This window comes from Anolis sagrei, chromosome 6 (assembly GCF_037176765.1).
Source record: "Anolis sagrei isolate rAnoSag1 chromosome 6, rAnoSag1.mat, whole genome shotgun sequence".
NCBI classification, from domain to species: domain Eukaryota; kingdom Metazoa; phylum Chordata; class Lepidosauria; order Squamata; family Dactyloidae; genus Anolis; species Anolis sagrei.
This window is the reverse complement of record NC_090026.1, coordinates 106,064,662-106,185,846: the sequence shown is the minus strand read 5'-3', so window position 1 is coordinate 106,185,846 and position 121,185 is coordinate 106,064,662. Positions and strand designations below refer to the sequence as shown.

Below are 121,185 nucleotides of genomic sequence, written 5' to 3'. Positions count from 1 at the left end.
GAGCCAAAGTGAAACAACAGACTTTGTCAAATGGAGGTGGTAAACTGGCACAGAAGGAGGATTGTTACATTTGGTGATTGTCTCTATTGCACAATGCTGTGCACTATCTGTTGTCAGTTCACAGTCACATCACAAACCCATGTCCTTCTATTGACAGGAAAAACCTGTCAATAAACCTGTCAATAGCTCCCGATGGTGCCTGGGTGTTGCAACCTACATGTATGATGATCCCCAGACACTTCTGTGCCAGCGCACCAGCACAGGAGCAATATGAGGGTGCGATAACCCTGCCCCCACCTCACCCCACTTTCCACCATTCAATCAGCCTAAATGAAAAGGTTAAATATTTTTTAATTTTTAACAAAAATAATTTTGAAAGCTTATGGAACTGTGGGAGATCAGAGTTCCCTCCTTTTGAAGTGGTGGTGAAGTGTCACAATTGCAGCAGTATGGTGAACATCCCCGTAAATTGCCAGGATTGGTAATGCCATGAGAAGGCAGCTTTGTTCGAGGAACAAATATCTAATATCTGGACAGCCATAAATTCCCCAGTTCTGTTCTAGGGAAATTAAAATATATTGGAAAGGAGAAACATTCATCCATTTGAAGACTCACAAAGAAAAAGAAGTCACTTACTGGAAGCAAAGTGGCTTTTGCTTTGTTTTGTTTTGTTTTCTTTTTAAAAAATGTTTCATATAACTTTACTGAGCATAAATTGAATAATAGCTTCGGTGTTTTCAAAGTAGTTTAAAAGTGTATGTGTTTGAGGAGAGGGGGAATGCACCCTGTTTGTAAGATGAGTATTTTGCAACCGGATAAAGCTATTCGCAACTGTATGGGTGGAGAACATAGTGACTGATAAACAAAATATCACTGTTGTGCAGTCCACTCTAAAGTTTGTTATCCTCCACTAAAAGGGGAAGTTTTACATTCCTCTTTAGTTAGCATTACAAATTAGTAATTAGTAAATGAAAAGGGAAGAGATGCATATTTTCCTAGAAGTAAGACTTTTACATTTGGAATCTCCAATTAAAATTATATATAGGCATTATGTCATTAGCAGTTCTTACTCTGGCACTTCAGGTTGTTTTGAAGCAGATGCCACTTCTTCAGGCATGTTAGAAACTATGGGTGTATCTTTACTGGATAATTAATGCAGCTTCATATCTGCTATGGCTCAATGCTATGAAATCGTGGAAGTCGTGGTTTGGTGAGACACCAGCACTCTTTAGCGGTAGAGATTAAATATCTTTAAAAACTACATCTCCCATGATTCCATAGCATTCAGCAGTTAGTACATTACTGCAACATGCTTTATGTGGAGTTACCTTTGAAGATTGCTCAGAAGCCGAATCTAGTCCAATGGTCAGCATCCGGATTGCTCACTGGAGCGGGGTACAGAGAGCATACCAACCCCTGTTACGTCAACTCCACTGGCTGCCAGTCTGCTACCAAGCATAATTCAAGGTGCTGACTTTAGCCTATAAAGCCCTAAACAGTTCTGGCCCAGCTTACTTATCTGAATATATCTCCCTCTATGATCCACCTCGGAGGTTAAGATCGTCAGGGGAGACCCTGCTCTCGATCCCACCACCTTCTCAGGTGCATCTGACGGGAATGAGGGACAGGGCCTTCACAGTAGTGCCCCCCCCCCCATCTGTGAAACACACTCCCTAATGAAATCAGGGCAGCTCCCTTTCTCCTATACTTCAGAAAGAAATTGAAATCATGGCTGTGGGACTGTAGTCAGCAGTAACAAATATAAAGGAATCATGTGATTGACAATAATGGGATTGGCAATTTTTAATTATGAGTCTGGACTTGGACTTGTCTCTTTTAAATTGTTTTTTAACTTGGGATGATATTTTAATTAATGTTTAACTGTGTTTTTATTATTGTTGCTGGCATCTAGTGGTTGCCGGTTGTAATAAGCCCTGAGTCCCCCTCTGGGGGTGAGAAGGACAGGATATAAATGTCTGAAATAAATAAATTAGTAGTGTCAAATTGCATTAGTTCTGCGGTGTAGAAGCACTGTGTTTGTTCAAGGCTAGAAAATAGGGAGATATTAACTTAATCTTATTTTTGCTGTTTATTGTCAGTGGTGAAGTAACAGTATCACTACTGAACATCGTGATTAAAATAAAATGAATGTGTGTATGCGTGATGAAAGGACATAGGCAGAGGCCAAAGGAAAACAAAAACTGGACTAAAGTGAGAATCCAGAAGTGTAAGATAAAGGCAAGTGTCAAAATGAAAGACCAACTTAACATATGACAAAGTGATACAATCTTATTAATAACCTAAACGCAATTCTTTCTGCTGTTTCATCATGAAGACCTGCAGTTATAATCTTGTACTCAATCAGTACATCTGAAGAAATAAAATGGGGAAAAAGCTTATGCTAAAGTGAATCGGTGACTCCTAACCATGCAGTTAGATTACTTCCAGCAGGCCCTTTCAATTTTGTGTTGAAACAGATGCAACACACCAACCGTAAGGACTTGAATAGATACTTTCTATTTCAAAAAAATTACACTGGAAACCTTACCCATGGGTCAATGCTGGTTTCCAAAAGAGTCAAATTAGTAGTGATCATTCTGGATGGTTTTCCAGGGATTTTCAGGGATCCTGTGCTGCTGGGGGGATAGGGCCCAATAGAGCAGATAATCAAAAAGCAACCAATTGGTTAGGAATTGTAAGGAACCAAGCAAATTCCTTACTGCTTGAAGTGGGCTCTAGGGTCTTTTCAGAAACCTGCCCCCCCCCCCCTTGGGGAGATAGGGTTTTATTATTATTTATTATTATTCCTTCTTTCTGCCCCAAGGTGGACTGGCTTCTGTGTGCTTCAAGTCAGGAGGAATTTGTTGGGCTGGGTTACCTTTCAATTTGTTGGGTTACCTTTCAACAACCCACTCCCTTGGCACTCCCACGATCCCATTTTGGGGTCCAGGGAGTGGATCATCAAAAAGCAACCCATCAAACTCTGACTGGTTTGAGCCATTCAGAAGACAGCTCAGGGCAGAAGAATAAACTCCCTTGACTCCATGCTTAGTGGCAGTAATAGTATTTAAGATAGTTATGACTGCCAGAAGTTCTTTGGCATCATTTTCCTTTGCTTTATCCTTTACATCCTTTGTTACCAATGACCTATCCATGGGTCACAGCAAATTCTGTAATTTCGGATCCCAAACTTGCTCTCAATTTATTCATTAGATTAATTGATAGTTGAGTATATATAGCATCTCCCAAAGACATACCAGACCCTACATTTATTGTTCACATTTTCATGATACTTTAGATACAAGGGGATCACCACAATTTGTATTTTGGGTTTCCTTTTGTGGTCAAAATTATCTGCATTTTAAAAAGTTTACTGTTGTGAAAGTTTCACTAGCTTTGTCTAACTCTATAGATCGAGTTGTTTCCCCTGCCTTTTATACTGCAGGGCAGTGCTTCTCAAAATGCAGGTCCATGAACTAGGGTTGCACATCCTCCAAAATTTCATAGGTGACAGGTACAGGTATGAATGGGTAGTATCAGAGTGGTGTCCCCTTCTTCTGCTTTTAATGAAGTATTTATAAAATACCTCCCAACATAGCAACTGATGTTCTGTTACAGAAGCAGGAGGAACTGTGGGGGTTTACCCTGCCAGATCTTTCTGAGAAGGGTGATACATCTTCTCCTCGTCTTATCATCCCTCTCTAAAGTGGAGTGCAAGTTATTCTCTTGCACTTTGAACTCACTATATTCCAAAAAATAAACCAAGCATGAAGTGGGAAATTGAGGAGAGAGAACCTATGACATTTAAAAGCTATTGAGATAGAAGATTGTTCCTGTCATACTGAGATGGTTGGAGAATATGGTGCTGATGTGTAGTTCTGGATCTTTTTGTGAACTTCGAACACCAATAGACATGGGGGGGGGGCATGCATTACTTGAAAATGAAGAGAGAAGACTGTTAAAAAGTCATTAATAGGAAGGGAACAAAGACCAATATTCTGCATTGGGATTGGGTAGCATAAACATCTGCATAAAATTACTGTATGTGTTGATTGTACTACATGACTACTATCTTGAGTAGCATAACTGATTGTGTAACACAATAGATAAGAGTATTGCTGTCTGTTATAAAAGGGGCAGAGCAGATGTGCAATAATGCACATCTGTGTATAGCAGTGTTTCTCAACCTTCCTAATGCCGTGACCCCTTAATACAGTTCCTCATATTGTCGTTAACCCAACCATAAAATTTTCATTGCCACTTCATAACTGTAATTTTGCTACTGTAATGAATCATAATGTAAATATCTGATATGCAGAATGTATTTTCATTCACTGTACCAAATTTGGCACAAATACCGGTTACATCCAAATTTGAATACTGATGGGGTTGGGGGAATTTATTTTGTCATCTGGGAGTTGTAGTTGCTGGGATTTATAGTTAACCAACAATCAAAGAGCATTCTGAACTCCACCAATGATGGAATTGAACCAAACTTGGCACACAGAACTCCCACGACCAACAGAAAATACTGGAAGTGATTGGTGGGCATTGAACTTGAGTTTTGGAGTTGTAGTTCTCCTACAATCAAAGAGCATTCTGAGCCCCACCCACAATAGAATTGGGCCAAACTTCCCACACAGAATCCCCATGACTTGAAGGGACTTTCTCCAGCCTTGCGTGCTCTCCCTTATCCCGCACATGCACCGAGTATGCCTGCTCTCCCTTCCCTGCTTGGAGTCTCAGAAACAGCCCTCCTCTTGGCTGAGAGGCAAGCTGAGAGGCTGGCCAATCACAGTGGAGGAGGGCTTTTGGTGGGAGAATTCTGTTTCCAAAAAGGAAGAGAGGGACAGGAGGAGAGATCTTCAGCCTTCTCTGCCAAAGGGGTTCCTAAGACCATCAGAAATATGTTTTCTGGTGGTCTTTGGCAACCCCTCTGAAACCCCCTCACAACCCCCTCAGGGGTCCTGACCCCCAGGTTGAGAAACACTGATGTATAGTGTGACACCATGTATCCAACTCCACTTTTACAATCTTGAATTAAATGCAGACATTACCCATTAAACAAAAAAGTTTGTTTGATTTCTTAGAAGGGAATATACACTTGGGTATAACACTGACAAAATTCCAATTTACAACAGCTGAATAAAAGCTCTGAGAAAGAAAGTTACAGAGAATCAATGCTTTCTGAGAAATGAAAACAAAGAGCTAGCGAGACCATTAAGACCATAAAGAAGAATTTCAAACATGGGGCTGGGGGAGAGAAAAGATGAAGTAACAAAAAATGTTCAAGGACTGCAAGTTAGTTATTTATACATATTTACAGAAGGCTTATTCATTTCTAGTTTCATTTCCCTCTTTTTGGACTGTGTGGGCGAGTTGTTCCTACTTGCTGAAGAGTAGGAAGTTGAAATATTTTAATATAGTCATTTTAACAAAAAGTACAATTTGCTACTCGAGCCTCTTGTAGGGCTGCCAGAGTGAAAGGGTTCCTCAATTTTTAAGTCATCAATTTCTTGAATCTATTAAAATGTAGTCATATGTTGTGTATATTTATCCAGGGTTTTTTTTGGTACACACTGTTATTTGCAATATGCCTTTGAATGAATTAATAATACAAAATAATGCAAAACAATCAATGGTGGACAAATGAACTATTGCAGCTCAGAAAGAGAGTGTAAGTCTGTGGTGCATCCTGGAAGAAGAGTAGCGCCATCTGGTGGAGAATTGGATTATTGGGTCCACATCTTCCAAACAAATTCCCAATAGCAAACTTTGATTTTGTCTTTTTATGTAAGCAGAGCCATTTTTATACCTGTTTATATATAGCAAGACTTCAGCATCCATGGTTCTGTTATCCAGAGAGTGCTCCTGACACTAAACAGAAATAGGTACACAAATATAAATAGCACTGCATCAAAGACATCCTCAAGTGATATCTAGTATTTACCAACAGTTTAAAGGCATCTTTGATCTCCTTCAAGAAATATTGGAGCTTGTTTATCTTTTTTTCAGAACAACTATAGGGACAAAAGTTAATTGTAGGATTTCTGAACTAGAAGAGTGTTACCAAAAGCAGAAGTGTGAGTATTATCTAAAGCTGTGGTTTGCAAGCTGTGGGTCCCCAGGTGTTTTGGCCTACAACTCCCAGAAATCCCAGTCAGTTTACCAGCTGTTAGGATTTCTGGGCGTTGAAGGCCAAAACATCTTGGGATCCATAGGTTGAGAACCACTAATCTAAAGGAAATAAACCTAGATGTGTGTGTGTGTTTGTGCCACAAAAGACTCCTAAATGGCTTGATGGATCTGCACCAAACTTAGTACACTTACTCTTCATTGTTCATCTTAAAATGCTGTTGGGATTTCAACTAATGGTAGAACTCCACCCCCCCCCCCCAAAAAAACCCCCAAATAAATATGTATGTATATATGCAATGCTCAGTGCAACCACAAGAGAGTAGTATACAGCTAGAAAGGGTACCTCAGAGGCAGAGATGGCTAATGGAAGAGGGCTAGTTTTTCAGCAGGGAGACACTCTAAGGATACTGTCACATGGGCAATTTTGCCCTGTTTTACTACTTTGTTTCATGGCAAGGACTAGGCCTGCCATGCACCATCACACGACACATGGCAGGCCCCACCCACATGCCTCCCAAATGTGTGTGTGTGGGAGGGGAAGCCCGAAAAGGCACTTTCTCCACCAATGGAGCTACCCACACTCCCCCTTTCCCTGTATGATGGGGGAAAGAGTGGAGGAGTAATGTCCCCACCATGTGATGGGGTAAGGAGGAAGGGTGCGTGGGGTGCCAATGGTACAATCAGAAAGGGCCATCTGAAGAGCTGATAAGAGCCCTTCTTAGATGGCCCAGAGCATTGCCAGTGAGACTTTCTAAGGAAGGTCTTCTCAGAGCAAAGGTGGAAACAAGCTGGAGAAGGGAGTACTAAAGGACTGAAACTTTTATAAAACATTAGTTTATGTGCCTGAAGTTGTCCTGCTTTCTTAACATCTTCTGACTCCTGCAGAATTCTGGGAAATGTGGTTTGGGAAGGGTGAGGACCTCTCTAGCTGAGAATGGCAAAGGCCCCGCCCTGAACTACATTTCCCAGAATTCTGCAGGAGGCACAAGACATCAAGCAAGCAAGGGTGCCCAGTTTAAAACTCTAGTCTGATGAAACCCGAAATTGCCTTCTCCTGTGTTATGGTGAATGGACATCTTGGGAGCAGATGAGTGGCACCAGAACTCTGGCAGGGAAAATTAAAGATCTTGGAAATCTACAACTCCCATGATTCCACAGCATTGAGCCATGGCAGATAAACTCTTGTCCATCTGCTTTAATACTACAGTGTATATGCACCTAAAAGAAAATCCAGTAAATTTAATGAGTGTGTGTGTGTTTCATAAATCAACAGACAACTTGAAAGTACACAAAGTACACACTAACCCTTTTCAAAATCCAGATTACATAGCAGTTGATAGTTCTGAGTTAACTGCGGTGTAAATGGTTCAGGGACCGGGTTGGAGGAAATAGCAAAGTTGTGTGCCATACTTCCACAACTAACAAGATATTAACAGAAAATAGCATATAGGTAATAAATATTAAATGGACAATATTGCAGTTGTTTTTGATGCAAATAGTAAATATCTTGTAAAAATGGAGTACTAGAATCGCTTTGTATTCTGTATTTTTCTTAGGATCTGAGATAACCCTAGTGTAGAGAAAAACATGCAGAAATTTGAAGAATCCTCAGAAGGAAACTGGAGACCAACCTTCTGTATTTGTTGTACAGTCCAAATTTCCACATACACAGTTGTGTGTTTATTGGGCAATGCAACTGTTGTACTGAATGGCAAGACTGCAAAACTGATTGAGTAACCAAATACACAGAAAGTAAAAACTGTGATGCACTAGATAAAATCAGTGGAAAAACCAGGAAACTAATTGCAAGGTCCTCTATGAATGAATGATTTATTGATAAAAAGCCTAACAGGCTCTCAGATGCCTTAAGTCTATACAGAATTGTACAAAGATAACATACAATAAAGAAATGCATAATTTTATAATTTATGGAACCATTACATTTTTACACAGCCAGTGGCCTACACATGCATATTTTGTTTCTGGAGCTGAAGCTTTCACACAATTCACTGGAAAAAAAGAAGCAATATTTAAAAGTTTTTAAAATTTTACCAGTTGATCAGGAGGAAAAACAGTTTGTTTTATAGCATTCAAGGGAATATAACTAGAGCACTTCTTCCCCAAGGACAAACTGTAGTCTCTATACCACATGTGCCCACTAACACATGTTCTGATTGCTTTTGAATACAATTTACATAAATAATTATGAATAAGAATAAGTTTAAGTTACAGCCAGCACGTTATAGTAGTTTGCGTGTTGGACCACAACTCTGTAGACCAAAGTATTAATCCCTGCTTTGCCGTAGAAACCCAAGGGCAACCTTGAGCAAGACACTCTTTCCGCCTAAAAGAAAAGCCAGGGAAAATCACCTCTAAACAAATTCCAATAAGAACACCTCGTGGCAAGCTTAGCTTTGGGTAGTCACAAGTTGGAAACAACTTGAAGGTACATAATAACAATTTTACACATGCTTTATTCATGTAGCACATACAAGAGCAGCCTTTTTGGAACAAGAAAAAGGTCCCAAAATGTTTGTGTAAGGTGTCATTCCCATGCTTTAAAACATACAGAAGTTACCAAAGTAGGATAGTGGATTGATGAATATGTATACACTTTTAAATTTGATGAAAAAAGCCAATTATGCAATTGGTTTCATCATGCAATCACACAAACAGAACCAGATTTTAATTCTCCTTAATTTTTTGAATGTTTATTCTTCTTAATTTATTGTCCCCCTTCTGATTATTCACTCATACAGTTGTTGTTTTAAGGCTTTCGTCCTTGGATACTACCTGAGAGAAATATATGGAAATTTTGGAACCAATACTAGTGTTTTCTGTTTCGTCCTTGGCAACAAGAAAAGTGTCAGAATGAAATGGAAGAATATATTGAGGGGTGCATGTGTGTGTGGGAGAAGGATAAATAAAAAACCCCAAAGAGGAAATAATCCTTTGTACCATTTAAGGAAACAGAAAACATACAGCTCTGATACTTTGATAATATCAAAAAATAAAGTGTGCAAGCTGAAGCAGACTTCTACTCACATTGTACTATCAAACATTTTCTATGAACATTCCACATCCTGAGTGGTCCTTCAACCCTTCTAAAGACTCCATGTCCTTCAACAAACACAAATCCATGCTCTTCCTGTTTGGATGGGAGTCCCATCTAGGCCCGAATCAAGTGTTGAGATGCAAACATGTACAGCAATGGATCAAATTTACCAACGTTGTTGCTCCAGAGGCTTGCCCATTCTGCTGCAGAGAGTTACTGCTTAAGCGGACTATTTTCCAAATGTTTACAATGGTGCAAGTATCCTTTTACTTAGATATAAATCCTATTGTATTAACTAGGACTGCCCCTGAAACTTGTCAATCTCTCCTCATTGTTATCCACAAGCGATTCTGGGTCTTTCTGATTGATAACCACATTGTCCTTATTATACAAGGAGTTGTCAAACCCATTCAGGGTTTGTGGTTGCCTCCTTCTTCTCCTGTAGAACACATAAGCTGTGACTCCTGCAGCAGCAAGAGTAAGAAGAACCAGGATGATGGCCACTGTGTTTGTGGTATGTTTTGTCATGTGCTCTGTGGATGAAAAAAAAAATATCCAAAGGTTTAAATATCTTGTACTATAGGAAATGTTGAATTCCCTTTATATTACACAACTCTTTCCAACCCAAAGGTCAAATACAACACTGGCAAGGAAAGCCCCATCTACACGGCCATACAAAATCCAGATTATCTGTTTTGAACTGGATTATATGGCAGTGTAAACTCAGGCCTCTTCCACACAGCTGCATAAAATCCACATTTAACTGGATTATATGGCAGGTGTGGATATAGGCTACTTCCACACAGCTGTATAAAATCCCACATTATTTGCTTTGAACTGGGTTATATGGCACTGTGGACTCAGATAACCCAGTTCAGATATTTTGGATTTCCCCCCAGAAATGAACTACATAACAACAGCTCCTGCATGCCAAACATTATAAACCTCTCCCAGGGGTGCTTTGAATGCAATTTCCTGCTTCGTGGCAGGGGATTGGGCTGGATGGCCCACGAGGTCCCTTCCAACTCAACAATTCTATGATTCTATGACCCTGGATGGTTCCAGACAGGCAGTTGTCCCAGGAACATTCGCGTTTTAAAAATGCAGATGTTCCTGGGGGATGTGCACTTTCTGGGGTGGGTGTCCATGACTAGACCATGAGAATATCTGGAAACCCTAACCCTCTCCCCTAATGCACCCCAAATACCCTTTGAAATGTAAACTTACCCAGCCTCCAGTACACTCCTGCTGCAGCTCCCCTGGCATGTAGAAATGACTCACCAGGAGAGGGGGGAGGGAGGAAAATCGCTCCTCCCCCCGCCCCACTCTCTTGGCATGTCATTTCTATGTGCTGGGAGAGCTGCTGCAAGAGTGTACTGGAGGCCGGGTAAGCATTCTTTACTTTTCAAAGGGGTTTGAGGGCTCTGGGGGAGGGTGGGTGGGTATTCCCACAGTTTTCTGGACGATTTTAGTCCGGAAAACTGTGGAAATGGTGTCTGGACTGCAGGTCAGAAACCGGAAATAGTGGGTTTATCCCGTGCCTTCCAGAAGGTGCAGAATAAATCCTCTATCTAATTAATTTGCTACAAACCAGGGTTTTCCTGGTTTGTAGCAAATTAATTCAGGATTGTCCAGGAAGTCATGTGGACAGCCCTTTCTTTGCAGGAGTTACTGCAATAAAGGGGCTGTCTGGATGCGCCCTCTGTAAAAAAGCTCCTGAATAACTTTGCTGCGATTTACTTCCACACTTTTTTCCTATATTTCAGTCAAGAGTTCACTTTTGAAAACCTTTGGTCTGGTAGTACTGCTCATACAAATGAATGAAACAGTCATGAAACAGTCTTACCTTCATCACCAACTGTAGGGGTCACATGTGGCTCTTCAAGAACTGCAAAATAAAAAAAAGACTTATAAAGTATAATGAAATTTGTCTTGCAGCAAATGGCACAGCCATGAATAAATTCTAAAATATATATTCTCAAAAGAGAATAATACTAGAATGCATTTTTTAAAATCCAAGATTCTGTTCCCTAAACCTTTGCAATCTATAAGCGAACAGAATCTTGGATTTTTTAAAAACATCATTCTAGTTTTATTCTCTTTTGAAAATATATATTCTATGCAAATTAACCATGTGTAAAATTTATGAAGAACAAATGATCAGTTATCAGGGGGTTTTTTTGCTAAAGAAAACAAGATTTTCTGTGCAGGAAATAATATTTCTGCATTGATATACTATTTTCAATGCAAAAAATAATGTTTTCTGCACACAAAAGCCACTTGTGAATTTTGCACAGTTGGTTATGGGCTAAATGAAGGTTTGGCTTGAAATCTTTCTGGCCAAGCACTGTCAGATTTTATTAGCTGACAACTGAGATATTTTGGATGATTACAAAAATATTTTAAATTCCACATCTTTGTGGGTTCCATTACCCTTCAATAATTTCTCTGTTACTCGGCTACATAATACAAGGTGGAGAACGCACACAAAATCAAAGTTTGGATACACATTTTTGGAAATATGAGTACAATAATGGGTCAGTTTATGCAACCTTTGCTTATTGTAGAGATTACTGTTTACTTAGTGTAGAGAGGACCTGCAGGTCTATCTGCTGCATATATATTGAGTGGTGTACTCATCTGTTCAGTACATTTGTATTGCTGGTTCTAAAGATCTTTTCATTCTACTCTGAAATTAATAAAATACCTATTTAGAAAACCTCTCACCCAGGCAGTAGCGGTACATCAATACCTGTTCAGAACTCTTATGGCAAAGATATGGTGATGAAACAGCATGCATTTCATAATGATTAAACTAGGGTCCAGGTGTTAGAGAAATACCTCATAAGATTTAAGGGGTTAAGATAAGGTACTTCTACTGTTACAAGAATCCTAATCTGCTGCCTGAGCCACTAGAGTAGAAAAGGGTTGATGGTGAAGGTGATTTACACCAGCACAAAGTTTGACTATTGTAATGACAGCCTTAAATAATTCCCAGCATCCTTAGGGATGCAGGCTTCTTTTGGTTTAATGCTGATTTAAGTGGCCCTTGACCATCTTTGCCATTTAGGGCCATTCTCTAGGAGCTGTTCCATATGATGCTTTCATTCATTGGCTTCATCTACATTGTGATATAATAGTCTGAAATTGTATTATATGGGCCATGTAGATTCATATAACGCAGATTAACTGCATTGAACTGCATTATAAGAGTCTACACATACCATATATTGCAGTGTAGATGGGGCCGCTGTCACTCTGCCCACTTCTAATTGCTAGCTTAAAGAACCTTCCTCTGGAATGCCCTAGTTCCTTATTTTGGTTCAAGTTTTATTAAAGTCACTGCTACATTCACAACAGATCACAGCAATAAAGACTTACTCTTGGGTGTTTTACAAATAAATCCTTTTCTTGGATAGTTACAGTTTTCACCAAGCCATTCGCCATTATGTCCATTTATGAAAATGCACTGATCTTGAAATACAATATTGTAATCATAAGTTCTGTTATAAGCTGCAGGTGGTCCATTTTTCCAGTTCACAAAATCCACTTTGGTGTTATCTTCCCATATCCATTCTCCTAATTTTAAAAAGAAATGATCAAAACCAGAAAAAAATCACATTGTGGTTGTAAATAGATTTTAAAATACATTTTAAGAATACACATGGGCCTATTGTCTGTAAAGTTTTTTCACCAAGGGGAGAAAAGTGTGTGTGTTGTAATCACATATGTTGTTGGGAGAGATAGGGACACATAAATAGATGATAAATGCAACAGATGATCAATGCAAAGGGAAAGGTGAATTACATAATGAAGGGAAATAACCTGATATTTTTATATGGTAATGTTCTTCATCCATATCAAAATCACTCTTTCCTTCTGTGAGTCTTTGAATTAATAAGGGAGGTGGGGGTAGACCTTTACGTCTGCTGTGATTGGTGCTAAGAAGTGGATAGGTGGAAAGTGAAACCAAAACTACAACAGACTGCACAATAAGATTGCTTTATATACTATCATCAGCAGTACCTATGTGGCAATACTCAGGTTCTCATCACATGGGGTCCAGAAGCCAGGGGACAGTGGGGGAAACTGTGGGGTAGCATGGGTCCTTCTGTGTTGTCCCTGGGTCCATCTCTGCAGGCTGCCAGCAAGCTGCTGGCACAGAGCCCTGCAAGAAGTAGCCCTGCATCATTTGATGAGCTCTGGTGGACTCCATCCTGGCAGCATGCCAGCAGTGCGCAGAGACAGGGAAACCACCCATCTGATGAGGTTGTAAGAGGCAAGACAGAAATTCTGGAAAATTGATGAGCCTTCTTCTGCACACTTGGTGAGAAGGCTCATAAAACCAAACTGAAGCAAATTGCCTACAAGTTCAATTTCCACTTCCTGTATTACTTTCTAAGGTCTTTCACAATAACATCATTATTCTGACATAATGCAGTACAGATAAATATTGAAGGTGAAATTACCATCCACATTTCTGAACAAGCCTATCCAAAAGTTTGCTTGACTGAGATGCTTGGTATGGTCCAGCAAAAAATCCAGTTCAGCTGAATCTTCTATTGAAGTCAAAGTGCCACCTGAGAAATATTAGAAAGGCATTATTTATTAATCTTTATAAAATACAACAGTTCTAATCTACCATCCAAACCACTGGAACATGCTGACTCCCATCTTCTAAAACAATCCTAGTGATATTTTATGATGTTCTTCAGCATTTTCCACTATGATTTACAACATTTACATGAAAACCCTGGGAAAGATTATAAAAAATATTGGTGGTAGATTTCATCAATATGGTGATCAGTCCCAGTTATATTACTCTATTTTTTCTCAAGTTAAGAAGATGATGGAAACATTGACACAAAGATACCGAGACATTAGATGTGGTTGAACAAGTTGAAGGCCAATTCAGACAATCCAGAAATCTCACTATCAGGAAAGCCAGGATGGGACTGGGATCACTAATTATTCAGTGGATTTGCAGCATGGGGATGCTCTCCTGATGAAGAATCACAGTTTTTGTTTTTTTGTTTTTGTTTTGCTCTCTACATTGCTCTTCAAATGGCTGCAGTTACCTTGGTCCAATTTCAGTTGGCTTATTGGCCATGCCCCTTCCCTGGGAAGATGAATTTGTTCACAGAGATCCACAGGGATCTAAAATATGTCAATAAACTGCTCTTCAACATTGATTGGAAGCTAGTACAAAGCTGGTGGCCATACTGTTCTCATGTAATTTAGAGGCTGTAAGACACCCATCCTGAATCAACTAAACTGGCTTACAAATAATTTAAGAGATCAATCCAAGGGTGTACTTTTGAGTCACAAAGTCTTACACATCTTTGGATCAATATATGTAAAAGTTTGCTTCTCTTGTGAGCCCGTCGAAAGCTGAGGTCTTCAGTAAAGGAAATATTGCATACCACACCACCTTGAGAGATTAGGTTGATAGGCTTTCTATGAAGCAGCACTTCATTATGAGACTCCCTTTCAAGAGAAGCCAGATTAGCTCCATTCTAATTGAGCTTCTGACATGTGATCAAAACTGTGTTACTCCATCTGTTCTTAAGTTTTTTAAAAAAACATTTTTATTGCACATCATTATGAAGTCCCTGGCAGACAGAAAATCGAATAAATAAAAATATAATATGAAAAGAGAGAATAATATTCAAAAGGCCAATGTGCTCCCAATGCTGTGTTCACTGTGCAGCCTTTAAAGTAGGGGATTTCAAACCAAGTAATTCTTACAGCGGATATGTGATAACACTCTTCTGAATGAAATAGAGAATATACATCCTATTGAAGGGGAAGAAGAAATAGCAGAACAAGAAATGGTGGAGATGTAGGATGGGGAAAAAAGTGGCTACAGGAACATATATTTTTAAAATATTTTCTTTAAACAAAAAAACAGTGTAGCACTGGTTTGCAAATTAGCTAAGAATTCCCAAGGAAGAAAACAGTACTGTTATTAAAATGACCCACCTAAATGAGAACATCTCACAGATGCATCAGGCCAGGATTCGAAGATGGAGTAGAAGGCATAGCAATGAACCCGAAAAGGAATCCAAGGTCTGTGGTGGTCTTTTGATCCAGGGCATCTTCCTGGGGCCTCAGGAGGATCTGTTGGGAATATACCTGCAATGAAACAAATATTTTTAAAATAATACTTTCCTTCCTGTAATAGTATAGATAAGGTCAAATTCAGTAGTGAGTCTAAGTCTCTACCCAGAACTAAATATGTATAATTTTTAATAGCACACTTACCTAGTTCCATTAGCTCTTGGTTGAATTTAGTGCTGTAAGTGTGCATTTATTTTTGTAGCATAGAGTCTCTGTTGATCTGACTAGATACTATTCTTGAGTCTCATTTTGCTAGACACTATGTTTGAGACTCAAGCTCATTCAGCTCAGTTAGAACTGAAAAATAGGAAGTCAAGTGCTGAAATCAAGTCAGTACTTTGAGCTTATGGAGATTTACACTTAGATCATTGGTTCCCAACCTTTTTTTGACCAGGGATCACTTGACAAGGGACCACTTGACCAGGGACCACTTTGACCAAGGACCACTTTGACCAGGAACCACTGTTCAACATTAGTATTGAAAGGGTTACAAATAATTTTTGGTCAACTTTAGATTCAATTTGGTTATTTGGGATACTCATTCGGAAAATTCAATTGGATAGAAAATCTGCTCACCCACAGAAAGCCATATTTAATCAGCTTCAGCATGATAAGAGGGTTTTGCGAGACCAGTTGCTCTAGTTGCAATGGTGTAGTAACAGTGAGACCGCATACCATATTTTAGTTCTTGCAGACCACTGGTGGTCCATGGACCACAGGTTGGGAACCACTGACTTAGATGAACTCATGTCTTCCTTTCTTCCTTTGTAACATGAATGACACAAAATTCCAGAGCAATTTATGTAACATCATAAAAATAACAACAATGATATTACTAAATAAGAGATTGTAAAACTATTTAACCAGAAAAATGAAGTCAAGCAAATACAATGTAAAATACTAGTGAGGGGGCGGGGGGAGATGACTACAACTACTGAATTTAGCAGTGGCAACTTTCTCATTCAACTGGGCATTTTATATAGCCAGAGCATTGTTATGATGTTGAGTTTATTGTTCTGTGTTTGAGAAACTCAGTGTTTTTGTAAAATGGAGTCTGCAGTGCTAAACTGGTTCGTGGGATTTTGTAGAGGTACATTATGTATCTTTTGGTGGTGGCGAGTGAGGGAGAGAGATTTATTCCTTGTTCATGGCAGATTGATGGATGCACATAGTGTAAAATAAAAATGGATAAAAATGGTGAACTCATGAGGTAAAGGGGTTGCTGTGATATGCCCTTCAAGTTATGAGGGAATCAACTCTGGGGGTTGGTCTGAGGCCCCTTTTATATTGCCAAATAAATATAGTTTATCTTGATTGAATGTAGACTCATATAATCCAGATCAAAGCAGATAATGTGGATTATCTGCCTTGATATTCTGGATTATATGGCTGTGTGGAAGGGTCCTAAGACTAAAGCTGGGTTTACAATACCATATAATGCAGTTCAATGCAGTTAAACAGAATTTTATGGGTCTACCCTGACCATATAATGCAGTTCAAAGCTGCATTATATGGCAGTATACATCCAGTCTAAGTGTAAATTCATGCTGCTTAATGAAGATCCCTGTGGATAATTAATAAAATATGACTCCATCTTGCCTTACGTCTACATCCTGATTCTTTCAAATGGATGGGTAAAAACTATGTTGCTTTTCTTACCATGATACTGCTCACAAACAGAGAAGTATTTTTCAGCACAAGTTCCTGTTTTCCAGTGACCATCAAGGTCTAAATAGACACAGGCAATGTTTTCTTTTGGCTCTTCAGCAGCCCAGTTGGTATACGCCAGTCTTCGGTTACTGACCCACTTGTATTTCTCATTGGTCTACAAGTAAAATGCACACAGAAGTTGACCTTTGCTTAGATTGGTTTAGCAAATGGAGAAACAAAGCATCAGTACTAGTTTTCCTCAAGAGTATCTACCAATATTTCTTTTTCCTTTAATTCTTTCCCCCCACATTTCTTTTATCTCTTTCAACTGTTAAGATCCAAGGTAGGGTAGACAAGAGGGATAGTATGCATGGTACTCACCATGTATGCCAGGAAAGTGTGAGGTGATTGTGAAGGCTAGAACTGTGAATGATGAAAGTGACTGAGGGATGAGAGGAAGGGGGAATGAGAAGATATATTGCATTGTCCTTTCTACATTTTATTTAATCTATAGGTGTCATGTTACAAGTGATTTTCATATGTGGGAATATTTTAGGTTATTATGTTTGTATTTGTTGTTGTACTGAGGCATTGAATCTTTGCCTTTTTGTTTGTTTGTTGGAATCTGGCCTGAGTCCCCTTGGGGAGATAGGGCAAAATATAAATAAAGTTATTATTATTATTATTATTATTATATTCTAAATCACTGGTGTATTTTTTGATAAGTTCAGAAGTGGGCGTGTCTCCACATATATTTTGTCTATGTTGATAATTTCTGAAAATAATTATGAACTCTTAAGTATGTACCATCTTTAAAACATGGATTGGCAACCTTTGGCATGTGGATCATATTTAGAAGAAGGGGTCATATGTGAGGCTCCCTATTTGTATCCCGGCTCCCTTCTCAATATCCCCTCCCTAAAACTCATTGTGGATGGGAAACTCGCCCCTGTATCCTTGTTTATAAGCAAAACTGGACTATCCCTAATGCAAAATGAGTTCCTCTTATAACTACTTTACAGGCTGGCAGGAGGCCAATTTTACTGGAAATGGGTTACACAGATGGGTTATTCACGTGCTTTATTTTAATGTAATTGCATTGCTTTCCCCAAGACTCTGATACCAATGTACCATGTTAAAACCCTCCCCAATCAAACTCCCCAGACACTCTTCAAAAGAATCACTGGGAGTGTTCTGGAACAGCTGTTCCAGGAGCTCCAATTGTATTTGCTTTGAACTAAATGTTTGTTTGCAATCCCAGGCTTGGGATTTTGCAGCAGGGTGGCTTCCTGTTATAGTCTGCAGACATAGGGCAAGCCCCCTGTCCATCTTCATTTAGCTTTGGTTCCGCCCCTTAGTCTGGGCTTTGGGAAAATAGAGGAACCATTTTGGTCAGTCACGCACAAGGAAGCCAGTCTATAGGACGCAGATCAGCTTGTCCTGTAGGAAAGGCTTCATTCCTCAAAGCCATCCGGAGATCATCCAGAGGTGATCCGGGGTCCATCCAGTGACCATCCAGGGGTCATCCAGTGACCATCCAGTTCCAGGGAAACAGAAAGAAAAGGTCCCAAAGGCTCTGGCTGAGAGCTCACAGCCTCTCAGCCTCACAGCACCAGAGGGGAAAACAGCCCTGAAGTTCCCACAGGACAGCACTACAGAACCACAGAATTCCAGCTTCGTCTGGTAGGTTACTCAGTTTCCAGACACATTTGGGGATCGGCAGTTATACCCAGACCAGCAAGGCCTAGGCGGTGGATGGCCTGGGAGAGATTATAAAGGGTTCTTCTTCATGTAGTATAGTTAAACTAAGTCAGTGCCAGTCTCTTAAAGACTAGTATAAGAAAGCCTTGAAGTGTTGTTTGAAGATTTGTTCCTTAATAAAGACTTTTTTGTACCTTTAAAGAACTCTAAAGCCCATTACTTCTGGAAGTCTCTAACAATCTCTCTTCGGGCACCCCGGCTTCCCACTGGGTTTAAAGTGTGCGTTCTATAGAATAAAGACATTTTGTTCAGACCCAGTGGCAACAGAACAGGGATAGTTTCCCTCTAATCCATGTCACCAGTCTCACTCGTGAGCCCTGGAATAGCAACAAGATCAAAGCCTTTCTTGAGCAATCAGAGACAATTTCCCCTCCAAAGCCCTCTGATGTTGTTTCTGGGCACCAGGAGGGAAGTGTCCAAGCCTCCATCCAAAGGTTTGTGCTGGTAAGTACAAGGCAAAAGGGAGGGCAGAGAGGGGAGGCTGGAAGTGGCCTCCCACCCACCCCCAGACTGCCTGAGCTTCAGGAAGTGGGATGGCTGTGGACAGAGACAGATGGGATCTCAGATGGCGATTGCAGGTGTCTGTCCACATAGGCCTCATACCTCCAAAGATCTGGGCTTTCAGAGAAAGGCCAGGGAGACTTCCAAACAGGGCTTAAACTCACACCGCAGTGGGTTTAAGTCTCCATGCCACCTTAAAAAATGGACTTTCCCGGTGGCTTAACATTTCTATGCAATAGGAGGACTGCCGGAACAGCTTAATGGTGGCCCAATAAGTTTTTTAATTTTACGGGCTTTTGGGGGTGGGGTGCCAGGGGAGAAGGTGGGTACCATCTCGCACCTTTTGGTTCCAAGAGTCCAAAAATGTGGGATGGCTGTGGGAACTGACCCCCAGGTAGTCTCAGGAGTACTCAATAGTCAGTTCCCACAGACCCAATATCCCATTAGACCCAGGACTTTCAGGAAGACACGGATCTAACCAATTATTTAATTAATTCAGAATAACCATGGTTATTCCGAATTAATTCGCTTTTACATTTCAACACCTCTGATAAATGCGGGCCCATCAGGCTCCAGCAAAAGCCTGACAGGCTCTGCATTTTGGTGCTTGTCTGGGTGACCCCCAGGTGTTTGGGGTTATTTTAAAAACTTGGATTAAACCTGTCAAATCAAATTTATTTGAGGTTGAAGTGGCTTAGCCTGGTGCATTATTTAGCTATCCCAGTCCCCCCTGCTTTAGATGCACTTTCAAACTTTTATTAAGGTTCCTAAAAATAGTATAATTGCCAAAAGAGATATAAGTACAACCATATATTGCTCACCGATTGTGTGCAAAGCTGTAAATAAAGCTGAATAATAAAGGCCCTTTTCTGGCAATTTCTAACTAATTTTATCAAAGAACATTTTTTGTTGTGGAAAACCTTTTGTTCTTACCAGATTGCTGTTTAGACCAATCCAGGCAGGCTCATTGTATTTAAGTATAAGTAGCCATATGAATGACTGGACATAAGGATCAACTATGCTGGCAAGTTCTGCGTTTTCAGATTTACACCTTTTTCTTGCTTCTTCCCATGACATTTTGGGACTAACAAGAGAATAGCTGCTATTTCCATAACGAGTATATCCAGAGGCTGAAATTGTTGTCCCAGGGTAAGATAATATAGCATCTGTAGCAAAAGAATAAATAGAAAAGGCAGGAATATATAACTCTTGTATTGAAACTTTAGACTGTACACAGTCTTAGCAATAAAAATCAATATCACTTGACAGTGAAATTCTGAATACTATGTAACATTGCCAATTACTGGAAGTCTAAAATAGAAATAATTAATAACTTCAATTGGGACATATAGAAAAGAAATAGTAAAGTTCTAAGTAAAGAAAAACTTGGACCATGCTATGTAGATTAATTAATTTATAGCCCTAAAAGGGATCAACATAATATCTAGCAACATAATATCTATCAAATGTTTAATTGAAAATATCATTCTTTCAAGAGAATGTTCCTCCATTGGCTTCCTAAATGTTACAGTTCCTACCTAACAAAAAAACTTATTTTGCATGCAAAATGGCTTCAATTAATACTTGGATGTCCAGGAGTAATGGTGCTAACCCATAGAAGTTAGGTTCTTTCAAATAAACACTTGTTTAAAAAGTGTAAAGTTTTCCATTGAGCTTAAATGTATTCAAAAACTTACCAGTCTTTCTTTGACAGATATAGCTTTTCTTAGTGCTACACCTTTGATTTTTCCAAATTCCTGCCTCCGTCATATAAACACACGCACCCTAGGGAATGAACAAGAGCCATGTTTACCATATGTTTCATGGAAGGCCTCATATCATGCATCATGACTGTTATGGCAGCCATCAGGCAACATCGCCTCTGGCTTCACCCCCAACCAGGGTAAAATAATCACCACATGCTTTCCCTGGCAACAAGGGAGGGCCTTCCAATGAGGGTGACACTTCCCATGTGATGGGGAAAGTGTCACAAGAGGGAGCTATGAGTGGAGTGACAGACTCACTCCGCTGCTCCCTCTTTCCTTGCCATAAGCCAGATGAAGCAGGTATGATAAGGTGGTATACAAGGGGTATTTTTAAAGTAAGGTCCGTTTTGTTGTAGACACTAGTAGTTCGCATGCATACCACAATGAGCACGTGCGTCGTGTACCAGCATGCCTCGGGAACAACTGTGCTCAGTTTCCGCTCTGTAGCTAACCTGTACGGTTCTGTTCTGTGCTTTAAAAATGTTTAAGACTATCAACTCACCCTCCGCATGTGAGGTTCGCTCAGTGATACGGTTTTTGTCAGCAAGGAACCTGCCTGCTGCAGAAATTCATTGACAGATTTGTGAAGTGTACGGTGATACTGTTATGAGTGAAAGCAAAGTGCGTAAGTGGGTACGACAATTCAAAGATGGCCGTGACAACGTCCATGATGAGGACCGCTCCGGTCACCCTTCTTTGATTACAGACAATTTGGTGGCTTCAGTTGAAGCGAGGATTCGTGAGAACAGGCGCTTCACAATAACAGGTCTCTCAAACGAATTTCCTGACGTGTCGAGATCAGTGCTTTACAACATTGTTTCTGAACACCTAAAGTTTAGGAAACTGTGCTCCCGTTGGGTCTCGAAACTCCTAACAGAGGACCACAAAAACCAAAGATTTGAGTGAACTCTTGGTTATTGGAGCAGGAAGCAAGTTTTTATGAAGAGGGTATTTTAATTGGTTCATAGGTATGATAAGTGTTTGAACAAACTTGTCAACTATATCAAAAAATAGAATGAAGTATGTACTTTCTGAAAATAAATTTACTTTTTTGTAATAAACTTTCATTGTGTACTTATGTTCAAACGGACCTTACTTAAAAAATATCCCTTGTATTAATCTCTACCATGGTAAGAAAAGTGGAAGTGCAGTGGTCCTTTGTAATTCCATATCCCTCACTGGGTCTCCAATCCCAAAGTCTACTAGATTTGAGTGTCTGTATCTGAAATTAGGATTGCCTTGGTGTACCACCATGCCACTGTTCAAAAATCTTATTTCCTGAGCTATTGAGTTGATCTCAGTGGTGGTTTTTGAGTGTCCCTTGTTTGTTTTGCTGGGAAACGTCAACATTCATACGAAGATCACTCAATCAGGAACAGTTCAGGACTTCACGCTGTCCATAATGATCATGGATCTGTCCCAAATAATATTTGGCACCACCCACAATGCAGAACACACTTTTGACCTGGCTTTCTATAGTAGGAGGGATGACAGTGATCTGGATACGGAAGAACTTTTCATCGTTCCATTGTTGTAAACAGATCTGCCAGGATTTAGACTTGCTGGGACTCACATCCTCTGCAAAGATCATCACTACCTATGATGACCATAACTAATGAAGAGTGCAATATAATAATATATAGATAGGGCATTTTCCCTATCCCTGCATTTGTTTTTATTCCACTGGCAAAGATCAACAGGACATAATTTTCCTAAAGTCTATATTTACACTAAAGATCTACTTTAAAGTCTGTGCTTAATGCATAGGCCTACTTCCAACTGAAGTTGACTACAGGTCAGTTTTTATAGTGGATCCATGCTCTAGTGTGATGAGGTCCTAAGTAACAATCCAGTGGCCCTTTGTGATTGGGGAAGAATGGTGGCATGTGGATGAGGGGAAGTAAGGGAGGATGGAAAGAGCCACGAAGAGAGTCATTTTGCCATGGAGACATTGTGAGGTAGACCCTCTCAGAGCTGGAGAACAGAGAAAGGGGAGGGGAAGGAAAGGGAAGGAAAGAAGTCCAGTGATGGACTGGATGAGGGCTAACAAATCCAGACAAGACAGAGGTCCTCCTGGTCAATTGTGAGACCCATCGGCGTATAGAGTGGCAATCTGTGCCCGATGGGGTTACACTAGCCATGAGAATGCAGGTCTGCAGTCCGGGGGTCCTTCTGAACTCAATGCTGATGCTTGATTCTCAAGTGTCAGCGGTAGCAGGGAGGGCCTTTGCAGTTAAAACTTGTGTGCCAGCTGCGACTGTACCTCGAGAGGGCTGATTTGGCCACGGTGGTCCACACCTTAGTTACATCCAGATTGGATTACTGCAACACACTCTAACTGGAGCTAATTATAGGAAGTGGATGACACCGCTATTAAAACAGCTCCACTGGCTACTGATAAGTTTCCGGTCCCAATTCAAAGTGCGGTAATCACTTATAAAGCCTGTAATGGTTTGGGCAGGATGTAAATGAAGTTAATAAATCAACAAATAAATCCTGCCTCCAAGGGTGCAAAAATGACTTACAAAATAGTTTGGAAATCTTTTGGCCCAATTTGTATAGTAGACACCACTTCCATCTGTCCATAAAAATTCTCGCCATGAAGCAATGGCATTCAGTCCAATCCAGGGGCCACTTGGAATGCCTCTTATGTGCACTGTGAGGAAAGCTGAGTGAAAAAGAAGAAACATTTTATTATAACATTGTGGCAATTACATGTTTCTCATCTTAAAGGGGGGGCAGGTTGAGCATCCAGATTTCCAAACTCCCAAATACTCCTAAACTGTCCTCATCGGTGGCTGAGATAGTAACACCTTTGCTTTCTGATGGTTTAATGTACACAAATGTTTTTCATAGACAAAATTGTGAAAAATAGTATGTATAAAATTACCTTCAGGCCATGGATATAAGAGATATATGAAACATAAATTTATGTTTAGACTCAGATCCCATTTGAAAGATATCTATATAAACAAGTATTCCAAAATAAAGAGTCTAAAATACAGAGCAGTTCTGGTCTCAAGCATTTCAGAAAAGGGATATTCATTCTGTAATGCAGGAAATCTTCAACTCAACTGATCCTCCATAACTGCAGCTCCCACCATTCTTACCTTACAAGAATGGAACAATAACAATATTTTTAAAAAATCACTTGAGCTATTTTGCTGAGGAGCCACTTATGCCCGTGCACTGCTTGATCCCAGGAGAAGAAGAGGCATGTATTGATTAAGATAAAGGTAAAGGTTTCCTCTTGACATTAAGTCTGATTGTGTCTGACTCTGGGGGATTGTGCTCATCTCCATTTCTAAGCCAAAGAGCCGGCGTTGTCCGTAGACGCCTCCAAAGTCATGTGGTTGGCATGACTGCATGGAGCACAGTTACTTTCCCACCAGAGCAGTACCTATTGATCTACTCACATTTGCATGTTTTCAAATTGCTAGGTTGGCAGAAGCTGGGCCTAACAGCGGGAGCTCACCCTGTTCCCTGGATTTGAACCACTGACCTTTCAGTTAGCAGGTTCTGCAGCTCAGCAGTTTAATCCACTGTGCCACCAGGGGCCCATTGCTTAAGATAATTCTCCAAAGGCAGTGAAAACAGAATCAATTGGGGTAAAGTGTACATCTGGCAGAGAAAAAAAGATGGGATCTTCTACTTAAGACTACATGTCTCAAGTGCTTATCCCACTAGTCAGTTGTTTCAGGCTGTTCGATTTGCGAAGATGGCTGAAGGCTGGCATTTTCAGCACATTTGCACTTTAATAGTGCAAGTTCCACTGTTTTCTTCTTTTGCACTATTGGTTCTTCAGCGCTATTCTCAACACCTTGTTTGCTCTACTTCCTATGTCATGATTGGACTCTTTTTTAAAAATTAAATACTGCTATTATTGCATATCATTTCAGTTCTACTACATTACTGCCTTTAGTATATATTTATAGTAGCGCAACACTGCCCCAATTGCCAGCTCCCTCTGTGTGTGCCACATAACCCAAGCAGCGAAGGAAGAAGCCTCATTATGACTTCTCCTATGCTATGAAGTTAACTTGAATAGGCAGTCCTAGATTTTTAAAATGTTCAAGCCCAAATGAACAATCTATTTTAATAATCCAGACACACCTTGAACAGCTTTGCTTGGTATGGTGGCCAGATTTCCTTCTCGGGATTTGCAGTCAGCACGTGCAGCAGTCCAGTTTTTCCTCTCTTCTTCATGAAAACCAAATATTTGGAAGCACTGGAAAAGAAAAACAACCTTCAAAATTATGGCAAATTATGTCAAGAGTCAAATCAATATTGGCACCATCCATCACGAAAGAATAATAGCATAACAGACGAATATTTATTAAATAAATATTAACAGCGTATTAATTTATATTAAAAGTCACTGCACATGGTGGAATATTTGAAAAGAGTGAGTTACTAGACTATTTTGTGTGACTATATTACCTTGTTATTAAACAAAAGCCAGCCTTCCGCACAGCCTCCAAGAGGTTCAGGTGATGTGGGAGCAACAGGCAAAACAACAGAACGGTTGTGTCTCTCACAGATGAAGCCATTCTTAGAACCACAGTTTATATCATTCCATAAACCTAAATAAAGACATATTTTATTAGCTGGTAAGTTTAAACCTCTCTTCTTTCACACAAAATAGAGCCAAAGTATTTCAAGTTTATGTCCTAGATGAAATAATAATAATAATAATAATAATAATAATAATAATAGCAGCAGCATCAACAAAACTATACAGGCATATAATCATGCTTATTTTCCACAATGTTGTTGGTCTTGTGCACCTTCAAGGCACACAAGGCAATCCTATTAAAGGATTTACTAGGGCTGTGAGTTTGTCACTTGCCATGGCCAAGCAAGGAATTGAACCCTGATCAGCAGAATTGTGGTCCACTACTCAAACCACTATGTGTGTCAATAATTGCAGGTTAAAATGAAGTAGAATTGGGTCAGATCAGTAGTTGTAAGGAAAATGCCAATGGCACCTGTTAAACATTGCCACAAGATGCATGCTAGAAGAGAGATGTCCTATAAAAATAATAAATGATTAGATCTATATGTGGCAAACTACTTTTAGTCTTTAATGTGTAAGATTATGTAGTCCTTTGTAAGCTCTCTCTTGCTTACACTGTTGTACAGGCAGGCTGGAACCATGTTGATACAATATACCAATACAGCTGGACTAGCATCACTTATAACTGTAGAGGAAAAAAGGATGCCAAGCTATCTTGGAAAGCTATCTTGCTCAGAGTAGAAAACCAAACCAGTCCATAATCCAGGAAATAATGCCTTGCTGCTCAGTGGAGGGAAGGATATTAGATGCAAAGATGAAGTTCTTAACTGAAGTTACTTAGCCACAGTATATTTCTACTAATCTAGCCGCTCCAGCCGCTGGTCTTTGTATTATCTCTTTGTTGTGATCATTGGCTTCTCCATTTTTCACCCAGTTGAAGTAGACCTTCTATCTATTTGTAATGTCCTTCTGTTTGTTTGTTCTTGTTACATGCTTAGTCATTATTCCAGTAACATATAACAACACTTGATTGGTCATATAATAATTCCAGTTACTTAATGTCCATTTTTATTTGTCTCTCCAACCTCTAGCAATCACTGTGTGAGCTGCTCTTATTGTTACTCTAAATAACTCCTGGCAATAGATTTTTATACTCGAATGTTTATTCATCCCTTGCTCCATTTCCACAAGCACACATATCAAAGGGATTACAATGGTGTACTTACCTGTGCTTGAATACAAAACCACACAATTTTCATCATCATTTGTGAAGTTGGGCTCATCAGGGGCCCAGGCTGTATATGTTACTAGAGATCCATCCAACCAGCTAAAGAAAATTACACAACAATATTAGATAGAACAACTTTAGTCTATTGTATCTACAGTATGTATTTGATGTTTCTTTGTACTTGCTCGTTTATCCAAGAAAGGTTTAGTTTTTGGATTTGAAGATTTAGCTCTTAAATTCACATGTGCCACTCATAAATTAAATAAACTGAGAATAATGAAATGTCCTACTTGATGTATGTAGGGTATTATTTAGGTAGGATTAGTATTTTTCCTATATGATATTATTTAACAGCTCCTTTGTGGCTTATCCAAAGTTATGACCACTTGTTAATTTCATTGTTATTGTGTTACATGTTATAGCGCATTAAGAAATTAAGCAAGACCACCTTGGACCTGCTCTGGTGACTACCCAGTTGTCCGCTCATTTATACAATTCTTCCCATGCAATCTGTTGTGGAGGGACTAGCCTTTTCTCTCATTTGCTAGATTACAGTATGTTATTTTAGTCAAATAATTTCTAGACATTATTTTTTTCTTGAAAACTCACCACAGACTTTCCAATTGTGGAAAGAAAATTGGAAGAGAAAGGAAAAAAATTGGGAACACACCATGTTCCTGTTCCAACTATATTACCCTCCACTTTATTTCTAGGTGCATTTTCCTGGAAATAAAATTGGAGGGGCCTTAAGAGCATAATTCAGAAGACTTTCAATGAGGATAGTGCAGGAAAGGGCAAACTAAGGCCCAGGGGCCGGATGCGGCCTCCTGGGTGCTTACCTCAGGCCCTCCCTATTTTCCCTGTCCTCTTGCCATAAGGACACATTAGCTCGCTGCGTCCTTATGCCAAAAAGACAAGGAAGGAAGGCACACAGCAGCTGAGAGTCCTCTGGAACACTCTGAGCCACTGCATGTCTCACCTCCTCCCAGAATAACAATGGTGTGAGCAACCTCAATCTTATGCCAGGAGGGTAGCTCGAGGAAGGCACGTGGCAGCTTAGAGCCCTCCAGAACACTCCTAGCCACCAACTGTCTTGCCCACGTTCTGGCATAATGCCAAGAAGACAGCCCAAGGTTGTGTAGTCCTTTGCAACCAACGAAACAACAATGTATGGTGTTACGAGTTAATGAAGAATCTACTTTAATATAGAAGTCGTTATTTGGAAGCTGGATTTTTTTTACTACCACTGGTATTGGACTCAAGACCTTTTGCAGCTTCAGGACTTATTAGGACTGGTTGTTTCTATATGCTTTTCTTTATGTCTGTTACTTATTTTGTGAATAGTATAGCCTTAGTTGAATTATAATATGAGAATTGTACTTTTACTACTGTGAATTTTGAAGTATTTTCGACATAGTAATACATGAAGTAACCTAGTCTGAGGCAGGGTTCAGCATGCAAACGTCCCCCATCTTTCCCAGGCCAGCCCTCCTGGCCTGGCCCGAAATATGACCCTAAAGCAAAAAAGTTTGCCCATCCCTAGGATAGAACTACTAGTGAATCCTGTTCTATTTCCTAACAGCTTTGTGTTACAGTTTTATATAAAGATCTTTTCATTTAAAAAAATTAAAGAGAAATTGAGTTAAATCTAAGTATTGTTCACTTACACAAATTTTCCATCTAGACCCACAATTAAGCCAATATAAGAATTATGTTCCTTTCCATGGAAGGCATTCTAAAATGTACAAAAGAAGAGAAAATAAATATAGCAGGAAACTTATCATCATCATCATCATCATCATGTTTTAATATTATATAGCGATCACTATAATATGTATTTCTTACATATTTCCACAGAAACCTTCTTTCATCATCATTCTCAATGACTGTGAGACGACCACCATGCTTCTTGCAGAATTCTTGGGCCTTTTCTGCAGGCAAAGTGATATTACTGAAATAATACTCATTGCTTTCATAAGCAATCCAGCCATCTTCAATGGTTTTGTAAAGGTAGTCTGCAAAAGAAAATAAGAAATTACATGAATATATTGCTATTGTAAGTTTTCAGTACAGGTTGCATACATTATAAAATTTGTATATGAAATAATCCAACATACCAAAAGTATCAGTTGGTTCCTTTTTAAATGGTGCACCTGAAAAATCAAATAATTATTAGTTATAAAATAACCAAGTTCAATCTATATCATTTTACAAACATTAATTAATTAAATAGCAGTAAAGCTTCCAATGTTTAATATTTTTATAATACACTGTACATACAAATGGTATGATGAGAGTCCTAGTGGTTTTGGTGTTAGACAAAGACTCTGGATAGATACCAGGATTCAAATTCCTGTTCAGATATGGAAACTCACTGGGTGATTTTCTAGAACCATAGAGTTCGAAGAGACCACAAGGGCCATCCTGTTCAGCAACACACACTCAAAACACTCCTGACAGATGACCATCCAGTCTTAAAAATTTTCAGAAGAGGAGTCTCCACCATGTTGCAAGGCAACATATTACACCACCAAACAGCTTTGACCATCAGGAAATTCTTGGGCAAGTCTTGGAGGTAGGCAATAACAAACCCTCTCTGAACCATTCTTACCAGGAAACCTCAGGAAAGGTTCACCTGAAAGTCACCATCGGTCATAAGTTGAAGATACATAACATAAATTGAAGATACAATGCTTTCAGTGTACTAAAGTAGGAAATGTACTACAGTTTATTATGTGACATGATATAAAATTTAAGAATTTGATCTCTGACCTATTTTGTAATGCAGATTATATGGAGTTGATGTTGAACAATTTTTCAACTCTTCTCTGAAAAGATCATGGGATATTAAAATCCTTGCAAAGGAAGCTCTTAATTTTTGTTTAAAAAACAACAGAGCACGTATTTGTCTTACCCCTTTTTATTTGGCAAATCCACTTCTTCAAAGAGTCACACGGGACAGTTGTCCAATATCCATAAGTACGTATTATTTTGCAACCTGGTTTGTTATTTCGGGAAAGTGATGACCAGTCAGTTCCCTTTTGATAGTCTACCTATAGATTAAGAAGTTAAATTCTGTTTCATATTTTCTAAAACCACCAGCAGTAACACTTGGGAAAGAGATATACTTACAGTAATATATGTCTCATCCACGTGTACATCATAATCTGGGGCTGATCTGGAGCAGAAATGCTCCATACCAGCCCTGGAATTCACAGATCTGTTCACACACTCTGCTCTTGACCCACCATAGTGCTGCAAGTGGGATTTAGACAGGCCAGTCAATCAAAAAATGATTTGGTTCCATTTGGTGATCGCTAGAGGTGTGCAATTCGGCCAAAATATATGCTGTTTTGGGGTCCATTTGGGGTCAATTTTCCCCCATTCTGTTTACCAGAAAGTTACTCAAATTGGGAGGGTTGTTGCCGTTTTCATTCGGCAAAGATTTGGCCCATTGGCTACAATTGGAAACTTTAAAGTCTCAATCCTCAGCCATTTAAAGGCCTATCTGCATGAAACCTACCTGAGTTTTATACCCTATTTACAACTGCAGGCCTGCCACATTTCAAAACAATACACCAATTTCCTGATTTTTTATGATTATTTTAAGTTTTTTCCATAACATTTTTTTCAAAAATAAAACAAACTGCAAGAGAGGGTTCTGAGAATTGTAGTCACTGTTTGTGTCCATTCTCAGCCAATCAGAGCATAGACACAATCAGGCTATTTATTGGCTGAGAAACAGAAACTTTAACTCCCATCATGCTCCGAAAGGAACTCAGAGACTTTACAATGCCCGTCCCATGCAAGTGCTGCTGGGAAAATGAGTTCCCAGCAGGGCTCTCTCTGGAGGAGGAGCCTAGGGGAACTTTCCAAAAAGAAATTGATGGATGCTGCTGCTGCCAGGGGAGGGAGAAAAATACGCTGCAATAATCTCATCTTTTCCAGGAGCCCTGCAGCAGACCCCTGCCTCAGGTATATTGCAGATTTAACTCATCCTCTCCAGTAGCCGATAAAATCTGGCTCTCTTTATCCGTTTTGCCAAGTTTTTAGGTTCCCTCTTCCTAGTTCTGTTTTCAGAGATTATATGAAATGGACCACCAAATATTACAAATAATTTTTGGTCAAACTGATTTGGACCCAAGCCTAATGGTCACCATTAACTGAGGTCCTGACAGGTGTATTTGCTGACACCAGCAAAGCTGCCCATGTGATCAGGGAGAAAGTATTAAAATGATTTCAGGACATAATCCTGAAAAGATCTATATGTGACTTTCAGTACACTTCTACTCTCAGCACCCCATCTGTGTAAATAAATACTGTATTTTTGGTCCTACTTTAAGCCACACATGTACTCATAGTTAATATTCCATGGTTTCTTCACATCATACACCATTAAGTCAGGCACCAAGGTGGCAAAGCAAAAAACAAAGGGGGAAATGCATAGCTCTTTAATGTTAGCTTCTTTCCAACAAGCACCTCTTTTTTGTATATCCATGGATTACTAGATCTTTCCAGTTCACTTTTTTAGCAGCTCTGGTATTTCTCATCCCATATTTCTATTGACATTTTAATACCAATATGGGAAGTCTTTGTTTGGCATCTAATATTTATTTATTTATTTCGTATCAAAAGCATTGCATAAATTAGTATAAAACTGATAAAAATAGAAGGTGTGCAGGCGGCTAAATATCTTTTGACCAAAAACAGGCAACAACGTCTAAGATAATGAACACTCACTGAGAAATGTTTCTAAAATCAAGCACCCGCTGATAGTAATGTTCTCCTATAAGAGGCACAATGGAAACTTTGGAGGGTGGTCTAGAGTATGATCTCAGTTTGTGAGAACAAAAGCAAGATCTAACAGGACAGCATCCCAATGCATCCCAAAGGGCCAATACAGAGAATCCCTCTTTCATGAATGTGAAAAAGGCATTGTAAAATGATAGTGTTCTTGGCCCTCTTAAAACTAGATGTAATAGTTCCGTGCAAGTTAACAGTCTTTGAATCTTTGTTTTCTGTATTTTAATATATGCATTTTAATGGTAGAGGTGGGTAACAATTATTATTATTATTATTATTATTATTATTATTATTATGTTCTTGTTGTTGTTCATGTTAAAATTGAAGCTCTGTAAATAATTTTACAGATTGAAATAAGTATTTGATGCTAATGATTAATTGTGTGGGCTCTTCCTTTTCCGTTTTCCAATCCAACATTAACACTGTTGGATTAATAATAACTATAGCACCAATATACCAGTAGTAACTAGGCCTGGGTAACAATGGAAAAATTTGTTTCTAAAATCGATTCGTTTTTTGGGGGGTTTTGCGTTTCGTTATTTAAAATAATTACAAAATTTTCCTTTTAATAAGTTCGATATTTACAAAATTTCGTAAATGTGAAAAAAATACAAAACATTAACGAATCGATTTCTGAAACAATAACGAATCGATTCGTTAATGGCGGACGCGACCGCGAAATACGCTAAAAAACCTCCAAAAACTTCTGAAGCTTCCCTCTCCCTCTGTTGTTGACTGTTGGTGTGATATTATAATTTTTTTTCACTAATTAAACAAAAAACAACCATAAAACTTGCCCCAGACATGCGGAAATAATAACGAAACGACCTCAAAACAATAACGAAACGAATACAATAACGAAATACGAAGCATTTACAAAACTATTTAAAAATTCGTTTTTTTAAAAAATTGCTCCAGAATGGTTCGTTATCGTTTTGTAATTAAAAAAATTAACGAATTATTAACGAATTACGAATTAACGAAATGAAACCGCCCAGCCCTAGTAGTAACACTTTACTTACAGGAGATTCATCAGTCCAAGCCAATCCTTTCTCAGGATCTAAAGTATTTAAACCAATCCAGCAATCATCTCTGTGCCTCCTAAAAATATAAACAAAAAAAGACTGAAACATCCCCCAAAACGTATGTATCCTTTAAGAGCTAATAATAGATATGGTGATTACTTGAAAGCTAAGTAAATACATTAATATTGATGAACAAATGGTATAATAATGATTTTTTATCAGAGTTAAAAATTCCATTGTAAGTTGATCAAATTGATATCTCTGTACATTAACTCATTGCTTGCTTTGTCGAAGCACAGGTTGCAAACCTCACTTAAATTTTCTCTTATCTGCTTTTGGAAACTTCAGTCCTGCTAAGAGTGTATACATGCAACCCCTCCTAATTATAAAATGTTATGTGGGGCCATTATATAGTCCTAAATGGAATATAATCTAGATTTGCATACGTGGTAACATAGGAGGCACCATACACATTATCTCTGGCACATCCAGTTGTATGCTAGAAAAACACTGTCTGTCAACCTTTGCAGCCCGAAAGACAGTTCCATCTGTCAGGTAGGAAATTTAGGTACCGCTTAAGCGGAGAGGCAAATTTAACTAATTTATGAAGCCATAAAAATCTCCAGCAAACATGCAAAGAATGAGGAAGTACTTCATTAGTGTCACAAATGTTGGTGAAGGAAAAGCTCCCCTGGTGGACAAAATACACTCAAGAAAAGCTGGAATGTTAAATTGCCTCTGTGTCTGTCTATATATGTTGTGTGTCTTTGGCACTGAATGTTTCCATGTATACATATACTGTAATCTGCCCTGAGTCCCCTGCGGGGTGAGAAGGGTGGAATAGAAGTACTGTAAATAAATAAATAAATAAATAAATAAAAATGTGTAATGTATTTTGTAATGATACGCGCATATCCAAGTAAGGTGGCCTTTTGCAGTTGACAGATCGTGATTATTATTATTATTATTATTATTATTATTATATCCACCTTTTGATATGGATCAAGGTGAGAACAGCAAAACGTTAAAATACAACATGAACTATTATTTAAAAACACTTCTTCTTCTTTGAAAGTTTGAGTTTCCCTAAAAAATTTCATCATCATCATGCAGCCAATTCTATTATCTCAACAATCAGATAGTGTACTTTTATCTTCAGCTGTAACCCTAACTACCTTTTCTTGAGAAAAGCAGCACTGAATGCATTAGGACATATTATGGAACCAATATGCACACTGTTGTGCTGCTTGTATATAAGGCTAACTCATGAATTCTGAGAAATCTTGGGACAGAACTCCTTTTAATGTTCAGACAATGAAAAGAAATAAGCGTTTTGTGAAACTCACGTTACTATCAGTTGTTCTGCATCATTATGAATAGAAGCCAAATCTCCTCCAATTTCTCTACAAAAATCTCTTGCTTCAAACCATGTTTTCTTACGGTGTTTTTCATCAAAGTTCTAAATGTATATAGCAAACAGAAAATTATAAGGACATTTTATCACTTCAAGTAAACAATATCCTTTAAGCCAGGGACAAATCTAATGCCTCTTTAATTGATCCACTCTGAATACGGACATTTCTAAACTGCCCAATCTTCATCTCAATAAAATCTTGCAGCTGGTAAAACACTTCTAAATTCCAGGTTTCCATCTTTGCTTCACTGTATGTAGAAGGAATAACTTTGCATCAAAAAAATCTGTACACTTACTTTGAAGCACACATTCCTAATTGGGCTTGGGGTCCATCCATCTAGACATGGCGGTGGGACAGTTACTGGTGGGACAGGAGGGGGTGTCACACCTTCTGCCCATTGTTTGCAGATGAAAGCTGCCTTCTCCTTGCAGTCCACAACATCCCATAATCCAGCTGCCGTTCCTGTTCTCATGGCCACGCAACCAGGACGTTGCCCTTTTGGGGATACAAGACAGGAACCAGTTACATTGAAGTTGTCTTCATATAAATACCACTTGCCTCTACCCCAAAATAATAGAAAGACTTTCCACAATCATATTTCATCTCTGAAGCCCTTTGGAGTACATACCAGGCATTTCTGAATTCCAATGGCTGAACAAATTTTTGTCTCCATTGGTCCAATTGAATGTCCCTGGTTGCTCTACATCTGAGAGGCCTATCCAAAAATATCTTTCAGAATGCAGTCCAATTAGACTAGTCAAATAGGCCTGTTCATACCTGGAGAGAGGAACAAGAAACGTTTGTGTTAAAACAACACTAATTTTATTGACCTCTTTGATTGTTGGACCAAACTGGATATTTAGCATGGTCCAGTTCTCATATGTTCAGAATGCATACCCTGGTATATTCATGAAGCACAACAGTAAAAGGCGAGTTCCTATGCCTCCAGATCACTAAGCAATCTCTTTATTGATGGACTAATAGAGATTAGCTTGATATAGAATTTTACATGTCAGATATTGCTATTCTTTTATCAATATCAAAATGTATTTACTTTGACCCTTTTCTCTTATAGTAAAGCTTTCTTTTATTTACCTGTCCTCCACTGAAGTCAGAAATCCCTTCGTTGCTTCACAGAACGTCTTTGCTTCTGAAAAAGTTTTAGTGGTCTGTCCTATGAAGTAGCAATATGAGCCATGCCTTTTCCAGCCCTACCCATGGAAAAGAACCATTAGTCACTACATTACTACTACATTAACATAGTCCTAGTTTCATTTCAAATATTGCATAATCATACCAATGTCTGCAGGAACTGACCAAAAATGGACATCATGATGGACCACAGGGACTGCACAGAGTTTTGTCTTTTGTCCTCCAAAGCACATTAGCGACGTAAAAGTCATGGCTTGGACATCTCTTTACAATTAACACTGATGTAATGCTCCTTTATACCTATGTATGTACAATGCTTTTTTGAATGGTGAAAAGTACCAATTGGAAGACAAATTGGTACAAGGAATGGTACAAGGAATATGAGACTGGCTATGATTCCACTAAGAGACGAAGCGGATTTTTGTGTAGTCTGTAATTGTTGTATAGTTATATGTTGTTGATACTGGCCTTTTGTAATTGTCTTTTATGTGTACTGTACACCGCCATGAGTCGCCCGTATGGGCTGAGAATGGCGGTTAATAAGTGCATCAAATAAATAAATAAATAAATAAAACACATCTGCATCACTGAAAATGTTCCTTCTCAATGGTTCTAGTCTCTGGAATGTCAATTCACAAAAGCCCCAGCTTGGCCAACTGTTGGGAATTTTGAGAGGTACAGCCCAAAATATCAAAGGTTGGGAAGAATGGCTCCAAACCACTGCCTCTTAATCTGTGAGTCCTGAGTCCCATAAGAGAAAATGAGGGTGGTAAAACATTTGGGAACAGTAAAAGGTTATGTTTGAGATATTTAAAAGACTCTGTTAGCAACAACGTGCAGTGTTTACTGGGGAGTGGACTTTGTAGCAGAAATGTTTCAACTTTACTTCATAAAAAGGAAAATCAGCCTGTTTAGCAAGCCTTGCAAATGCTGGTTTATTATAAATACATGCTTGATTTTATAACTATTTTACATACCCATTTACCTGGGGTCACATAAAAAAAATCTCAGGTAGAAAGGAGTCGTGAGTGGCAAAAAATTAAGAAGCCCTCTTCTGGACAATAGTATTATCTTTTTTTATCCAGAAGGGAAAATATGAAAGAAGTGAGGAAATTGAGGGATAAAAGCTGAACATGTGGACCACGAACAGGGACATATCACTGAGAATAGAAAGAGAAGGCTGAGTGCACCCAGAAAGGAGAACTTTCACTACTCTGCACACTACAGAACTTCTGAATTACTGGATAAACTTCAATATGATCAGAAACTCTTAAAAATCATTTTCTTAAACATCTATACAATTTGCTGTAGACTTACTTTGGGGCAAGTTGGATCAACAGGTTCAGGTTCATCCACTAAAGTTAGCAACGGTTTACTTTTACAGATGTAGCCCAATTCTTCATCACAGAAATTATCTTTCCAGTATCCATTCTGAACATGAAAAAAACACGCATAAAATACCATAAGAAAGGGATATATTTTCTTGACACTCTTGGGAGTCAATATTTGAAAATGTTTATGCCAGTAAAAACTCAGTTTTTACATGAGTTGGAGAACTGCACAAAATGCTATGTCTATTATATATGTCCCTCCCTGAAATCCACAGCACAAATCAATCAGAAAAAAAGAGACTGATATCTTGGCAAGTGAGAGAAAAAAATCAAAAACACTATCAGTCATACCATCAGAGATCAGAAATCTTACTTGGCAACCCATCTGACTTCTCAGATTTTGTTGGACATTTCCTATCCACTTAGTTACTAAAAGCTTCTTTTCAGCTGTGGTTCCTCAAACTGGTTAATAAAGCTGTCTCTTGAAACATGACAGGGCTTATTATCCAAACAGGACTGGGATAAAACTGTTGACTTTCCCCATATGGCAAGAATATCAATAGCATGGTTAGAATCCTAAACAGAATTAGGTGTGTATAATGACCTCTTCAGATGCAGGGTGCCCCTATTTCTACACATTTTAAAAACAGTTAAAAGACGAGTCCCATGGAGCCCATTATATGACACAAGACTACTTCTAGCAGTTCCTCGTGGGACTCTGTCTCTAAACTGTTTTTAAAGTTTGCAAAGACAGGTGTTGGAGTTGGGAAGCTATCATCTTCAGAGCTCCCAATTTGCACATAAATTGCTAGAAGTGCTTATTTTAACATGGGATGGGAACGATCAGATTCCCTTCTGTTAGGTCATTGTAGTGACATCAAAGTGTGGGTGTTCCTGTGGGTGATCTCGAAATGTGCCTTGATACTTCTTTTCTCACCATTAATCCTCTTGCATGAAATGTTTACAATAATTATTTTAATATAATTTATTGTTCAGGATTTGTGCAATTCTGATATATTACCAGTTTACTGTAGCTATAGTAAGAAATTCGTATGGGCGGGAACTGCACTCACTCATGTGATTACTCAGAATATGGAGGATTACTGTTGAAATGGACAAAAGTACATTGCATGTGATGGAGTGAATATATTATCTATGTTCCTTATAACAGGACAGAACACTACAGTAAATAAGGTGATTCCCCCTGCCCCTCATGGGATGAGGTCCTTAGTCTATAATACTCTGGGATCTTGGATGTCCCTTAGTGATGGAGTCTCTATAAATTGAAGTAAGTCTGATGCCAAATAACAACAACAAAGTCTTTCTACTCGTATGGTTGTAAATAGATACATCTTATCTTGTACAAACTGGGCTACCAACAGAAGAAATTGTTACGTGGAATAATCAATTGTTAGCTAGCTATCTAAACCTAGTGTTCTTAAACTATAATCCATGGACTCCTTGTCTATGCATGCCATTTAGTTAGTCTTTAAAAAGTAAGGATTTTCTATTACTTTGTTATATTAATATATATTTTTTTCTGTGGAAGAGGTCCACAACTTTTCTCAGATTCTGAAAGGAGTTCATGATCCCAAAATAGGTTAAGAAACTGAACTTACTTCTGGACAATCTATCCTATAACACAAATGCAAGGGAAATACACCTCTGCCCAATAGATAGAGATGCCTTTTTTTTTTACCTCTCCACTCATGATAACACAGTCCTCTTGCACATTAGTTACATGTGTGGGTTCTCCTCGCTGCCACTTGGTAAATCTTACTGGAGTACCATCACTCCATTCAAAATACATTTCAGTCTTCTGGTCATTCAGTCCTATCCACAGAAGGTCTGTTGGGTCTAAGAACATAAATGCATGCTTTATATTGGTCTACAAGAGTCTGTTTCTTGAACAGAATTGTCTGATTAACAGTTTTATGAGTGTACAATTGCAAAAGTAGGAGACCATGAAAAACCATAATCCAGCTAACATTTTCATTGCAGGTTTTTAAATTTATTCTTTTAAAAATTGTACATAACCATAATTACCATGCTTTCTCCCCACTTTTTCATTCCCTTGCCCCACACCTACCACTTCCCTATTGACAACATAATCCCTTTGTTTCCTGTTACATGAGCCTTCTATCGATTCTATCAATTTATTTTTCCACCCCCAAGCTATTACTGCATGTGCTTCTCTAAACATAATCGTCATTAATTCTTGGCTTTGGTCCTTAACTCTTCTACCTCCCTATTAAAAATTGCATATTTATATCAAATTTTATTTTAGTATGTAATTCTACCTGGTTAAGAATTTGATTCCAGAATTTCACACTCCCACCATAGATGTGAGTACCATGCCCCCCGACTCCCACTATGCCAACATTTGGGATTTAATCCCTGAATCATATGTGCCAGCTGAATTAGTGTTCTATACCATTTCGTTATTATTTTCAATCCTAATTCCTTGTATTTTCTATTTTTATTTTATTCAAACTATTGATTATCTTATCTATTTTTTCTTTTCCTAGGCCCCTTCCTTTTCTCACTTGTTTTCCATTATTCTTCACATAGATTCCTTATCTTTTATCAATCTTCCATATATTTTATTAAGTCCCTTTTTGCCGCCAAATCTCTCTTACTACTTTCTTCCTTTTTAATGTGTTCCCAAATTCCTCTTAGTGTTAACCAATTTATCCCACCCCTAATGTTTCCAATTGTTTCTATTCCATTAATTCCTTATTTTCATTATATTAATCTTTGATTTTATTATATCCCATCTGTTTCAATTTTTTATGATGCTCTTTTACATTATTTGTAAGGATTCAATAGTCTCATTGACTCTTATTTGCTTCATTCTCTGTTCTGATCCACTTCTCTTGCTAACATTTTCATTGCAACTGGATTTTTAAAGTATTGTTACAATTTAGCAGCATTTAATTACCAATTTTTTGCCCTATAGATACTTATAGGAGAACATATGTGCCCTCCAATGCTCTTCCTGCCAATTAGGGAAGATAGGAAATACCCTGGAAATTTAGTATGTTTAGTATGTAATTAACAATTGTGGTTTCAAAAGTAAGCATTCAGGAGTCACACTTCTTTCAAATCCACTCAATAGTTTGTGGAACAGACTATTGATATAAATAATTATGACCATTAACAAGTTCATGTTCTTAGGTCAGGAGAGCAGCCCAAATATGTAAGGGCTTCAGTAAAATGTACTTGCTTCCAATTGTTTTTTTTAATTATATAAACACACAGAACTAGACATGAATGTAGCCAGAATGTTCTGGATATACATACTGTATCCAAGCTGAGAAATCGCAAAGCTGTATTCTTCAACATTGTGCATACTTATTAAATCTCCACCTGCCTTTCGACAGTACAGTAATGCATTCTTCCATGTCTTAAGATTTCTGTTAAGATGGTAACAATGGCCGGCATAGGCAACCCAGCCATCTAGACACTTAATTGGCTTTAAATCATCTAAAAAGAGAGCAATAATGAAATTTGCATTAAGAAAAGTGAATAACATGTTCTGTATGCAGTTCTCGAATACATTCTTCCATATATTGGAAATACATAATTGAAGTTTGAAGTAACACATTCTTTTTACATCCTGTTAAAAACTTTTGCAGTAATGGAATTTTCTATAGAATGTTTGACTGTTGGGATGATTGCTATATAATTTTTCCTTCTTTCTGAAGCTACTGTAGGATTTTGATACAAAATTGTGTACCTTTATTTCTTCGAAAATAAATTTGGAAGCAAATCTAAAATCCTATAAAATATGCATCAAGGAGAAACTATAACTGCATATATAGACTGTGCCTATGAATATTGCCCATATGAGTAGATTGCTTTGTAAGGTGGTAGTTTTAGGCAGACATGGGTCTAAAGAATTGCCAAATAATTTGTTCTATGTTAGCATAACATGACCTTGTCTATACACTTAATAAACAGAGCTAGCAACTATTTAGCTTCAGCTCCTGATTTTTTATTTAAGACTTCTACTTGTATCTTACAATTATTTTTCGGTTATATTTATATCTGACATAGCTTTCATAGTTAAACCTGCAAGGATCATACTTTAAATTGGAATCTCCCCTCTTATTAATCAGCCCACAAATCAATAAGACATCCACAACATATGCTTTCAAACTTCAAATTGCTCTGGGAACCTGACAGCGATAAGTACTGACAGACATTTCAAATAATACTGCAGTTCTTCTAGCAAATTCTTCCATTCCACACCACTCAGCCAATAGTTCCCCAAGTAGAGCAAATAAATAGTTACAGGTTGTAGGTATTAGTTACCACTATGATCAAAACCTAGCACAATCATGTGATCATTTTAATACATTGGAACCTTAATTATATCAGTGTAATATTTATACAGTTAAACATCAATTTCCATTTAATTGCCTACCTGCAGGCATAACTGGAACATCTAGTGAAGAGTTATCTTTTTTGCAAATGTATCCAAATTTCTCATCACATTTATTATTCACCCATCTACCATTATTTGACTTCATTGATCCACAAATCTTTTCAGATTCTGGAGATGGGCTGCCTTTTTTTCAAAAAAGGAAGGTGAAACAAAAGCTCTTATGTTAAATTTGTCACACTTGAAACAAGAAAATTAGTTCAAATCAATCCTATTTTATTATCTGTTAATGGTATTTAAATATGTAACATAAAGTCTATCAACCACAACATGGGGAAGCATGATAAATTCAATATGATGTTTCTAATGAATCAATTGCTTCTCTCACTTCAAGAATCCAAGACGTCATTTATATTGTCAATCAAAATGGTTTTGGTTTGTTCCTAATGTAAGAAAATACATTATATATCTGGGAGAATGTGTTTATTGATGTACTACATTATATGCAGTGTTATGATTATAAGAAAACAACCAATAGTTGTATTAAATTCTTTCTCCGAAGCCTATTTTTAAGTTGAACTTTCTTTGATCACAAAAATTGGGTTTTCATATGTTCTGACTTCCATTAAATTCCTTCTAACGATTAAATGGTGAAGGTTTTTTAATATTCAAACACTGCATTTACTTACCTGGAGCCCAGTTTAAATATCTGAAAGGTTTGTTGCCTGCCCATTCCCATCCACTTTCAAAATCAAGGTTGTGAAGGCCTATCCAGAAGTCGGTGTCAAGAGAACTTGTCAATCCTAACAAAGGAAAAGAAAATGACTTGTATTTAACATAGCTAGGGCTTTTGCAGTTGTGAAGCTTATAATGGTTTTACCTAAGATTCTGTAATGGACAGAGAAGGTCACAAGCTATAAGTGTCATGTCACAAGTCAGCGTCATACTAAGGAAACCATATTTTTATATTTTAGCAGTGTAGAGAAAGCCCACAAAGTTACAGGCTGATAGTCTGCCTTGTCCCCCACCCCCAAGACATTTGTTCCATGGAGAGCATCATCAGGCCATGAGCTTGATGGTCAAGAGGGATGTCATAAACCTTCATTGCCAATTTGTGTGGTTTATCGTTGGTGTTCATAATCCAACACAGCATTGGATAGACTTTTCCATCTTTGTCCTTTATATCTACTTGGGCACATAAAGAGGCATGAAAACAGACTGTTCTATATTATCTGGTCAACAAACCTGAGGGCCAATGATATGCTGGATTAGGCTGCATTTATTGAGGTCATCATCACATAGAAACATTGGGTAATTGTGAGAGAGAATTGCCCGATGGAGACAATGAATTTATTAGAATTGTCAATGTTTGAGATGATTTAAAGATAAGGGATTATTTTTAAAACATACAACACCTTGAGGCACAAGAGAGAATTTTTTGGCCGTTTGGGACTAACAGAGAGGTTGGGCGTTATTGATCCCATAAAGTTTGGTCATAGAGTGGACTTTGTGGGTCTTCTATCAAGGATTAATTCATCAAATCAAAGTTTCCCACCAGGATTGAGAAGCAAGACTCATTTACAATTAAAGTCTTCTTGTTTTCGTATGTACTATTCGATTTAAATAATTTTATTTGTATTTCATAGCTTTAATTTGGTAATACTGATTTTACTCATTGCATGCCCTGAGATCACATCATACAAGGCAGGATATACTATTAAACAGTTTATTAAATATTTCAATCAAGTCCAAGTTTGGGAGAAAGAAAGGATATAAAGCAGTGGTTCCCAACCTGTGGTCTATGGACTACCAGTGGTCCCCAAGAACTGAAATATGGGTTGTTGTAGGTTTTTTCGGGCTATATGGCCATGTTCTAGAGGCGTTTTGGACTACCAGTGGTCCCCAAGAACTAAAATATGGTTTGCGGCCTCACTGTTACTACACCGTTGCAACAAGAGCGACTGGTCTCGCAAAACCCTCTTATAGTGCTGAAGCAACAGGGATATCGGGAGGCTGACTACTCATGAAAGTCACAACAACAAGCCTCCTGACTGCTGCTTCTCCTCCTCTGCCCTCCCACTGAGTGGAGCCATTCCATGTGGTGCCTGGAAGCAGGGGTGTCTTGATGGTCTTCATTTTTAGGCCTGTTTCTGGCGTTATTTGGGATGTTGATTCAGAAAATTGCACTGGATAGACCACATCAGCTCAAGATTATTAAATATGATTTTCTGTGGGTGAGCAGATGGCAACTACTGGATGGTATATGTTCTGTATCAGAAACTAGAGCCAATGTGGTCTATACAATGCAATTTTCTGAATCAGCACTCCAAATAACCAAACCGAATCTAAAGTTGACCAAAAACCGATTTGTAACCCTTTTGATACTAATGTTGGAGAGTAGTTCCTGGTCAAAGTGGTCCCTGGTCAAGTGGTCCCTGGTTTTTTTTTTAAAAAAGGCTTATCATACATTTGATAACAATCAACAACCTACCAAAAAATCTATCAATTCTAGTTGCAATGTATAACTCATATTTAGAGAGTTTAAAACTTTATCGTGGAAATTATAATCTTCATATTTGCTTCTTCAAATTACTGTCACCAGCTGAGACAAAATTTATTAATGAGAAAAATATCTTGAGAAATTACTAATTATTAACTTATGTTTAATAATATTGCACCTGTCAAGTATGTTTGTTCATGAAGTTCTTTGATGCTCAGCAGTTCTGCATTCTGCTGCTGACAACTTTTTCTGGCTTGGTGCCATGTGAGAGCTGAATGAGAGTTGATTTGGTAGAGATCTCCTGTCCAATGGTTTTTGGTCCAGAAAAAATCATCTTGGTCAACTATGAAATAATCGTAAACATTGTAAACACTGGGATGAAATCATTAGCTGTGAAACTAAATCCAGAAGTGAAACTTAAAACCAAAAAACCCCCACATCTTAGTATGCTTTTTCTGAAGAAATTCAAAGCCCAGACATATGTGTTTATTTCCATGAATGGGTTCTGCTCACATTCCAATGAAAGGCCAATGAGGTAGAAAAATTTCCTTCACCACATCTGTCCTCCGTGCCCTCATTTTCAGAAGAAAATCCTGAGATATATGGAATCTGTGACCTTTTCTCAGAGCCTGGAAAAGTCACTTTTTTGCAGTACAAAATCCAGAATATTTAATCCAGTATAGCCAATAGCCATAGAATAATAGTTGGAGGAGGGTCACTAGGGTCATCCAGTCCAACCCCATTCTGCCATATAGGAATATATATAATCAAAACACTTCTGACTAATCACCAGCTGATTTTTCTTTAAAAATAAGACTCTACTAAGTTCTGGGGCATCATATTCCCCTGTCAAATAGCTCGTAGCACCAGGAGGGTTTTTTTTTTCAAATGTTCAGGTGGAATCTCTTTTGAACCTTGAAAAAGCCATTTTTTGCTGCATAATTCATTGTCACCCCAACTCTGTCTTAAACTACTGGTGCATTCACTTAGTTTTGGAATTATTATTGCCCGTGTTCATTGGTTTTGGAATAGTTTTTATTGTTGTTATTATTAACATTTCCTAGACCTTTCCCCTTTGAAGTTCACAGCCTAACAGTTTAAAACACAATCCACAAAATCTCAAAACACAAAGATAGCAATTGAAATTATAATAGTTTTAATGTGTGCATTAAAAGGGAAGAGGTTAAAACAAATTAACACATTATTTGTCTTGATAACTTGCAAGGTTTTCCTCACCTTCTAAAGTGAAGATGTTAGTATGGAAATGGGATAGGCTTCACTCAGGCCCCATCTACTCTGTCATATAATCCAGTTTCTGAACCCAAAATATCTGTTTTGATTTAGATTATATGGCAGTATAAACTCATATAATCCAGCTCAAAGCAGATAATCTGTATTCAGAGCAATATAGATCCAGCCTCAGAAAGTAATATCAAAGAGCATCGCTTGAGCACGCTGTATTCCTAGTGTCAGCTAAATGCAGTGACAAGACTTAAGGCTAGGCATCTGTTTCTTTTCTTGTTGATTAAAACTCGATTATGTTTGAGCAGGGCTTGTATCTATGTTGAATGTGACATATGTAAACCCCCAGGAGTTCCTGTCTTTGGTATTCATGGTGCAGAGGCATCTTTTAGCATCTTTAAGGCTGAGAAAAAGAGAATTGTAGCATAAACTTCAACAGATCGGGTCTATTTCATCTGATACAGGCCATAATGGCTATGTCTTGAAATACTTTGGCATTCATTGTGAGTCTGGCATGACCTTCTCATATTGTCTACTACCATTTTCTCCTTAGTTGGCTTTTATGTAATATCACAGAATTTCTGGAAACTCACAAGTATTTGACAGCCTGTTGCTTTAAAGAACCCTGTTATAAATATGTATTCTGTTAGCTCTGCTCCCCGTGGAATGTAGGGAATATATAAAAACAACTGACTCTTTGGCTTGCAAAATAATTTTAAAAGCCACAAAGTTTACCTTTAGAGTCATGTGGCCAACTATCATAGAAGAGGAAATCCTTTGTATTAGGAAGCTTCCTGAACATTGCGAAAGCACAAATATTAATATATACATTTTGTGCCAAAGTGGTAAGTCCTTACCATCCACCGGACAATACCCTGCGAGAGAGTCTTCATCCACATCTGCAGTTGTTCCACACCAGAGTCGTGCATTTCCATCATCGTCTGTTATGCACTTTGCATGCCACTTGCCTGAATACTTGAATGGGAATACACAGGGGGCTCCCAAGTCATTGCCTTCTAAGGTAAAGAGTGCTAAATATATATATAAAATAAACACAACATGTTATTCTAGAAAACATTTGGAAAGGATTAAAGTAAGAACACGGTTAAAGAAAGCTCAGATAAAGTCCCCAATCCAGAACTCTCTATGTGTGGTTGAAGAAAGAGCATTTGCATGTCCAGACTTCCAGGTCCATATCAATAAAGAAAGAGAATAGTTTTGAGCACTGATTTCTTTAAACTGAAAGCTTTTCTTTCTTAAAGACAGAATGTGCATATTACCTACACTGGTGGTACTGAAATTAGCATGCATTTTACAATTAATAGCATCTTAGAATCAACAAAATATGGTAATTCCATATTTCAGTGGAAAGACACTGCATCTGAATGATTGTATATGCCATTCATGTTCTCTCATCCTTTATCATTGACTTAATTGGCCCATATTTTTGAAGGTGAACCCAAGTGTTCGAATTTTGTTTTGCGTATCCATATCATTGAGTAGAAAAGCTCAATCTAAACAATTATGTTTCTGTCAAAGTTTCTCCGTTTGGCTAGAATGTTCCTTAGTTTAATGGAGAATCTCTCAGTTGGTGGATCATACTGGACTACAGCATCAGGATTGCCAATGGTCCACCAATATATAATTCCCCACCATACACACATGGGGTATTTTTTAAATTAATATAGTGTATGTGTTTTGGGTCTTTCTTGGGATAAAAGCAGGGTTTGGGAGGATCCTCTTAATCAGAACCATAACAGGGAGGAAACAGTTTAATATCTCTGGCTCCTTCTGCACTGTCCTATATCTTAGGATCTGATCCCAAACTGGATTATATGAGTCTCCACTGCTAGATAATCTGGGATCAGATCCTAGGATATAGGGACAGTGTAGACAGGGCCTAGGTCTGACATACCCAAGTCCAGGCATTGCATGTCTTAGTTACCTCTGCATTAAACTATTGCAATGCACTCTATGTGGGGCTGCCCTTGAAGAAGGCCCGGAAACTTCAATTGGTCCAGTGTTCGGTGGCCAGACTTCTAACGGGAGCGAATTACAGGGAACGGTCTACCTCCCTGTTTAAGGAGCTCCATTGGCTGCTGTTTATTTTCCAGTCCAAATTCAAGGACCAGGTTATCGCCTACAAAGCCCTGAACGGTTTGGGACCCGCCTAACTTCGTGACCGCATCCCTGTCTATGCACCTGCACAATCCCTTCGATCATCCAGAGGGGCCCCTCCTTTCACTCCCACCTCTATCGCAGGTGCGACTTGTGGGGATGAGGAGAGGGCCTTCTCTGTGGTTGCCTTTAGACTTTGGAACTTGCTACCTGTTGGGATTAGGCAAGCACCCACACTGGCAGCCTTCAGGAAGAGTCTAAGAACTTGGCTGTTTCGGTGTGCCTTTGAGGATTAAACAACAAGTCCCTCACCTTGACCAACTCAGCACATAATGTCTTTTGATGCACTTTATCTTACCCTTCAGTGAACTAAATCCCATTGTTTGTCCCATCCGAACCTTCCACAAGATATATCACCCTACTCATCAATTTCACCCAGAGTTTTAAAAATCCTATTTGTTGTATTTGGCCCTGCCCACTTGGTTATTGTTTTGTTATTTACATTTTACCTTGCGTTTATTTTATATTATTTTCCTTGATTTTATTGTATTCTATTTGTTGTATTAATTTATGATTTTATGTTGTATTCTTTTGCTTTACTGTAACTGTTGGACTTGGCCTCATGTTAGGCTCCCTGAATCCCCTTGGGGAGATGGAGGTGGGGTATAAATAAAGTTATTATTATTATTATTATTATTATTATTGGCTCTCAACTTTGGGATTTTTATTGTTACTGGAAACATTATATTTTAGACCTTAAATGCATGTAATTCAACATACTTGAAGCAGGCAGACTTTTTATCTAGAAAACAACATTCAGTCTCTGAAATTTACCTTCATATCCCTTGGCGCATAAGCTGTTTCTTGTGCCATAGGCAGTCCAGAAACTCTTAGGACTGGTTGTTTGAGATACTATCACATTGTCCTTCCATTCATTGGCAGGCTGTAAAAATAAATTTTCTTCCCTAAGTGCCAAAAGGGTCTCATTCTTGCAGATCCATCTCTGAAGTTCACTGGTCTTGTTACAGGGAGAGAGGGTGAGTGGAGCCAGGTTGGTTTTTGAAGTTACTGCTAGACATTGCTTTGTTCCCATGTTCACAATCTGGTCTTCAGAAGCCCACTTAAAATTTTGCCACTCATTATCCTTATTGCAGCTCATTGGGATGATGGAAAGAGATGTTTGAGCTTGTAGACAATGCCCAAGGTATTCATTATGTATCAGAAAAGTGTCAGGCTCTATAGAATTGAGAGAGGAAGATGACAGAAATATACATTTTCAGACAACTTATCAATTTATAGCCTGTAAAAGAAATATGACCACAATGCCAAGGATATAATGGACCATCCCTCTCAATTGTGCAGCTTATTTTTACTATGACAAATACAGTTAAACCCAAGTTACAAACAAGGTAGGTTCTGTAGGTTTGTTCTTAAGTTGAATTTGTATGTAGGTTGGAACAGGTATATTTTTAAGTCTAACACCAGTCAGAAACATATATTTTATTTTTGAAAAGCATAGGGAATGATAGAAAATGTGCAATGACAATTAGAACTGCCTTGTTGTTGATATGGCATTGAACTGTTGCCTTTTGTAAAGCTATTCTGGCCTTTGGGGTGAGAAGGGTGAGGTATAAATACTTTAAATAAATAAATAAAAAGGTTCCCTGAGGTGTTTGTTTTGCTATCTGTGCACCTGTTCAGAATATTTCACCTCACTTTTTGACCCTGTGATAATAGGATTGTGATAAAGTTGTCTTGTTGTGAAGACAAGGATTGACGATAAAGCTTCAGTTGAAACAACTTTTTCCATGATAACTCTTCTAGGAGTAAATTCCTCTCCCGAGGGGTAGATTTCCCCCACTTCCTTTGTCTCAGCCCTATTCTTAACTATGAGTCATTTGTAAGTTGGATGTTTGTAACTCAGGGGCTGCCTTTGCTTTGGTTATCATTAGCTTATGCTTCCTTTACATCCAAGACAGTATATACGATGTCTTAGTTATGATTTGGTTCCCAGTTCATTTAAAGAATTCTGTATAATTTTAACAATAATAAACAATAGGCTATTGTACATTTTGCTTGTCAAAAAACAAGGGAATTTAAGAGAATTTAATGAATATGTGTGTGTGTGTGTATATATATACACACACACAAGGCTATTAGTAATACTAGTTTAGTTCTGTATCCACACAGCTGTATAAAATTCACATTGAACTGGATTGTATCGTAGTGTGGACTCAGATAATCCAGTTCAAAGCAGATATTGTGGATTATCTGCCTTGATATTCTGAGTTATATGGCTATGTGGAAGGGCCCTACTTTGAGCCTAAGGCAGCAGTTAGTTTTTACTATAAAGTGTCATGAAAAATTGGATTAGCAGCCTAGATGGTAGTGGGTTAACCCTATCTCTTTATAGCAGTTCTTCCTATAGTGTAACCTACACATTGCTTCCAGCCAGCTGCTTCCAAACCAGTTTATAATCTTAACAGACAAAGAAAGTGTAGAATTAATAAGCCGATGTTACTAAAAATAACACTATTGCCATGTAAATCAATTAAGAAAATTCCCTTATCTCCAAGTATATCTAAATAGCAACATCTCTCAAGAAACATATTCATTGTTTGTGTATTTATAACACCAAAAGAAAAATTTAAATCAAATAGTTCAAAAATAGAGGTTAAAGTAAAGGTAAAGGTTTCCCCTGACATTAGTCGTCTCCGAATCTAGGAATGGTGGTGCTCATCTCTATTTCTAAGCTGAAGAGCCCGCGTTTCCATAGACACCTCCAAGGGCATGTGGCCAGCATAACTGCATGGGACACCGTTACCTTCCTGCCTAAGCGGTACCCATTGATCTGCTCACATTTGCATATTTTAGAACTGCTAGGTTGGCCTAACAGTGGGAGCTCATCCTGCTCCCCGAATTTGAACCGTTGGCCTTTTGATCAGAATGTTCAGCAGCTCAGTGGTTTAACCCGCTGTGCTACCATTGGGTCCAAAAATAGAGGATATAACAATAGTAATGAGAGAAGTGAAGAAGACCTTACCTGAAGCCTGGAAAGCTGGCTGGATGAGCAAGAGGAAACTGAAGAACAAAAAAGCAGACATTGGAAAGAACCAAACTTCCCATAAAACGCCTTTGAAATTAACACATGCGAGTTATTTGCTTTTCTAGAGCTCTTTAGTAAATAGGTTGGGCACAACAATGGCATATATTTATAACACGCAACATTTTTGAAAGATTACTCATTTTCTGTGGAACATTCTTAGGCAATAATGTGGTTTGATCAACAATTCAACTCAATTGACTTTATCCTAGTAAAATTCAGCTGAATTCATCAACTTCAAATCTAAGTTGACAAAATTGCATTGTCTAGGGCACATATGTCAAATGCATGACCCACAGGCCAAATATGGCCCATCAGGTCATATTATGTGGCCCACGAGGCTTTCAATGCCAGGGCAACATAACTACATTTATTCAGTCTTACAACTACAAATGGCCCTTTGAAGGCAACCATATGTGTCCCTCAATGAAAATGAGTTTGATGCCCCTAGTCTAGCAACATATTCAAGCACCTGCGGCTCTCCTTTCCCAATGTTCTTTATTGGTGTCATCAATAAACATCTTTTGATTCAAATATTTCAACAAAGACAAAAAGGTAGGCTTTGCACAAAAAGACTCCTTTTTGGGATAAAATAATGACAACAGGAAAAAAGTGATTAATAAGATTTATAAGAAACTACTAGAATGTGCCACAGAAACAGAAGAAATTAAAGAATATATTGTCAAATGGTGGCGAACATTGGCCACCAAATAAAACTAGAAGAGTGGGAGAGAATTTGGAACTACAAGATTAAATACACTTATTCACATGACTTAAAAGAGAATTAGTATAAGATAAAACACCAATGGTACATCACTCCACAAAGACTTTCCAACTGTTACAAGAATATATCAAATAAATGCTGGAAATGTGGTAATCAGATAGGCATGTTTTTCCACACATAGTGGATGTGTGGAATTGCTAAAAAATACTGGAGAGAAATTTATGAAAGAATACAAAAAGTGTTAGAATTTTTTTAAAAAAATTATTTATTTATTTATTTACTGTATAGGTATACTGCCCTTCTCAGCCTGCAGGTGACTCAAGTAAGTTTACAGAGGCAACAATTCAATGCCCACAATACCATAAGCTACATTTTAAAACATTAACATATAATATAAAACCATAACAAGATCAATAAAAACACAAATCAAAATGGAATCTATGTATTTCCTTTTGGGAATGCCAGACTTAGAAAAGGAAAGAAACAAAGACATTTTATTTAACTATCTAGTCTCATATTGTATAGTAAGTAAGTAAACTTTATTACAGTTGATGACCAGCTCATAACAGGGGACCCAGTTCCACTCATCCACGTCAAACCCAAGGGGTTATATGCTTCAAACTTTCCCAATTTTTAAAGTGTTGGCTAAAAAACCACATACAAGTAGTTATTAAAACCCAACTCAACCCACGAGATCATCTGAAGGCAGTCTAAAGGAAGGTAGTAGGGATGACACCTGGGGGGGGGGGGGTGGATATCCAACACTATAAATATCAATCTATCACTGATTTCCCATCTATATTCCAGAGGTGAAGCTTAGATCTTTTGACTCTCAATTATCATCCGCCAGATTTTAATCGCAGCCATGCAGAATTTAGCGACATTGAATGTCACAGTTGAGTTTGTGTCTGAGAGCAGCAGGGCTACATAGAATTGTCCAGAGCGTCCTGGGTATTTAATTGTCCATGGTGAGATGAGACCAGATCAAATGTCTCTATAAAACAGGCACTGCAGAACCACATGCTCCGTTGTTTCTATGTGACCTGAGTCACAGGGACATAGCCTTTCCGACTATGGGGTCTTCTGGTAATGACCTTCCAGTATGGCAGAAAAAAGCCCATGAGCTCCTCAAAGTGGCACCTGGACTGGGGAGAGGCCTCTAAAACACCTCCCCCACCTTCCTCTGGAGCTCCAACGGCTTCTTCTTCCTCATCATCATCCCGCCACCATTGGGAGCACAAGAAACTATCTAGTCATATATGCCAGAAATTGGAGAGTTAAAGAAACACCCTTGATCAAAGATTGGCTAATCAAAATAACAGAGATTATGAATATGGATAGACTCACACACTTGTTACTCCAAGGCACACCAAAAACTCAAACGAACTAGCAACCAATTAAAGACTATCTGAAATGAATGAAGATTAAAATAATAATATAAGATATAAAGAAATTACAAGAAATTTGTTCACAAATAGAGACAGAAAGAAAGGAGACCTAAAGAAGAGAAAGAACATAGTGCTATTTTCCCCCTGCGAATTCTTGAAAGGACTGCACCATTAATATACTCCCAATACTTTTCGCACTTTTTTCCTTTTTCTCTCTTTATATCACTATATTTTTTCCTATTTCACTTCTTTCCCCTTTTCCATATATATTCTTTTAAAATGTATTGTATATAATATTTGTGTGCTAGCAATAAGCATTTTTTAAAAAAATACTTCAATTGGATTTTTTTAATAAAAAAAATAGAAGATGCCTGGAAATAGACATATTCTCTTCCTTCTTATTGAATACTATTGCACTGTGAGGCCTTGATCAAACTCAAAGACAATCCTCAGCTGCTGTTTTGGTTCTAGCTCAAGATAAAGAATTGTTCTAAAGACATTATGTGTGGCTACTCAGTGAGTTGTTAAGTGAAGAACTGGGCTGAATTCTGATATATTCTAGGTATTGGAGATGGAGAGAGATTACTGTATTCTACCATAACTGGGTTTTGATCAATGAACTCTTAAAAGCTTGTTTACAGTGGCCAATTAATCTTGAAACAGTCCAGAAGACTCCCAGAGGCCCTGGAGGCGTTAACACATTCTGTCCCTGACTCATAACAGTGGCAAGGTAGTCTACATGGTCCAACTGGGCTGAAACCCATTCAGCCCAGTTGGATTGTCACCTTATCTTTCCTGTTGCCGTCACCACTGCAGATAACCTGGGTGCCTGTACAACCAGGCGTAAGGAAGGGTTGGCCCCTAACTGTGCAAACCCCTTTGCTGATGCTGGCAAGAGGCACTTGCAATAGTCAGGGGCATCTGCAACAACTATAGTTCCAACCTAGGCCCTAGTCATCAATTTTTTACTGCAGTAACAAAAAAGAGAAAGGTGGTGCAGACCTGCATAGACAACAGACTTATTTGTGTTGAAGACAGACTACTGTCCATTCTGTGCCCAAAGTGTAGGACTTCTCTGGAATGTTGTTGAAATGCAGGAGTATTCCCTGACTTTCCTTAAGATTGGTCTAAACTCATTCACTCCAGTTTACCCCATGCTAATGACCAGAAGTCTCTGGACGTCATGTTGATGTCCAGGAGCGACTTCTGGCCTACTTCAGGTTTGGGGGTGCATGTAGACAAATCCTAACCATCCTAGTTTCCTATTGCACTCATGTCATGTTTATGCAATTCCCATATGGAGGAGGTGGCCTGCATCTACACAATAGAATTAATGCAGTTTGATACTGCTTAAACTGCCCTGGCTCAATGCTATGAATTTCTGGGAGTTGGTATTTGGTGAGGCACCAGAACGCTTTGGCAAAGAACCTTGTAACCTTGTAAAACCACGACACATAGAATTTAGCCATGGTAGTTAAAATGGTGTCGAATAGTATTAATTCTGCATTGAAGATACACCTGTTGTCCTTTGTAGAAAGACAATTTGCCTCTAAATTGATCCAGTGGTCATAGCATCACACTTCAATCTGCTACATGGAGAAAAAAAACTGTGTAGTATTTCATTTAAGGGGCCATGGTAGCACAGCAGATTTAACCGCCAAGCTGCAGAACTTGCTGACCGAAAGGTTGGCGGTTTCAATCTGCAGGACAGGGTGAGTTCCCGTTGTTAGCCCCAGCTTCTGCCAACCTAGCAGTTCAAAAACAAGCAATTGTGAGTAGACCAGGGGGATGTGTACAGACATCAAGAAAATTTAGGTTTCTGGGAAAGAACAAAAATGACATTGCATTGTGGGAAGCAGTTCCAAAGATACCAAGAATAAAAAGACTAAGCCATTTAGACTTTTGTGGGTACTGGAGATGGAGGAGCCGAAGCCACAGGAGGATTATTTCTGGGAACAAAAGAACCAATTCTGTTAACTTCAACTAGCTTTCTTTAACATTCTGCCTGTTACTTGGTATTACTGTGCTGCTGACTTTCAGTAAGTGATACTTACCTTTATTCCCTTTTCTTATTTCTTGTGAATTAACATTTACTTCACATTCCCTCCCTTTTTGTACTCATTTGTTGTAATTATTCACAGTAAAGAATGAGATCAGCACAGACCAGAATACAGAAATTTCCTGTTCTGCTTGAAGAAAATCATGAAGTGAAACCTTTTATTTTATTATGGGGAAGTCTCGATTGTGTTGTAATGTAGTTATTAAACAAAATAGTTACAAAAAGTAAAGCACTTTGCTACTGATATATTAATTTTACATCAGTAGTTCTCAACTTATGGGTCAGAGAGTTCCACTGCTGAACAACTCTCACAGGCAAGAAGTTCTTCCTAATGTTCAGATGGAATCTCCTTTCCTGTAGTTTTGAAGCCATTGTTCCACGTCCTAGTCTCCAGGGCAGCAGAAAACAAGCTTGCTCCCTCCTCCCAATGACTTCCCCGCACATATTTATACATGGCCATCTTGTCTCCTCTCAGCCTTCATTTTTTCTACCTAAGTGGAGTATCTTGCATTTGATGTTTACTACGTTTACTAATGAAGCCTGACGTTCATTCGTTCTTTAAATTTGGATCATTTAATAATAGAACAGTTTTGACAGTTGCCACATTAATCTGCTGCATTACACAGTTATACTCACAAGTGATCTGAGACAGCTGATTAATTTATACACAAAAGTTCATTGGTCAGTGTATGCATTTTCAAATATCAATTTGTTATCCTGCAATGAGTGAAGTTAGCCTCACGATATTTTGGTTTGTTTGTTTTTTAACTATTACCCAGCAAACTCTGTAGGTCACATTTTCTTAAGCATGGACCACCATGAAAACAATGGAGGTATTTGGTGCTGGTAATAACAATCAAGTTAACTTCGATTTATGCTGAAGCACAATGGGCTCAGTTTAGACATCTTGGCTTCTTGGAAAGGTTCAGCCTTGATTTACTCTTGGACTCATTTATGTGTATTTTTGGAAGTCAACAGTATTCATAGAACTCTCCTCCATCACTATATTTCAAGTGGATTGATTATATCAGCTTTCTACACTGTCCAGCTTTTACAGACATGCATGGAAATTGGAAATATATTGGCCTGGGCAATCCTGACTTTAGTATTCCACGATAAACCTGGAAATCGTAATGATAAACCTTGAAAACCTATATGCTCATATATGTACACCACAAAGTAGCTTCAGGGCCAGTTTTGTTTATGGAAATATGGAATGCATTTTCTGTTTTATCAACCCAGTTGAGAAAAGGAACAGTAGTAATAATTCTGTTATACATTGTTGTCTTCAAACTATTTCTCCATCCATGTCAATAGCCTTACATTGCTGCCATCTGTTGACTAATACATTTTATGGTAAAGCTAAATTCATAACTAACAAAAGAAAGCATAATCATTCTTCCATCCTGAAATTTGCTTACTTTAAAAAGAAAAGAAAAACCTGAGGATACATCTAGACATTACTCACGGGATGTGCTTGCAAAGCAATTCTTGTTTCTTCTGAATTATTTGGTAATACCCTGGCCAGTCGGTTTTATTGTTGGAATTAGTCAGTTGAGTGATTGTGAATAAATTCTCACAAAATGTGAGGATTTCTTCTTATGAAGTTTATTTCTTTGTTAGCCTACATTTCTCCAAACACAGCTCACAAAATGGATTAAAAGAAAATAAATCTTTGGAAAGTAAGGGTTTTGATTTTTAAAAAAGTTTAAAACAAATTATCCGATTAAAATAGTGATTTAGAACCATTTGGAAACATTTCAAATATAACAAGACAAATAAAAGCAATACAAGCCCTGCTTTGTTAAACAGTTAAATCACCAAGCTTTGCCTCCATGGGAAAGAACCCACAGCCTGGGAGAAGCCACCAACAAGGCGTTGCTTCAGAAACACAAGACAGCTGCTCAAAATAGGATCTCATGCCAACACATAAACACATTCGGATCTCATCAGATGCAGGTCCTCTCCCATTTCCACACACTTCAAGATATTTCAGGGATGAAGTGTCACTGAACTTTGAGGGGAAAGGACCATAGGGAATGGTGTCTCAAAAAGGAAGCCTGTTTTTGAAAGTGTGCTGGTATCCTTGAAATGGGAAGAGACATTGCCTGCCCATATGATGGGAATTAAGCAGACTCACCCCTTAACACAATCTTGTGTTAAGGGGTGAGTAAGTTCTTAGTCTTCTTTAAAGAAGGAACCTTGTGAAACACCATGCAAAGAAGACTCTTTACCGTGCTTCCTCCTGTTTTCCCCAGTTCCGTCTGATGAAAGCCATTCCACTGAATATGCTGACAAACAGCTTCTGTTTATTCAATGACTTTCTTTTCATTAAAACTATCAATCAGATTTTGACTATTGCAATGCTTGCCTATTCCGTGGCAATGCCAGTGCCATGTTTAATGAGGTTGTAACAATATGATCAATCACCAAAAGGACCATCTTAATTCTAAAAACTGTTCAAATTTTGCTAAGTATGTTTTGCTATATTTAACTCTGAAACATAGTTTTGATTGTTTGGAAATGTAACATATATTTTCTTTAGTTTGAAACTTGAGTGCCTTTTTTTCCTGAAACCATCTTTCCATTTGTCATAATGTTACTGAAATACTCCTAATTCTTAAGAACTAATAAACAAAGCCCTACGATGAACAACTCCGAGGATCCCTCCACACAGGCCCAAAAATGCAGGTCCCATCGTGCTTTTACCAGAGGCATCCCGACAACACCTCAAATAAAAGCTAATTTCATTCGGAACAAAGCAGGGTTTCCCTGCTTTGTTCTGAATTAATTAGATGCTTGGTAAGACTTGGATATTAGGTAAGATCTGGGCCTTGCTAGGTGTGAGCCCTCTGTGGATTTGGCCCAGGGACCTTGTCACATGATCCTGGGCCCAATCCACACAGCCATCTCAGTTTTTTGGGCATTCACCCCTCCCAAAGCCACAAAGAAGCCCTTAAAATTAAAATAGAAGAGATTATTACATCCCCATCAAGATACTTCTTGAGTCCTCCTGGCATGTAGAAATGATGCAGCAGGAGAAGCACAGGTTGGAAGGAATGATTTTTCTCTTTGCCCCCTCCCTTCCAGCACATTATTTTTGCACACCAGGAGGACCTCAAGGAATACCTTAATGGTGGCTGCATGAGTTTTTTAAGGGCTTCTTTTGGGAGGCTTCATGGGAGCTGGGTCTAGACAGCCCCCTGGAAAGCCCAGGTTTTTCGGGGGAGGATAGAAATGCAGTCTGTGATAAGATCACCATAAGTGAGTAACAACTTGAAAGCACACAGCAACACCACAATATCTTGCATATGTAATAAAAAGTATATAGTATGTGATGATTGACAAAAACATAGGATGTAAATATGTAAATGACACCTCCTATTGTTTATTTTAAAAGATATACAATGGTGGTATAAATAAAGCCATGAACATTGTTGCCCTTTTGTGTTAGAGCAGAACAACGTCAATAAATCGTTGCTGTGTTTTATACTTTTAGTAGCATATTTACAGGTTCAACTGAAAATATATATATTAATGATGAAGTTAAGATACACAATTTCATTTTATATGGAGAAATATTTTCTTGTGTACCGGGTGCATCCATTGCTATCAGAGGCTGGTTTCGGCTACATTTGACAAGGAAAATGCAATGCAAGTTTAGATTTGCAACAAAAGGAGAAGAATATTTTATATTTCCTGAAAAATCCAGCTGTTTTGTCTAGGAAGCTCATGCAGGATGAATCATTCTGCTGTTTTGGGATACGGATTAGTCCAAGCCTACTTATGTAATGCTCATGTTGGACATTTGACTTGAAGCCAATGTCATTGTTGAATGTTCTGAATAGAAAGTATATGTTTGAACTCTAGACTTTCTCCTGGTGACAATACTATGTCAGCATTTCGCTGAGAAGTTACCAGGATCTGTGCTGGTGAACCATTTCCACATGTAATGGGGCCATAACAATGTGGCCATATAAACCAAATGCATCAGATTGTTGAAAAAAGGCACATCCTGTTAAACAAATAAATAACAAGCACTGTATTCCAGCAAAATGTAGTTTACGACTCTGAATGATGAGCATGTAGGGGGGGGGGGGGATCAAAATGGTATATGACATTATTTCCAGAAATACTTCCATCTTAATTTGTACTTACTTCCATCCAACAAATAGATTTTTAAATTTTAGAATTAATCTCCTCTTAAGTGCCATCAACTAACTTCTGCTATCCAACAGCTTAGCTACATCATTATTTGGGCCATAGGGTGAAATTGTAGCTTTGCTGCTTTTAAATACCAAGCTGTTAAATTATTGAGAGGACAACATTAAGTTATTACTGTTTCTTCTATGTATTAAAATGCTGAAACAGAGAGGCACATAGTTACTATTTTGCACAATAAAAATGGGTTTTGGTAGAGTGCTCCATGAATTTGATATGTTTATTAAACAAGACACAGTATATGTTTTATCAGACTAAATGGCACCATGTTCATTCTGCTCCATGTTCAACACCAGGTCCTTTGTGTCACTAGTTCCAGGAGCTGAGTTACTATTGAAGTAGAGAGAATTTTCAAAGTTCTCATCAGTCACCAGGTGTTGATTTCTCTTCTTGTAGAAATAGTAACCAGCCAGGGAAGCTCCTGCTACAATGAGAATCACAACAACTACCGCAGCTGTAGCTTTATTGTTGGATGATGATGGTTTGCTCTCCTCCTTTCTTGATTCTGCATATTAAAATATATCAAATTACATTTTGATCCTGCCATTTCTCCAACAAGTTTCAGATGACAAATAATATTCTTCCCTTTCCACATTATCTATACACCATGACCCTGTATTAGTTTTCAAATAGAAAGACAATAATACAATTTGATACTTTTAGCCTGTTAGCTTAAAGAGGTAGAAATTGCATGAAATAAATTTAATTATTTATATTTTTCCTGTTTGTTTCAAACAGCACTAAAACTTGAATATTATACATTTTCCAGACCTAGGAACCCCAGGTGGTGCAATGGGTTAAACCCTTGTGCTGGCAGAACTGTTGACCGAAAGTTGGCGGTTCAAATCTGAGGACCGGGGTGAGCTCCTGTCTGTCAGCTCCAGCTTCTCATGTGGGGACATGAGAGAAGCCTCCTACAGGATGGTAAAACACCCGGGTGTCCCCTGGGCAACGTCCTTCCAGACAGCCAATTCTCTCACATCAAAAGCAACTTGGAGTTTCTCAAGTCACTCCTGACATGAAAAAAAGGGAAACCTAACAACAGCCTTGCATTTTGGTATGATTTTGTTGCTCCTGCTCTGAAAAGATTTTGAAATTGTCCCACTTCACTATGTAAGTATCAATAAAAAATATTTAATTAAGGTCAATATAGCAATAAAATGTAGCAATTCTAACCAATAGCTGATGTCATGCCTACTTTAGGGAAATAAATTATCCTATATTCCACAGGTTTTGGCTGCGATGATGATAGAGCGATCATCTCCTGACAGAGCCTGAAAACTGTATCTGACAAAGGAGATTAAGTCTACAAAATCTTATGCTACAACTTGTTTCTCTTAGTTAATCTCAAAGGTGCTACAAGATCCCTTTGCATATGGATTGTTCTTGAAAGGTTATCTTCCTGAGATGTGTTACATTTCCACAGGATACGTATGACTCCTTCATCAAGGGATTCAATATTCACTCTTTTATTTACTGTTATGTTGATGCCGGCATGAATTGTGCCTTTGTAAGCCGCCCTGAATTCCCTTCGGGGTGAGAAGGGCGGGGTAGAAGTAACCGAAATAAATAAATAAATTACCCCCAAAAAATCCCCTCCTGGGAAATGTCTGAGGGCCCCCTAGGTCCTAGACCAGGGGTCCTCAAACTAAGGCCCGGGGGCCGAATGTGGCCCTTCAAGGTCATTTACCCGGCCCTTGCTTAGGGTCAACCTAAATTTGTAATGACTTGAAATCATACAACAACAACAATCCTATCTCATCAGCCAAAAGCAGGCCCACACTTCCCATTGAAATACTAATACATTTATATTTGTTAAAATTGTTCTTCATTTTAATTATTGTATTGTTTTAAGTGGTTTTTGCACTACAAATAAGATATGTGCAGTGTGCACAGGAATTCATTCATGTTTTTTCAAATTATAATCCGGCCCTCCAACAGTTTGAGGGGCTATGACCTGGCCCTCTGTTTAAAAAGTTTGTGGACCCCTGTCCTAGACTATCATTCTACAGTGATTTCAACCCAAGTAGAGACAAAATATTGGGTTCATATTATCCATCTTTCTGGTTTCCACAATGGATCTTGGAAAGTATCCCTTGTGGATATGAGGGTTGCACCATTATTTATCTGGTTTTTCATAACCACAAATTCCTAAGAGATTTCATTTCTGGAAACCTGTAAAGAAAGCCACCAAATCCTACTGTATTTATGATGAAAAGGTATTTACATTTTAATTACAAGTTAATGGAAAGCATTTCAAGTGGGGAACCAATATGGTAAAAAGCAATCATTTTTCTTCAGGACGTTCCTAATTTCTTAATTGAGTTTTTCTTTTATGTACTCTGCATGAAAATCTTTACCTTTTTGTTCTGGAATCTTCTCAGTTGGCACACTGTCAAAAACTAAAAGAAAAGTAATGCATTATAACATGTTGAAATTTGTTTTATTGCACATTTTGACAAAACAGACATATTCCACAAGGAAAAAAAATCCACTAGCAATGCCCAAAATGATATTAATCAGATTTTCTTACAGTGAGGAGATCAGATTGTAGAGAAGTATTATATACCTCTCTGGGATGCAAGAACATTTACAATTCCCTTGAAACTGGAAATTAATGTTAGAAACTGTCTGAACACCCTCCCTTCCAGCCAATCCCTAATATTTCCTCGTGTCTCCCTTTTCTTATAATCCAGGGATGATAGCGAAGGAGGAGAAAAGAAGAGGAGGAAAAGGAAGAATTTAATTTACAAGCTGCCTCTTTACTGTAGTTGAAACCAAAACAGCTCACAATAAGAATCAACTAAAACCCCAAAAATAACTTTTAAATATAATTTTAAAATCATCAAATTTAAATGACATAAACTTATAAGCAGTACTAAATCATTCAAACACATTCAAAACTTTTTAAAAGGGAATGAATAACCCTATTTCTCTGGAGAGATGCATTCCCTTGGAGACTGTGTGCAGGCAGCGAGTAATCAGGTGCCAGAGGTCGAGAGGTTGAGAGTCAAAGTTAGACCTCTCTCGCCATTTAGTGGAAAGGTGGAGAATGGCAGATCACCTTTGAAGGGAACCTTTTTTTATCATGTCAGATGCAAATTGAGAAAATACCGCAACTTGCTTCTGGTATGAGAGAATGGGCCAACTGCAAGGACGTTGCCTAGGGGACGCCCAGATGTGTTGCCATCCTGTGGGAGGCTTCTCTCATGTCCCCGCATGACAGACAGAAGCTCACTCCATCTTGCGGATTCTAACCACTGACTGTTAGGCCCTTCAGGTCAGCAGTTCAGCCAGCACAAGAGTTTAACCCATTGTGCCATGGCGGAACTGAACTGACCATATGTAGAGGCCTGTTGCAATTAGGTCAAAGGTCCCAATTGGCTCTTAGAGGATTACAGTCATCCTTGCACCATTAACTTACAGGTTGGACCAGCAATTATGATATGCGGTAGTGTCAAATCCTTCCATGACATGAGGGGATTAGTATGTTTAAAATATTTTAATGTGTTTTATATAAGTGCTGTTTTTAGTAGGATGAGTTGTGTGTATTATGTTTCTTTTTAGCCTTGACTCCCGTAGGGAATGAACAAAATACTATTCCGAATTTTCTCCAAAAACATTGGAATCTCCTCTGCTATATATGCTGAAAAATGTAAATTGCAGAGGAGCAGAGAAAGAAAGTGGAACCTTAAAAGCTTCACTTAGGACAGTATTTCTCTGGTTATCTGATTTCAGAACCAGAATTATTACATTGGCTACCTTACATCAATTTAAGAGATTTGGAATCAGAGGCTTGCAGTTCCCTCCTCTGGTTACAATTAATGGAAAGAAGTCAGAAAGTAGACAAATTAAGATTTATCCTCCAGATTAAAATTCACCTAAGCTCCAGAAGTATTTGAAGCATTAGAACTAGAACCCCTCAAAGTTTTCCAAAATCTTCCCTCTGGCCATCAACACAATAACCATGACCTACTAAACACAACAAAGAGTAAAAAAAAATAAACACACCATTTACCTTTTGGCTTTTTGCAAATGTATCCAGCGTAGCCACTGCAATAAGCATTGTTCCAATTTCCAGATAATGTATACATTTCCACACATTCTTCATTGACTTGGGGTGAAGGCTCTCCAGTATTCCAGTTGACAAAATCCAGTACAGTATTGTCAAGCCATAACCAATCACCTAGTAGTACATTAGAAACAATAATGAGATGATGAGTTCAAACAGGACTGTTACTAGTTTGTAGATAACAGGCAATTAAATTGCCTACATACAAGGACGAAATTGAATGATTCTCCCCATGTATGAAGTCTTTCGAAAAGTGCCTTCTCAATATAATATGCAGAAGGATATATATGTTTCCTTCAGGATTCTTGTATGATTATGTCAGGTGTGTACTTAATACATATAATGTATTCCTGATGCCTGGGTGTGATTTCGAATGCTGTGCTGAAAGAGGTTGAGGAAAATCAGAAAATTACTTGTATATAGCCCTCTGGTACCCTATTTTTCAGCCCTTGAAATCCCCTGACCACCCAAAGTTGATGCTGCTTTTCATCTGAAAAACTAGTTGAAAAATACACTAAAACACTACTTATGGAACTTGTGGTTTCTACTCCCACTGTCACCAACTGAAAATATTTCATTGCATAATTGTTGCCACTGAATAATCACTGCACCCTGTTTCTTTCATTTCCAAAATTGTTTTTTTTTTCCTTTTCATTGCATAATTGTCACAGGGCTTCTCAATAGTGAATGGGAGGGAAGAGGAGAGGAGAAAGCTTTGGAAGAGGGCTGAAGGGGAAAGCCAAAGTCAGGGATTGACTGGCTGGATCAATCATTCAAGGCTCCCTGCCCTGTTTTTATTTTTTATTTTTTAAAAGCTTCACATAACGGTCACACCCTCTTTTTGGCAAAAAAACTGGCCATAATGAGATGAAACATGGTATTTCTGCCAAATCCCAGAACCACAAACAGTATGCTGCCATGTTTGGTTGTTGCCAGTGCAGCCTACTAGGGTGGACAGGTGAAAAACTGTGTCTCACTCCCCAGGCAGTTGCCCATTCCTTGCTAAAACATCAATGGTTTCTTGTGTTGGGAAACATCTGTAGAAACAACCTGATTGATAATTTTGTAGCTCTTGAGGCTTGTGCCAGACTTGGCTGTTTCTTTGACACCTACCTTGAAACTCATCCTGCAGAACCATTCACTTCTCTCAATCACTGTCTGACTGTTAGGCAGTTTGCCCCTAATTCTTATTACAATGATATGCATCCCCTTTAAACTGAAGGGATAAGGTGGCCTCAACATCTCATTGGTACTTGTTTCCAGTTCCTATTAAAACCCATGAAGTTGTCAAGAGGAGAAGTTCAAGAGGCTCTATCTCACAACACAGTTATAGCATATGATTCCATTTTAAGTGCCATCGTTACACCCTATGGAATCCTAGCATTTGCAAATAAGATCACAGTATTTAGAATTATCAAGAGCACCCCACCATATTGTTTCCTAGGATGCAGCCATGGGAACTGAAGTGGAATCATAGTGCTTTAAATGTGCAGTGGAAAAGGCTCCTTTGGCCATTCTCCACACAACTATAGCAATTTAACCACCATGACATAGCCATGGCAGATATTGAAGGAGAGACTCCCCCCTGGGCACACAGAAGACTAGTCATCTTGGAAGGTGCTGATCTGACTGAGCTCTGGAACTATGAGATGCAGAGCCAACCTTAAGAAATGGGGGCACAAAGTGGAGTCCATGACATGTGAGTGTAAAGAAGAGCAAACCACAGACCACCTACTACAATGCAGTCTGATCCCTGCCACATGCACAATGGAGGACCTTCTTACAGCAACACCAGAGGCACTCCAAGTGACCAGTTACTGGTAAAAGGACATTTAGCATAATTCCAAGTTGTTAGGCTCTGTTGTTTTTTTTAAAATACATTACAACTGTACCCTCGGTTTGCTTCTGATATGAGGAATAAATAAATACCACCATGATTGCATCCTTTGGAAAATTAGGGTTTTCACTTGGGTTAGAGTTCTGAATTATAAGCAGAAGTACAAAGTAACATGGAAAGAATAGGAATAAGTTCATACATCACTCAAACACATGCACACAAAGATGTACCATTTAGATTTTTGTACATTCCTGTCCAAAATGTTCGTGTTTTGGTTTCAAGAGCTTCTATATTTTCTGCCAGAAAACGTGATTCTGCTGCATCAACTATTGAAACCAGATTTGCACCTGCAAATAAAAACAAAGAAATGTGAGGTTTTCAACCTAAATGATTTTCTATTCTGAGTGAAACCTATTTCCAAATGATATGCTTTAGGGGATCAACATAAAACAAAACAAAATAAAACCCACACTCTGTTTTGGGTAAAGCAGTACAAAATAATTGGTATTCAATGTATTCACTTAAACCATGTTGGTTTCTTTAAACCCACCCTGAGGTGGGTACTGTTCAGTTTGTATTTTATTAACACTTTATGGAAGGCTAGGTGAAGAAGATTCTTGAAAGATTTCTTTAAAGGAAAGGCCGACAAGGAGGGGCTTAAATATCTTCCATTCAGGTGTGATGGATGTACTCTGATGGCATGCCCTTACCGAAGTGTAAAAAAAGCTAGTATCCAGTCCTGTCCTGGACTATTTTCTGAAATGCATTTTGTTTCCACTCTGAAGTGGGCCTTGTAACAAAAATGTCTCTTTTCCTCCTCCTATCTCTCCATATTTCCAAACAGTTACAGTACATCAATCCATCAATGAAGTTCTCTATAACATAACTATAAAAATGTAAAAATATCAGACTATAAGACAATCTAGCAAAACATTCCCTGGCTGAAAATAAACATCTTTCAAAGCATCCCCAAGAAATCATTACAGATAGACTTTCCCACAGAACTGAATAGGTGGACACAAAAGTATCTATGATCCTCCTCAGAGTTTATGATCATCAAGGGAGGACCTGCTCTCAATCCCACCACACCTCGCAAGCGTGGTTGGCGGAGACGAGAGACAGGAGCTTCTAGGTGGTGGCCCCTCATCTATGGAACACATTTCCCAGTGAAATCAGGGTGACACCCTCGTTCCTTTCCTTTAGAAAAAAGGAGAAATAATGGATTTGGGACCAAGCATTCGGGCAGCTGACTGAACAGTAACTGCAATGATTCATGGGAAATGGATAATAGATAGACCTCAGACATTGGACTCTGGCTTCGATTTGAGAGTGCTCTTGGCTATGTTTTAATAGTTTAAAGTTCTGATATTTTAATATATATTTATAATTAGTTGTCTATTTAATGCTTTGCATTGTGACTGTTTGTTATTGTTGGCATCTAATGGCTGCCACTTGTAAGCCAACCTGAGTTCCCTCACCCCCGGGGTTGAAAAGGACAGGATATAAATGTTTGAAACAAATAAATCAATAATAACCAGATAAACTCTGGGGAAAACCAAGGACATATATTACAAGAATTCATCCTTCTTTAAACTAATATGGAAGTGTCCTTACTGAATAGTTTCCCCATAAGTACCAATGGATTTGGATAGCATCTTATATGGCATTATCCACTTGAGAGCCAGTTTGGTGTAGTGTTCTGGAAACCAGGGTTATAATTCCCATTTGGCCATGGAAACCCACTGAGTAACTGGGCAAAACACATGCTCTTGGCCTCAGAAAACCCCATGATAGGTCTAACTTTGAGATTGCTGTTAATCAGAAATGACTTGAAGGTGCATAAAAGCAATCTATCATCTATCGATATCATCTTTCATTATATATACAATGAATTTGATACTTGCCTAACTGTAAACAAGCTAAAGAAGCCCTTGGCCAATTCTTTCTTGCAGAAGCTTCAAAGTGGTAACAGTGGCCACGGAAAGGAAGCCATGGTTTCTCTTCAGATTCTGGGCATTTCCCTGGTTGTTGAGGTGGTTCAATAGGTGGCTTCACTGTTTAAACAACAAATATATTCACTTTCATTCACAAATTTATTTATAATTATCATATATAATTTACATAGTAGGCCTGGGTAACAACAGAAAAATTTGTTTCTAAAATCGATTCGTTTTTTGGGGGGTTTTGCGTTTCGTTATTTAAAATAATTACAAAATTTTCCTTTTAAAAAGTTTGATATTTACGAAATTTCGTAAATGGTAAAAAAAATAACGAATCGATTTCCGAAACAATAACGAATCGATTCGTTAATGGCGGACGTGACCGCGAAATACGCTAAAAAACCTCCAAAAACTTCTGAAGCTTCCCTCTCCCTCTGTTGTTGACTGTTGGTGTGATATTATAATTTTTTTTCACTAATTAAACCATAAAACTGGCCCAGACATGCGGAAATAATAACGAAACGACCTCAAAACAATAACGAAACGAATACAATATCGAAATACGAAGCATTTACAAAACGTTTTTGAAAATTCGTTTTTTTTAATAATTGCTCCAGAATGGTTCGTTATCGTTTTGTAATTGAAAAATTAACGAATTATTAAAGAATTACGAATTAACGAAACGAAACCGCCCAGCCCTATTACATAGATTTTAATAAACTATATATTTAAGATAAAGATAGGTTTATATCCTGATAAGCTTTGATGAATTAGACCCATCCTTCCTGCTCTGTATATGAAAATGTTGTGTGTAAATAAAACAGTTCATGACGCATAATAACTAATGAATATAACTAATGAATAATCATTAGAAACTGAAATTTTTGGAATGTTACATCACAATGATTCAGAAATCTGTGTTCAGTTTACACTTTCTTGTAGTCAAAATATCAAGGTGGTTTAAATTTGATCCTGAAAATTTAAGAAATAGCACATATCATGGAGTACAAAATGCGAAAAGACAGAAGTGGTACTAAAAATGTGCCCGGGATGTTTCAGAGGGATGTCTTGGATCATCTGCAATAGATTCATCATGTACCCATCTGGGTGCTTCAAGACAAGTGAATAACTATGTTGCCTCATAAATGGAATTTTATTGGGTAGAGTCCAAATGATTTTACTTTTGACTTGCAACCTTCCCATTTATTAATACCCCAAATTATACATATGCATGTCATTTTATGGTCACTCTGGACAGCAGCTCTATCTTCTTGATATCACCTAATTTCTTGCTGCCTGTACACTTATTTTCAGTCATTTAGTTATTTGAAGAATGACAGCATAGCTGTGAAGCAGCTGGCTATGTTTCTGCACAAAGTTGAAGGCATCTCCAGGGCTTCTCAGGACCTTCTAGGACAGTAGTTCTCAAACTCTGGTTCTCCAGATGTTTTGGACTTTGATTCCCAGAAGTCCCATTCAATGTACAAAAGGAAAGATATTGAAGTCCATGGCATCAGGAAAACAGTTTGAAAAACTCTGTTCAGGGCAAAGTTTCTGACAATATCTGAGGAGTATTGGCTAAGTATCACTTCTTATTTTTCAATGCTCTGAGATTATTTTTTACCTTTATGCTCATTTGAATTGAAAGATGTGACTATAGGAAAATAAATCATAGATCTCCTGTTTCATGTGTAAGGATTTGAGCCTTAAGATGGCAAAAGAACAGAGCCAGCAAAAGTCTACCAATTATACTAAATAATGGGGGGGGGGGGGATCACAACCAAAGAGCAATGTAGGCAATCTCTTTGCAAAATGTATAGATCACCCATTGTCTGTGTCTGACTCCAGCAACAATCAGAGCCTTTAGCACCACTGGAAGGCTTGCTGTTTAATACCTTGTCCAATGAAGACTTCCACCAAATGTAGCAGCCAGATACTACTTAGGCCTGAAAAACAAACAATTTCTTTAAAAAGAATTTACTTACAAATGGAGTGTTTACAGAGTGGAAAATATTTTTCACCACATGATCCTGTCTTCCATGCTCCATCCAGGTCTAAATAAACACAGCCAAAGTTTTGTTTTGGCTCCCCTGCGGCCCAGTTTGTATACTTCATTTTGAATTTATCAATCCATGTGTACTGTCCATCGGTCTAAACATTAAGACACAGAAAATGAAAGCCATTGATGGTTATTAGGTACAACTCATTTAAGCAAACTGGATCCACCATGTGAGTAACTTTGTAACTTTGTTTTGTTAGGCACATTGCTCAATTGTTTCTCTGTGCTATAGATCAGAATTGAACATATTTTGCAGCACACCATAAATCCAAATAATGGTAAGCCTATACCAGCAAGGAGAATTGTCTCCCATCTGAGCCTGAACTGAGTGATAATAATAAATAATATAAAAAACTTTATTTATATTTCCCCCTAACTCCCCGAAGGGACTCAGGGAGGATTCCAATCATCATCATCTTTATTTGTACCCCACCACCATCTCCCCAAAGGAACCCGAGGCAGCTCACAGAAGCACTCCAAGTGCCACATGCAGACAATAATACATAAGTATAAATACAATGACATAAGTATAATCAATAATGCATAAAAATCTCATTGATAAATTATAAAAATTTGAAAATTATAAAAATCCTGAAACGCAGTGGAACGTGCGGGCCGGCTATCTGTCATAACAATCAATCAAGGTACACTAATGCTTCCTCTTCATCCTGGGAAGAAGTGACGAGTGGAGTGCCGCAAGGTTCCGTCCTGGGCCCGGTCTTGTTCAATATCTTTATTAATGACTTAGATGAAGGGTTAGAAGGCATGATCATCAAGTTTGCAGACGACAGCAAATTGGGAGGGATAGCCAATACTCCAGAGGACAGGAGCAGGATCCAAAACAATCTTGACAGATTAGAGAGATGGGCCGAAACTAACAAAATGAAGTTCAACAGTGACAAATGCAAGATACTCCACTTTGGCAGGAAAAACGAAATGCAAAGATACAGAATGGGGGACGCCTGGCTCGAGAGCAGTACGTGTGAAAAAGATCTTGGAGTCCTCGTGAACAACAAGTTAAACATGAGCCAACAATGTGATGTGGCAGCAAAAAAAGCCAATGGGATTTTGGCCTGCATCAATAGGAGCATAGTGTCTAGATCTAAGGAAGTAATGCTACCCCTCTATTCCGCTTTGGTTAGACCACTTTACCTGGAATATTGTGTCCAATTCTGGGCACCACAATTCAAGAGAGATATTGACAAGCTGGAATGTGTCCAGAGGAGGGTGACTAAAATGATCAAGGGTCTGGAGAACAAGGCCTATGAGGAGCAGCTTAAGGAGCTGGGCATGTTTAGCCTGAAGAAGAGAAGGCTGAGATATGATAGCCATGTATAAATATGTGAGAGGAAGCCACAGGGAGGAGGGAGCAAGCTTGTTTTCTGCTTCCTTGGAGACTAGGACGCGGAACAATGGCTTCCAACTACAAGAGAGGAGATTCCATCTGAACACGAGGAAGAACTTCCTGACTGTGAGAGCCGTTCAGCAGTGGAACTCTCTGCCCCGGAGTGTGGTGGAGGCTCCTTCTTTGGAAGCTTTTAAACAGAGGCTGGATGGCCATCTGTCAAGGGTGATTTGAATGCAATTTTCCTGCTTCTTGGCAGGGGGTTGGACTGGATGGCCCATGAGGTCTCTTCCAACTCTTTGATTCTATGATTCTACAGGCCAGTACTATCAATGTTTCATCACATTGGTCATGGATTGTTCAGGATCAAAGGCCTGTCTGAAGAGCCATGTTTTTAGACTCACCCAGAAGGCCTGGGATGGTTTCCAGAGCTGGGGAGCCACCACTGAGAAGGCCCTTTCTCTCACACCCTCACCAACTGTTCTTGAGACGGTGGTGGGACCAAAAGAAGGGCCTCTCCAGCAGATCTTATTGCCCATACTGATTCATAGAATCAGATGCGGTTTCAAAGATAGGTTGGACCTGAAGTGTATAGAGCTTTATAGGTAATCACCTGCACTTTGAATTGAGTCCAGAAAGGCAAACATTCAATGCCTGAATACAACAACCAATACACACATTAGGTCCATTTCATTTATCTGAATTTTGAAGTACATGCTCTACAGTGGGTACTCCTTTGATGTAAACTATCCAATTATTTTTTTATATTTCTTTCCCTGTATATTACTCCCTTGTAAAAGTGTGGAAGCCTTACCACATTGCTGTTGAGACCGATCCACACAGGGCTCTTGTACTTTAACACCTGAAGCCAGAGGAGGGAGTGGCTAAAGGGATCTAAAATACTAGCAAGGCTTGAGTCTTCTTTCTGAACACCACACCTTTGCTGGGCTTCCTTCCATGTCATTTTGGTTTCAACGAAGAAGTAGGTATTGTTTTTATAATAAATTTGAGGTACTGGAGTGGTTGATGGGATGGAGTATATAGCATCTGAAAGGCAAGCAGAAAGTTGTTTTACAGTCCTTTTTGGGTTCTTAAGAAAAAGGTAAGACCATTCCTGAATGGTCTTGCCAAGCTAGAAAAATTACTCTACAAACATATCAAGTTCATATCTTGAAAGTACTGAGAGAACTGGCAGTCATACATTTTCCCAAGGGTTGGAATTTCCTTACTCTTAAGGGGAAAGGCTCTCAGACAGTTGAACTAAGTAGACCCTTCCTGAACTAGAATCAATTTGGAAATTCAGACTGTATAACCTCACTTTACCTGCCAAAATACTCATTAATTCACTGAACTAGGAGTGCACAAATTTATTACCTATGTGCCCTTAAAAGGCAATTCTGAAAATATTTCCCTGGGAGTAAGCACTACATTTGATGAGGCTTACTTTCAAGTCCATCTATATGCAATTGCAATGTTAATTTCATTTTCAAAATCTCAAATACTTTAACTATGACCAAATTTGATAACCAATGCTTTAAATATATTGTATGAGAAGACAAGCTATTTTGGACAGGCTGCTCTATGAAAGCACAAACAGAGGAACACACAGTAGCATGGACATGGTTTCCATAACATGTGGTTGTTTTTAATTCATGGAATGTAGCAAAATAACTCACTTGTATCGGTCTGGCATATATAGCCTCTCCTAACATAACAAGGAAAATATTTCCATGTCCCTGCGTCTTTCTGAGGTTTGTTTACTATTGCAACACAGTCTGCCTATAAACGAAAAAAATACAAAAACATCATGGGCAAACATGACATGATGACTTCCAGGAGCTACTGGAGATACAATCAGGAAACTTCAGGTTTGTACTCTTTTCTCTCTTTATGAGTATTTCTAGGCTGCTCATTTGTTTCCTAAGTGAAGAAAGCCAACATGGTGCAGTGCTTTAAGTTTTGGACTCTGGAAGCAAGACTTCGAATCCCCACATGACTATGAAAACTCATTGACTCTGCTTACTTAGGCCCTTCCTACACTGCTGTATAATCCAGATAATCAAAGCAGAAAATGCACATTATCTTTTTAGAACTGGATTACATGAGTCTACACTGACCTATAATCCAGTTCAAAGCAGATAACCTGAATTTTATATGGCAGTGTAGAAAGGGCTTCAGGCCGGTTCCACATAGCTCTTTAACCTATGCCCAATTGGGTTTAAGAAACCTGATAGAACATGGTTAAAGTCTACATGTCTCCCCCCAAAATTTATGCTTTTTTTGGGGGGGGGTCTAGGTGCCCTGCCAAATCTTCAGGCACGGCACCCAGTCACAAAAGACCCCCACCAAAAAAGGGCATTTTTTTTAAAAGAAGTTACTTACCTGGCTACCATTAAAGTGCTGCCGGCCTTCCTTTGGTGTGTAGAAATGACATGCCAGGAGAAGGAGTGTCGAGGAGTGATTTTCCTCCTCCCCGCTTCTGGTCCATCATTTCTATGTGCTAGGAGAGGGCCGGCAGCACTTTAATGGTGGCTGGGTAAGTAATTTTTACTTATATACTCTATTGAGGGATTTTGGGAGTGGATGGGGGCTATCTTGGGTTTTCCAGCTCCAGGAGCCTCGAAATCCCGAGATAGCTGTGTGGATTAGGCCCAGAAGTTACACAATGCAATCTCTGGGCCCAATCCACACAGGTATTAAATTAATTCAGGACAAAGCAGGGGTTTCCTGATTTGTCTCAAATTAATTCATTTGGACACCTCAGGTAAAAGCACGGGAGGTCGCACATTTTCCATGCTGTGTGGATGCACCCTCAGTCTCAGAGGATGACAAAAGCAAACAAATATTTCCAGGAAAACACTATGATGGGTCTGCTTAAGTTAGAAATGACTTGAAGGTCCAAAACAACTACAAAAATTTCTGGTAGCTACAAGGGTTTCTGGGTTGAACTTGGACAATAGCCAAATACCCCTTCCGCACTGCCATATTATGCAGTTCGAAACTGCATTATATGGTCACTGTAGACGCATAATGCAGTAAAATGCCATTAAACTGCATTATATAAATCTATACTGACCATATAATGTAGTCTCAAACTGCATTATATGGTAGTGTAGATGCCCCCCAAAATTGTCTTTGCTGGCCCAGCTACTATCGTTAATACTTGTTTCTTTGCCTTCACTGGTCCTAGGATCTGCTGCTCAAAGCTCCATCAACTGAGTTGAAAGTTACGCTAGTCTCCTGCTCAAAACCACAGCAGGGGAAAGAGTTTACAATAAATTTAGCAGTAAAGTGTAATCAAATACCTACCATGGATCCATCACTATTAGACGATGGATAGCCTTTTGCCCAGTTTGTGTAATGAACTCCTGTTCCATCAGTCCAAAGGTACATTTTTTCTTCATTAATATCATTTAATCCAATCCATGCTTCCACTGGCAAATTATTTAAGTGGAAAACGAGGAAGGCTAAAAGAAAGGAAAGACAAAGAATTTATTTTTGGGGAGAGAATTCAAATACCTATCTGGTGAAATAACTTGAAAATTGTACTAAATTATGAATTAGTATGAGAATAACATATTACTCTTAGAAAATATAAACCTGTAGGGCAAGTGAAGTAATAGATTACAGACAATAAGTAAATCTTAATTCAATGATGCAAAGCTAGCATACCTTGTAGCCTTTCATTAGATATGGTAGCTAGGTTTCCTCCAATGTCAGGGCTCTGACATTCGGAGCGTGCTGCTCTCCAAGATTTTTGGTCACTTGTTTGAAATCCAAATATTTTGTAACACTAAAAAAAAAATTAAAAAGGAGTATTTTACAGTTTTTAATAAAAAATATTTGATCATATTTTCAGGTTCACAATTGGAAAATAGGGGTGGGGTGTTTATATGGCAATGGCTGCAATTTTACAATCCAACCAGAACTTCACGTGTCAAAATGGAATTGAGACTGAGGGCCCTTCTACAGTGTCCTTTTATCCCAGGATCTGATCCCAGGTTATCTGCTTTGAACTGGATTATATGAGTCTCCACTGCCATATAATCTGGGATAAGCAGATAATCTTGAATCAGATCCTGGGATATAAGGACAGTGTAGAAGGGGCCTGAGTGAAAGAAGTCAGATTTCCCTTGCTTTAAAAGTAGACTATAGAGTTAGACACTGGCAACCTAGACACTGGGAATCTCAGATATGTTATATAGGCCATTTACCCAAGGAGACTACCACCTCCACCACCTGTTCCTCCTTTACTATAATCTGTATTAAATTTGCACTGAATATACACTTTGGGCTATAATCCTACATCCACTTACAGTATCTGGAATATATCTACACTACATACTTCCTGCATTCTAAATTGATCTATCCTCCAGAACTAGTATTCTGATCTCATAAATACTTCTCAAATTAATATAACTGGATCATGAGATCTGTGCTTATTTTGATAGTAATAATGTATTTGTGCAGTGCTGAAATATGTATTCCAATAATTATTTGGAATTGGGAGTTGTAGATAAGGTAAAGGTTTCCCCTGACATTAATTCTAGTTGTGTCCAACTCTGGGGCATGGTGCTCATCTCCATTTCTAAACTGAAGAGCTGGCATTGTCCATAGACACCTCCAAGGTCATATGGCCAGCATGACTGCATGAAGCACCGTTAACTTCCTGCATAAGGGGAACCTATTGATCTACTCACATTTGCATGTTTTTGAACTGATAGGTTGGCAGAAGCTGGGTCTAACAGTGGGAGCTCACCCCACTCCCCATATTCGAACTGCCAACCTTTCAGTCAGCAAGTTTGGCAGCTCAGTGGTTTAATCCACTGTGTCACGAATACAAAGCTTCAATTACTCTCCCCACACCTTAGTGTATTTTTGTTTCTTGGTACTCTTTTGAAAAAAGAACATTATAACTATACCTTGTTTTCAAACCGAAGCCATGATTGTGGGCAGCCTCCTGGTACAGGAGGTACTGTAGGAGCAGCTGTTGTGTTGACCATATTCTTGTGTCTTTCACATATGAAAGGTTGTGGGTAACCACAGTTTATATCATTCCAAAGCCCTGAGCATCATAAAACAAATTGTCAGATAAGAATAGCTTACTAGCTGTTTATGGTTTTTAAATTGTCTAGTTCAGAGGTTTTCTGGAATTCAAAACCAGCATGAGGCCCAGAAACAACCAGGAGTACAGGATTGGAAAAAGTACCTGGCATAGTGATATGGCTGCTGGAACCCAAGTACCCTTCTTGTGTAAGCAGTGCCTTCCTGACCCTGTATGTTGCTGAAATTGTAGTGCAGGCTAAAGAATTCTGTGCCAAAAAAAGTCAGGTCTGCAAGGTTGAAATCTGGTGACTGGGTCTACTCTAGAGGACAGATACAATTCTCATAGTGCTCCCGAACAACAGTATCTTGGGGGTACTGTGGGAAATCAAGTACTGGTTAGATTTACCACCAAATAAACTCAGCAAGGCCCACCAACTGGTCCTGCTGCTCACACACCCTGAAACCTGTGGCTGAGACTGCTAAGCTCCAATGAGATGAAATAATCTGCGACAATTCACATGCTTGTTAATAACTTCTCAGGTTCTGTTAGAGCCTCTTAACAAAACTGGATGTTTCTAAACAGTTTTCAGAAGGAATCTCGCGCATAACGCATTTCAAATTCATCCTGAATAATACTAGACCATGGGCAACTGTAGCTGAGTCTTCAAGCAGGAATTCTATTAGTATCTTGAGGAAAGTTGCCATGAGCTACAACTACTTTCTGGTTTTTAAGCAACTGATTTTAAAGTGAATATAAGTGATTTTAATGTTTGTATATATTTATGGTTTTATGTCCCGGCATTGAATGTTTGCCGTATATACATTGTTCTCCGCCCTGAGTCCCCTGTGAAAAGGTCAGAATATAAATGTTTTAAATAAATAAATAAATAAATAAATAAGATCTAGTTCTGGAAACATCGGGTCCCATGCTGGATCTATACTGCCAAATAGTATAATTTGAACTGCATTATGTGGTCGGTATTAAGTAAGAACATTCAATATATACAGGACATAAAACCATAAATATATACATAGTGTAAATCCAACCTCAGTAACTGAGAATTTGATTTTGAGGTAATAGTACAAGAACCCCATACTTTCATGGAGGTTGGGGGGGGGGGGGCAGGACTCTTATGAAAGTGGGAAAATGAATGAAAACCACACTATATTGTTATCTAAAAGAAAGAAAAAACCTCTCTAGGAATTTCTATATACTCCAGTGCAACTTTATGTTGATCACAGAGTTGTGTTGGAGGACTTAGGAGACATATTAAACAAATCCATGAATAATCTAACCTGTGAAAGTTAAACCTGCAAATGTAGAGAGAGAGATAGTAAAAGCACCAGGCCACATTGTTGACTTTCAACTGTTTCAGGGCTAAGTTTCTGTCAGGTGTTTTAAAAGCTAATTCAGTCCATTATTATCTCCAGGTACCTGCTCAGAACATCAGCAATTACAAGTGAGTTGGTGACATCAACATATCTATGACAACCAACCCCAACATTTCAGATGAGCTCTCCCAGTGATTTCATGTAATTCTTACTACTTCATCACACTAGAGAATGAATCTACTTTAAATCTAATTTCTGCCTCCTGCAGAATTCTGGGGTTTGTAGTTTAGTGGGGCTATTAAAGAGTCCTCCCTAAACCCCAGAATTCTGCAGGAGTCAGAAACCAGATTTAAAGTGGATTCATTCTCTAGTGTGATGAGTAGTACAACTAGCAAACATACCATGGAACTGAACACTAGTTCACCAGCACCACCTCCTGGAATGTACTCCTTAAGTAAGAACTTAACTATTGGAATACATTTTTTTAATCAAATTAACAGAGTCTTGTGGCACTTTTGAAACCAATGGATATTTTAGCATGGGCTTTCATCGATTACAATCCATTTCCTCAGAGTTAGATGCTTGTTGATATACTGGAGTGTAACTCTCCAACTTCCATTCCAGACAGATGGTCCCAAAGTTTAAAATGTTCACAGTAATAAAAGCTATTTATTTATTTATTTATTTATTTGCGATATTTATAGCCCGCCTTTCTCAGCCATACGGCAACTCAAGGTGGGTTACAGGTTGGCACAATTCAATGCCAATTAAAAGATCTGACAAAAATTCTATCCCTGAAAATCTCAGGGTAGTAGACAGTTCATCAAAGCAACCACAGGACATTTTAGTCCCAAAACTAGCCTGGAAGTCATAGTGAAATGAATCTGAAAATTCAGTATCAGCCAGAAATGCCTGGAGCTGGATCACCACTACACACTTGAGGATCTTACATAGAAAGGAGCTGTAGTGTGCCGCAATCCTAAGCACATATACCTGGGAGCAAACTCTACCAAATGCATTAAGGCTCCCATCTGATTCAATGTACATTGGGTTGTATAATAACAACCACAACAACAACAACTTTATTCTTATACCCCACCACCATCTCTGCGAAGGGACTTGGGGTGGCTTACATATGGGACAAAATGCCCACAGACACATACAAAACAACCCATTATAGCAAAAACACAAAATAAAAACTTAATTAAATATAACAATCCGGATAAAAGCACATTTCAAATAAAACATGAAAGTATAGCATAGCAATGTTAAACCTCAATCAAAACAACACTTGTTATAACACTTGTAATATCAGAATTTAATCAAATCATTTCTGAGAACTGCTGTGATGTAGAGCAGGCAGCAAATCAAAAACAAGGAGGTGGGTAAAAACAAGGTGCAACGGATGATAGAATAATTGAATTATAGAGTTGGAAGAGACCACATTAGCTACCTAGCCCAACCCCCTGCCATGCAGGAAAAGCACAATCAAAGTACCCCCAACAGATGGCCATCCAGGATCTGTTTAAACACCCTCCAAAAAAGGTGCTTCCTTCAAAGAAGGAGCTGTTTTAATGATATCAAAGGACATTCTATAGGTGAGCATGTGACCACCAAGCAGATTGGGCATACACTTGCCCTAATATGGCCAAGAACTCACCTGTTCTTCTGTAAATGACCACACAATTTTCATCGTTGTTTGCAAAATTGGGTTCATGTGGTGCCCAGGCTAAATACTGCACAGGTGTTCCATCCATCCACCTTACAGATAAATAGCCCAATGTGGATTAACATGGTTAAAACCAATCAAAGTGAGGAAAGAGCTTCAGACAAAAGATCACAACAATTCTACAAATGCTTAATTAATGCAATTTTGAAAAAAAACCAAACCAAACCAAATCTAATTTAGAAATAGTTCATTGCTTCCCCCATGTATCTATATGACTTTGCCAAGTGCCCTCTCCATAGATTCTCTTATCTGGGGAGAGGTCTAAAACAGAGTTTATCAAATTTTGCTACTCCAGATGTTTGGAATTCAACTACCACAATTCCTAACATCTGGTTAGCTGGCTGGGATTTCTGGGAGTTTGAGAAACACTGGCCTAAAATGTTAAAACAACGCTTTGGTCAGTTGTTTTGATTTATAGAGCATAGCAGACATACAAATACTTTAGATTATAACAGATTTAACAGTACATATTTATTTATTTATTTGGACCATTTCTACCCCCCTTCTCACCCCCGAAGGGGGACTCAGGGCGGCTAACACAGGCAACTATTCAATGCCAACAGTATCAAAACAACAATATAAAACAGCAATATAAAATCCATTACATAACAATTTAGCAGTGATATTAATTAAAATTACATAACCACATAGAACAGATCACAGAATCACAGGTCATAAAGCCATTTCCAATTTTCAAACAATCCTATTGTCCGAGTTCAGTGCCTAAAGTGCTGTTGTGCCCACTAGCCAAAGGCCTGGCTCCAAAACCACATCTTTAGTTTTTTCCTAAAAGTAAGGAGGGAGGATGCCGATTTAATTTCGCTGGGGAGCGAATTCCATAAGTGGGGGGTCACCACCGAGAAGGCCCTGTCTCTCGTCCCCACCAGATGTGTTTGAGATGCTGGAGGGGACCGAGAGCAGGGCCTCCTCAGTAGATCTTAAATTATGAGGTGGAACGTAGAGAGAGATACATTCGGATAAGTAAGCTGGGCCGGAGCCGTATAGGGTTTTATAGGCCAAGACCAGCACTTTGAATTGTGCTCGGAGGTGAACCGGCAGCCAGTGGAGCTGATGCAGCAGGGGTGTGATGCAGCAGCGGTGAGTAATCTGGCTGCTGCCCGTTGGACTAGTTGAAGTCTCTGAACAATCTTCAAAGGCAACCCCACGTAGAGTGTGTTGCAGTAATCTATTCAGGATGTAACCAGAGTGTGGACCACCATGGCCAAGTCAGACTTCCCAAGGTACGGGTGCACAAGCTTTAACTGTGCAAAAGCTCCCCTGGCCGCCACCAAGACCTGGGGTTCCAGGCTCAGCGATGAATCCAGGATCACTCCCAAGCTGCGAACCTGCATCTTCAGGGGGAGTATAACCCCATCCAACACAGGCTGTAACCCTATGCCCTGTTCGGCCTTTCGACTGACCAGGAGGACCTCTGTTGTGTCTGGATTCAATTTCAATTTGTTAGCCCTCATCCAGTCCGACACAGCAGCCAAGCACCGATTCCAGGTCTGAACTGCCTCCTTAGTAACAGGTGGAAAGGAGTGACAGATTCGGACATCATCTGCGTACAGATAACACCTTAGTCTGAAACTCCAGATGATCTCCCCCAGCGGCTTCATGTAGATGTTAAATAACATCGGGGACAGTACTGGGCCCTGAGGGACTCCACAAAACAATGGTTGTGGAGCTGAACAGGTGTCACCCAATAACACCTTCTGTGAATGTCCCTCTAGGAAGGACTGGAGCCACTGCAAAGCAGCACCTCCGAGTCCTATTTCTACGAGGCGTCTCAGAAAGATACCATGGTCAATGGTATTGAAGGCCGCTGAGAGGTCCAGCAGAACTAACAGGGACACGCTCCCCCTGTCTAGCTCCTGGGGTAGATCATCTACTAAGGCGACCAAGGCTGTTTCAATACCATGTCCCGGCCTAAAGTCAGACTGTGCCGGATCAAGATAATCAGTGTCTACCAGTAACCCCTGGAGTTGCGAAGCCACCACATGTTCCGTGACTTTGCCCAAGTAGGGGAGATTGGATACTGGCCGATAGTTGACTAATTGAGTGGGGTCCAGTGATGGTTTTTTCAACAATGGTTTTATAACAGCCTGTTTTAGGCTGGCTGGAATCTTGCCTTCCCGCAGGGAGGCATTAACCACCACCTTAACCCACTCTGCCAACCCCCCCTCTGGCTTCCTTCAACAGCCAGGAAGGGCAGGGGTCTAGGATGCATGTGGTTGGCCTCGCCTCTCCAAGGATCCTGTCCACATCCTCGAGCTGAACCAATTGAAATGAATCCATCAAAACCGGACAAGTAGGTGCTCTTGTTTCATCCTCAGAGACTGCCGTTAATGTGGCGTCGAAGTCAGAACAGATCAGAGCAACTTTGTCTGCAAAGAACTGTGCAAATGCTTCACAGCGAGTTGCTGGGTTGTCAGGGATCTCGCTCTGAGGCAGGTTTAACAGCCCTCTGACAACTCGGAACAACTTAGCCGGACGGTTCTTTGCTGATGCAATATTGGCTGCAAGAAAAGATTTCTGTGTATCAATACAGGATTAATATAATGGAATTGCAATAATAAAAGTGATGTTTTTCATTTACTTACTTTGCTACCTGATCAAGGCTTAGTCGTAAACCAATGAAGTAAGTGTCCACTGTTTTATTCTGTGCCATCTAAAACATGAATATGGTGATACATTAATTTGCTTGTGCACTCTGGAAATGATGTCTGAGATAAATTCAAAGTTACTTTAAAATGGAGATGCAAGATTATACAAAAAACAGTTTACTAGTTTAATTTTTGTAAAGGCATAAGACATTAATTAAACTCCAGATATTCTTCTGTTCCCCCTTGTTACTTGATTAGTGATTTAAGGGCCCTTCTACACAGGCCCAAAACCCACAACTCATCATGGGTTAGTCTGAGGCATCCAAAAGATGCCTCAGGTTAATCCAGATGAAATCCAGAGTACATTAAGGGTGCTTCCACACAGAGCTTAAATCCACTTCATCATAGAATGGAGCCACACCCTCCTTCCAAAGCTGCTCTGGTAGCCTCCTGGCATGTACAAACGATGCACCAGTAGGCGGGAGGAGTGACCCAGTAAGGTTTTTTGAATTTTAAGGCTTTTTTGGGGGGTGGGGAGTGACATCTCGCATCTTTGGGCTCCAAAGATCCTTTTTTGTCCTTTTTTGTTTATCTTTTTTGCTTTTCTATCACCATGCTGTCCATAAGGGCTCCAAAAGCAATGAAAAATTAAAAGTAATTCAAACAATACAATGATAAGAAATATTTAAAACACATCAAAACACTGTAAAGATTTCTAAAGGCAGTCTAAAAACAATTCTAGAATCCAATTTTGAAATTTGTGCAAACTCATTAGTTGTGTGGATAAGAAGCTTTTTTTCTTACATAATTCAGAATGTATCTTTACTATGCACTATAACAAATTGATGATAAAATAATTTGCATATAATTTCATTGCTAGTTCCCTGATTGAGATGCTTATGTAAGGATATGAAGAAAAGACAGGAGCAAACTTCAGGAATATAGATTCCAAGGCTAACATTTCTAAAAGAATACTAGTGTCTTAAAATTCAATGTTTTGAACTAGTAAAGATAGAAAAAAAATATAATAGTGCCTTACATATTTTAATAAAAAATTTCTTTCCAAGTTATTTTCAATGACAACCAGATCCCCAAAGTTTTTCTTACAAAATTCTCGAGCTTTTTCCATAGGAACATTATCAGTTTCAAAGTAATATTGTTTGTCTCCATTGATGACCCATCCATCACTGGTCAATGCAAATTCTGCAACACAAATAATGCAAATTGATACACTGGGATCAAATAGAAAAAGTAACTGGAGTGTCTATGAAATCCAACCATCATTTTCAAAGCTGGTACAAACAATAATGACTGGTAATATTGTTACTTTTTCATGCAACAATTAACATTTACCTACTACTCTGAAGTTGTTTCATGTAACAACTAACATTTACCTATTACTATTAAGAGGTTTTTAGGTGGTGTTTTGCCATTTTAAAAGGATTTCTGCAAAATAATTAAAGATATATTAAAAGCAGGGTGTTAGTAACATGTCACTGTTATTAGCACATTACTTACAAGATACTTTATACACAACATGTTGAAGAAAAGATTTGCTTTTAGAAAATGATGAATAACAGGTGGTGTTGTGTTTTTAGAAAATAGACATTCCAAGTTTTGGTTACAATTTTTACCAAAACCATTATAAATATATATGTAGTTCAGTTTGTATTGCTGTATGTTTCTAGTTTTGGGGTTTGAGGCAAAGAATTATTCAGAAGTTTGCATTGTGTTCTTCTGAAACTGGTCTCCAGAGTTGTAGTCCAAAGCTTAAACAAGGATACCACCCTTAATTAAAATAGTAATGAAACTCAGCAATAGTTATTGACAAAATTTTATTAAATAAGGCTGGAGCAATTTACTTTTAAAAATGTAAGAAGACTGGAACCTCTTGCCAATTGAGAAATGACTCTTTTAATTCCACTCCCATTACTGGCTACTCAAGTAATATAATTTACTTAAAGAAGCAATAGAAACTCACTTGGCAAAGGTGGATCTGTTGGTTCTGGTTTTGGTTGCTGCCCTATAAAATTCCAGATACAGACAGACAGAATATAGTGTTATTATGTGTACTATGTCAAGGATATAAACAGTTAGTTGAATGCTAGGAACACAACGAGTTTATTCATTTATTTATTTACAGTATTTATTAGGCCTGGGTGGTTTCGTTTCGTTAATTCGTAATTCGTTAATAATTCATTAATTTTTCCAATTACAAAACGATAACGAACCATTCTGGAGCAATTATTTAAAAAAACAAATTTTTAAACACGTTTTGTAAATGCTTCGTATTTCGTTATTGTATTCGTTTCGTTATTGTTCTGAGGTCGTTTCGTTATTATTTCCGCATGTCTGGGCCAGTTTTATGGTTTAATTAGTGAAAAAAAATTATAATATCACACCAACAGTCAAGAACAGAGGGAGAGGGAAGCTTCAGAAGGTTTTGGAGGTTTTTTAGCGTATTTCGCGGTCGCGTCCGCCATTAACGAATCGATTAGTTATTGTTTCGGAAATCGATTCGTTAATTTTTTACCATTTACGAAATTTCGTAAATATCGAACTTTTTAAAAGGAAAATTTTGTAATTATTTTAAATATCGAAACAAAAAAAAACCCCAAATACAAATCGATTTTAGAAACAAATTTTTCCGTTGTTACCCAGGCCTAGTATTTATATTCCGCCTTTCTCACCCTGCAGGGGACTCAGTGTGGATTACAATGCACATATACATGGCAAACATTCAATGCCATTTAGACATGCAACATATGTAAACAGACACAGAGGCAATTTAACATTCCAGCTTTTTCTGGCTTCATGAGAGTATGCTTGGTTTTGGCCACAGGGGGAGCTGCCACTTCACCATCCACTTGTGAACTGCGTCCTTTGCTGGAGTACTTCCTCATTCTTCTGCATGCTGCTGGAAGGTTTTATGGCATCGTAAATTAGTTAAATTAGCCTCCCCGCATAAAGCAGTAGCTAAATTTCCTATTTGACAGATGCAACTGTCTTTTGGGTTGCTTAGGTCAACAGCAAGCTAGACTATTAATGGTCAGGAGCTTACTCCGACCCGAGCTGGCTTCGAACTCATGACCTCTTGGTCAGTAGTGTTTTTCAATGCAGCTGGCTACTAACTAGCTGTGCCACAGCCTCATCACCCAAGTTGTCTTAACCTCCTACATTTATTTAATCAGGGATTCCATCTCCACTTTCCTATAGCTTTCCCAAATATTTTGTGTATTTATCTACTTTTAAAAGCCTAAAATGTACACAACAAGAGTCCTGCAGTATTAGGTCAATCAGTTTTGTATTCTGTTTCCAAAAGCTTATGGGAAGCACATGAAAAAACAATACATGAAAGTAAGTCACCTTGTCTTATTTTTCTTGGCAAGTGGCTATCTATCTATCTATCTATCTATCCATCCCACCTTTTCATCTGGTCTGCAACACACCTCATCAGATGGCCCTTTGTAAAGTGGGGGACAGCAGGAGAAATTGTGGGGCAGCATGGGGAACCCATCTCACTGTGTTCCCTACCATTGGGATCCATCCTCTGACTTCCCAAGACATTTCCCGCTGTTACCCGCTTCCTCTTCAGCTCAAGTGCCTTTTTTGGATGAGGAGTTGGGTGTACACCCGATTCCTTGCCTTCTGCTGCTATTGGCACAGAACTCTGGCGAACTAGTTTGCTTTCCCTAATTTTTCTAATATTTTCTAATATGTGATAGCTTCCTTAATTTTTCTAATATTTTATATACTCAGGAATTGAAGTTTTGTGTCTTTTGTTGTATGTCTATACTTTTTTGCGCATTCACTTATTTCATTTTTTTCTAATATTTGAAGAAATCTGTGCTGGCAGTGCAGAGAAGTGTGGAGAAGATGCTTCTCTGCCTTAATGCGATGAGGTTGCCAGTGAGGCTGCCTTCGAAGACTGCCCAGAAACTTCAGCTGGTCCAAAGAGCTGCAGCAGGGTTGGTAACTGGGATTAGCAATGTAGAGTGGATAACCCTATTGTTGTAGTAGCTCCACTGGCTGCTAGTTTGCTTCTGTGCACAGTTCAGTGCTGGTCATGACCTTTAAAGACCTAGACGGTTCAGATCCAGGCTATTTGGCTGATCGTATCTCCTTGTAAGAACCTGCCTGGGCTCTGAGGTCTTCAGGAGAGGTCTTTCTTTTGGTCTCACCTCCATTCCAAGCTCGGTTGGTAGGAACAAAGGAGCAGGCCTTCTCAGTGGCTGCCCCTCGATTCTGGAACTCCCTGTCCAGGGAAGCCAGAATGACCCCTTCCCTGCTGTCTTTCCAGCACCAGGCTAAAACCTTTTTATTCAAGCAGGTTTTAAAGAAGAAAGTTTTAAAGTTCAAGTTGGGGAGGAAGAGCTTGTGGGTTTAACTATATAAATAGGATTTTAATTGGTTATAAGGGTTTTAATTGTTTACTTTTCATACTGTTAAAGTTTAATTCTATTTTAATGTTTATATATCTTTAGGTTTTAAATTATATTGTATTGACTTTATTGTGAGCAGCTATGAGTCTTTTTATTTAGAGAGATAAAGCAGGATACTACTACTACTACTACTACTAATAATAATAACTTGTAACCACAGACCTTTCAACCAATAATAATAAATGTTTTTAAACTTTTCCAATAATAATAATAATAATTTTATTTCTTATAATAAAATTAATATTATTATTATATTTGTATTTGAGTTTTCAAAAGTGATTCTAGAAATAAAATTCAAGAAAAATATATTTTCAAAGATGACTGTGATCTTACATAATTTATGTTTTCTTTTTTATTATTAGCCTGAGAAATGGGTTTCCTTAAATTCAGGAAATCTAATTGGGAAGGATAACAAAGAAGGGAGTACTTTGCTCGGAATTCACACAGGCTGAAGTGTTTTAGAAAATTATTCTGTATAAAAATATACATTTATATTTTGGACAAAAATAATGTGTGTACAATGCAAAAATACATTTTTATGCCAAAAAAAACAGGACGCTGTTTTGTGATATCTGTATGATTCTGTTTTATCTATTGTTTCTCACAAAAAACCCCAGTAATTTTGGTGCTAACTAGACAAAATGAGGATTTATGCATATGAAAAGGAGCTAATTTGTGCAAAATAACTGAGTTTTGTGTGAAAATGATTTTTGTAAGGAAAAAAAATCTACATGTATTTTTAGGAAAAATGGTTTCTGATGGGATGAACACTGTTGGACCACTCATATGCTTTTGTTAAAAAAAAACCTAAGTTTTCACAAAAGCCCTACCCAAGTATTTGAGAGGGGACCCTTACGTTATCTCAAATGATATGTAATAATATAAACTTTATATGAGGATAACACATGTTTTGCATTTTGACAAGCTATCTGAAGTGATTAGATAGAATAATTATTTGTCTTAAAATACTTTTACAGTATATTGAGTTTATGATATTTATGAGATATAGTTTGACTTTACTTTGTGTAATTCTTGATCTTTTAGCTATCTCTCAATTATGTTATGACTTACCTGACAAGAAATCTTACCTTTTCTGAGCTGGCAAATCCAATAGTATAAATCATCACAGTGCACATCATTCCAGCGCATACCGGTATTTGCTTTTAATTCTCCACAGTGTTCAATTCCATTGTAATTATTGGGTTCTCCATATCCCCAGTTTATATATCCTAACTAGCATTGAAATACATGTGTTACTTATATGCTCAAAAAGAAGAGTAATCATATGGCAAAAATCCAATCTGACTAAATACTATCAATCAATTAGAGATATTACAGGTGTTGAGCATTTGTAGGGAAATATGTTTTCCTTGAGTGTTTTATGAATAATTTCATTAACCTGATAAATCCAAATCTAATTATACCTAAATCAGCAACTTTAGAGTTGACTGAAAAGCCTAGGTTAGCATTGTCTCCATACCAGAATGTCCTTGTCTTTGGAGACACACTTTTCAATGAACTTTTGACAGTAAGGTAATACATGCTTTAGCATTTAGGACAACAATGTTAAAAGCCGAATCTGAAAAAAGAGGTGTTAGCTAATGGAAAATTATTTTGTGCAACAATGCAAAACCTTGACAAAGTATATAACAGTCTCAAATGTATTCGTTGCAAAAGATTAAATGCCTTTTAAGTTTATATACAAATCAGTCTTCTATGGCTTATGATTTTGGAAGGTGGCAATAAAAATCCAAATCAAAGTAATTCCATTCTCAATGGGAATGAAATACGTCTTCAGTTTATAATCAGAAGAAGAATGAATGCTTGGCAGCGTTCTCTTAGGACTAACAAGTTCTTTTTATGTATGCTTGTTATATCTGCATTTATATCGGCATATTACAATAGGATTGCATGAAAACCACAGTTGAAAACTTATTTATTTCCCTGGAGCTTTGATTTAAAAAATCTAAAGCAGGGCACAAAAACCAGACTCAAAGAAGTGAAAACTATAGCAACAAAAAAAGTTTAAGCACTCATTTCTTTCAGAACTATTGAAATAATAGTTTTAAGGGGATGCTCACTTAGGAAGCTCACTTAGGAACCTTAGGAAGAACTTCCTAACTGTGAGAGCTGTTCAGCAGTGGAACTCTCTCCTCCAGAGTGTGGTGGAGGCTCCTTCTTTGGAGGCTTTTAAACAGAGGCTGGATGGCCATCTGTTGGGGGTGCCTTGAATGCAATTTTCCTGCTTCTTGGCAGGGGGTTGGACTGGATGGTCCATGAGGTCTCTTCCAACTCAATGATTCTATGAGAGTTTTTATTACAGTGATAATTAATATATTTAATGTAAACACTTTTTTTGCTTAAATAAGTGGTAGAGAATTCAGGATCCCCTTTACAACCAAATGTGCTTGCTGCTAATAAATAATAATTTAATACAGCCACATATACAGCAGAGGTGAGGTGAGGTGAGAAAGGGGCTTGAGATCTTGTGCCAAAGTGGTCTTTCTGGTGATTAGATATCCCTTGCCCTTCACATGTTCTGAGCACTCAGTGTGGCTCTGGATCTTCAACTCCCATTCAAATTTTGACCACAACATCAAAAACAAAATTGCAAACCAAGCAGAGCAAAAACAGTGACAAAAATGCACTGTTATTCATATAAAGCATTGTACTAAAATTCATGCGAGTAAAAGCCAAGTTTGTTAAATGTCTTTATGCTGATTCTTTTTGACAATTCGATTTATTTTAAAATGTAAAATTATTGATTGCACAATTCCAGACCTCTGTCTGCCCATCAGCTCTCCTATTATATTCAGACAAGCAGGGAGTAAAATCAGAGAAACAAAATATTGAAACAAAATAACTCACTGGGGAACCATCGCTCCATGCAAATCCTTCTGCTGAGCTCCGATAATTTAAACCAATCCAGTAGTGTTCATTGCTGTATCCAAAGTCTCTAATATATCACAAAAACACAAAGAGCCGAAGTAAATATACATACAAAACATAGAGTACTTTATCTCATTATGGGTCTGAAATTGTTCATTATTGGGACAGAATCAGATTCTGGAGTCTTGGTTGGGGGTGGTGTGTCACAAATGGACCTAGCTATGCTTCAGTAAAAAGATTATTTGAAAGCTAAAAGCCAGCATGAACTGGTGGTTTGAGCATTGGGCTAGGATCACCAGCTTCATTGGCTGCCGATAAGTTGCCGAGCCAAATTCAAGGTGCAGGTCATGACCTATAAAGCCTTAAATGGTTCGGGCCCCATCTATCTCCGCGATCGCATCTCCTATGAATTGGTGCGAACTCGAAGATCTTCCGGAGAGGCCCTCCTTTCACTCCCACCATTGTCACAAGTACGGTTGGTGAGGATGAGAGGAAGGGCCTTCTCGGGGTGGACCCCTGCCTCTGGAAATCCCTTCCAAGGGAAATAAGACAAACCCCAGCCCTTTGAGAATGACCAGTTCTAGTCCAGCCCCAAACATTGTTGAATATGGCCTTGCACTTCTTACCTATTATCCCGGTCATCCCTCTAACAGGCCCTGGAAATGAGCAGCCACAGACCCGTACCTGCTATTGCCGCTAGCCTGTTATAGCACTGTACTTAATTCCCGGCCCCCTCATATTTTGAGTTTGCACTAGCCTTGGCCCGGCTTTTTAATTGCTCTGAACTGGCAGGATTATTTTTAATATACATGTGTTATTGTGATCATTTTATGCTTATGTTGTTTTCTTAATTTTATGTTATGCTTACTTCGTATGTTTTGGTGATATTACTTGGAAACCTCCCTGAGTATCTCCCTCCCTTGGGGAGATAGAGTGAATAAGCATTGCCAAAAAGACATTGTGATAGATTTCCTTTGGAGTCATAAGTGAGAAAGGTTTTGGAGGCACACAACAATAATTTACAATTCCAATCAAATGGTGAGAATACTTAATTGTGACCTGGACCAAATATAATTAAGATACTAGACTAGCTAGATATGTATACAGTCCAACTCCTATATCTGCGGGGGATACATTCCCAGACTTCATGTGGAGATATGAAATTGTGGATAACAGCACACCTTATTATTCCAATGAGACAAAGGAAGTAAGTACTGAAAAGAGCTTGTTCAGAAGGCCCTAAACCAGTGGTTCTTAACCTGTGGGCCGCAGACCACCAGTGTGCCGTGAAGACAAAAATCTGGTGAACCTCCTTCCTCTTTATTTACTTATTTTATTTCCACTCCTTTCACACCATCTGCCACTCCTTCCTTGTGGCTGATTATGGCATATGTTCTGTATCAGAAACTAGAGCTGATGTGGTCTAGGTAAAGGTAAAGGATTTCCCCTGACATTAAGTCCTGTCGTGTCTGACTCTGGGGGTTGGTGCTCATCTCCATTTCTAAGCCAAAGAGCCGGCATTGTCCATAGACACCTCCAAGGTCATGTGGCTGGCATGATTGCATGGAGCGCTGTTACCTTCCCATCAAAGTGGTACCTATTGATCTACTCACATTTGCATGTTTTTGAACTGCTAGGTTGGCAGAAGCTGGGGTTGACAGTGGAAGCTCATGCCGCTCCCTGGATTCGAAACTGTGACCTTTCGGTCAACAAGTTTAGCAGCTCAGTGGTTTAACCCACTGTGCCACTGGGGGCTCCCCAGTTTGGTGTGGTCTATCCAATGCAATTTTCCGAATCAGCATCCCAAACCAGATCTAAAGTTGAGCAACAACTGATTCATAACTCTTTAGGTACTAATGCTGGAGAGCGGTCCCTGGTCAAAGTGGTCCCTGGTCAAGTAGACCCTGGTCTAAAATAGTAACAATTGCTCTAATTAAACAACTGAAAACATGTATATTGATTCAGCAGACATAGACAACACCTGTAAATCTGACTTTTATTTCCTGTTGTTTAAATAACTTTGCAAACATATCCTGCATGCATATATTCATGCACAAGTGGGTGTGTTTTCAATTGTAAAATGTTGCTGTTCACATTTTTCCGCTCAGTAATATTTAAACTGTGTGTCTCCTTTTTAGTTACATAGTCTATGTCTACTAAGGATACAGATAATTCTGTTGAAGATGACAGTGGTGACAAATAGACCATTTTTATACAGCCTCATCACAGCTAAACATTCCCACTGCCTCCAGCATTTTACATTTGCAAGTCTTATTGCTTTCTGTACAGTTTATTCTTTATCAATGCTAGATGTGCGCATTTTCAAATGGAAGCTAAAAAGGACGCCATTGAAATGATATGCAGCAGCTGATATTTGTCAGTGGAGAAAAAACGTAAATTAAATAAATTGTGTAACTAAATAAATAAATTAGAAAAAAGTTTGGATGTGAGTTCATGAGTTTTTTTTCACTCACAACTGCAACATTGTGACAAACAATGATGTGTGGCCTTCAATGTGTGAATGCAAAACTGTTTTCCACAAAAGCAAACTCCTATTTAGAGTAATGGTATTTTGAATGCCTTCCTGGATTGAAAGTACTATGATTATGTAGATGGGTCGAAATACTCACGCTAAGTAACGTTGCAGTGAACGTTCTTCTCTTAAACCCGTTATGGAGGCCAGTTCACCTCCAATGTCTGAACAAAACATCTTAGCATCAAGCCATGATTTTTGGTTATCTGTTCTTGTGAAAGCCTAAGGAAAATATATGATTGTACAATTAGACACGATATACCGAGTGCATTTTTTCATGACAAGAAACACTACAATGTTCAGTTTGATGGGGATAGGCAATGTTTGGCTGTAGGGCAGGCTTGGCAAATTTACTTTAGGGGTGGCAATCCAAAATGTCCCAGCCATTATGATCCTACACCTGCCCTTTGATGGGTTTATTGCACACATACCCCCCCCCCCCGAATCCAACCAATTATCTCTGAGGTCACTTGAAAGGAAGGTAAAAGGACTGCCCATCCTTGCATTACAATGAAGCAAATAATTTCAAGATTATCTTCCTGTTATATGAAAGTATTCGGCCCAAATTTATTTCAGCTGCTGTTGATTTTAATAACTGAAATAAATTTTGTTGTTCAGTGAAACCATCTCACACTGAGTTATGCTACCTATTCACTTTTGGCAAATGCCAGAACCAGATGTAGTTCCGGGCCTCCCAAAAGGGAGCTGTGCTTCTGTGCAGCATATAGACACACATTAATACTATAGAATAACTATTTACTAGTGCTAAATGATGCAGAAGACCCTACACAGCAGACAACAGTAGAACTGGACCCAAAATAATTCTCTCCAGACTATCCAAAGCAATCAATCAAATGTTGTGTTGCTGGCTATATGGGGGCACCTGGGCTGAAAAGTCGGCCTGCAGCTGAGGACAATCTCAGGCGTTACAGTACAGAAGCAAATAAAATCAAAGCACACAAACATGAATTATCTCCTCCTTCATAGTTATGAGGACTATGCAAGCAGCTGAGCAAGAGAGGAAAATTCACTTCCTCAGTCTGTACTTAGACTTCATATCTTTTCCCAAAATGAAACTGCTAAGCTAATGCAGGAAGTATGGATCAATAGTATGTCAAATCATATTACGGTTTAAGGTATGTTACCCATCCTAAGTCTTCCTGATGAAGCAGTCTACAAATACCAATATATACAAAGAAAAGAGGAAATAATAATAATAATAATAATAATAATAATAATAACAACAACAACAACAACAACAACAACAACAACTTTATTTTGTACCCTGCATCCATCTCCCCTAAGGGACTTGAGGCAGCTTACATGGGGCCAAGCCCGATCAACACAGTTAAAATGTAAGACATTAAAATGCAAACAACAGTATAAAACAAAATAAAACAACAACATTTTAACAATATATATAACAGGCATCAGAACCAACAACCAATAACAAATTCAATAAATATATTTATTCAGGGTTCGATAACCCCATGTATATATCAAGTGTCATACCTTGAAGCACACACTCCTCTCAGCACTGGGACCCCAGTCTTCAGGGCACTTGGGAGCCGGAGTTGTCGTTGGTGGAGGTGGTTGAGTCACCCCATCTGCAAAGCGCTTGCAGAGAAATTTTGCCTTCATTTCACATTTGAGAAGATCCCATAACCCCCCTGAAATGCCAGTTTTCATAGCCACACAGCCTGGTTTCCGTCCTGCATGATAAGAAAGAGAGTCCTGTGTCATTTAATTTGCAATATATATGTTTCATTATGAAATGTTATGGATCCTAAACAAGTGGTGCTATCAACACCTCTTTAACCTGGGACTTGCTTCCTGTGAATGCTACTTTTAAAAGGGGGGGGGGGTGAATGGAGTTTAAAAATTGTTATATTTTCAACATAGTTTTTTCCCATTTGATTTAAAAATACAGGATATTAAAAATAAGTTTAAACATCACTTGGCAAACTTCTAACTGACGGGTGAAATATCCACTAGATATAGCAGAAGAAAATATATGGCAGAATGAAACATCACAGGAGAAATAGTTGGGGTGCCTCGTCCCCAGATTAAATGAATGAATACACTGCCTATCACCACTGAACTAAACTTTTTGGTAATGCAGAGATACATTCCCAGTCTTGGGGATATTCCTCCAATCTCCTTCAAAAACCAGCTTACAGTTAATTCTGAAACTCACTTTGGTTTTTCTTCTCTTGAATGCTAGTATAGAACATTTTAAAGGGATTTTCAAGACATATCTATTTATTTATTCATGGAGATACAAAGAAGACTGTTAAAAAAATCCTAATCAAGTATTCCCAAACACATAACAAATGAAGGTCCCACTCCTATACATAATGAACTAGAGTAAATCTGACAAAAGCCAGGAGGCTTATTTCACAGTTTTTGTGTAAACAACTCAGTATGTATGCAGACATTTTCCTGTGTATGTATACAATGTTAGACCAGCCTTTCCCAATCTATTTCCACCCAGATACTTTGGCACTACAATTTTCACTGAGAATATGGAAACTGAGTCTACCACATTTTGTGGGCACCATAGACAAGGTTAGGTTAATCATAGTTATTGCATATATGTTCTAATTATTCTATAACAAGTTCCAGATTTCTTATTCACGCTCACACTACTTTGCCCTAACATTTATAGTGAAGCATAAATGTTAGGTTTTTCAATAAGAGTTTATATTAATTCATCTTTCAAAGTTTCTAGAGATTTTATGGTTGAGTGAGAAATAGATATTTTAGTATATGTTTGAAGTGTACATTTCCTCATAAATTACCTTGTATATCAATAACCCCAAGTGTTAAACCAACAGGAAAATCTTTATATTATACCAGCTCTTCTCTTAGTATATAATCAGTTCAACAGAAGATATCTACTTACCAGGCATTTCTGAATTCCAGTGAGTGAACTTGACAGGTTCTCCACTGGTCCATATGAATGTTCCTTTTTCTTGGATGTCAGAAAGACCAATCCAAAAATAGGTTTCTGGCCTAAGCCCAACCAAACTGGTCAGATATGCTTGTTCATATCTGTAAAGAAGAAGGTACATGTCAACATTCAAATTTCATAGTAATTTCTCAAAAACTATTTTGTAATAACAATTATCAAAATGTGTCAAAGTAGTAGCACACCCTCCAACCAGGAACATTCAACCACAAGAAAGCATAATAACTTCTAGGAGCATCCATAGAACCAAATCATTCCTCAGAACCACTGCTGTAAACCTAGGGTGCTTCAACACTACATTTAAACATGTGCAAAAGGAGGTTTAAAAAACCCCTTTTGGTGAGCATTTAAGTCCCCCCACTATTAATGTATTCCTTGAGTTCTCCTGCCACAAAGAAATGATATGCCAGTAGACTGGGGGGAAGGGGAGGGTAATTGCTCCTCATCCCCCCCCCCCCCCCCCCCCCGTCTCCTGGCATATCATTTCTTCCCTCCAGGAGGATTCAAGGAGTACCTTAATGGAGACCAGGTATGGTTTTTTATTTTATTTTAAGGGCTGTTAATGGAGGTTTGGGAAGAAGGAGTGGGTGCCATCCTGCACCTTTGGGCTCCAAAAGGTGCAAGATAGCTGTGAAAACTTACCCCTGGGTAGTCCTAGTGAGTAGCCACAGGCTGGATGTCCCGTTAGAGTCGGACCTTTCAGGATCTAATGGGGTATCTAATTAATTCAGATCAAACCAGAGAAAACCTCTTTTGATCCTAATTAATTCGGTTTTACCAGGGTGTCATTTGTACACCTCCGGTAAAACTGAAACAGGTCTTGTTTTAAAGGCCTGTCTGGATGGGTCCATAGAAAGAGCTTGCTAAGGAATTCTTAACTCGGTAATCTCTTGTTATATGCATTTTAGAGCATAGAAACTTCAAATGGAGGTGATAGAAACAGTGAAATTGAGTTAAAATTCCATTGGGAAGTTCAAGTCTGACTTCTTATATGTGTTGATTAATTGATGTTGGGAGCCCCCAGTGGTGCAGTGAGTTAAACCGCTGAGCTTGTTGACCAAAGGGTCACAGGTTTGAATCCGGGGAGCAGCATGAGCAGCCCCAGCTTCTGCCAACCTAGCAGTTTGAAAAAATGCAAATGTGAGTAGGTCAATAGGTACCACTCCGGTGGGAAGATAACAGCGCTCCATTCAGTCATGCTGGCCACATGACCTTGGAGGTCAACGCTGGCTCTTTGGCTTAGAAATGGAGATAAGCACCACACCCCAGAGTCAGACTTGACTGGACTTAATGTCAGGGGAAAACCTTTACCTAATTGATGTTAATTTATCATCACCAGATTTTAAATGGTTAGTGGGTACATAATTTATTAGTATCAGCAATGTGATTAATAATGTAAGCATTGGGGTTTTTGTTTTTTCAATCCTACCAATCTTATTTACTGCCGACACATACACATACTTACACCCTACTTAAATTCTAGGTAGCATTTCAGAGGCTACAGCCCATGAATCTTCATGCTGCAATACATTAGTCTATAGGATACCAGAGGTCTTGGCGGTATTTTTCCAAACAGAACTGTAGCTTTAGGTTTTTAAAAAATCTCACCTGTCTTCAACAGAAGTTAAAGAGGCACCATTATTTATACATGTGTGATTTGCTTCCGCAAATGTTGCAAACACATTTCCAATCATATAACAGTAAAAACCTTGTCTTTTCCAGCCCTATTGAAAAGAAGAAATCATGCATATTCATTGTTTTCTTTCTCTCTTTGTATGCATGTATTTGAATTATATCATCTGTTATATCTCTTGCAAAAACTGAATTAAATATCATACTGCCAAACTAAAACCAGAAACAGAAAATAATTAAAATTGGTATTTCCTTAAATGAAAAAGGATACTGGTTATGATCAATTTGCGAAAAGGTTTTCCTGAAAGGATATCCAGCAGTGTCAAACTAAAAGAATATTGATATTGGAGTATCCAAACTTTGTAAGCAAATTTTATTTTGAAATATTGGGGAATGGGGCTAACAATACAGCAGAGATGACACTGATTGATTTCTATACTCTCTAACCCAATGAAATAAAATAGACAAACTACAAAACAAGTCAAACAGCACAAACATTTAAAAAATCGTAATTTTAAAAAGCTATGGTCAAAATATATTGGGGTCCCCAATTTATGAAGCTTCAACTTCAGATATTCTACAGCACTGAACAGTGGTAGTTAAAGTGGTAGATGCAGCCTGACATTTTAAAATGTGAGTTGATAAAACCATTTTTACACAGTAATCAGAATTCACAAGGGTAAGCAAAGGCTACCTAGAAAAGGTATTTCAGAATTGAGTGAGAATTTGAGGGGGCGAGAGAAAAAAGCTGGAAATTGGGGATAGAGTTGGTAATGCCCTTCCTGCCCCTAAAAATACACAACTCCTGAGAAAGGCCAATATCTAGATGTGTCAAATTTCGAATACATCTCAGCCTCTCTCATCAAAACAGATTCCGGGATGTTCATGACGAGGCAGTAGTGGGGGGAAAATCCATCTACTGGTGTTTTATGGTTTCAGAAGATATTATCAGGAGAGAAAATCCATCTGCCTACACCCAGTATAGCTTCTCCCCATGACATAGAAGTCTTAAGCACACACAAACCCAAATTAAGCAAAAGGTTGTATATAAAAAACCAATTCTTATTTTGCAGAATCAGGCAAAATCGTAGTTCAGCCAAGGTGATGGGAATGTGGTCTCTGACATTTTTACAAGAACATAAGTGACCTCATATATGCTCGAATGCTTTGTCATATTGATATAATGTGCAGATTTCATAAATGTGGATTTAATATGTATGGGTATGAATGAACTGAATGAAAGGAATGAATGAATGAGAGGTAATAATTTTGGAGACACCATTCTGAAGATTAAAGCCTCCAAAGACTAAGCCATTAACTACCTGCTTGCTGGATTGTAATTAAAACCTGCTAATGAGAACTGAAATGGTTGACCTGCCCTAGTAAACTGTCATAAGAACTGTGACAGTGATAAGAGAAAGGTTTAGATCTGTCAATATTGGCTGACCAGAAACTGAATTAACTCTAATGGAAATGATCTCTGTTTACTAGGCTTGGTTGCTCAAGAAAAAAATGGTTCTAGACTCGTTTCGTATACAGGGGGCGCTGGCATTTCGATTTTAAAATTATTTCTCAAATTTTCTTGAAAAAAAGATCAGAAATAGCAAAAATCTGAATAGCTTCATTTACTTTGTTAATTGAAGGTGCCCCTCCCCCCTGTTAGTTTAAAATCTCGCAGTTTCCCTGGCCTCCCTGGCGACAAGCGGCGATGCGGTTTCTCCCAGTTGCCATCAAGAAAAGCTGGGCATAGCCACGCCCACCTCATTCCCGTGCCATCCATCGCCGTTTGCAGTCACCCAGGGAAGGGAAACTGCGAGATTAGTTTTAAAATCTCACAGTTTCCCTTCCCTGGGTGACTGAACAGCGATGGATGGCAGGGGAATGAGGTGGGCATGGCTATGCCCAGCTCTTCTTCATGGCCACTGGGGGAGTAGCCACGCCCACCTCGCCCTTCCGCATCACCGCTTGTCGCCAGGGAGGCCACGGAAACTGCGAGATTGTAAAACTTGCACCAGACATAAAAAATAATTACGAAAAATTGGAAAATTGTTTCAGTTCATAATTACTCCTCACACTATTCCTGCATGGCTCGATATTGGATCAAAAGGCAATTTAATACGAATTCATTACGAGTTTAGAAACTTACGAACAAGATCAACCAAGCCTACTGTTTACATTAGCCAAAGATAATGGTAAGGGAGTGAGGGAGATGTGCTGATTTAATGAACGATTCCTCAAATGAATCAAATAAAAAGAAAGAGGGAACCCACAAGATTTTCAGAAAATTAAATTATAATGCAAACTATTAAAACTGCATCTGTCCAAAAAGTAATTAACAATCTAAGGTAGGCATGATATTGCACTCTAGGTTGCTTTGATCAAGTTTGCATTTATGGGAATATAACCAAACTTCTGCTTACTCTCTGGCAGCCTTCTTCAATTTTATCTGTTTCCTCTGGAGCTTCTTTTAATGGTTTCCTTTTGCAAATGAATCCAAGTTTCACATCACATTGTTGATCTGCCCAATACCCATCCTACATCAGTCAAAGAAATAAAAAGATATTAGTGAAAGAGCCTATTCTGACCTAAGAATGCACTTCTTCACAAACTTCATGGAACCAATGAATAATTTTAGATTTTTTTTCCTGCCGAAAAGACTTAGAAAACTTCAGTTTCTCAAAACTAATTATTCTGTTATTTTCAAAACTCATTTTAAAGTAATGCTTTTGAAAACTTCCATATCTGTTTGAGTTTATAACACAAGGTTACCCTGTATCATTTTAATCACTATGAGAGCTATATCTTTTAAATCAGTGGTTCCCAACTTTTCTTGACCGTTTTGACCAGGCACTTCTCTCCAACATTAGTACCAAAAGAGTTACAAATCAGTCTTTGATCAACTTTAGATTTGGTTTGGTTATTTGAGGTGCTGATTTGGGAAATTGCATTGGGTAGACCACATAAGCTCTGGTTTCTGATACAGAACATGCTATCCAGTTGTTACCATCTGCTCACCCACAGAAAACCATATTTGATAAGCCTCAGCACTATAAGAGGGTTTTGTGAGATCAATTGCTCTTGTTGCAACGGTGTAGTAACAGTGAGGCTGCAGGCCATATTTTAGTTCTTGCGGACCATTGATGATCCATGGGTCACAGGTTGGGAACCACTGTTTTAAATAATACAGGTACTTTCAAAATATTATTCATACTGATATACATTTTAAACAAATGTATTCCCAAATACAATATCACAATAGGTTTCCATTTCTTAACTCTTAATTATAATTCTTAATTCTTAAATAATTAATTCTCAAATTAAGTGACGTTGATAGTACATATTATGCTGAATAGAAATATTGCATCACAATTGATAAGATGAAAGGGAAAAAGCACTTGGATAATACAAGGCAAGAGACACTGAAACAATATTACCTTCCCTTTCATAACAACACAGTCTTCTTGCCTGTTGGTAGCATGTGTTGGTTCTCCAGGTAGCCATTTAGTATAAGTTACAGGGGTCCCATCTGTCCATTCAAAGCACATTTGTACCTTGAGGTCATTCAATCCAATCCACAATTCATCGGTTGGTCCTAATTCGTGGATACAGAAATATGTTCATCCAATTTAGGGGATGGAGAAAACCTAAATACTGATTATAGTTATAATGTAGCTCTGTCTTTCAAGACCATGGAAAGGGATACATTGCATACATAAATTAATTGTGCCAAATAATGCTATAGTAACGTTGTGATCAACAACAGAAATAAAGTAAGCAACAACTTCACTGAATGTATTATCCCATCAGCATTACTAGTCCTAATTTAGAAATAAAGATCTCAATGATTGAACATTTTTGTCATGAGTAACCAAGGACAAGAGTCAAGCTGGATCTACACTGCCATATAATCCAGATTATCAAAGCAGACAATCTGCATGATCTGTTTTGAACTGGATTATACGAGTCTGCACTGCCATATAATCCAGTTCAAAGCAGATAATCTGGATTTTATATGGCAGTGTAGCAAGGTCCTGAACGATACTAGTCAAGTCATATTCTCTTATCCTAATAGGAATGACAAATACCCTGAATAAATCTTGCCAAGAAAACCCTTTAAGGGGTTGAAATACGTTGGAGTCAACATGAAGGCATATAACAAGAAGAACCAGTGACTGGTCCGATCCAGCACAAATGCAGATAGTCTTAATTGTCCCTCCTGCTTTCAGGAATACAAAGGAACATGCAGAGAGCTATCAAGTGTTCATTTGAAACTATGTTCTTGAATGTGAGGAATTATGGATCAGTCAGGTGGGAAAGTTGGAAGAATGCATAGACCTCCCATGGCCCCATAGCAGAGGGACAGTGAACAATTAAGGCTATCTTCATTTGTGCTGGACTGCACATACCACAGACAGAAAATAAATTATAGGAGTTTTGAAATTATAGTTGAAACCATGTTGACATTACAAGAATTTTCCATCAAGTGGAGCATCAGTGGAGGACTGAATAGTATATTTTCAGTAATGATGAGCACTGAGATATGAAGAGACCATTCTACAATTATCATTTTCCTATTTTACAAAAGGCTTATTCATCATCATTTGATAATGTGTTTACAGAACAACTGCATGTTACTGGCGTAAGAGTTGCCTGAACAATCTGGTGTCTTTCAGTAAGAGTTTTCTGTCACTGAAACCGAATTAGTAATTCTGCGCCAAACTATACCAGGTGTTTCCTTTTTTACTGAAACTTGGACCATAACAAATGAGATGTTACTGCCAAGATGAATGCACTGCACTTCCTCTGACTAATTCAAAATCAGGCAGAATGTTGTGGACTGGTTGGCTTCCAGCACTCATTCTTATGACAGACTTTGGGTCATACAGAGATCACATTTTTAATACTGTTTTCTTAAATTTCCCATCAACCCTAGTTAGGGATTCCTGAAACACACACTGGGCGTTCCTATTTGTTCCCTTATCTTGATTCTACTTTTGCAAATTTGCACTATGCTGCATGAAACACAATGCAGACATACAGTTCTAAATATTGTGGTACACTACATCTCCACAACTTACTTCAATTCAGTTCTTTCTTGATTCTGAATTATGTGAAAAATTCATCATTTGGGACAACTGTGATAATATCCACTACCAATTTAAACAATCATTTGGATTTTTAAAAGGCTTAGAACTCTGTAGATGAATGGATGGGTTTTAGAACTGTTTTTGTTGAGTCACAGATTCATTCACAGTAAGCTGCCTTGTTCATGGAATTTTTCTGGAGACCTCTTCACCATTTGTAATAGATTTAGGATTTCTTTCTTCCATCTTTTTCTTGCCATAAAAGGAACACAGTTATGGACAAAATATGCTATTTGTTAGAACTGAATATTAACAAAATATGTATAATACTTACTGTATCCTAGCTGAGAAAATATGAAGCTGTATTCTTCAACATTGTGAATGCTCGCCAAATCTGCACCTTCTTTTCTACATAAAGTTAATGCATCATCCCACAAGGCGGTTTCTCTGTTAATTTTGTAACAGTGGCCTCCATAGGATATCCACCCTTCAGGACACTTAAAGGGCACATTTGATTCTGCAAAACAACCACCCCCAACAGCACTTATTGAAAAGATGTATGAACATGAAATGCTACACGGACTGCATACTTACACGCAAAAGTACTGTATAATACTAAAGTATAAGCCTAGTTTTTTTCAGCACTTTTTTAGGCTGAAAATGCCCCCCTTGGCTTATACTCAAGTCAAGGTTATTATTATTATTATTATTATTATTACATTTATTATACTCTATTATTATTATTATTATTATTATTACATTTATCATTTTAGTCTAATATCATTATTATTACATTTATTATTTTACTTTATTATTGTTGTTATTATTACATTCATTATTTTACTCTATTATAATTATTACATTCAATATTTTACTCTCTTATTATTATTGGAAGAATATGTAAGCACATTTACATTGAAGAAAGTTAGAATAATGGTTTAATCAGAGTTGGACAGTTTTATCTTAAATTATAGTTTTATGTAAGTATTCATAAACATTTAACCTATCGATGCCTCAATTAATGTAATTTTATTGGTATCCATTTTTATTTTGAAATTTACCAGTAGTTGCTGCATTTCCCACCCTCGGCTTATACTTGAGTCAATATGTTTTCCCCGTTTTTTTGTGGTAAAATTAGGTGCCTTGCCTTATATTCGGGTCGGCTTATACTCGAATGTATATGGTATCCACTTTTTGCCTTACCATTTTAAATCCAGACTTCAGAGCAACACAGATATAGATATATAGATATATAGATGATTCTTGTGACCTCATCACATCAGCAAAATTGCCCATTCTATGACACTTTGCCTTCAGTACATGGATGGGATCTGAGGATCTACATCCTCGGAATCCATCAGAGGATGTAGATCTACTTCCAGCAGAGTTCTGCTCCTATCCCTGAACTGAGGTCAAAGTATTGTAAGAGGGAGCAGAGAGAACATGGGAGGCTTCCCATGTTCTCATTGAGAAGAACAGGGGGAAGCCAGGCAATGATGCTTCCCCCCATGAGATAGATAAGGGACTGGCTATCTGTCATATCTGTCATAACAATCAAAGTTCAGGCCAGTACTATCAATGATTCATCACGTTTGCCATGGATTACTCGGAATCAAAGGCCTATCTGAAGAGCCATGTTTTAGACTTACCTGAAAGGCCTGAAGATAAGGGGCTAATCTAATTTCTTTAGGGAGGGTATTCCAGAGCCGGGGAGCCAGCACTGAGAAGGCCCTCTCTCTCGTCGCCACCAACCGTGCTTAAGAAGGCGGTGAGTATTGAGAGAAGGGCCTCCTCAGCAGACCTTAATGCCTGTGCCAGTTCTATCTTTGAGATGCTGTCTCAAAGATAGGTTGGGTCCGAGCAGGTGTCCCCAGCATCACCATCTGGGTACAGTCCTCTAGGAAGAAATGGAGCCACTGCAACACAGTGCCCCCAAGATCCATTCCAGAGAGCTGACCCAGAAGGATACCATGGTCGATGGTAATGAAAACCACTGAGATGTCCAAGAAAACCAGCAGGGACACACTCCCCCGTCTAATCCTCTGCAGAGGTCATCCACCAAGGTGACCAGTCCTAAAACCAGACACAATCAGTTTCTTTATTTGCGAGGCAGAATTCCTTTTGGATGTACTGACTTGTAATATTTTTAGACCTCAATGGTATAAAAAGCATTATACATTTCTTAATGTTACAAGTCAGTACTTCCAAAAGGAATTCTGCTTCACTAATAAAGCAACTGATTGTGTCACTAGCAGCGCAACTATAGATGAATTTAGGAAGCACCTGGGCATGTTTGCTGCTCACGAGTGGAAGGAAGCTGACAATGCACTCATATGGTACGCAGGAATATTTATCACAATCTGTTTATAAAAGCAAAGTGGTGTTTTCCTGTCTGTCATTCCTGAAACCTCTGTTAGAAATGTAGCATTGGGTGGTTTCATAACTTTCTGAAATCAGGAGCTTCCATGTCAAGGCAAGATGTATGTAAAACACCCAAATAAAGACATGTAGTAATCTTTTAATTCACATTTTCTATTGCCAATGGCATTTATGCTGCTACTGTTATAGTCAGGATCCCTTCAGCCTGAAAATGATTTCATTTTATTTATTTATTTTACAAAAAACATGTTTGGCAATGGTAAAGCAAAAATGTGTTAGATAATAAACAACAGTTTCTCTTGTATCTCTAGTTTTCTTTTAATATTTTATCAGTCTCAGTTTGTGAGCTAGTTGTTTGAGTTTTTGATAACAATTTCACAATCCAGCTTGAAGTGATCAATGAACCATGAAAGTCACTGAATGACTTTGAATCAGTTGTTCTTTCTAAACCTGGCCCATGTCATAGGTTTGTTGTGAAAATCAAAGGATAACAAGAGCCACATACACTGCCTTGAGCACACTTGTGGAAAAAGAACATGTATTTCAATCATATTGAAAGTCGTGATAGTGACAAAATTCAGAGGCCAAAGCCACTGAAAATGGAGATTTTGAATATGTCCTTACATAGAAAGCAACCTTTGGCTGCCAGCACAAAATAGACACTGCCAGGGATTTAGGTAGTGGCAACCACTGCTCATATAACTAAAACAAAGTTCTTTGTAGTTGCCCGCAGAGTAGGAATGGGCAAAAGGTACCTTAGATTTGTGTGTGATTTGCAAGGATTTAGAGTACCGTGGGTTTGTTGCATCATAACTTGCTATATGCCTACCTGAAGGAATAATAAAGTTGTTGAGAGTAGAATTTCCCTTTTTACAAATGTACCCGAGTTTCTTTTTACATTCTAGGCTTTCCCATTTGCCACCTTTACCAGGATTAAATGTCCCACAGGTTTTTCCAGGCTCTGGAGAAGGACTTCCTTTAAGACACAGATACAAACAGAAAGATTATGCATCATGCATGCTATAATTTAATGGACATTTCTTGCAAACAGGGGCAGCTCGTCCATTATGCGAAGTAAGCGGTCGCAGAACACTTTTTTTTGCCAGGGGTGTAGAGGCACCTCTGTAAATGCCCCTCGACCGCCACTTGATGAGCGCCCCCTCAGCTCACAACAGCCCTAGCAGTCCAGGGGGAACCTCGGCTTTCTTGTCTCGCTGCCGGGCGATCCTCTTCCCAAAGGGACCGGGTCCTTGAACCTCGCCTAGCCCCTCTCGTTCCTGCTCTGGGTGCGTGAGCAGAGCCGGCGCTCAATCGTTCTCGGCGTTCGATCCCTTCCCCATGACCGGCTCCCTTTACTGATCCCCCGGCACTCCACCCGCCTCCTCTCCTCTCCCCAATCTGTGGGTGGGCCAAGGGGTGGAGCCACCACATCTGGCCTGCTTCGGGTCCGGAGGCGTGTCTGAAGACCCCAGTGTGTGCACCAAAAGTCGCCTCTTCTCCTGACTTTCTCTTCAGCCATTGGGACCAAGAGAGAGAGAGAGAGAGAGCCCCTCCGGCTGGAGGTATTTCCCAGCTCTGCTCCCTCCTTTGTTTTTGCGCCTACCTTCAGGAAAGGTGGGCATCTCCACCTCTGTCTCTCTCTCTCTCTTGGTCACCAATGGCTGAGGAGAAAGTCAGGAGAAGAGGTGACTTTTGGTGCACATGCTGGGGTCTTCAGGCATGCCTCCGGACCCAAAGCGGGCCAGGCAAGGGAGCAAGTGCGGTAAGTGTAGTTACTGGGATGTATAGTTCACCTACAATCAAAGAGCATTCTGAACTCTACCAATGATGGAATTGAACCAAATATGGCACACAGAACTCCCACGACGAACAGAAAATATATATCAATGATTGGTTTGGGGGGGGGGGGGCAAAATACTGTTTGCTTACCTTTGAAAATTACCTAGGGCCGCCTCTGCTTGCAAATCCCATTATATCCAATGAATACCTAAATGGTTTTTACTATAAAGTGTCAGAGTCGGTGAGGTATAGTGTTTCAAGTGACTTAAAAATATGGGTTATAGTCACTGCAAAGCCATTTCTTTTCTTTTTTTCATGTCAGGAGCAACTTGAGAAACTGCAAGTCGCTTCTGGTGTGAGAGAATTGGCCATCTGCAAGGATGATGCCCAGGGGACGCCCAGGTGATTATGTTTTACCATCCTGTGGGAGGCTTCTCTCATGTCCCTGCATGAGAAGTTGGAGCTGACAGATAGGAGCTCGCCCCGTTCCCCAGATTCGAACTGCCAACCTTTTGGACAATAGTCCTGCCAGCACAAGGGTTTAACCCATTGCGCCACTGGGAGCTCCTACTGCAGAACCATGATACATGATTGATGTTGAGCCAGTCATACTACTTACAGTCTAATCTACCTCACAGGGTTATTGTTGGGAGGTTAATGAAATGGCAGGAGAAATGTGTAACAAATAAACCTGCCAACTTTGTAATCAGACTGGAGGATTGAAATGAAGATCAACAAAAAAATATAACAATAACTTTAAAAAAGTGAGAAAACTAAAGCCACAAAGAGTGATGACCAAGAAAGCAACAAAACATGCAATGATGCGTCATAAACTAGAAAATGAAAGGAATCTGAAACAAAATTCTATGCATAGATATTATCCAAAATCTTCATAGGAAGCCAAAAGGAAGCTCAGGTGATTATCAAAAAGGTCCTGTTTGTGGAAGGCAATCTAACCTCCTGTGATGATCAACTCCAAAGTTGGGGCTTGGCTGAATTCAGACTATAGGAAGATTAGTATGGAAGCAAGCACTCCCTGAACTATTTAGATTTCAAACCACTTGTATCTTTCCATGTCAATTCCACCTATACTGACTTAACTCAAAACTACTTTCAAAATAAGATCTTCAAGAGGAGCACAGGAATGGACTCATTGTGATTTGCATCATTATCCAGACAAAATGTAAGTTATTACTCCAGACAGAGTGTGAGGAAAATATAGTCACAAAACCAATACATCACAACAGGAATAGTTACCTGGTGCCCAGTTTAGATATCTGAAAGGATTGCCATTACTCCACTGCCATCCACTATTGAAGTCCAAACTGTTAAGCCCAAACCAGAGTTCAGTAGTCAAACTGGAAGTTAACCCTATGTGAGCATGCAAAATATAACAAATCATCAGTCTCAGGAATACAGATTCTATAACAAGTATCAACAATTACAGGTTACTGGACAGAAAAAAGTTAGGAAGGAGAAGAGACTGAAAGGGGATTTCAGCAACTGGAAACTTTTCCCACCACTGAAGCATTTACAAAAGAAGTAACTCTGTCACAATGTCATTTTCTATTCAATTATTGCTGAAAATTATTTATACAATCCCTACAGAAACTCAAAACTTGGAGTACCATATTTCAAGCAATGAGTCACCCACAACCTATAACTTTGGACATGTGGGAACAAAGGATTGATCACCTTCTTTCATATTTATGGAGGAATGACATTTCCACATTTTTGTAATACTGTACAGGTAGTCCCTGTACAATATTACAAATGACTCATAGTTAAGAACGGGGGTGAGACAAAAGGAAGTGGCAGGAACTTTCCATGATCTAAAACTGCTGTGGAAAAAAGGAATATGGAGAAAATGCTGCATGCCATCTAGAAGGCTTAGGAAGGGACATTCAACCCTGAAAAAGTCATCATGAGGAAAAGGTGTCTCCACTGACGCTTTATCTCCAACCTTTGTCTCCACAAGTCAATTATTTCAAAATCGCATTATCACTGGGACAGAAGGTTCAGACAGCAAACCAAACAATAATCCTTTCTGATGCTATCTAAAGCTTGCAATCTCTCTCTCTCTCTCTCTCTCTCTCTCTCTATATATATATATATATACTAGCTGTGCCCTGCCACGCGTTGCTGTGGCCTATAGTAAAACTTATCAAAGTTGAGGTAGATATCTGGACTATTATGAAAGAGAGGTACCTACCTATTCCTTCCCCCTTTTCCTCCCCCTTTCTCTCCTTTCTTCCTTCTCTACCTCTTTCTTTCTTTCCTTCTTTCACTACTTGGTTTCATCCTTCTCTCTTTCCTTCACTCCCTCCCCCTTTCTTCCTTTGCCTTTCTTCCCTCCCTGTTTGCTTCCTTCTTTCACTTTTTATTTCCTTTTATTTTACCACCATCATAACAATAACAATAATGCAGTGCATTGCCTCTGGGACCTGACACCTCTCCCATTCCCCCTAAAAGGGTCTCAGAGGAAGAATAATAGCATCATAATAATCATAGAAATAACAACCTTTACCCGCCACGTGTTGCTGTGGCCAATCTTCCCTCTTTCTCTCCTTCTTTCCCTCCCTCCCTCCCTCCTTCCTTCCTTCCTTCCTTCCTTCCTTCCTTCCTCCCTCCCTCCCTCCCTCCCTCCCTCCCTCCCTCCTTCCTTCTTTCCCATCTTTCCTTCTCCTCTTCTTTCTCTATCTCTTTCCTCCCTTCCCCCTTTTTCTTTCTCTTCTGCTGTCTCTCTTTTCTTTCCTTCCATCTTTCCTTTTCTTTCCTTTTCTTCTTCCTGTAACTTTCCTTCCTTCCCCCTTTTTCTTTACCTCCCTTTCTCTTTCTTCCTTCTTTCCTTCCTTCCTGTCTTTCCTAGATTTTGACAGGGCGGGAAGGGGCGGGGTGGGGTTTGGAGGTGGCGTGAAGTAAAAGGAGGTAAGATTGGGGCGGGGGAGTGATGGAGCGTGGGGTTGCGTGTGTGTGTGCGGCGGCGGGGGGAGTGGGGTTGCGTGTGTGTGTGCGGCGGCGGGGGGAGTGGGGTTGCGTGTGTGTGCAGCGGTGGGGGGAGTGATGGAGCGTGGGGTTGTGTGTGTGTGTGTGGCGGCGGGGGGAGTGGGGTTGCGTGTGTGTATGCGGCGGCGGGGGGAGTGATGGAGCGTGGGGTTGCGTGTGTGTGTGCGGCAGGGTGTGTGTGTGTGCGGGAAGCGGCGCGGCGGGGCTTGGAGTGGGCATGGTTTCCGCAGAGGGAACGTTGGCCGGAAGGCCATGTGCGCGCGCCAGGGAACTTGCGGCTGGGCGCCAATGCGCATGCTCAGTTGTTTTGCCGTTTTGTGAGTGTGTTGTTGTGTTGTTTTTCATTTTGAGTAGATATGTTTGTACCTTGTGGGTTGTGTTATGGGCATGGGAATTTTGGTTAAGTTTCGTTGGGGTTTTTTTGAGTTTTGTTCTTTTGCCGTTTTGTGAGTGTGTTGCTGTGTTGTTTTTCATTTTGAGTAGATATGTTTGTACCTTGTGGGTTGTGGTATGGGCACGGGGATTTTGGTTAAGTTTCGTTGGGGGATTTCTGAGTTTTGTTGTTTTGCCGTTTTGTGAGTGTGTTGTTGTGTTGTTTTTCATTTTGAGTAGATATGTTTGTACCTTGTGGGTTGTGTTATGGGCACGGGGATTTTGGTTAAGTTTCGTTGGGGGATTTTTGAGTTTTGTTGTTTTGCCGTTTTGTGAGTGTGTTGTTGTGTTGTTTTTCATTTTGAGTAGGTATGTTTGTACCTTGAGGGTTGTGTTATGGGCATGGGGATTTTGGTTAAGTTTCGTTGGGGGATTTTTGAGTTTTGTTGTTTTGCCGTTTTGTGAGTGTGTTGTTGTGTTGTTTTTCATTTTGAGTAGATATGTTTGTACCTTGTGGGTTGTGTTATGGGCATGGCAATTTTGGTTAAGTTTCGTTGGGGTTTTTTGAGTTTTGTTGTTTTGCCGTTTTGTGAGTGTGTTGTTGTGTTGTTTTTCATTTTGAGTAGATATGTTTGTACCTTGTAGGTTGTGTTATGGGCATGGCAGTTTTGGTTAAGTTTCGTTGGGTTTTTTTGAGTTTTGTTGTTTTGCCGTTTTGTGAGTGTGTTGTTGTGTTGTTTTTCATTTTGAGTAGATATGTTTGTACCTTGTGGGTTGTGTTATGGGCATGGCAATTTTGGTTAAGTTTCGTTGGGTTTTTTTGAGTTTTGTTGTTTTGCCGTTTTGTGAGTGTGTTGTTGTGTTGGTTTTCATTTTGAGTAGATATGTTTGTACCTTGTGGGTTGTGTTATGGGCATGGGAATTTTGGTTAAGTTTCGTTGGGGGGTTTTTGAGTTTTGTTTCCTCGTTGGATGCCCCTAACAAATTTATATATATAGATATATAACACAAGCTTTGTATACACTTTAAAATGTGCCTGTTTCTACTTACATACAAATTCAATTTAAGAACAAACTTACAGAACCTATCTTGTTTGTAACTTGGGGACTGCTGTATTTAGAAATGCTGGATGAGATTACACATATAATCTTCAATCCCACCTTCCATGCATTCATCTTAAAATATGCATATTGCCTTTAATACATGCATAAATAAAAACTTTATTTTTCTAGATTTCCAGAATTATAAATGAGTGCAGTTGTAGTAGATAGATAGATAGATAGATAGACAGATAGATATATCAGAATTGTGTGAACATTAGCACACAATGAAGGTCAGAAGGAGAAACAATGTGAGTTGTATGGTACAGTGTTCAACCACTTTCCTTTGCTGTGTGTTATAATACACAAAATGTTAGAAAATATGCACAAACTGACCTGCCAGGTATGTTTGCTCGTGCAACTCTGTGATGCTCAGCAAATAGGCATTTTGTTGCTGACAACTTTTACTTGCTTGGTACCATGCCAGTGCGGCTTCTGAGTTTATCTGATATTGTACACCTGTCATAGGATCTTTTTTCCATAGTTGCTCTGCTGCATCAGCTACAGGGAAAATCAAGATATTCCTCCAATATTCATTATGGTAAGACAAAATAAAAGCCATCTTTTATCAATAAGAGAAGTAACTAGAAATCACTTTTGGTTTACTACTGGTTTTAAAAAGGAACTTTCTGTGACCTAAAATTGTTGTGGGAAAAGGGAATATGGAGAAAATGCCGCATGCCATCTAAAGGGCCATTAGGAGCATTTGGGAACATACACTTTTCGCATTTTTTAAAGTCTCTGCAGGCCCTGAGGGTCTTTCTATATCTTGGTGTACAGAGTTATAGGACTGTAGGATGGCATTTTGGCAGGTCAAATAGAATATGAAAGAATGGAAGTCAACTGTAGGAGAAAGCAAGCCTAAACTGGAAAAACAGAGAAGGTGTTTATTTTGTAGACCTGTTCATATGCTAGAGCAGGAGTTCTCAAATTGTGCTCTGGGGAGCCCTTGGGGCTCCACGGGTGATCGTGAGGGGCTTTGCAGTCCCACGCTGCTGCCCACCTCCTCCTCTTTCCTCTTCCTCAGAAATAAAAGGAAATTAAAGTTTTGAGCTGCCAGAAACAAGAGCAGCAGCATCTTCCCGGGGCACAGACCCTTTCCTCTGCCCCCCTCTCCACCCAGGCTCTTTTCCTTGCTGCCCAGAACCTCCCCTCTGACCCCCCCCTTTTTTTTTTTTTTTTTTGCTTCCAAAGCTCTATTTCTCTCCTATCACTCAGAGGATGTTTTGATTTTGCGTTTCGTGCATGGTAGAAGGGGGTTGGACTGGATAGCTCCTGGGGTTGCTGTTGCTGCTGCTGCTGCTGCTGCTGTTGTTGATGATGATGTTGTTACAAAGGCTGTGCGGCCATCTGTTGGGGGTGCTTTGATATTGCTTTTCCTGCATGGAAGAAAGGGGTTGGACTGGATGGTCTCTGGGGTTTCTGCTATTTTTATGATTATGATTATTACTATCGCAGATTTATTTGTACATAACAACACAGCACACATGCATATAAGGTCCAAGTGTCTGGGATTCATCTCTCAATACTAGGATCTTCCCAAGGGCCTAGGATATTAGCTGGCCCAAATGAAAAGGGTAAAATTATAAAACCCTTGGTGAGATAGATTAATTCTTTTTCACTTTATACTATGTGTTATTATGTTACTGTCATTACTTTATTGTATTATTTGGTTATTGTTCACATTTTATTTGATGTTATTGTTTGTTGTATGCATTTTATTTTGGCTTATTGTAATTTTTGGGCTTGGCCTCATGTTAGCCGACCTGAGTCCCTTTGGGGAGATAATGGTGGGGTATAAATAAAGTATTATTATTATTATTATTATTATTATTATTATTATTATTATATAAAAGGCAAAGAAAACATTTAGAATTACCTCTAAGTAGTGCTTGCTGTCTTATTAAATCATTAATTTTGTTCATTTATCAAAAAGGCACCAATGCTGACACTTTTGTAATGTGTGTGTATTTGATTGAACTGTTATTTATTTACAGTATTTATATTCCCCCCTTCTCACCCCGAAGAGGACTCAGGGCGGATCACAGAACATACTTATGCGGCAAACATTCAATGCAGTTTTATACACAGCTCAGCAGATAATTATACATAGACAAGAGATATATATCAGCTTTCCCTATCTTTGCAGCATCTTGGAAGGTATTGTGTTCAATTCTGCCCATGGGGGATGGAGGGTGTGTGTTGGTGCTCCACCTCCCTGCTGAAGAACTAGTTCATAACTTACTCCTTTGGATTGAATCACCGGCAATCCTTCTGTGTGCCTCAAAATACCTCCCCCACTTTTTTATGAGCAGTACTTATTTATCTAATCACAATTTTGCTTTCGAACCGCTAGGTGGGCGGAAGCTGGGCTAAGGACAGGAGCTCACCCTGACTCAGCTTTGAACTGGCAGCCTTTTGTTGACTAAAAGGCTTATCACCAACCATGTTTCTAACCAGCTGGTAGCCTTATCATGAACTATTTACTAGATAATAGAGATGTTTCAATTTTATGATCCAAACTTTTAAAAGAATATTGCAGAACTTACATTTCACTGGGCAAAGGCCATATTTCTTGTCTGTATCATAGTTCCTCGTTGTTGAACACCACAGGAAACCATCTGACCTGGCAACATTTGTACACTCAGCATACCAATTGCCACCATACTGGAAAGGGAATACACATGGTGCTCCATTGCTATTGCCTTTCAGGGTAAACATATCTGGAAAGAACAATACGGGAACTATTTTTAAAACTGCAAACTGAGTTCAAAGTACAAAATGGTTTGCACTCAATCGGGGGAGAGGGCAGATGAAAGTAGGAGGTACATTCTTGCCCTTTCTAAGAGGTTCAGGCAAAAAGAAATTGGTGCAGCCTCTCCTAGCTTGCACATCCTTCTTCATTATAAACTTTTCCATCTTGTGTTGCTTGGTCATACATGTACCCATTCATAGAATCATAGAATCATAGAGTTGGAAGAGACCTCATGGGCCATCCAGTCCAACACCCTGCCTAGAAGCAGGAATATTGCATTCAAAGCACCCCCGACAGATGGCCACCCAGCCTCTATTTAAAAGCTTCCAAAGAAGGAGCCTCCACCACACTCCGGGGCGGAGAGTTCCACTGCTGAACGGCTCTCACAGTCAGGAAGTTCTTCCTCATGATCAGATGGAATCTCCTTTCTTGTAGTTTGAAGCCATTGTTCCATGTCCTAGTCTTAAGAGAAGCAGAAAACAAGCTTGCTCCCCCCTCCCTGTGATTTCCTCTCACATATTTATACATGGCAATCATATCTCCTCTCAGCCTTCTCTTCTTCAGGCTAAACATGCCCAGCTCTTTAATCCGCTCTTCATGGGGCTTGTTCTCCAGACCCTTGATCATTTTAGTCACCCTCCTCTGGACACATTCCAGCTTGTCAATATCTCTCTTCAATTGTGGTGCCCAGAATTGGACACAATATTCCGGGTGTGATCTAACCAAGGCAGAATAGAGGGGTAGCATTACTTCCCTAGATCTGGACACTATGCTCCTATTGATGCAGGCCAAAATCCCATTGGCTTTTTTGCCGCCACATCACATTGTTGGCTCAATATGATGCCAACAATGTTTTCTTCATTGAAACGTTGAAGGGAAAGATATCTTCCATTACCACCCAGCCAAGTTAGTCACTGGGAATTGTAATCAAGCACGTCTGGGAAATGTTCAGATGGGAAGGTAGGCTCTAACTACAGAAATGATGAGATAGGCTGAAATCCTATTGGGGCATGATGCTAGTGTAAAAATCATTGTGCAAGTGGTTCTCAGGGATTGCATGAGCGCAGTTCCTCATATCTCCAAGTGCTCTGTAATCAAACATACATAGCATTCTCTCATAAATCTGACCAAGTGGTTAAGGAGCTAATTAAGTCTTCAGATGGGTTTGCTCAAGGCTATGCTGTTCACCAGGCAGTCAATTGAGTAATTATAGGATCCACCATAACAGCACTGACATATATATTTATACTACCCTGGAAGCGCATTATTACCTTGGCCTCAGGCTGCCATTTAAGGTGTAGTAAAATCCTTCTTACCATTTGAACAGTATAGATAACCAGGCTCTCTCAAAATAACAAGCAAGTATCGTGACCAGTATGGGTTTTTAAGTGCATTTCATGGTGCCATGACTAAAGGAAAAGTGCAACCAAGTAAATATAGTGCACATTAAAAATATGGCCAAATTTACCTTCATAGCCCCGGGAGCACAAATCATCTTGGGTCCCGTAGACCTTCCACCTACTCCATTGGCCTGATCCTTTGTACAGCATAATTCTCTTCTCATTTCTGTTGCCATAGTTGAAAAAAAGATCAGCTCCTTGGATGGCAAATAGAGTGTCATTTCTACATTCCCATTTCTGAAGACTGCTGTCTGCATCACATGGGTACAGAGTTACGGGTGTCCAGTCAACTTTTGTAGACACTCCCAAACATAACTTCAGAGAAATACTCATCAGCTGGTGACTGGAAATCCATCTGAATATTTGTCCTTCGTTTTCATGGTTGCAGGTACCAGTAGTAACATAGCTTGAACTCAAGGCATGTACACAAACCTTGTGATCTTCATTATATACTAAAAATTTGCTTGTATCTGTACAGAAATGTAAGAAAACCAAAAATGTAAAATAAACACCAAAATGTCAAAGAAACTGGTTAAAAACAACTAGTGCCTTGTATAATAGAATCAATCTGCTCTGTGAATCTTTCCTGATTTAGGATCTCATCACATGGAGCATTTTCCCCGTTGTAGGACACTTTAGTTCTGTTTCAAAGATGAAGTGGCACAGAGCCCATTTGCTTACTTCTGGTCGCCATCCATTGCCTTTTGTCTTTGAAATGGGGCTGAAGCATGCTGAAAGGAGGGAGTTCAGAACATGGGTGAGAAATCGTGTTCTGAGTCCCTGGTGTACACCAGAACTGTCACTCACACTGAAAAAGACATGTGATGGGATCAGACCGATTTGCCCATGTTGAATCATTTTAATGACATTAAGGAATTAGAGTTTCTCACCACTACTTTCCCTTAATTTCTAGACTCAAAATTGTGCTCTTGCTAGCTTTTTAACATAACACTGGTTTAATAGATGGAAGGGAAACCTAGCAGGAGGGGATCGTGGTAAAGTGGTTTATAATTAACTGGTATAATGAAAAGAAGCAAAGCCTTGCAAAGGGGGATCTTTGGAAAGGGGTTTAAAATTACACTGGTATAATGAAAGGAGGCAATGCCTTGAAAGAGGGTGTCATAGCAAAGGGGTTTATAATTATACTGGTATAATGGAGGGAGGGAAGGCATGGGAAAGACTTATCATGGCAAAGGAGTTTAAAATTGCACTGGTATAATGAAGGGAAGCAAAGCCTTGCAAAAGGAGATCATGGCAAAGGGGTTTATAATTTCACTAATGGAGGGAAGGAAGGCATAGGAAAGACTTATCATGGAAAAGGGATTTAAAATTCCTCCCCAATTAGGATTTCCAATGAGATGAAGTCCATACTAATCCTGGCTTTCAGATATTGATGTTTTCCCTGATTTATTTTTTAAAAAAAAGTAATATGGAGAGGATGGAGAAAAGGATTCCCCATGTGATGGTTCAGAAGGCAGGCAACAGTGGGGAAAAACCTGAAGAGAGAAGCATGTGTGATGGGAAGACAGAAATTGAAACAGGATGATTGGGGATCCAAAACTGTACAATTCTCTTTGCTAGACAGATGGTTCCCAACACTTCTCAAGGTCCATGTGATGAGGTCCTTAATATCTTTCAAGCCACTACATACTGATCCACTGCCTTGGATCACTACAATTCATGGGCATCCATTACAAGGTCTTTTCAGTGATGTAACACCAATTGAAGTGAATGTAAATATACTAAAATATGGTTCTACTTATATCTCCGACAGATTTGTTAAAATGTTACAAAAGTGCTTAAAGAAGAAAAATATACTGGCCAAAATAAAGATTCACAGAATTATGATAAGGAAATATTAAATGTAATATCAAAGTGTTTAGCAACTAATGGTTAGAGTTTGACATCTTTTACAAAATTGGTAGCAAATTATGATTAAAGATCAATGAGGTCCCCAGGTTAAAAAAAATTATAAAATTGCATTGGCAGCAATAATCAGCCATGTAACTATGAAAAACTAACACATGTATAACCTAAATAAATGCTCCAAAGGATTTTCTATTGTATTTCATATATTGAACCATGTGTTTATCACCCCAAGTAAACAATACAGCAGAATCCCACTAGCTACTCACTCGCTTGCACATTATTAGGGGTGTGGGGAAAAAAATGAAATGAAAGGTTTTGATTTCATCAGTGTCTACAGAGAGAATGTTTACAGCACAATTCTGATCATGTTTAAACCACCTTTCCTAGCATAATGCAACTGAGTGGTTTACCAGGGTTATCCCTGAGTAGACTAGATAATAGATGATACATGTGGATAAGAGTGTACCATTATATGCAAAAGTTCTCATAGAATCATAGAATTGGAAGAGACCGCATGGGCCATCTAGTCCAACCCCTCGCCATGAAGAAAAGCATCATCAAAGTACCCCTGACAGATGGCCATCCAACCTCTGTTTAAAAGCTTACAAGGAAGGAGTTTATGCCTATTTCCACCTGTACTTGGTTTCCCTTCTCATCCAAACTCTCTCTCAAAAGAGAAACTCGTTTAGATACTGAGTAAGACTAATGAAACTTGTAAACACCCTACTCTGGAAAGTAAATTATCATGCTCCCTCCAGTCTGGAAACAATGGCATTGTTTGACATAGAGTTGCAATGACCCAGAGGGAATTTATTGCTTAACTTTTTGGGGTGGAAGTTCAGACAGAAGGCAGGCATGTTGAATGTTCCCACGTCTAGAATTTCCTTGGGATTTTAAAAGGCAGTTTTGACTCTTTCTTTAAACTCGAGGGGTTTTTTTCTATCTTTCAAATATCTAGGACTCCAATACATTTCTTGGATTTGCCGGGAAGGGGTTCATTTAAAGCACAAGAAAAGTCTGTTAATGTTTATTTATGCCTTTCATTTCCTCTGTTTTGAGTTTTATAATTCTATATATAGTTTATAGCTGAGGGGGAGTAGGGGTTTACAGACCAATAGGAATCTTACATCGCAATTAGATTTTTCTTCAGTCCTCAAATTTTAAGCAGTGCAGAGAATTCCCATTGGCTATGTGAGCTAGGGCTAATAGCGTTTAAAAACAACTGGACATCCATAATCCATATCTTCCCCATCTGTAGTACATATTCTCCATCCTCTATCATCAGCTGTTTTTTTTAATATATCTATATATCTATGTGCATAAAAAATGTCCTGGTTTCTCTCTCCTTCTTCCAGTTTCCCTCTTTGTCCTTGGCTTACTTCAATTGTTCACAAAATGCAAATGCAGTTTGCATTCAATTAAGCTTGGACATTCTTCCTCATTAATAGCTTTTGCCATCTTGACCACACTCTGATGTTGCTTGGCCACAAATGTCCTAGTTTTCATCTGTGAAAAGCTCCCGGTGGTGCAATGGGTTAAACCCTTGTGCCAGCAGGAATGAAGGCCTACAGGTCAGAGGTTTGAATCCGGGGAGAGCGCTTATGAGCTCCCTCTGTCAGCTCCAGCTCCCCATGTGGGGACATGAGAGAAGCCTCCCACAAGGATGGTAAAACATCAAAACATACAGGCGTCCCCTGCGCAATGTCCTAGCAGATGGCCAATTCTCTCACACCAGAAGCGACTTGCAGTTTCTCAAGTCGCTCCTGACATGAAAATAATCTGTGAAATATTGGAGAGTATGTAGTACCCACTGACAGACAAAGACTTTCCAAACATGCAAGAAGAGACCCTATCTAAAGATTTTGAATGTCGAAAAAAAATAGACAGTATTTTGTCATTCATGTATTTGTCTATATATTTATGATATATTATAACACACTGTATTTTTATTGTTCAGTTACTATCAGTAGCTCTTTAGCAGAAGAGTAACCAGGAAATGCATGTTCTTCTGTTTCAATGAAAGAGCTGACCTAGACTTATCTCGTCCATAAACTGGTTTCCTCCTCTTGTCCTCCTTGGCTTCCAACCCATTAGGAAGCAGCATAAAGCTGATGACTGCGGGTTTGCAGACACAAATTCTTGCTGTTTGCCAGTTAGCTTTCCTTACTGACAATACAAGGAAATGTACAATTATCACCGATGGTGATAAAGTACATTGTTGTATCAACAAGTAATAGTGGTTCATGTAAACTAGTAAGTGCAACGCTTGCAAATTTTTCAAAATACTGCTACAGACTGTAATAAAAATAGCAACACATAATGTGAAACATTATAAACAATTGATAATGCAGTCCTAGTAAGTCTTGTGTCAAAGTCAGTGAGCATGGGACTGCAGCCTGAAAAACATTGAATGTATTGTTGAAGGCTTTCATGGCCGGAATCGCTGGGATGCTGTAGATTTTTCAGGCTGTATGGCCATGTTCTAGAAGCATTTATTCCTGACGTTTAGCCCGCATCTGTGGCAGGGATCCTGAGAGGTTATGAGGTCTGTTGGAAACTTAGGAAAATTGGGTTTATATATCTGTGGAAAGTCCAGGGTTGGAGAAAGAACTCTTGTCTGTAGGAGGTAGGTGTGAATGTTTCAGTTGGCTACCTTGATTAGCATTTGATGGCCTGACAGTTTTTAGGTGTGGCTTGTTACTGCCTGGGATAATCAACAGAAAGGAAGAAACCATGAAAATGAACAAAAACTGGCTACCAGTATTTAAAAAATTCTAAAATTATAACAGTAAATAAAGAACAAAACTCAAACACAGGGGAACTCTAGACAAGAAACAATCAGGAATACCTAGATGCCTGCCACAGATGCAGGCAAAATGTCAGGAGTGAATGCTTCTAGAACATGGCTATACAGCCCAAAAAACCTATGACAACCCAACATTCATTGAGTTTTTTTCATTCCACCAGAATAAAATAATTCATATAGGTTGATTGACCCTTATCTGTAATACTTGAGATGAAAAGTATTTTGGATTTAGGAATACTTACATATACATACTGAGACATTTTGAGTTTTTGACCCAAGGCTAAACATGGAATTAATATGTTTCACATACATCTTGTCTCTATGTAGTGTGTGTGTGTAGTATTTTATACACAATGTTTTTGATAATTTTGTGCATGAAGCCAAGTTGGTATACACCGAACCATCAGAAAAGTGTCATTATATCAGTCAGCCATATGACAATTTTGTATTCTGGAATATTTCAGATGTTTTGATAAGGGATATCAAACCTGTCTTAAAATGTTTGGTTAACTATTAACAAATGTTTGATAGTAAACAACCTCTAATAACACAGTATGAAAGGGTTTAATTGTGGGGAGGGGGGAGAGAGATTTTGTAAGTTACACCAATTTCCCTGTAGGAAGGGTGGGAAAAGTGTAATGGCACTTAACAGTACATCTGATGATGTGTCCAGGGTATACTGCCAATGTATACTGCACAATGTATGAAACAATGGTACTCAAAATATAGTTGTTTTTTTTTTAAAAAAAAAAAACCCAGGAGAGGAGAAAGCTAAACCCCGAAAATGGATACTTTTAGCTATTTACACTAACAAATATTGAATTAGGGTTCCAAAAATGCTGCTGAAGCGTTGCTCTGCCAATTTTGGCGTATGTGATATCAAAGTGAACATAAAGCATTGTTCTTCCAAACATCTCCACCGTCAGAAGTTAGGGAAAGACAAGGCCTTCTCTAGTCCTATCTACACCGCCATCTAATTCAGTTTGAAATTCCATTATATGTACAGTGTAGACTCATATAATGCGGTGTAGACACAGGGCCTCAGTTGTGGCAATTTTTAATTGCGGTGGAGATTCATCTAGTGCAGAATCACATCTCTTTCTAGAATGAGTTGAAGATCTTCTGGTGCTGTTTTGCTCACATAAATAAATAAATAAATAAATCTCTTTAGAACACATTGTCCTTGAAAGACGTAGAACTGAAAAGAGTAAGATCATTTAAAGACTTTTAATTAAATGGATAACTCCCAAGTTAACAACATGCTCAATTGTAATGGAAGCAGGGAGCTGAATCTGGTTAATCCTTCCTTTCCCCCAAATTCTTCCTTTTTGCAGAATTTGTATCTGTCTAATCATTTTTAAAGCCATCCAGGTTAATGGCTATGACTTATCATTTACAGCACATTTATTTTAACCCAATTCCAGTGGGTTTCTGATTGAATGGGGATTCGAACCCTGGTTTGCAGAGTCCAACACTCCAACCATTTCACCATGCTGGCTCTTAGACACAGCAGTATTCTGGATATAAGAGGATCCTTGCATCTGGATAAAAATCAGGAATGAATCCATAGCTACAGATAATCACACAAACATCTGAACCAATGTAAAGGTAAAGATTTCCCCTTGATATTAAGTGTAGCTGAATCCTACTCTGGGGAGTGATGCTCATCCCCATTTCTAAGCCAAAGAGCCACCATTGTCCATAGACACCTCCTAGGTCATGTGGCCGGCTTGACTGCATAGCATATCGTTACCTTCCCTCTGAAGCAATTCCTATTGATCTACTCACATATGCATGTTTTCGAACTGCTAGACTGGCAGAAATTGGGGCTAACAATGGGAGCTCGCTCTGTTTCGCAAATTCAAATTGCCGACCTTCCGATCAGCAAGTTCTGCAGCTTAGCAGTTCAACCCGCTATGCCACCGCAGCCCCTTAATTTACAATTTAGCATGTGAAAAATCCATCTTATTTTTTCCTGGCACTCCTGAACTCTGTATAGATGGCTTAATGCCAGGTCTCAAGCATAGAGTATATATAGAGTACTCCATGCAGAAGACCCTATCAACTTGTCAAGGTTGGGAACAAGGCCTGTGGAGTAATACCATGGCCCTCTTTCACTTGTTGATTAAGTTATCTTGTACACAGTTCTGCTCAGCAGGAGTAACACTATAAGGTGCAGGAAACACACCAAAGTAGAACATGTGAAAAAATACTGCACCTACAAACTCATGTTTCTGCAATCAAGTAGGAATAGGTGTAACATTCAAGAAAACACTGGGAACAATGTATTCTTGGTGACCTTTGTATAGGTGGTGCATCCATTATAAGGAATTCCAAAATGCTCCAAAATCCAAAATTGGCCACTCGAGCAGTGGCAATTAGTGACACCTTTGTTTTCTGGTCTATACAAACCTTGTTTCATGCATGAAATTATCTAAAATATTGTATATAAAATTACATTCAGGCTAGGTGTATATGAAACATCAATCCATTGTGTCTAGACTTGGGTCCCATCTCCAACATATCTTGTTATGAACATATATGCAAAATCTGAAAAAAATGTGAACTTCAAAACATTTCTGGTCTAAAAATTAGAAAAGATTTACACCAGTTTGCAGTACTATACATGTCCATTCAGAAATGAACCCCACTGATTGCCTTGCTACAATATATATAACCTGTATTAAAACTAATAATAATGAATAATATTGTTCTCAAAGCTAAAAAGAGAACAGAGCTGTATAGTTGGAGATAAAGGCATTGCTGATGTACAGAACTACATACATAACTTTACAAGAACAGCATAATGTTGATTAATAAAATGGTGAAATAAACTTATTGTTTTACATGCCTCTGAATATTTATTCTATGATAGGCATAGTCATTTAAGATCCTGCGCATTTGCTGCAATGAGCAATCTATCTTCACAATTCATATTTTAAAATGCATTTTATATTGACAGAATAGAAACACAAATTGTGAGCCGAAGCACCAGCCAACAGAGTCCTCTAGCCAAGCTGTACAAAGATAAGATTGGGTTAATATTTAAATCAGTATGCAGTTTAAATCATGATCCCAAGTATCTCTTTGAAAGCTGGTTTCCTTCTAAGCAAAGAGAAATCTAAGTTGCAATTCTATCGTAATATCCTCATTTCAGATACAATAGTGACTTACCCACTAGTGAAACTGCGCCATGGAAAACTGAAAGAAAAACCAACAGCAAAGGAACAATCATTGTAGGTGGGTTACGATTGGCTTCCCTTCCACCAGACTATGCTGTGTAATGTGTTCTTTTTGTACCATATCTGGTTGAAGCCAGCAAAGAGGAAAGCTGTGCTAATTTCTGAGAACTGATAGTTCAGGGAGAGCATTCTCCCTGTTGTCTACCGATAAGGAAATGCCCTGCCACATGGGGGCATTTTGGAATAACAGGAATTCAGAGTTCAAACTGTGCTTCCCTAAGCTAATTTCACTGCTGAAGAAAAAGGAAGGAAGAGCTTCCACTGAGTTGCAGGTGATAAACTGATGACTGCTCAGCACATTTTTTTCTGGGAATGCCTCTCATGAAATGTGGGAAACGGTCACTACTAGGATGATCTTTTGTCACACTGGGAAAACGAATAGAAAGAAACAACTTGTGCCGCCTCTTAGCAAATTTGAAACTGGGGAAGTCTGTTTGTGCTACTCTTTATGAATCCTAGAAGAAGTAAACAACAGCTTTTGTTGGCATACACTAACAAGATGACAGCACAGACATGTATAACAAAAGGAAGTTACATATATAAAAAAAACATGAATAAAAATTACTAATCTCAAGAATAAAAATTGCACCAGTCTGGCAAAAATAATGGATTACAGTTGTTCTATAACCTTCTTGTCATTGAGATCACAGCAAAAAAATGGAATTTCTCTACTTCATCCATATCTTATCATACCTGGGGCATGCAAACAAAGAATAGTCAAGTGTTTCGACAGACATCAAGTTACAAGAACAAACCC

At 38.7% G+C, this 121,185-nt stretch overlaps 2 protein-coding genes across 2 annotated transcripts; both read right to left on the bottom strand.

The window, feature by feature from the left end:
• Window positions 1–7,967: 7,967 nt before the first annotated feature.
• Window positions 7,968–49,861, bottom strand: LOC132778895 (macrophage mannose receptor 1-like). The gene is made up of 30 exons (XM_060782353.2): window positions 49,752–49,861; window positions 47,543–47,944; window positions 45,448–45,621; window positions 43,527–43,691; window positions 41,538–41,651; window positions 40,891–41,034; window positions 39,765–39,947; window positions 38,161–38,318; window positions 36,448–36,561; window positions 35,074–35,189; window positions 34,607–34,755; window positions 34,274–34,473; window positions 33,910–34,022; window positions 32,561–32,639; window positions 29,650–29,788; window positions 28,853–28,888; window positions 28,581–28,750; window positions 28,403–28,470; window positions 26,734–26,834; window positions 25,432–25,574; window positions 25,105–25,219; window positions 23,517–23,659; window positions 20,923–21,010; window positions 20,159–20,391; window positions 16,973–17,138; window positions 15,176–15,328; window positions 13,663–13,773; window positions 12,575–12,772; window positions 11,040–11,081; window positions 7,968–9,726 (listed from the first exon to the last, which is right to left on the bottom strand). Exons 1-30 carry the CDS (start codon window positions 49,810–49,812, stop codon window positions 9,485–9,487), a joined length of 4,320 nt encoding a protein of 1,439 aa, XP_060638336.2. The 5' UTR covers window positions 49,813–49,861; the 3' UTR covers window positions 7,968–9,484.
• Window positions 49,862–58,405: 8,544 nt separating this feature from the next.
• On the bottom strand, window positions 58,406–120,622 carry MRC1 (mannose receptor C-type 1). Its single transcript, XM_060782351.2, has 30 exons — window positions 120,361–120,622; window positions 112,580–112,981; window positions 110,906–111,079; window positions 108,693–108,857; window positions 105,136–105,249; window positions 102,929–103,075; window positions 100,055–100,237; window positions 98,071–98,228; window positions 97,057–97,170; window positions 94,613–94,728; window positions 92,939–93,087; window positions 91,546–91,745; window positions 90,131–90,255; window positions 87,480–87,567; window positions 85,700–85,844; window positions 82,151–82,192; window positions 81,209–81,372; window positions 80,167–80,234; window positions 77,495–77,595; window positions 74,379–74,521; window positions 73,129–73,249; window positions 72,766–72,923; window positions 71,133–71,235; window positions 70,271–70,503; window positions 68,038–68,203; window positions 66,017–66,166; window positions 64,343–64,459; window positions 62,222–62,389; window positions 60,564–60,605; window positions 58,406–58,708 (listed from the first exon to the last, which is right to left on the bottom strand). Exons 1-30 carry the CDS (start codon window positions 120,419–120,421, stop codon window positions 58,458–58,460), a joined length of 4,368 nt encoding a protein of 1,455 aa, XP_060638334.2. The 5' UTR covers window positions 120,422–120,622; the 3' UTR covers window positions 58,406–58,457.
• Window positions 120,623–121,185: the final 563 nt, after the last annotated feature.

What these genes read in the sequence shown, in the direction of transcription:
- MRC1 (XM_060782351.2), bottom strand. Translation starts at nt 120,421, where the DNA reads ATGATTGTTCCTTTGCTGTTGGTTTTTCTTTCAGTTTTCCATGGCGCA. An exon ending in GGCTTCGGTTTGAAAACAAG is followed by an intron (nt 73,250 to 74,378) that starts GTATAGTTATAA and finishes TTTTTTTTTTAG; the next exon opens with TGTTACAAAATATTTGGATT. An exon ending in CTAATAGTGATGGATCCATG is followed by an intron (nt 71,236 to 72,765) that starts GTAGGTATTTGA and finishes TTTCGTTTATAG; the next exon opens with GCAGACTGTGTTGCAATAGT.
- LOC132778895 (XM_060782353.2), bottom strand. Translation starts at nt 49,812, where the DNA reads ATGTCTGCTTTTTTGTTCTTCAGTTTCCTCTTGCTCATCCAGCCAGCT. An exon ending in ACCAAGCAAAGCTGTTCAAG is followed by an intron (nt 23,660 to 25,104) that starts GTGTGTCTGGAT and finishes TTTTTCACTCAG; the next exon opens with CTTTCCTCACAGTGCACATA. An exon ending in TATTTGTAAAACACCCAAGA is followed by an intron (nt 11,082 to 12,574) that starts GTAAGTCTTTAT and finishes TTTATTTTGCAG; the next exon opens with TTCTTGAAGAGCCACATGTG.